Below are 144,179 nucleotides of genomic sequence, written 5' to 3' on the forward strand. Positions count from 1 at the left end.
TAACTTCAACGCATTACATACCTTCGTTAAGAATAGTCTTCTAAATTATTCAAACGGGTTCAAGAACTTAGTAGGTCGAATAACACTTGTGTAGGCAAAGGGATGGTCATCATTTTGGGTTGGGACAATGCTCCAGTCTCCAGCACCTGTAGTCCCTAGCATCTCCACTCAAAATTAGAATCTGTCTTTGTCTCTTGAATCATTTTCTTTGTGCATGCAATACAAATCAGATAAATAACAAGCCAATGGTCTGTTTGGTTATTCTCTAACATTGTCTGGAAAATTAGCTCCTATGAATTGACAGAATATTTATACCTTGATACCCATTAGTATTTCCTGTTAGTTCAAAATTCATAAAACAGCATATTAAGGCACCAGAAATCATTTTCCTACATAGAAATAAATTATATTAGACTCTAGACAAGCTCTTTTAAGCAGACAAACTGTATCAGCTTTCTTCAGCTCTATTATTCAGCTTAATTTACAAAGTAAACAACTCCCAATAAATTTCATTTGCATGCCTTAACACAGTATGAATGCTGCAGGAAGAAGTGATTGCATGCAACGTGATGCAAGCAAAATCAAAGGATCTTAGATTAATGTATCTGAATTACAAGCACTGGCACAATGAATGGTCTCTGACTAACAAGCACTGGTGCAATTAAAAGATTTCTCTTCACGTTTTCTTTGTTCGTTTTCCCCTTTTGAGATCAATGTTTAGTTGTGTGCTATAATTTCATGGACATTGGCAGCTCTTTGGTGCCTTATCCAAGCAAATTTTTGTCCTGCTCTGAGCTAAACAAAGGCTTCGTCCGCAGCTGGTTATCAACTGTGAGGCAGGAACTTTGAATGATTTTTGCCTTCTCTGCAAAGGGTTTTGAGGTCAAATGCAGGGTTTCATCATCAGTTCAATGAGTATCCATGAATTTACAAAGATTAGCACTGAACTCTGGTACAACACAACATTGTGCCTTATGTTTACCCAGATTTATACAAACGTTTGTAGATAAAAGCACATTTTGATAATGGTTCTGGAGAAAAGTAAATATGTGTGTTGTAAATGGGCTTGAAACTCATAGGAAACCCTGCGTCAGGTTAAGAAACTGTATTTGTACAAACAGAGGCGTGATTAGTATCGCACGCGTCCCTCCAAAACTTCAAGTTTCAGATACATATTTGATAAGAAAGTTACGAGTCGGTGTCCATCTTGAAAGTCCGGTTTTATCACAGTTTATGTAGGGAACTTGATTTTATTTTGTAAAGGAGTGCATCCCAATTAAATTGCAATATTTGGGGGAAGTCCACCAATGTCAAAATATTTGAGTACATTGCCCCAAAAGTCATAATGTACATAAAAAAGGTTCAGTTAGAATGGCATTATGGTGAGGACTTGTGCCTGTTTAATATGGGGCCCGCAGGCAGCAATGATCATTTGTGTTCAAAGTCACGTCAAGCACAGTAAAAATATCCTTCAGAAGGAAAGTCATATGAAGGGCTCTGCCTTTGATTCCCTGCCTGCTGAGGATGGTAGCGGTTGAAAGGAAATTGAGGTCTGAAGTGAGATGAAGGTACAGATAAAGAAAAGAATCATAGGTAGAAATGAAGTGAAGAAGGGGGAGCAAGAGTGAGAAAGGAGGGGAAGACAATCAGAGGAAGAAAATTATAAGCATCATATAGAGAATCTAGGATCATCTGTATTCATCATAGACATTTACATGTATTAGAAAAATGCTGTGGTGTGTTGGTCAGGGAACAATATGCAACAAAAACAAAAACATTGATGAATTATAAAAAAAAGTATAAAAAGAAAGAAAAAATATATAAAATTGCACAATGTATAGAGGTGTCTGTCAGGATGATGATCACAGTCATGAAGAGGTTAGTTGGATGAGTGTTGTGGGAGCGAGAATGTCTGAGTACAGAATTCAAAATTCAAAATAAATTTATTATCAACATACATTAGTGTCATCATATACAACCCTGAGATTAATTTTCTTGTGGACATACCCAATAGTTCCATAATAGAATAGTAACCATAATGGAATCAATGAAAAAGTGCGTCAACTGGGTGTTCAACCAGTATGCAAAAGACAATAAACTCTGCAAATACTTAAATAAATAAACAAACAAACAAATAAATAAGCAATAAATATCAAGAACATGAGATGAAGAGTCATTGAAAGTGAGTCCATAGTTTGTGGAAACGTAGCAGTAACAGGACAACTGAAGGTGAGTGAAGTTATCCCCTTTTGTTCAGCGGCATGATGGTTGAGGGCTCCAGAACTTGGCAGTGTGAGTCCTGAGGCTCTTGTACCTTCTCTCTGATGGCAGCTGCGAGAACAGGGCATGTCCTGGGTGGTGGGAGCCCTGATGATGGATGCTGCTTTCATCATCATCATCATCATCAGGACTTCAGCAATGAAAACAAAGACAAGCTACCTGGATTCCTCATGCCCATGCTGTCGCCTAGGTAATATTGACCCTTTTAACGAAGACCTGCTTCCACAATCAGGGCCTGAGTAATCTTTGAAGAATAAATTTGTGCAAAGTCATGAAAGCTATTTGAAGTCAATGCACATGACAAACCACATCTATAGATGCAAACATCATTAGCAGAAAGAACCCACATTTAATTTATAGATTACGCTGGTGGTTCATTAAATTTCCATTTGCCATTAGCAATTTGCTATTTGATTAAATTCAATTCTCTGGCACCCATCAGTATTGCTCTACACAATTGAATTCCATATTTTATGATTGCAAGAAATAATTCAAAAACATTAAATTTTTAAACGCACTGGAATAGAAAGCAAAAATGAATCAAGTATAGCATTAAAACAGACATTTTTTAGTGATCACTTTATTGCCAATGACTATTAAGTAAAAAGCTGAATAAAATAAGGAAAGATGTTATTCTGAGTGAAGTTAACATAGTGGATGTGCTAAACTTACTCAGATATATGGGAGAAGATAGGAACTTTGAACTGTTTTCCCCCTTAGTCTAACAAAGTGGAAAAAAAATTGTTTACAATCCAGAAGTGTAGGGGAATGTGTGGTTCTTTGGAAAGGAACTTTACTAGAAGCCAAATATAGCACCTATTCAAAATTGTACTTATCCAATAAAAATAGATGATCCAGTTTATGTGCTTGTAACTATTCTGCCAGTGGTTTCATAGAAACTGATTAACCCACAGGTCTTGAATGTGTTTAACTCAAGCAGAACAAACAACAAAGTTAATTTTTGACATACGATAAGAGTGTTCTCATAAGAGTACATATTTATTCCATTGCCTTCCTTAATAAAAACCGAACGTGAGCTGGATTTCTACTGATTTATATGTTCAACCATATTATTTAGGAATTCAATCAAAGTACTACCTTCAGTATTATCAGTAAAATTAGGACTATAAGACCATCAGATATAAGAGCAGAATTATCTGGATGATGAAGTGGAGGGATGGGTTAGTAAACTTGCTGATGACACAAAGGTTGGAGGTGTTGTGGATAGTGTGGAGGGATGTCAGAGGTTACAGTGGGACATTGATAGGATGCAAAACTGGGCTGAGAAGTGGCAGATAGAGTTCAACCCAGATAAGTGTGAGGTGGTTCATTTCGGTAGGTCAAATATGATGGCAGAATATAATATTAATGGTAAGACTCTTGGCAGCATGGAGGATAAGAAGGTCACCCCAGTATAGGAAGGATGTGGAAACCATAGAAAGGGTGTAGAGGAGATTTACAAGGATGTTGCCGGGGTTGGAGAGCATGCCTTATGAGAATAGGCTGAGTGAACTCAGCCTTTTTCCTTGGAGCGACGGAGGATGAAAGGTGACCTGATAGGGGTGTATAAGATAATGAGAGGCATTGATTGTGTGGATAGTTAGAGGCTATTACCCAGGGCTGAAATGGCTAGCATAAGAGGGCGCCATTTTAAGGTGCTTGGAAGTAGGTACAGAGGAGATGTCAGGGGTAAGTTTTGTTTTACACAGAGAGTGGTGAGTGCTTGGAATGGGCTGCCAGCGACTGTGGTGGAGGTGGATATGATGGGGTCTTTTAAGAGACTCCTGGACATGGAGCTCAGAGAAATAGAGGGCTATGGGTAACCCTAGGTAATCTCTAAGGTAAGGACATGTTTGGCACAGCCTTGTGGCCGAAGGACCTGTATTGTGCTGTAGGTTTTCTATATTTCTATGTTTCTAATTAGGCTCTTTGGCCCATCGAGTCTGCTCTGCCATTTCATTGATTTCCCTCTCAGCCGCAATCTCCTGCCTTCTTCCCATAATCCTTCATTCCCTGACTCATCAAGAGTCTATCAACCTCTGCCTCAAATATACCCAATGACTTGGCCTCCTCAGCTGCCAGAGGCAACAAATTGCTCGGATTCGCCGCTCTCTGGCTAAAGAAATTCCTTTTCATTGGATGTCCCTCTATTTCTGAGGCAGTACCCTCTGGCTTCAGACTCCCGCACCATCGATGTTCCTTCTAAGGTGTGTGCGCCTGCACGTGCACAAAGGAGTTTAAACGTGTGCAAAAGATTGGCACCCTCTACCTCATTGTACACAATCACATTTCCTTTTTCGGTTCCTGATGTGGAAGGTGCAGACAATGTGGAGTTCATAATGATGTGTCTGTCGATTTTAGAACTGGCTTATTTATACTGTTTTTATTGAACAAATTATTCAGTAGGCACATGTTGTCACTGGGCAAAAAATCGCACAGCGCAAGATTTTTGTGCACACTGATCAATACAAATTAGAGAGAACATTGCCCACCAAAGGAAACATCCTCTCTATATCAGCTCTGTCAAGGACTTTCAACATTTGATAGGTTTCAATGAGATCCCCCCTCATTCTTCTGAATTCCAGCGAGTACAGGCCCAGAATCATCAATCAGTCCTCATATGATGACCCTCTCTTTCTCAAAATCCTTCTCGTGAACCTCCTCTGAACCATCTCCAACGTCAGCACATCCTTTCTTAGGTAAGGGGCCCAAAACTGCTCACAATACTCCAAGTGAGGCTTTACCAGTTGCTTATAAAATCTCAACATTACACCGTTGCTTTTATATTCTTGTCCTCTTGAAATGAATGCTAATATTGCATTTGCTTTCTTGTGTTACTATGTATGTATATAATAAAAAACTTTAGTTCCCAGTGGGCAGTTCACTCAGAACTGGAAGCTTCGCTGATGAGCTGGTCACATGCGCTCACTGTTGGACAGTAACTTAGTAATAGAATGTTGCAGCGTTTGCCTATGCCAAATTCATCTTTATTAAGAATAAACATAACATAATGTCAGAAGCCGATGTGAGTTCTAAACGCAGAGAGTAAATTAATACCGTGATCAACTGAGAAAGATGCAAATTCTGACAGAGAGGACATCATGTCCCAAAGTTCACTAAAAGATTGAGGTGAGAGGACAGGAGTTCCCATCACGGATAAGCTAAGTCTTCCTGCAACTGTGCAGTTTACTGTCAATCTAACACAGCCTTTCTCAACCTTTCTGCCCTGGAGGAACACTTGAAATAATTTTCAGGACTCAGGAAGCTCCTGCGTAAAAATTATTAATTTTTTAATGCTCCTGGTACATTAGCATGATCAATAGTTTTAGATATAATAATCCAAAAATAATTGTTAATGCTGTTTTGAGTACAGAATGAATTTTTAGCCAACCTTTTTTGAAAAAAGGTAGTTAAGCTTAGCTTACCTTTCTTGAAATTAATCTCTTTCTTCCCTTTTATAAATTTTAAAAACTCATATGGCAAACATAATAAATTTCTGTTAAATAACTGACTTAAGCCAAAATGGGATTTAATTTTTCTAAAGGTAGACTCAGTAGATTTAATTTAAATAAAGGTTGTAAATTGATTTTAATTCATGCTATTTACAACATGAATATTTATTGACAATATTGAATAATAAAGTTACTGAAAACCATGATCCAAGGCAATATGAATAAAAATACAGCCTAAAACACAATTTTATACAAGACTTTGAAAAAACATTTTCTTATTAAAGTGACATGATCGGGCTCCAATTTTGGCCTAGCATATGAAATCTGTGCTTATTTTTTTGCTGCACAAGTACTCAATTCTGTGTCAAACGTGAGATAAACACACACAGAATTCACCTTCAACTGAAATGAGACAATCTCTATCCTTGCTCTTGATGCTTGTTAAACAAGAAAAGGCTTGCTCACACATGTAAGAAGTTGAAAATTGTAGCAAAATGTTCATTGCTTTCCTGTGAGTGGCAGGATACCCTTCTTTCACAGAAATCCAGAACCAGTCCAGCGCCAGGTCAGTAAACCTCACTTTGGGTACACAATCAAGATATAGCTCATAAAGTTCTTCTCTTCTCTCAAAATCAAGTTCTCAGGTTGAGCAGAAGATTCAGAGAAAGAGTCCCTCACCCAGTCATAGGTGTGTTGAAAGGGAGGGAAAATACAGTTCAATTTTGTTCTGCAGTCTCCCAGGTGGTTTTCAATAAGACTCGAGACTTTTTGATCCTCCGTCACTCTCAAGCCAAAGCAACAGTGGAAACATTTCAAGATTTCCTTTTGCAACAGGATTTTTCCAAATATTCAGTTTCCTTTTAAATCCAAGAATTTTGTCACTTGAAATCAAAACATTTTCTCCAGGGTCTTGCAGAGACTTGTTCAACTGGTTTGTATGATGAAAAGTGTCTGTTAACTAGTTAACTGTGATCATACAAATCATACTGGTTTGTATGATGAAAAGTGTCTGTTAACTAGTTAGACTAGTTTCTGCAGCCATTCTTCATCTTCAAAGCACTCAGCAAAATCTGGCCTACTATTTTCTCAATAGTCCTCCTGCAATTCACCTTTCAGTTCAAACATCCTGTTGAGAACTCTTCCTTTGCTAAGCCACTGGATTTCTGTATGTAACAGGAGATTGGTGTGCTCTTTGTCCAGGTTTTCACAGTTTTTAAACATTCTTGAGTGGTCTTCAGTTAATAAAGTTAACCATTCTTGTAGCATCATCCAGAACATTTTTCATTTCATCTCCAAGAGTTTGACATCAGCATCTCGCTGTGAAGAAAGCAGTGTGTTGTGACAACATCAGGATTTTTTAAAAGTGAATTGAAACCTCTCAGAGAGTCAACCATTGGTGGGGCACCGTCAGTACAGATGCCAACACAGTTCTCCCAAGAAAGACCTTTTGTTTCCACGTATGAAGACCGAACATTAAACATGTCTTGACCTGTGCTTGTTTCGGGCAGCTCTTTGTGACAGAAAAAGTTTTCTTGAACTTCACCTTCATTTACAAATCTCATAAATGCTACAAAATGATATTTATTGGTGAAATCTGTTGACTCATTAACCTGGATAGAGAAGTTCTTTTTTTTTTCAGTTTATCGCGCAAAACCTGTTCATCATCCTGTGACATGCCATCAATACGTTGACTTAATGTACTGCTTGAGAGTGGCCCCCTTGCAAGTGATTGTGTTCTTCTCACGCACACAGAGTATGCGCTATTGACTGCAATTACAGTTCACCAAGGCTGCAAGGGCTTTCGAGTTAACAGTCACTCTGAAGAAAACAATAATCCTCAATCAAAAGCCCCCTCATGGCATTTACAGCCCACCTCAGATCATCATTGATGACCACCCTCTCACCACCGTTGAGCAGTTCACTAACCTGGGAAGCGTAATCTCGAATGACGCTACAGCAGTAAGTGTCATGGCAATCGACTCACCAGAGCCAGCAGTGCCTTCAGGCACCTCCAAAAATATGTGTGGAGGAACCACAAGATGTGTTTATCCACGAAAATCCAGCTGTTCAGGGCTGTTGTTGTCACAAGACAGCTATACGTCTCTGAAGCCTGGGTTTTGTACTGTAAACAAATCCGGCTGCTCAACAGCTTCCATCAGCACGGCCTGCACTCCATCATGGGTATCAGCTGGCAGAGTCTTGTCTCCAACAACGAGGTCCTGGAGAAGGCTTAGCTTCCAAGCAGGGAAGCTCAGGCAGCTCTGCTGGCCAAGCCATATGTCTCACATGACGACTCCAGGTTACCTAAAGCAGTACTCTACGGAGAACTCTCTCAGGGCAAGTGGTGCCCCACGCAAGAGGTACAAGGAGCAACATAAGCAGCAGCTCTGTCAGGAAAATATTGAGGTCAATGCGTGGCAGCTGCTGGCTGGTGACAGAGACCACTGGAGAGTGCTGATCCATGGCACAGCCAAGAGCCTTGAGGAATCCAGAAAGGTGTCTGCTGAAGAGAAGAGGAGATGCAGGAAAGATCCTTCTACCCAGCTGTTCACCTTATCCTTACTCCTCCAGAATCTGTAGATCCAGAATTAGCCTCTATGGTCACCAATGATCATGCCGTCACTCCTAAGGACTCTTCTTTCCTCCTGATCTTCACAAGCAAAGAACCAGCCATCATCATCATTGAACGTGAAACCTTTCATACTCATACTGCATCTTGTCCTAGCATTTTACCCACTATAATTTTACATGCTGGCATTATTAGGATCTCACCAACTATGTGACTTTCCCAGTTCTGGGTAATAAGTTCTGCTACTAAATAACTGCTTCCTGTATTTTGTTACTGACTGTGACTTCATTAAGAAAAGCTTTAATCTGTTTGTTTTGAAATTCCAATAGCCGTTTAAAATAATGAAGTTAATAACTCATCTCCTTCTACCTTAGGCCACGAACTTATCAATCACCCCCAATGAGTTATTAACTTCAAACTTCTTGCATAATCACTCAAAGAGTTGACCTGTGCATGCATGTAACGAGAGCTGTATAACTCATCTGCTTCTACCTTAGGCCACTAACTTATCAATCACCCCTGTGAACACTTTCTGGAGGTACAAGATCCGTATGCTCCACGACCGCTGGACTAAGTGTGTAAATGTATGTTGAAAAATAAATGTGCTAGGGTTTTAAAAATTGACTCCTTCCACTTTAGGCCACAAATTTATCAATCACCCCTCGTACACTAACTGACCTATACCTCCGCTTTCTAAGCATTCGATTTCATATTTTACCAACAGTTCCACCCCACCCCCTCCACCCACCTGCCTGTCCTTTCAATGGGATGTGTACCCTTGGACGTTAAGCTCTCAGCTATAATATTCCTTCAGCCATGACTTGGTTATGCCTACAACGCCATACTTGCCAATCTCTAATTGTGCTGTGAATTCATCCACCTTTTTCCATATACTGCTTGCATTCAAATATAACACCTTCAGTTCTGTATTCAGCATCCTTTTTGAATGTGTCCCTCTTTTACATTTCAAGTCATCCCATTGATTGCAAGTTTGCCCAATCATCAGCCTATCCTTGATATCAGTTTCACTACACACTGCCTCTGCTTGTAAACCAACTATACAATCCTCAGCACAATCACTCCCATTCCCATCCCTCCCACCAAGTTAGTTTAAACCCTCCCAAACAGCTTTAGCAAACCTGCCTGCAAGGATATTGTCTCCCCTCAGGTTCAAGTGTAAAACATACCATTTGAACAAGTCATACCTTCCCCTGAAGTGATCACAATGATTGATAAATCTCACCACTGCCCCCTCCATCAGTTTTTCAGCCATGCATTTATCTATCAAGTGCTCCCATTTTTATCTTCAATGCCAAGTGACACAGGCAGCAATCCAGAGATTACTACCCTACACAGGAGTTTTTCATCTTTCACCTAACTACCTAAATTCTCTCTTCAGAACTTCCTCGCCGTTCCTACCAACATGTACCAAGACTTCTGGCTGCTCATTCTCCGCTTTTAGAATGCCATGGACCCAATCTGAGACATCCCTGACCCTGGCACTGGGAGGCAAAATACCGCCCGGTGTCTCTATCGTGTCCACAGGATTTCATCTCTATTCCTCTGACTATGGAACCTGCTATCACTACTACAATCCTTTTCACCTCTCTTCTCTTCTGAGACTCAGTGCCAGAGACCCACTTGTCATTGCCTCCCCGGTAGGTTGTCCCACTCAATGGTATTCAAAATGATATACATATTCTTAAGAGGAACAGCCACAGCTGTACTCTGTACTAGCTGCCTATTCCTATTCTTCTCCTGACAGTCACCCAGTACCTGCCTGTTGCAACTTAGGGGTGACTACCTCCTTGTAGTTCCTATCTATCACTTCCTCAGTCTCCCGTGTGAGCCAAAGGTCATCGAGCTGCAGCTCCAGTTCCTTAACATCTTCTCCGAGCAGCTGCAGCTCTGTGCACCTGGTGCAGTTGTGGGAGGCTAGAGGGTTCCCAGAATTCTCACATCTTACACAAAGAACACGACACGGGCCCTGGAGTCATTCTCACTGCTCCGACTATGCCTTAACAGATGAGGAATGAAGACTATAAAGAAGAGAAAGAAGAAACTTACCAGCCAAGCCTGATGAGCCAAAGCCAAAGCCTTCTCACTCTAACACTAGCCCACTCCAATGCTGGCCACTCCAATTGCCCCTGCCTTACTTGCACTTGAAAAAGATTACTCATTTAATTTATAATGATGTACATTGGTCCGTTTTTGAAAAATAAAGTAACTGTAGGATGGCTAAACATTATAACTCTCACAATTACTTTCAGGATTGAATTGTACAATTAGTCCAGGATTATCAGTCTGCTGCAAATTGCTTGAGTTTTTCATGTAGCTTGCTCCCTTGTGTTTGTGACCAGCAGTGGTCATGCTGTTCATTGATTGTACACTTCCATTCTAAATAGGTTAAAGAATATCATCATTTAAGGTTTATTTTTTTAAATATTTATGGAGATACAGCTTGGAATAGGCCCTCCCATCTGTTTGAGCCATGCTGCACAGCAACCTGCCAATTTAACCTTAGCCTAATCATAGGAAAATTTACAATGACAATTAACCTACCAGCTGGTACGTCTTTAGACTGCAGGAGGAAACAAGAGCACCCGGAGGAAATGCACGCGGTCACAGGGAGAACGTGCAAACATGTTACAGGCAGTGGCGGGAATCGATCCAGTTCACCTGTACTGTGAAGTGTTTTCCTATCTGCTACACTCTGTGCCATCCTAACCTCGCCAGCATTCAATATAAGCATCCTCACATTTTAAAGGTGGGAATGTTTTGGCTTCATGAAATGGTGGGATATATTCAGAAATGATTGCAAGTTGTGTGCAATGTAATTCCATAGATAGGAGGGGAGCCCATGGTATTTTGATGGCTTTATTTGATGCAAGAGCTGTAGGGAGACAAGAGTCTGTCCCAGAGGTAACCCTGGGTAATGCAAGATAAGGCAGGACTTATCCCAGGATATCTCTCCAGGGGTAGTGCTGATACACACAAGTTGCAAAGGCATTAATAGTAAAGGAAAATTGTTTAAAAAACCGAAAATGTTGGACTCTGAAAGAAAGAGAAAAAACGCTGGGAAAAAAAACTCAACAGTTCAGTCAGCATTTGTGGAAAGAGAAAGGATAAGTGTTTCAGGACCAAATCCTTTGGTCAACTGTGAACACTAGCTACTTTTCTTTCTGCTGATGTAGCGTGAATTGCTGAGTGCTTGCCGCTTTTTCTGATTTTGCACAGCTGCAGTTTGCCCACTCAAAGGCCATGGGATGGAAAGGGTAAAATGTGAAACTTTCATGAATGGGGAACTGGATATGACTTCCAGGACAAAAATCAGATGAGATGCTCAAAGCCTTCCGGATATGACAAGAAGCAAAGCGCCAGCTCCACCATTGCCTCCTGTCGAAGATGGGAGACTTAAACAATAACACAGACAAAATGCTGCAGGAACTCAGCAAGTCAGGTAACATCCATGGAGAGGAATAAAGAGTGAGGGGCTACAGACTGAGACTTCAACTCTTTATTCCACTCTGTAGATGCTGCCTGAACGGCTGAGTTCCTCCAGCATTTTGCATATATTACTCTGGATTTCCAGCATCTGCAGAATCTCTTGTGTTTAGGCTTTAACAGTTCTGGGTTCCGAGAGAACTGAGATCAGCATTTGTGATCAAAAGAAGTGCCAGCAGACTGGGACCACAGCCACAAGTCCAAGCAGCTAGCCAGGGGCAGAAATATCTCGCTCTTTATTTTTCTAGCATGATCTGGCCAATGGTTGTTGATTCACATCCTGCATAAACTATCCCTTCATTGTTGTGCAGTTTGTCTGTCAGCATCTGCACAGGATTGTGGAGTCCATGATGGCTTTATTATAAAGCAATCCATTGTAGCCCCATTATCTGCAACAGCATGAAAAATGTAAGGCCTGTTCCTCCGAGACCAGATCTGCCCTCTTTATCCCTCTGTGGCAGCTGGTGAGCATGAGTACAGTGTAGGCCATTAATGGACTGCTGATAAATAGAACTGATTTAATTAGCATAACTATTTAAAGTGGCAGCATTCCAATATCTTTCAATGAAAGGTTTAATTTATCATTGATATTATCAAAAGCTTTTGTGCAAAGGCATCCATGTTTTCATATCCTGGGAAAACATGAGTTTACACACAAGATAGTGTAACATGAAAAGGAGAAAAGGAAATTGGTGGAGCCAATGAAGAAGTAACAGAAAGAGAGAATTAAAATTAAGAAATTGAAGAAGTAGAGGCCAGTTACAAAGGATAGGAAGATGTCTGGATGTCTCGGGTAAATTGGAAATGTAGTCATATATTTTTTCTATCTGATTTCACATGGGAAATGGTATCAATTTGTACTCCAGGTCAAACTCAAGAAAGATTAATGAAATTCACATTGGATTACAGAAAAACCAACTCACTGCCAAATGTAAGTTATTTGGATAAAGTATGACTATCAAATGCCTATCATAATAATGGCTCATTTGCTGGCAGTCCTGCAAATAAAATTACCTCTGAGTAAATTTCTATAATCATACAATACTCACCCTTCAAAATATTATAGAATATGTTTTCTAACAGCTGAATAAATTTATCAAATTAATGTTGAAATACTGATAGAAAGTTAAGCTTTTACTGTCAATTTTCAACCAGTGAAGTAATTTTAATACATCATGAGTGGCTTACAATTAGAAATTGACATTGCATTTTAACATTAAGATTCTACACATTATTGAAGAATCTGATCTACATGATCTACAATTTGAATTCAATTCAGCATGTACAAAAGTTCAAAATAAATTTATTATCAAAGTACATATATGTCACCATATACAACCATGAGGTTCATCTTCTAGTGGACATTAACAGTAACTACAAGAAACATAATAGACTCAATGAAAGACCACAGGGCAGATAAACAGCAAACTGTGCAAATATGAAAAGAAGAAAAATAAATACTACTACTACTAATAATAATAATAATAACAACAATAAATAAGCAATAAATATCGAGAAATTGAGATAAAAATCCTTGGAAGTGCATATACAGGTTGTGGGAGTAGTTCAGTGACAGGGTGAGTGAAGTTGAGTAAAATTATCCTCTGGTTCAAGAGACTGATGGTTGAGAGGATAATAATTATTTCTGAATCTGGTGGTGTGAATCCTGAGGCTCCTGTACCTCCATCCTGATAGTAGCAGTGGGAAGGAGTGTTACCTGGATGCTGACAAAATAATCAGGATGAGAAAGCAGAATAACTTCCGGTATACACAAAATCTGTAGGAATGGTACCTGTGTTAACATAAAGCTTTAATTGATAACTTTAAGCAGAATTTGAAACTAATAAAATATATGCTACAGTATATAGTATTTTGCAAAGTATGTGGTGTATTGTTTTTTTTTCAAACTTACTCCTGAGGCTTCCTGTGCAATTTGTCCCCATCATTTCATTGTTTAAGAATAAATTTGATATTCAGAACCTTTGTGATAGCTAAACAATCAGTGAACATATAAGGTAGTTTTCATCTTTGTTATTAAGTATTGCATGTACAAATGATTTATCAATATAATTTTCTAAAATACAGAGTGGATTTCTGATCAAATCAATAAATTTAGAAGATCGAAGTTTTTGGGATATATGATTTTTACCATTAATTGATCAAAACGTAAATTAAGAGTCACTTTATAGATTTTGTAAAGTTGCAGAAACTTTCAGAATTATTATTTTGTTCCTATACATTAAGTAAGTAACTTTGTACAAAGGCATGCAAAGGGTGTTGTATTTTGCAATATAATAGAGAAATACAACAAACATTATGTATTCATCAAAGTCTATTGGGATGGTTTAAATTGATTTTTAAAATGAGATTCCTAATGACTGTGTATTCCACAATTCCACAAGTAGAGAGGTGAGTGTGCATATGAAATCTTGATGCACTTTTAAGGAGGCAATTTGAGTTTTAGCCTATGCCAGAGGTGGTTGTAAATACCTGGTATGGATTTGAAATAACTGTGCACATCATGTCTTGGTGGACACTGAAGGTGACTGTGTGCATTAGGTCTCAGTGTATCCGGAGATCAGGGTGTACATTAAGTCTTGATGTACTGTACTCCGGAGATCAGGGAGTACATTAATTCTCGGTGTACTCCGGAGAGCAGGGTGTACATTAAGTCTCAGTGTACTCCGGAGATCAGGGTGTACATTAAGTCTTGATGTACTGAACTCCGGAGATCAGGGAGTACATTAATTCTCGGTGTACTCCGGAGAGCAGGGTGTACATTAATTCCCGGTGTACTCTGGAGATCAGGGTGTACATTAATTCTCGGTGTACTCCGGAGAGCAGGGTGTACATTAAGTCTCAGTGTACTCCGGAGATCAGGGAGTACATTAAGTCTCGGTGTATCCTGGAGAGCAGCATGTACATTAATTTATATTTTACATCGGAGATAACTGTGTGCATTATGCTTTGCGGTGCACTTAATGTGATTGTATATGAAAAGTAATAGAAAGTATGAGAAGCTACCTTATAATTTTAGAAAGAAAGACGTTATATACATATGTTCCTTATTAGAAAAAACAGTGCAGTGTAACCCGTTCAGCCCACAATGTTGCACCAACCCTTTAACCTAATCCAAGAGCTTCCCTCCCACATAGTCCTGTCACCCAAGGCCCTATCTAACGGTATCTTAAATATCCCTAATGTATTTGCTTCTACCACCACACTCAGCAGCGCATTCCACACATCCAGCTTTCTCTATGTAAACAACCTACCTCTGACATCCCCCAATCACAGAGATTTATAGAACTACAACATTACCTCATAGGTCTTGCACTCAATACTCCAGACTAATGAAGGCCAACACACCATACGCCTTCTTAACCATCCTAACATTTTGCATGGCATTTACACGTTTTCACAGGAATTTCCTACATATGTGGACTGGGAGGAAATCCTTTATACTAGTCTTTAGGTTCTGGGCATTATAGTAAGACCAGCACTTACTGTATTTTACATTGGAGGTGTTCTCAGTTGGCCTTAAATAAAAGTAATGCTGGCCTGGCATTTTAAAAGCCATCAGTCAATGCAGTGAAAATACTCCTGGAGTACTGCTTCATTGCAAGTTTCACAGCAAAGAACAAGTGGCAAATTATGCCCGAGTAAGGACAGTGCACGACTTGAAGGGAAATTTTGGACTGCAGTGTACTGCTTGTGCTCATTGTATTGCACTCATCAATATAGAAACCATAAATTTAAGAAGACCATTAAATTGACAAGTGAACAAATGAACAAATTGACTTTGGAAACAGAGGTAGATCGCATGCATGATGATAATATAAGAATAGTACTGTGCTCAAGAGAGAGCACAGTGATGTCTGCAGTATCAAGGTCAAACTGTTTTTTCCCAATGATATCAACAGAGTTGTCTTCATTGTTTAAAAATGACTTTAATTTTATGGTTGAAGGAATTGAATTTAATATTAGAGGATTTGTATCAGTATTCAATGTTTTGAATAGGTATTTCAATAAATTACTTGCACTATTTAACATTGAAAATATTTTATAAGTTTGGTTGAGTAAAATAATTAAATATTAAATATTCTTGACATGAAAAATTGATATAATAAATGTCAACACAATAAATTTTTTGACCTAGCCAAAAAGCCGGTCTAACTCATTGGGAATCTGCTCAGCTGGTTCAATTTTCAAAATAACCAAGGATTATCTTTTCCAAAATCTTTGTGTGTGGGGCATGGTGAAGGGACATAATATTAAGGTGATTAGAGGAAAGTATAGAGGAGATGTCAGGGGTACGTTTTTTTTTTACACAGAGAGGTGATTGTGTGGAGTGCCTTGCCAAGGGTGGTGGTGGAGGCAGAAACATTAGGGGAATTTTGGAAACTCTTAGATAGGCACACGGATGATCGAAAAATGGAAGGTTATGTGGGAGGGAAGAGGTTATATTTATCCTAGAGTAGGTTAACAGGTCAGCACAGCACCATTGTCTGAAGAACCTGTACTGTGCTGTAACGTTCTGCATTCTATGCTCTCTTTTGGAGCACCACAGAATTATAAGGCAGTTATTGTGAAGATAATTCTAGTTTTGGAGTACTTTATTTGCTTTCCTGTGATGATTTATGGATGTTTCTTTCAAGTTTTAGATATTGAGGAGGAAATTTGTGTTGAGCAAACTTCCTGCTCCACAACTGGCTTCAGGCCCAATCATCAGGGGCAGAATTGAGTCCTCATTTTTCCTACAATATGTAGGATTACATTGTTGGTCTTGCTGATGACTGGCAGATCACCTAATCTGTCGTGTGAATGTTCTTTAAATTATTGTGAACTTAATTTGCACATGGGCTGTAAGCAATCAAAGGGTGACTTGAGTATAGCCAACAAAACTAATTGTGTGAAAGAATACTTTAACCCATAGTTATAGGCATGTTTTGGACAGATGGATTGTAACTTTTTTCTTTCTCCTTGTACTTGCTACTAATTTATTAGAGGCAGTTTGGGTATGGTGAACAGTCAGCATCTTCTCAGGAATGGATCATTTATTAAAACATATTATTGAGGCTGAATGCTTCAAAGTTCATTTCCATTTTAGATGAATGGAGGTGAGGTGTACTGCATGGAAGGGGCAACTTGCTTCCTGGCACTGCTTGTGGACCAGCAGTAGTACTGCTCCATTTTGCTGCTTTTGACCTTGTCCATCCTCCTTTCTCAGTGTGAAGAGGGTGAATCTCAACAATTAGCCTGACCTCCGGATAGTAACTGAAGTCAGCACTGCACTTCTGTCTGCTCGTATAAATGTCCTGATAAATATCTGGGCCACAGTCAACCAACAGAGAAGATAGCCAGCCAGCTCAGCTAAAGGATGACTATATTACTACTCTATCTGTGTTTTGAGGAAGCAGGTTCATGGGTTTGGTAAGTGAGATAGAAGTCACTGATCAGAATAAGGACATTGATCATTTACTTACAAACAGTAAAACATTCAATCAAACACCTAAGCCATGCTAAGTTACAAAAGCTATGATACTAAACATTCAGTAACAATTCAAACTCATCGGGTACCTCATTAGGTACCTACCCAAGTTACACAAATACAAAACTAAACATTCAACAAGTAGGTATTTAGCCAAGAGTGCGTGTGGGCCCTCCTATATTTACAGAGTAATTTCCCAATGGTTCTTCATCACTGATTAAAACCTCAGTGTGAAGATGAGTGCCCCAATTCAAAGGAAAGAAAAAGATTGAGCCCCCTGCACGTGCTATTCATATACCCCTTAGGTGCCCGGAACCGGAAAACATTGGGAAATCAATGCAACCAATGAGAAGGAGCAGCCACATCCTTAAAATGGGCCAATCAAAGATGGTCATGGTGGAAATGGCTTCCAACCGGCAAATAAGACAACACCCCTCACGACCACCTGATTTCTTAGCAAAGTGTTCATTTTATTCATATACTTACCATTGGCTAGCACTGCTAATGGTTCTGAATATATGTTGTTAATTTATAGAATGAAGGCGTCAATGGCAAAGCTAGCTTTTATTGACCATTGCCTGTTAACCTTGGAAAGGTAATGGTGAGCAATCTTCTTAACCTATTGCACACGAGTAGGGAGATCCAAGATTTTGAGCAAAGTGATGATGAAGGTGTGGCAATATGCTTTCAAGTCAGAAAGATGCACGAGCTGGAATGGAAATAAATTAGCCATGATGGAATGGCAGAGCAAACTCAATGAACCAAAAGGCTTCATTCTGCTCCTATGTCTTATATCTTGTAGAGTAGCTTTTTAGATTCACATCTTCTCTAAAATTACAGATTCTTTCTTTTTTTTGCCTTGCCCTATCATGTCTCCTATAATTCAATAATTCCTTCCTTTCACCTGCCACCTTTCTTTTCATTCTTTCCTCCCTTCCCCATTCTCCCTGCCTCTTGTACATGACTGAAGAACTGCTATACATCCAGCTTTGCATGGTTTAGATTATCAGTGTAATTCAAAACATTAGTTCTGCTCCTGTCCCTCCAAGTGTTTACATGAGCCAGTGTTTTTTTTTTCATTTCAGATTGACAGTATCCAGAGTATTTTGCTTTTGAATGTATTTAAATGGAGTGGATTCTGAGCTGATCACAGAAAAGAAACAGCAGTGCTATCATCTTCTGCTTCTGGCTCATTTAACTGATAGGAATCTTCTTGAGCTGTAAAGTGTGAAAAATAATTAAGAGTATTACTGAAAAAAATTGGAACTTGGGTAAAAGGACAACAGGTCAAATAGCTCATTAAACTTACTGCCTCGATAGTCAATAAATAACCATTTCTAACTTGGATTCCACTCTATCCATTTAATCTCCTCAAAGTTCAGTAAGTTTTTCTGATATTCCCAAAGGTAATAATATGTCCACTCCAGTTGATTTATTCATTACCACATTTTCACACATTAAATGGAGCCAAATGCTAAAGTGTACAGCTGTGATTTTCATAACTAACATTTATTTCTCTAATCTTATGTCTTATTTAAAAATCAAAATTTCAAAGCCATTAATTATCAAAGAATTATTGCCTTTTCCCCATACCTAATTTTTTTTTGTTGCAAGGACAACAAGGGAAAATCTCTTCTATCAGGATATCTTAAACTGGAACTGAGTTCATTGTAGTAGAATTCAGTGATCCTTCCACCCACCACTTCAAGATCACTCCACACAAGACAGAATCTTATATAGTTGGTTATTTTTGTTGCTGAGCAAACTTCATAGAAAATTCCAACTATCGAGGGAGCACGTTAGATTTAAAGGGACTGATGTTCCTGGCCACATTGGCCTTCATTGGGTGAAATGCTGGAACTATTTGAAGGTCAAGGATTTTTTTAAGACATCTTTCTCCAAAATTAATATTAGTTCCTGGGCTGTACTGCTGCACTCCCAAACAGGAAAAGCCATAAATAAATTTAGTAAGTATAGCAAAGTACAATAAAGTCTTGTTTCTGCAGGCTGCCCGATCTTTTAAGCATAAGAAAAGTAAATGAATTCTCCTCTCCTTGATAATAGAATCTAGATCTTCTTCTCTTGGGATTGAGCGTGACTTGGTTCCAATCCAGTTTGGTTGGTTCCCTGGTGGTTGATGAGCCCAATATGGAAGCTGTTAAACACTTTCACAGATGGGACAGGAGGTGAAGCTTGGGTCATCTCCCAAATGCAACAGTGAGCAGCAAACTGTGAGATGAGGCAGAAATCAGCAACAGCAGCCTGGAATGCCCCCATGTCTAGGAAGCTGTTTGCAACCATGACCTTGATCCCTGCTAGCAAAAGAGTCCAGTGATCGATGAATTCTAGGCTTGTTTTACAACAGAAAAGTATCAGTCTAAAATTCTACCTAAACAGCAGTGTCCAATTTCTCATTAGGTACTTAGACAGCTAAAATGGGCATAAAAAAGATTAGCTTTATAAAGATAAAGAGGATTTGCTTTATTTGTCACATGTACATTGAAAGATGCAGTGAAATGCATCATGTGTGTCAAATCAAGTCAGCAAGGATTGTGCTGGGGGTAGCCCACAAGTGTCCGCACACTTCTGGTGCCAACATAGCAGGCCACAACTTGCTAACCCTTTGGACATCTTTGGAACGTGGGAGGAAACCAAAGCACCTGGAAGGAGCCCGCTCGGTCATGAGGAGAACGTACAAACCACTTCTTACAGACTACAGCAGGAATCAAACCTTGGTGGGAGTCAGTGTTGCTACAAAGCACCTGTGCTAACAAAGACACCACCAGGCTGCCCAATTCCAGAGCACTGGCTCAACTCCAGGGCATGGAATTCGAAACAAAACCGTGAAGTAAATCTGCAATGCTGACAAAGGTGTAAGCGTACAGACATCCATCCCTTATGTCACAATATAACATCGTGTAAGTGTATGTTAGTTCCAGGCAATTTGACAATATATTCACCAATATATCATAGATCTAACTTAACCATAGCTTCACCATGTCTTGTATTTGTTAATATATTGTCAACTAAAGTATTAATCTGTTACTGATTCACTTTGAAATCCAATTTCCTTCGGTCATTAACTACCTTGATTATAAAACCCTTGGATCAATGATATTACAGAGTAAATGATGGCCAAAGTTTCAGCCTGCTGCCTTCTGATCCAAAATAAAACTTACCCTGCAAACCCTAAGTGTTTGGACTCCTGCCATAGGCTGTCTGGAAAGAAGAAATAAAGCATTTCAGAACCTGACACATTTTCCTATTGTTTACCCTTTACTGAGTCACCCTTATCCTCCAACAAAACTGGTTGTAGAATGTAGACATTTGTAAATGAAGGATATGAGCAGCTCAAAGTGTGGATAGTTTATATGAGGACTCTTTCACCAACTTCTCTACACAAAACAGCAGAAAAGAAACAGCTGGAGAAATCCAGTGGGTCGAGCAGCCTCCGTGGAAGGGAAGGAATGCGGATGTTTTGGCTGAGACCTTGCAACAGGAATGAGCGAGAATAGGGAGAAAAGGTAGCTAAGCTAAAGAGGAAGGGTGAGTCAGGGGTCAGTAGGTCGTAGGTGGACTGAGGAGGGGTGAAGGGTGATGGAGCACTGGAGCTAGGTAATGGAGAAGGAGAGGTGAGAGATAGAGGCTGGTAGGAGAAAGGCAGAAGCAAACATGGACAAAAATAAGGCAGGTGGGAGGAGGGTGAGTGAAGGTGAAGACAGCTACTGAAGGAAAACAGTTAAGGTCAAGGCCAATCAATACATCGAGTCTATGCCAGCTCACAGATTACTAACTTTTCCTGGGAAGTATTCTCATATAGTTCCATCAGTTTACGCCCCCCCCCCCCCCCCCCGGATTCCACAACTCATCTACACACTGAGGCCAATTTAATATCACCAACTAAACAAATTACACACCTTTGGGGTGTACAAGGAAACCAGTGTGGTCTCATAGCATCATGGAGACCATCCAGACTCCACACAGACAGCACCAGAGTGTGCAAATAAACCTGGATCTCTGGTGCTTTGAAGCAACGGCTCCACTAGTTATGCCAGGGTGCCACCCCACACTGATGTTAATTAAAAGCAAGGTTAAATAAGTAGGTTTTGAGCTGGCATATAAAAGGTCAACTGAGTCTGCATCCCTTATAGTTTTAGGTATTGAGCTCCAAAACTTCAGAATGAAGTTCAAAAAAGCTAACTTGTCAATAATCTTTTGAGGGAGATTGTTTAAATTTACAAGTCCAGCGGGAAAAGACCTGAGAGCTTTATCAGGATTATAAAAGGAAAGCGATCGTGTGATGCACTCTGATCCTACACCATTGAGAGCTTTTAAAACAAGAGAACCATAAAACAGTTTAAACTTTAAAACCAAATGTAAAAGATACAGGAAGCCAATGCAGCGTAGTTGGGACAGGAGGGATATGCTACCTCATCCTGGTTTTCGTTTGAAGTCTTACAGAGGTGTTTTGAATGAAGATAGAGTAAACCAGGGCAGGAAAACACAGAGAATGACAAGGCCTGGGCCTGTTGTAGAACAGCTAGACCTAAGGATATAGGAACATAATTACCTGAAAGTGATGATACAGCAGACAAGGCGTTGAAGAAGGCATAAGGCACCTCTGCCTTCATTGTACAGGGTATTGAATTCAAGAGTTAGGATGTCATGTTACAGCTGTACAAGGTAGTAGTGAGACCACACCTGAAATATATACAGTTCTAGCTGCTATGATATAGGAAGGATGAGATTAAAAAGAGGGTGAGGAAATTTTTAACAAGGATTTTGCCAAGTCTGGAGGATTTGAGTTATAAGGAGACACTGAACTGACTGACTGATTTCCCGGGAGTGAAAGAGGCTGAGAGGTGATCACAATGGGTAGTCACAACTTTTTTTCCAGGATAGGGGATTCCAAAACTACATGGCATAGGTTTTGGGTGGCAGGGGAAGGAGTTAAAGGGATGTGTTTCACATAGAGGATACTGGGTATACGGAACAAAGTGCCAGAGGGAGTGATGTACAATTATAATAATTTAAAATAACATTCATATCTGTTCACAATTAGTAAAGAGATATGAGACAAACACAGACAAATAGGACCAGCTCAGGATGAGATTTTTGTCAGCAAGGAAGAGTTGGGCCGAAGGGCTTGTTTCCATGTTGTTACTATATGACTCTATAAAAACAAAATAACATTTACGGTGCAAATTTATAAACTATACTTGTGTCCAAAAACAGTTAAGACATATTTGTATATTTGTTGTAGATCAACTTAACTTGCTAACCAATAGCTGACTGGCTTTTGTTGAGAACTTTATTGATTTCTTTTTTGGCTGTTCACATAAATAATTTCCAAATATTTAATCACACCCATTCTGGTTACCTCTAAAAATTTAAGTTGCCTTTTTAGCTGTAACCATATATTTGTAAGTCCACGATGGCTCTTGGGCAGATTATTTTCTGGATACCCAAATCAACCTATTCTTAATTATACATCTTAGTGATTTGTAGCAACTAATATTTGTGTAAGTGACTTAATCCTTACATATGATTATTTCCTTCTTCTGTTTGAAAATGACCATAATCAATTTTTGAGAGCCCACCCTGATTCTGACCAACCCCATTTTTGTCTAGAATTAACCAGTGATTTTCATATCCATTACAAACTTCAGGTTATTTGGCGTTTTGGAGTTCTCATTGTTAGTTTTGTCATGTTTCATTCTTTGAAACTCTACTAATTGCCAGGATCTGCAAGCATTTTGGATCACTGAATGCTTTATAGATTAGTTTTTAGATTTATATTGCCTCCTACTGCTATTGTTATCTTTGACAGATTTTTTTGACAAACAGAGTTCTCCCCTTTAACAGTATAAATTGGTACCAGATTGAATATTCCAGACAATGCTTAACATTTGCCCACTTTACTGTAGTCTCTAATTATTGAGTTGAATCAGCCTAACTCAATCTAGACTCATTCATGTTCCCCATTTCAGACAATGCCTTCAGTTTATTTATATAATGATCCCAGTTAGATAAATAGTCACACACCATTAAGCTATTATATTAATCTGGTTTATTGTGCATTACTGTATCTAATTTACTCTGCCCCTTTGTTAGATCTAGGACACGTCAATGGAGTTAACGACCCTGAAAATTCTTAAGAAATTTCCGACCATCCCACTATGAGCTATTCTTTTTAGTTTAATCTATTTAAAATCTCTTTAAATTTGGTCTATCTTTGTCACAGGCGGTTTTAAAAGAAAGCTTGTAGATTCTAAATATAATTATGACTAACCGTTCCTGCCAAGATAAAAACAGTCAAAATGGAGTTGGATAGATGCCTGAGATCTGTATCACCTCCCAAACCAAAGAATGGCAACTCAAGATACTGTTGCATTAAAGGAGCTGATTATCAGAGATGATTTCTCAAAATGATTGCAGCTGTTCTGAATTTTATCTTCCTGCTGCAAACCAGGTTGACACTGGCACAATCAAGAGCAGGGTATTATGTCTTTGAACTTGCTCACTTTCACTTCCAGAAACGGACATTTCAGGGTAAAAGATTTGATAAGTAATGTAACTTCAGTGGATGATATTAAATGCAAAAGAAAATAGATTCAGTACTAGTCACAAGCATAATCTAGATGCAGGGATGCTGGATGGCAATATCTGTGTTCCCCATGAGATTTCTACTTAGTTTTTGAAATATCTTTTGAGCATGCAAAGCTTGAAGTTGAGAACAGAAATTTATACGTGCTTCCCTGAGAAGGGAAAGTGATAAAGTCAGTTAGTGATGGTGTATGTTCTTCCTTTATAGCAGGAATATTTAGTTACAAGGTGTATGCTTGCAGGTATGTACACACATATTAATGCATTATATTCTTTGTAGAAACTGCATGTCCCTCTTGGTACACATGGTTCATCATCTGAGAATAATCACAGATTTGAGCCCCCTAAGAGTAATAAGAAAACAATAAGATAAAACAAGGTAGTAGCAGTTTAGGGAATGAAACTTCATATCGTATGAATGTTGTGAATGCTAAATCCGACTTCTTATAAAAGATCACCCCAAGCTTTTGGTGATTATGTCTATCACAACTGCATATATCTAGCTCATGATCAACTAGGAAGATGCAACATCTTGGAAGCACTTAGAATAATTTAGCAAAAATATAAATGTACATTAAGCAGTAACTAAAAATCAGAAAAATGCAGATAATATAGTATATCCCATAAGTGCTGCATGTGCTACTTGCTCTGTGCTGGGTGCTGTTAGTCATGTGCTTTTCACCTAGGCCCTGGAGGCGTGCTGTTTCCTTTTGCTATATTCTTGTATAGTTGAACAATAATTAAACTTTAACTTGAACTTGATCCAATATTAAAGCGGAAAATGTTGGAAACACTCAGCAGATTAGGTATCATCTGTGGAAGGAGTTAACGTTTCTGGTTGGAGACCCCTTGATCATGAAGGGCATGCTTATGTGTCAGATATTGCCAGCAAAAAATAACAAACATTTCATACAACAGGAATTATTGTTTTTATTATCTCATTCATACCCTCAATTACATGCAAATGGCTTCTAGAACAAATTTAGAAGAAACACTTACACAAAGCATTAGTAATAATGCAAGATTAATCTTGAGATTTCAAAAAAAATCCCAAAAGGATGTTCTTTTAACTAATCAAGATCTCAGTTTTGTCAAACTAATTTATTTTATTGCTGCAACTCACATTGAGGTGATAGATGTTACCCAATGTCAAATCGCCATTCCTCAGAAGCTTCCTATAAAGTGCATAGAATAATGTTGATTGAAGCTCCAGCCTTCGTGAGATTTTGGCCACTTCTTAAGCAATCGAACAAGCAGGTAGGCCCAATTTTTTTATACATATATATCTTTCCTCTCTCTCTCTCTCTCTCTCTCTCTCTCTCTCTCTCTCTCAAGTTTCATACAACTTGTTTCATGTTGCATTCCATAAATCAACTAACTGTGTTTTTTGTTTATTCCTGGAACTAATACAGGAGTCAATCTGGCCACCGTTTGACAAATCCAATCATGCTAAACATTGGATCAGTAAACATACCTTTGTCTTCTCTCAGTATCATTGTTCTGCTCTGCTCTAAGGACTCCACAGTTTATTTCTCAGATAATCAGTGACCAATCCTTGATTAGACAAAATAATGTATGATAAGGGTTTTATCAACAGATGTGAATGCCATATTACACAATGCTAACACATTAAATCATATGCATCTATGTGGCCATGCTAATTACAGTGAGCTTCAGAGCTTTATGGTCTCTATGAAATACAAAACAGGAAAAAAATGGTGTCGTCAGATCCACTATCGACACTATCGTCAAAGGAGGAGTGTGCTCTTGGAGATCTGCTGTGAAGCTACACTACATAATAAATTGTGACACTAATAAAACTGAGAAAGGTCAAAGAAACTGACAGAGATGAGCTGTTTCAGCTGCTTTCTCAGCAAGTGAAATATGACAGGGAATTCAGCAGTAAATTCACCCAAAGAGAGGTGAGAGTGTTGAACTTGCTATCACTGGATGTAAATGAAGAGAGATATGTAAAAGAGCTCAGGATAAGCTTAAGAGTGAAAATAGTATGATGATTGTTCTGATAGATTTGTATGAGGAAAAACAAGATGAGGACCGATTGAACTTGATGTGGTCTGATTGGGCTAAATAGCCAACTTCTGTACCAGATATCCTTTATATTCCCCATATTTGTAATTACCTTGTTGGAGTTCTGAACAACTGAAACAGACACACCTAAAAATAGGACATTATGAGTCTCACAAGGAAATGCTGTGCTCTTGGTAGAATCCAGAATCATCATTCACAGAAGGTGTAAGGAGAATTATTTCAAAAGATACACCAAGGCCACATTGCTGTACTGCTTAGCACTGCTACCACAGAAAGCTGATCATAATAACAATCATGATCTTGGTTTCCAAACAGTCACAAGTACATTTCCTCCACATTTGAAAAAAGATGTTGGTCAATTTGAACTCTGCTATGCTGGGAAATGGGCACAAATCGCTGCAGTCTGCACTAGCTCCCACAGCAATGGAAAGGTGATTTCAATGCCTCAGACCTCATTGTGCAGTGAACCATTGAAGCAATGTGCTGAGGCTGGCTGTGAGGACAGTGTTGGGAAGGATAGGGTGAGTGATGTGACGTCAGATGGCACAGTGGCTGAGGCCAGTGCTCCAGGTGGGAGCAGACTGCTCTGATCCTATTGTCGCTCTCATCAACGCACACTGGATGTGACAGAAGCTGCTGACTCCCCCTCTCTCAGCTCTTCCCAAGTATTCACTGTGGGAACAAGATCAAAACCAAATAACAATCTCTGAGCTTGGTACCACGAAGAAATCTCTGGGCGGGGGAGAGATATGCAGCCAAGCAAATGGAAGAGAAGGCTACAGCTTCCATTACATCCAGTATCACGTAATAGGTAAGACCATAAGAGCCAAGCATTTGGTCAACAATGGACTAGCCATTTACATTATTTGTTTATTTATTATTATTGTCAATTGTTTTTTTTGTATTTACACATTTTATCTTCTTTGGCACACCAGTTGCTTATCAGTTTTGTTTGTGTGTAGTTCTTCATTGATTATATTGTATTTATTGTACTACAGTGAATGCCCACAATAAAACGCAACTCCTGGTAGTACATTGTGATATATACATATTTTGTATGTTATGATCGCTCTCCCTCACTGAGCCACCCGGAGATCAACTCAGCACTAGAAAGCTTCAGAATCAGAATCAGGTTTATTATCACTGGCATGTGACGTAAAATCTGTTAACTTGGCAGCAGCAATTTAATGCAATACATAATCTATCAGAGAGAAAGAGAAAAAAAACAATAAATAAACGTAAATCAATTACATGTATTGAATAGATTTAAAATATGTGCAAAAACAGAAATACTGTATATTAAAAAAAGTGAGGTAGTGTCCAAAGCTTCAATGTTCATTTAGGAGTCGGATGGCAAAGGGGAAGAAGCTGTTCCTGAATCACTGAGTGTGTGCCTTCAGGCTTCTGTATCTCCTACCTGATGGTAACAGTGAGAAAAGGGCATGACCTGGGTGCTGGAGGTCCTTAATAATGGACACTGACTTTCTGAGACACCGTTCCCTGAAGATGTCCTGGGTACTTTGTAGGCTAGTACCCAAGATGGAGCTGACTAGATTTACAACCTTCTGCAGCTTCTTTCAGTCCTGTGCATTAACCCCTCCATGTCAGACAGTGATGCAGCCTGTCAGAATGCTCTCCATTTTACAACTCTTGAAGTTTTTGAGTGCATTTGTTAACATGCCAAATCTCCTCAAACTCCTAGTAAAGTATAGCCGCTGTCTTGCCTTCTTTATGACTACATCAATATGTTGGGACCAGGTTAGGTCCTCAGAGATCTCAACATTGAGGAACTTGAAGCTCCTTGCTCACTCCACTTCTGGTCCCTCTATGAGGATTGGTATGTACTCCTTTGTCTTACCCTTCCACAATCAGCTCTTTTGTCTTAATGACGTTGAGTGCCAGGTTGTTGCTGCGACACCACTCCACTAGTTGGCATATCTCACTCCTGCGCCCCCCTCTCGTCACCACAAGAGATTCTACCAACAATGGTTGCATCGTCAGCAAATTTATAGAAGGGACTTGAGCTATGCCTAGCACACAGTCACTGATCATCCAGGCTATCCAGCACCAACCATCAGAGGGAGCCATGGCGTATTGTCGTGGTAGCTCACTCCAGACTGATCCTGCAGCAGTTAGTTTGCTCAGATTCATTGGTGTGGAATACCAGCGGAGAGCTAAGCCATCGGAAGCTAGTTCCTAGCACAGCAGTGGACAGCTGCTGGGAGTGCAGGCATCGCACCATCCTAGTGCAGCCTTGACCCTGGCACCAACTGAGGGAAGTGCACTCTCAGAGCTAGATCAGCAAAATAATTCAGCCAGAAGGTGGTGAATCTGTGGAATTAGTTGCCACAGGTGGCTGTGGAGGGCAAGTCATTGTGTATACTTAAGGCGGAGGTTAATACCTTCTTGATTAGTGAGGGCATGGAAGGTTATGGGGAGAAGACAGGAGAATGAGGTTGAGTAGGATGTGGATCAGCCGTGATGAAATGGCGGAACAGACTCGATGGCCCAGTGGTCTAATTCTGTTCCTATGTATTATGATCCTATGGTCTTGTACTGCCTTTATAGCTACTATATTAAATGCAGAAATGTATGAGAAGAAGCAAAGACTAAGGCCACTGAGGTATGAGTGAGGCTATGAGACCCTAACAATTGAATTATTCAAATGCGGCTAATGATTGTGGACTGACACTTCAAGTAATTATACATCAGAAGGATGAACATTTCGGAAGCTAAACAATTACACAGCAAATTGAATCTCATTTGCTGAACAGAAATCCTGAGGAAATACTGGAAGACAGCGGAACCCAATTTACTTCTGGAGAATTTAGAGTTTGCGGAATGATTTGCTTCAATATTGGAACCCTATTACCACACTTCTCCAGAGTCTGTGCTTCCATGGGAGGTTATATCCAAACAGTAATGAGCATACTTATTAAATACAGAGCAACAAAGGAAAACTCAAACCTTGCCTTTTTGCCACTCTGGGTTAACCTTCTTAAATTGCCATCAGAGCTACTGAACAGCAGAAACTGCACGACAACATTGCCAAGCAAAATATATCCTCCATATAACGAAGAAAGAAGAAGACAGCAACACACTAGTGCAAAGGTGAGAGGAAATGAACACAGCATAAACCATGTCAAATCATTACCTGAGTTGTTTAGAAACGAAGCCATGCTTTAACAACATCCAGTTATGGAAACTTGGAAACCTAGCCAAAGTCATGGATAAACTTGATACCCCAAAGCTCACACATTATCATGATTACACATGACAAGCTCACACATTATCATTATCACACAACAGGTAAGATGGAAGAGAATCAATATCTGGCCCTCAAAGGAACTGTTTTTCATCAGAAACTGAATTTAAACATTACAATGGTGGCAAAAAAGCATAACATCACCAAGACAATGCACCAACTCATCATTAAGAGGAATGATTACAACCATTGAAAAAATGAAGATACATCTTCATACTACCTGGGTAATATTGTAAACAATGGTTTAAAAATGTGGCAAATAAGATTGAAGTTAAACCAAAAAGCTTGAAAGAAATTAAAGAATTTTTCAAATGTTATATTATTGAAAGAAGTAGTAAAGAAAACGAAACAACATTATTCTAGACACCAGTATACTGTCTCTACTTATTGTGTCTTGGCATTCACAATAGCATACTCTTCTCTGTGGTAAACACATTGTATCCCTTGGCAGCACGTGGCTTGTGGTCTGAAAATAAACATGATGTAAACCATGGATCAGAGACTTAAACTGTAATTTAGAAGGAGAGATCGTGAAACAACGAGACCAGGTAATAGCTTCATTGTCATTTAGCGGTGTATGCACAATGCAGCAGCTTTCATTGGAATGGCATTTGACCTGAACCCTATATCAATGAATATTTTCTCTAGAATGTCTAGTTTCTAATTATACCTGAGATCATCTATGATTTATTAGGGCGGCATGGTAGCATAGTACTTAGCACAACGTTTTACAGTTCCAGCGACACAGGGTCAATTCCTGCCGCTGTCTGTAAGGAGTTTGTACGTTCTCCCCATGAACGTGTGGGTTTCATCCGGGTGCACTGGTTTCCTCCCACAGTCCAAAGACCTACCGGCCAGTAGGTTGATTGGTAACTGTAAATTACCCACAATTAGATTAAGGTTATATCGAGGGTTGCTGGGCAGTACAGCTCAAAGGGCCAGAAGGGCCTAGTCCACACTGTATCTCAATTAATAAATAGATATACAAGTCAGAAATTCTGAGAATCAATTATTAAGTAAATATGAATGACCAGCATTTAAACCTATTCATTACATCCACGATGGTTACTTGTTTTTAATTAAGAGAAGAGGAATAATACAAAAAGAAAGAGAGTGATCCAGGGTGTAACATCAATGTTTCAGAATCTCTTTTACATTTAATACTTTTATATAATGCAAAAAAAATCAAATAAAAATACCTGGACAACAAGTTTATTGAAATTATATCTCAATTGCTTTGACAGAGTAGTACATCTGGGAAGATCAAGAAACCAATCGTTAGTCTGCCTTTTCAGTGCAAGGGGGATCTTACAAGAAATCCCTGAGTAGTTCTCACATGTTTAATGGCAAGAAGAGAAAAATGCACCAAGTAAAATCAGCAGGAAAGGCAAGGCAAGAAAATGGGGAGCAAAAAAGTGGAATCTAACTGGAAAAATAACAATGAAACCAAATTATCAAGAACATTAACTTTAGAAACGTGTTTTGAAGAACAATAAATAAAAAGAGGAAAGTTGGAATGCAACCAGAACCAAATAAACATAAAATCATAGGAGTAACAGCAAACTGACTGAAATGTAATTTTGCTTCCACATTTATCAACTAGGGGTGACGTTGGAAATAATATAACAGATGTAACCACATATAGTTACTGTGGTATAATATTCTCTTTCTGATGAAAAATATCTTGGTGTCATAAGTCAGCATGGGGCAAAATCTTGGCTAACAAATCTGTCGGATTTTATCAAAAAATAACAAGCAGGGTAGACAAAGGAGAGCCAGTGAATGTTGTTTACTTGGATTTTCAAAAGGCTTTGATAAGGTGCTATGCATGAGGCTTCTTCACAACTTAAGAACCCATGGTATTACAGGAAAGATACTTGCATGGTCAGAAGATTGGCTGATTGGCAGGGGGCAAAGAGTTGAACAAAGGGAACCCTTTTCTAGTCTGTAGTTTTCCACAGGGGTTGGTGTTGGGACTGCTTCTTTTCACAATATATGTCAATGATTTGGATACAGAATTGATGGCTTTGTGTCCACGTTTATGGACAATACAAGGAAGATGGAGAGGCAGGAAACAAGGATTCTGCAGAAGGGCTTAGACAGATCAGGCAAATGGTCAAGGAAGTGGCAAATGTATTACACTGTAGGGTAGTGTATTGCTCCACACTTTGGTAGAAGGAATAAAGGCATAGACTATTTTCTAAATGGGGGGGGGGGGAATTCAGAAATCAGAGGTGCAAAGTGACTTGTGAGTCTTCGTGCAGGGTTCCCTAAAGGTTAATTTGCAGGTTGCATCGGTCATAAGGAAGGCAATGCAAAGTTAGCATTCAATTTGAGAGGACTAGAATATAAAAGCAAGGCTTTATAAGACATTGTTCAGACCACATTTGGACTATTGTGAGCAGTTTTTGGCCCTTTATCTATGAAAGGATGTGCTATCATTGGAGATGGTCCAGAGAAAATTCACAAGAATAACCTCAGGAATAAAAGGGTTAATTTCTGAGGAGTTTTTGGTGGCTTTGGGCAGTTTATAGGAATGAGGGAGACCTCATTAAAATCTATTGATTATTAACAGACCTACATAGAGTGGAGGTGGAGAGGATCTTTTCTGTAATGAGGGAGACTAGAACCAGAGGGCACAGCCTCAGAATACAAGGTCTATTCGAGCAGATTGTGGACTTCGGGGAGGGTAAGACAAAGGAACATGAGCTAATCCTCATAGAGAGATCAGAAGTGGAGAGAGTGAGTAATTTCAAGTTCCACGATCTCTGAGGATCTAACTTGGTCCCAACATATCAACACAGCTATAAAGAAGGCGAGAGAGCTGCTATATTTCATTAGAAGTTTGGGGAGGTTTAGGTTGTCACCTAAAAAAACTCAAAAACTTCTACAGATGTACCATGGAGAGCATTCTAACAGGCTGCGTCACTGTCTGGTATGGGGGGGTGGCGGTGGTGGGGAGAGGAGTACTACACAGGACTGAAAGAAGCTGCGGAAAGTTGTAAAATTAGTCAGCTCCGTCATGGATACTAGCCTCTGCAAGACATCTCCAAGGAGCGGTACCTCAGAAAGGCTTCATCACCCAGGACATGCTCCCTTCTCATTGTCACCATCAGGAAAGAGGTTCAGAAGCCTGAAGGCACACATTCAGTGATTCAGGAACAGCTTCTTCCCCCTTGCCATCTGATCTCTAAATAGACATTGAACCCATGAACACTACCTCACTTTTTAAAAATTATTTCTTTTATTGCACTATTTTTAATTTAACTATTTAATATACATAAATATAATTACTGTAATTGATTTACTTATTTATTTTCTATATTATCATGCAGTGCATTGTACTGCTACTGCTAGGTTAACAAACTTCATGACATATGCCGGTGATATTAAACCACATTCTGATCCTGGTTCTGACTTCCCTTCAGAACAGAGGTGAGGAAGAGTTTCTTCTGCCAGGGGGTGGTGAATCTGTGGAATTCATTGCTACAGATGGCATTGGAGGCCACATCATTGTGCATATCGGAAGTAGAGGTTGTTAGTCTCTTGATTAATATGGGTGTCAAAGGTTTTGGGGAGAAGACAGGAGAATGGGGTCGAGGGGGTCAATAAATTGGTCTTTTTGGAATGGCAGAGCAGTTCAATAGGCTGAGCAGCCCAATTCAGCTCTTATGTCTAATGGTCTTAACTTATGCTCTTACCCGCCTAACTTGCAGACTTCTTATTCGGTAGATTATTTCACTATCACATTTACTTGTCTGCCATGGCTCGTCATTATCATTCCTTCTTTTGAGTGAGAAAGGCTTGTGGTCAAGCTACGGTCCAGGGCCTTGACCACATCATTCTGGCTGTTCTTCACTATTTCTGAAAGCTGAACAGAGATCCCATTCAGTGTTGTATGTATGTATACAAACTCCCCAGATTATTTTATAATTAAACCAGGCAATTTCTCCCAATATTCTGAGTAGTATTTATCCCTTCATGAATATCAGTAAAAACATCTGAAGATCAAGTATCCCACTGCTTCTTATAGGTCCCTGTTGTGCTTACGTTAACTGCATATTTCCATATGTTACAAGAATGATTTCATTTCCGTAAGTACTTAATTTTCTGTAAATCAGCTTGGCTTGTCCATATGTTTTGAAGAATTCTAATATATAAATTATGTTAAAACCCAGTAAGGGGTTAAGGACCAGGGCCAAGCTTATTTTGGGCTCAGCACAGTTTTATGCACAAGGTTATATTTTATTAACAGATGGCAACTATTAACTAGCTTTTGCGTTAATGATGCAGAATGTACAGACAGCTGGGATTTGAATAAACTTGCCAACATTTGAATTAAATAATACTCTTGGTTGGATTATAAGTCTGAATGGACCTTCAGCTGTTTTAGAAAAGTCAAGGAGGAAAGGAGACTGATAAATAGGCAGAAAGCAAAGGAACTGGATCCAGCAGTCCAGTCAGAACTCAACTATGTTCCTGTCCTTATTATGAGATATTGTTAGTACTAACAGCTGGCAAAGAAAACAAACTTAATTAATTTTAAGGATAAAAAATATACTAAAAATGTTTCAAACCATGTTTGAAAATATTATGTATCATACTGGTTGCCTCTTTCTGAGGAGAATGTAGTTACCAAACACGGGGCAAGGAAAATATTTGAGATGAAGTTACGTCTTTAGGGAGAAGATAAGTAAGCCAAGTTTCTTTCCGCCTGAATTTCTGCACAGTCTTCTGATCTCACTGACTTTCTCAAACAAGAGAACATATGCAGAAACTGGAAATCCAAGCACCATGCACATAATGCGGGGGGGATCCCACCAGGCCAGGCAGCATCTATGGAAAAGAGTAAAGTCGACGTACAGTCCTGCCAAAGGGTTTCAGCCTGAAACGTCCACTGTACTCTTTTTGATGGATGCTGCCTGGCCTGCTGAGTCCCCCCAGCATTTTGTGTGTGTCATTGACTTTCCGTTTGGAGGTTTTTCTGAATTAGAGCTCTCCCCTACTGTTGATCCCCTGCACCTTAATTTCCTAGGCTGCATTTGAAAACCTAAGCCATGCAAGTCTGCTGCAGAATTTCCAATGTTAAATACATGGGGAAATTTCAGGATGAGCATTGTTAGAACAATTTTTGGTTCTAACAAATGACCTTGGCTACCACTCTTCACATATTGTGGATTTAATTTGGAATGCAGCTCTGAACAATGTTTTCCTAAAAGCTGTGAATCTCAATGCTGATTAAAATTCCTTGTGGTGTGCGTGCGAACGTGGAGGTGTGAAGTTTCTGTGTAGTTTCAAAGAAAGCCTTGCCCAAACTTTGCAAATATTGATTTGTCCTTTGATGTTTAGCACATAAAATATTGAGCCCGACTTTGGCCAAGTGAGATCTTTTGTCTGAAAGCACTTCCATATTGTACCTTGTCTTGTTGAATAAAGAAGCTGCTCAGTATCTAGCAGTGCTTTACTGTTTCATTCACACAAAAAGCATCTCCCATTTATTAAGGCTCCACTCAGACCTTTAACCCACACCTCCATTCAACACAACAGATTAATCATCCACTTCAGTACCCTACTTTCACTTTTCCCCTATGTCCATTGATTATTTCCTCAGCAGTTAATGGGGGCACGACTGCACAAGCACGTGGATGTCAGCCAGCGAGAACAGTGAGCAGAGTTTAAAAGCGAAAAGAGTTTAGAAGACGATGATTATTTCTTCAACGGTTTGATCGGGGCATGACTGCGCAAACACATGGGCATCAGCCAGTGAGAATACCGAGAAAAGATTAAAAATAAGACAACTTTGTAGAGCGGGCACCAGAGTAGAGGGAAACAGAGTAGGAAGTCTTTTGCTCAACAGGTCTTCAGCGATAACGGATCAAGTCCAGGTAGCTTAACTATGTAGAATACAAACAGGAAGTATGTGTGTGAGGCCAGTGTTCTGTGCTCGGTGTCAGATGTGGGAAGTCCTGCAGACTCCCAGCCTCCCGGATGACCACTTCTGTGCCAGGTGTGTCGAGCTGCAGCTCCTTAGGGACCATGTTAGGGAACCGGAGATGCAGTTCAGGGAGTCTGGTCAGGGAGAGCGAGGAGGTGATAGAAAGGAGTTATAGGCAGGTGGCCATACCAGGGTCAGATGGATAAGTAGGTAACAGTCAGGAGAAGGAAGTGCAAGAAGCAGATACTAGGGAGTATCCCTGTAGCTGTCCCCTTTAACAATAAATACTCCTCTTTGAGTACTGTTGGGGGGGACGGCCTACCTGGGGCAAGCAACAGTGGTTGTACTTCTGGCACAGAGTCTGGCCCTGTGGCTCAGAAGGGTAGGGAAAGGAAGAGGATAGCAGCAGTGATAGGGGACTCTATAGTGAGGGGGCCAGACAGGTGATTCTGTGGACACAGGAAAGAAACACAGATAATAGTTTGCCTCCCTGGTGCCAGGGTCCGGGATGTTTCTGATCATGTCCATGATATCCTGAAGTGGGAAGGAGAACAGCCAGAGGTCATGGTACACATTGGTAACAACGACATAGGTAGGAAAAAGGAGGTGATCTTGAAAACAGACTACAGGGAGTTAGGAAGGAAGTTGAGAAGCAGAACCACAAAGATAGTAATCTCGGGATTACTGCCTGGGTCAAGTGACAGTGAGTATAGGAATAAAATGAAGTGGAGGATAAATGCATGGCTGAGGGATTGGAGCAGAGGGCAGAGATTGAGATTTCTGGATCATTGGGACCTCTTTTGGGGCAGGTGTGATCTGTACAGAAAGGATGGGTTGCACTTGAAATCCAAGGGGACCAATATTCTGGGGAAGAGGTTGCAAAGGCTATTGGGGAAAGTTTAAGCTAAACTTGCTGGGGGGTGGGAACCAAACTGAAGTGACGGAGGAAAAGGAGGTTGGCTCACAAATAGAGAAAGCTTGGAGCAGTGTGAAAGGCAGGTGACAGAGAAGGGACGCACTCAGACCGATGGTTTGAGATGGGTCTATTTTAATGCAAGGAGTATTATGAATAAAGTGGATAAGCTCAGAGCGTGGATCAGTACTTGAAGCTATGATGTTGTGGCCATTACAGAGACTTGGATGGTTCAGGGACAGGAATGGTTACTTCGAGTGCCAGACTTTAGCTGTTTCAGAAAGGGCAGGGAGGGAGGCAAAAAGGGGAGAGTGTGGCACTGTTGATCAGAGATAGTGTCACAGCTGCAGAAATGGTGAACATCATGGATTGTCTGCGGAGGCTCTGTGAGTGGAGGTTAGGAAAAGAAAGGGGTCAATAACTCTACTGGGTGTTTTTTATAGACCACCCAAGAGTAACGGGGAAGATAGGGAGACAGACTCTTGAAAGGTGAAATAATAGCAGGGTTGTGGTGGGAGATTTTAATTCCCCAAATATTGATCGGCATGTCCCTAGAGCGAGGGGTTTAGATGGGGTGGAGTTTCTTAGGTGTGTTCAGGAAGGTTTCTTGACACAATATGTAAATAAGCCTACAAGAGGAGAGGCTATACTTGATCTGGTATTGGGAAATGAACCTGGTCAGGTTACAGGTCTCTCTGTTGGAGAGCATTTTGGAGATAGTGATCACAATTCTATCTCCTTTAACATAGCATTGGAGAGGGATAGGAACAGACAAATTAGAAAGTGTTTAATTGGAGTAAAAGGAAATATGAGGCAATCAGGCATGAACTTGGAAGCATAAATTGGAAACAGATGTTCACAGGGAAATGTACGGAAGAAATGTGGCAAATGTCCAGGGAATATTTGTGTTGGGGTTCTGCATAGGTATGTTCCAATGAGACAGGGTGTACAGATCAGACGGTACAGGAACCATGGTGTGCATAGGCTGTTGTAAATCCAGTCAAGAAAAGAAGAGCTTATGAAAGGTTCAAAAAAATAGGTAATGATAGAGATCTAGAAGTTTATATGTTCACTGGAAGGAGCTTAAGAATGAAATTAGTAGAGCCAGAAGGGGCCATGAGAAGGCCTTGGCCGACAGGATTAAGGAAAACCCCAAAGCATTCTACAAGTATGTGAAGAGCAAGAGGATAAGATGTGAGAGAATAGGACCAATCAAGTGTGACAGTGAAAAAATCTGTATGAAAATGGAGGAGATAGCAGAGGTATTTAATGAATACCTTGCTTCAGTATTCACCATGGAAAAGGATCTTGGCAATGGTAGTGATGACCTACAGTGGACTGTAAAGCTTGAACATATAGACATTAAGAAAGAGGATGCACTGGAGCTTTTGGAAAGCATCAAGTTGGATAAGTCTCTGGGACTGAATGAGATGTACCCCAGCCCACTGTGGGAGATGAGGGAGGAGATTACGGAGCCTGTGGCGATGATCTTTGCATCATCAATGGGGATGGGAGAGGTTCCAGAGGATTGGATGGTTATGGATGTTGTTCCCTTATAGACCAGTGAGTCTTACTTCAGTGGTTGGTAAATTGATTTAGAAGATCCTGAGAGGCAAGATTTATAAACATTTGGAAAGGCATAATATGATTAGGAATAGTCAGCATAGCTTTGTCAAAGGCGAGTCATGCTTTACAAGCTTAATTGAATTTTTTGAGGATGTGACTAAACACATTGATGAAGGTAAAGCAGTAGATGTGATGTATATGGATTTCAGCAAGGCATTTGATAAGGTACCCCATGTAAGGTTTATTGAGAAAATAAGGAGGCATGGGATCCAAGAAATGGCTTGACATAATGGTGATACCACAGTCTTCATTTCTATTTTGAAATTAAAATCCAACCCCTTGTTCACTCTTGAGACCCCAGTGGAACTGGCAATCTTTGGTGGGACCTACTATTTCAAAGTCCTGGTTTTCCTCAATGAACTTATGGAAGGAATGATTCTCTTGCCTTGAGGAATTTGGAACCATTAAGTACATACCTCAAAAATATTAATATGCTTTAATCTATTCTCTGTTCATTAATATTAATGTACAGATGATTGACTGTCTAGCAGAATTGTAAGCTTATGTATTTACAAATTTAGATTTATTAACAGCAAAATTATATTTTGATTCTATTGTAAATCAAGTTTCACTAAATATTAAAGAAAACAGGAAACAAACACGGGTTTATTTCACTTTAATCACATGTTCAAAAACATCCTTATTTTCCTATTTTAACTCAAAGGACAAAGTAATTAAAACATGCAAAAATTATGAATATTCACAATTAAGTAGCAGTCAGAGATAAATTTTAATTATCTTTTCACCCAGTGGCAGTTTAAAATGTTCAGCTCAATCCTAAAACTGCTTTGAGACATCTGATTTGACTTTCACTTCACAGTTTGCAAAATTAATGGCTTGTCCCTGAGTCATTCATTAGGGTATGACAAATCATGTAAAAAAGCCAGCGAGGATTGCCTCTAAAATCATTCTGCCACAGGTTATATAATTCCCATTACAAACTGCAGGCTCTTCCAGATACGTTGGATTTTTCACACTGGCAGTTAAAGCAGTCACATTGAAAAGCACCCTGACGTTTGTCTGTTTCTTTAACTTCCAGCAGTCATGTGAAATGAATTCCAATGAAGGGACTATTTTACATTGAAATTGATGGAAATAATTAATCAGGAGGAACATGAAACCTGCTGCCAATTCACTATAAACTATCCCCACTCGTATAAATTTAAAATTATTCTGTGGAGTGGGCATCGACATAAATAACTGGTGCCATCCTACTTAGCATATACATCAGGAATCAGAGTCATGCAGGCAGAACACATCGGTTGATTAGGTCTGTCCTCAGATTTCTGAATGGGCACTAAGCCCGACATGAAATGGGAGTGGGGCAGTTGAGGAGGTTTCTCACTGGAATACCACATGAAACCTTTGGAGAAAAACACATGAGCTGCAAGCTATTAATTTTCATGGCCAGTGGTGTGAGAATAAATAACCGATCCATTTCACAGCTTTTACATCTGGCCATCAACTTGTCAGACAAATATATGACCCAAACTCTGTTTCCAATTATTTTGAGATTTGGTAGGGAAATGGATTTTAGGTCCATGATCTGCCATGATCTTATTGGATGGAAGGGCCTGTATGGTGTACTGCTGTTTTCTTACAATTTTATTTTGCAAATCAATAAACTGTGCATGTTTGTATTTATTTCAGGTTATAGGACAAACCTCTTCATAATTCTACTTCTTGAAAATTGAGTTTCAATACAATATATCCACAAATGGATTTTGAATGGTGTCCTCAGGATAGTTCATGGATTTTGAACTGAAAGTGACAGAGAAATTCAGTAGAGTGTTTTTGGATTTTTAAGGAACCTAAAATCAATTTGCAATGCAAAATTATTCATGTTGGCTGAATGGCAACCAATAGCACATACTGTGAATGAAATGAAACTTTCAATCAGCCACTTCCATGCAGAAGAGGAATTCACCAGAGGAAGTTCTCCTCAGCCAAGTACCAAACCAGCAGGTGTAGCAGAAACGGAGAGGCAGTGATGATGCAGCCTCCTTAATTCACAAAGCTGATGCTTCATCTCCGAGTCTCCAATCTACAAAATCGGTCAAAGCTCGATAATGCATCCGAGGCTAAATAATGCATTTGCTGCTACGAGTGCAGTCCTAAAGGCAATGAACAATTCTCTAAAGACAATGATAGCCACCACACTGCAAATCTACCAGACACCCTGAGCTAAGATAGATTGGTCGTACTGTGTGCCAGTGCACAGTTGGGTGGCAGGGACTGGCAAAAGTTTCTTCCCTCATGATGTTAAGCCTCAACATGATCCCCTGACACAAGCCACATCAACTGAGAGACAGCTATGGCCAGGTTAGACTCCACATCACACAGTATCACCACCTTGGAAACCAGGACTTCCCTTACTGTGAGTTCTCTCGTTCCTTGTGAAGATGGAAATGACCCAGAGAGCACAGCTGTAATGGCTTCCTTACTACGAGTGGTGCAACATCGGAAATGGTGGAGGGGAGGGTTAGAGCTGTTGGGGGTGAGGTCAGAGTAGATGTTGGGTGTCTGTACCGTTCTCACATTATTGTCAGCATTGACTCCCATCACTCCACCATTATCATCTGCAGCTGGCCATATAGGTTTTCATACATATTATGCGATTTCATCAAGTTGTTTTATCCACTTTTGAACACTTCTACCATTGCCAAAAGGAAAGGGGAAAAGTGACTTTGGTCAATTTTACACACATACTGATTTTAACTATTATTGAGCTTTTTAAATTATTTAGAATTATATGAGGTCTGGAAGTAAAAACTTCCTACTCTCCATATGGTATCCATAATATCCTTTTGCAGATTACATGCATCATGCTCTATTATATAGCACATTGTATGGTATCCAAATATTTACATATTGTTATATAATGCAAGCTATCAAGTGAATCTTTGACATGAACTTCTGAGCACTATCTTACATAACAAAACTTCACAGCCTCATTAGTACTGTGGGAACTTGATGGGTGGGGTGGGTAGCTGAGAAACAGAAATGTTCCACCAAAAGGCAACAGGAAAAAAGCGTTTTCCCCGCCGGTCTTTCTAATGGGATCAGAGGCTGAGTTAATGCAGTTTTGAGTGATATTCAGAATCTCACTAAGGACTACTGAGAGTCTGATTCAAAAGATTAATAAAACCAATGGAATACATTATCCTTCTGTTTTCCTTACAGACTTCCTTACAAATCAGTGTGTTGCACTTCAGACAAAAATTATTTCTTTCTCGGTAATTTTTATCAGCAGCATCCTGAGGACATGAAAACTGTTAACTGCATATAAACACACAATGTCGCTTTCTTTTCTGATGAGAGGCATTAACAGGTGCAATTCCATCGGTACCTACCCCCCATCAGTATCTCGTAACTATCCGTTTGAGCTCCTGAGTAATAAGACTTTGAATCTGTTCAAGTTTTCAGTTTGACGGTTTTGCCACAATGAAACATTGGGGTGTTTCCTACTTCAGATAGCTTTAAGCTTGCAATCAGAATAGAAGGGGCATACAATTGAAAATTTTGCCCAAATTTTAACTTCCTAAAACAGATGGCTTAACTGATGGTTAGAGGTTACAACAGGGAAAGTAAAATCTGCAACAGGAACTGAAACTACCTTAAATCCACCACTTCCAGTTCAATCAGAAATGGACAGGTGACCAGTCAGCTTGTGGTGAATGAATTAGTCTTTCAGCGAGACTGCTTGCCTTCAACTTCATAGACATTTCTATTTTTACCTTTCCACTGAATTTCCTCAAACAGCAGCTGACTTATGGTGAAAAAGGTTGAACTCATAAGGTGCTATTCGTGGAATAGAAGAATTTAGAACAGTTTTCTCCAGGCCTACAAAACAACTACCTGCCCTGGGCATGTGCTTGCCTGCTCCAACCCCTGAAGGATACCTTGACTGTCACTGGCCTTTCAATCTACCAGACCACCAACTGCTTACTCAAATCCAGCCTTGAACCATTTCTTCCCAGCTATCATATCTCCTGTACCATCACTGCCCTTATCAACTCCGGAGATCCTCCATCCTCAGCCAAAAAATTCATAATTCCCACACCCCGCACTCCTCCTCAAGATTCATAAGCCTGACTGTCCTGGTAGGCTCATAGTTTTGACCTGCTCCTGCCCCACCGAACTTGTATCTGCCTACCTGGACCCCATTTTGTCACCAAGAGTTCAGTCGCTCCCCACCTACAGCCAGGATACATCCCATGCCCTCCACCTCTTCAATAACTTCCAGATCCCCGGTCCCGACTGCTTCATTTTCACCATGGATGTCCAATCCTTATACACTTTAATTCCCCATCAAGAAGGCCTCAAACCCTCCGCTACTTTCTTGACAATAGACCTCACCAGTTCCCCAACACCACCACACTCCTCCGGTTGGCGGAACTGGTACTCACACTTAATAACTTCTCTTTCGGCTCTTCCCACTTTCTTCAGACCAAGGGTGTAGCTATGGGCACTTGCATGGGCCCCAGCTATGCCTGCCTCTTCGTGGGTTATGTGGAACAGTCTATGCTCCAAATCTATACTGGTACTGCTCCCCAACTTTTCCTACATTGGCAACTACATTGGTTCTGCTTCCTGCACCCTTGCTGAGCTTGTCAATTTCATCGACTTTGCCTCTGACTTTCACCCAGCCCTCAAATTCACTTGGTCCATCTCAGACACTTCTCTCCCCTTTCTCGACCTCTCGATCTCCATCTCTGGAGATAGACTGTCCACTCACATCTTCTATAAAACCACTACTCTCATAACTACCTTGATTATACCTCTTCCCACCCTGCCAAATGTAAAAATGCTATTCCCTATTCCCAGCTCCTCCATCTCTGCTGCATCTGTTCCCAGGATGAGGCTTTCCATTCCAGGACATCCCAAATGTCTCCTTTCTTTAAGAATCATGGTTTCCCTGCTGCCATCATCAATGATGCCCTTACCCATATCTCCTCCATTTCTCACACTTTGGCCTTCACCCCCATCCTCCTGTCACCACAACAGGGACCGTGTCCCACTTGTTCTCACCTACCACCCCACCAGCCTCCGGATCTAGCATATTATCCTCCACAACTTCTGCCACCTTCAACAGGATTCCAGCACTAAGGACATCTACCCCTCTCTACCCCTCTCTGCTTTTCGCAGGGATCATTCCCTCCGCGACTGCCTGGTCCACACATCCCTCCCCACAGATCTCCCACCTAGTACTTATCCCTGCGAGCACAAGTGCTACACCTGTCCCTACAACTCCTCTCTTACCACCATTCAGGGCCCAAAACAGTCCTTCCAAGTGAGGCAACACTTCACTTGTGAGTCTGTTGGGGTAATCTATTGCATCCGGAGCTCCCGGTGCGGCCCCCTCTACATCGGTGAGACCCGACGCAGATTGGGGGACCGCTTCGTCGAGCACCTCCACTCTGTCCGCAACAACAGACAGGATCTCCCGGTTGCCATCCACTTCAACTCTGCTTCACATTCCCATTCGGATATGTCTATACATGACCTCCTCTACTGCCGTGATGAGGCCAAATTCAGGTTGGAGGAGCAACACCTCATATACTGTCTGGGTAGTCTCCAGCCCCTTGGTATGAACATTGAATTCTCCAACTTCCGGTAATTCCCTCCCTCTCCCTTCTCCCATCCCACTTTCTCTCTGCCTCCTCTTCTAGCTGCCTATCACCTCTCATGATTCTGCCTTCTTCTACTACCCATAGTGCTTTTCCCTTAGATTCCTTCTTCACCTTTCCTGCCTATTCCCTCCCTGCTTCCCCTCCCTACCCCTTGAACTTTCCTCTGATTGGTTTTCTACCTTCCCCCCACCTTCTTTATGGGCCTCTGCCCCCTCCTTCTTCAGTCCTGACGAAGGGTCTCAGCCTGAAATGTTGACTGCTCATTTCAAAGGATGCTGTCCAACCTGCTGAGTTCATCCAGCTTGTTTGTACGTGTTGATTTGACCACAGCATCTGCAGTGTACTTTGTGTTTATCATGGGTTCCCTACTCACACAATTTGTCTCATTCCCCAATACATTAATTCACTTTTATCAGTCTTGCAGGTTTTCACACAAAAGACTAGCAAGCTAATCAGCAGACTGTCAGAAAATAACTTAAATGGCTCCTCCTAAATGACTTCTGTATGTGCAGGAAATCTGTTCTGGATTTTGTAAGCCTCATTTTTCAAGCGTTATCCACCAAATCCGAAATTCAAGCCATTTAATTCTGTTGAATTATATATGTGTCTGTTTGTATGTATGTGTGTATATATCTGTATATCTGTTGCCTGGGTTGTTAGAATTGCACAGAATTTTCTTAATACTTTTTATATTAAATATTTTTGGTCCTCTATTTTCACAAAAGGGGAAATCATAAACAAGGGGACATATTCCAAAGTAAGGGGCCAGTCATCGTAAACTGAGGTGCATAAAAATGTATTTTCTCAGAAGGTAGTAAATCTCTGGAATTCTTTGTCTCTGAGGGAGGTTTAAGTTAGATCATTAAATATACTTAGGGTGGAAATACTGTAGATAAGTTTTTCAAAGTTCCAGGAACTGAGGGTTTCAGGGAACTGGCGCAGGAGGAGAGTGAAGGCCAGCACTCAGCAGCCATGATCTTATTGAATGGTGGCCTTTCTGAAGGAGACTGCTCCTGTTTTCTTGAATTCTGGTATTCTTGTGTCTGCAACACTACTGTTTAAAGATCCTCAGAACTCTTTTTTAAAAGAACAATGAATCCAACATACAATGATTCAACAAAATTATGATATATTTAAGTATGATAAGGAGATACTGTATGCCACGTGGACTCAATTACTTCATTTTACAGATATGATGTAAACACTACTTTTATTCTCCCCCTGCAACTATCAGACCAAAATGAATAATATGCTCTCTCTTTGAAGCTTCCAGTATTCTACAGTTATTATTACTATAATTAGAATTTAACAGCATTTCCAGACTTGCGCACGGCTGATTCTCAAATTCATACATAACAATTCTCAAACCTTTTAAGACTACCTAACTTCAATAAAATTCAGTAATTCTTCCTGGAAAAATATTAACATATTGCTATTAATTTCATTTTACAGAAAACCAGTTTTCTGTAACATTTTCAGAGTTCATGTGTATTACCAGAATATGAAATCAGATAATTAATTTCTTAAAAAAGAGAAGATCTGCAGATGCTGGAAATCCAAGGAACACACACAAAATGCTGGAGGATCTCATCAGGCCAGGCAGTATCTATAGAAGAGAGTAAACAGTTGAGATTTCAGGCTGAGATCCCTCAGCACTTTGTGCGCGTTAATTAGTTTCTTATTCTGGACTTTCACATCAAATTGAGTGGACTGATTTATAAAGTCAATGTCTGATGTGGAATATAAATTGTATAGGAAAGAATCTCCAATTCCAGCTTTAACTCTGAGATTCAGATTTATTTATCACATGCTCACCTAAGCAAACAGTGAAATGCATGTTTTGTTTTAACTAAGTGTATTTTAAATTTATGTATTAAGTTGAACATTTCTTTTGTTTTAGGATGAGAGTACAGAAATCAAGACACACAGCAATTGACCTGTAGTCATTTTGGAGCAAAGTAATACCATCTTCTGCAGAATCTCCTGTGTCAAGCATTATGCTGTTGAGAATGAAATTCTGGGATCTAGATCCAAAAATAATGAACAATGTCGATATATCTCCAAGTCTATTGTGCAAAACTTGCAGAGCAATTCATAATAGCAGAGGTGCCTATACTGGCCTCCTATAAGTGTGTGGAATTATTAATATATTAATTCCCACACATCATGTTTCATTAGAGATAATCACAGCAATGTTATTCTATTGGTTTTGCACATGTTGCTGGATCTAACACTAAGTAGAAATAATATGCTCAGCTCTGAGCAAAAGATAATGTAACTCTATAACTCACTTTTCCTGTATGATTAGAAACTGACATTGATATTTAGTATAAAGGTGTCTAAAACTCTAATCTGCCTTTTCCCTCTCAGTGGGATACATGACATTCCCTGCCTTGAAATAACAACATAGCAACGGTGGGAAAATAGATCCCTTCCTTCCATAATATGAGGTAATGGTGATCTAACAAATACCAGATTACAATGAACTGTTAATAGATATGTTTTACTTTAATCCCTGGAACTCATAACTTTAAAGAATATGTATAATATTTAATAACATATCTGGAACTGTCATAAAGAGGTGAATTGTCTAAACTTAATTACATTAATTAAAACTCAAACACAAAAGAAGTCTTAGTTATAAATATTGTTTGATTGTCATTTGAACTTTAAATCTATTTTCTTTCATCACACCATCCTCCGGTGGATGTATGCTGGCTTATGTGGTGACGCACCATTACTTGTGCCATGATAATTAGGACAGGGCATTCTGAAAGGGGAAGAAGAACAGTCAGTACTTGGTGTACATGTCAAAAGGGATGAGATCCTGCCACGTGAACTTAGGGACTTGGGGAGCAGATTAAAGAACAGGACCACTTCCAGTGCTTCACTCCACTGAATAGGAGAATAGGAAATGGGCCAGATGAATACATGACTGAAGGGATGGTGTGGAAGGGAATGTTTTTGCTTTTTAGACCTTTGGGAATGACCTTTGGGCACCAAAACTAACTGAACCTAGAATGGGTCCAATATCCCTATTGTGAGTTTTGCTCATGCTATGAGGAAGTTTAAAACCTATGTTGTATTAGAATGAAACACAAAGTTAGTGTACATTTGGGGGAAATAAGGAAAGGTGGGCAAGGTCAGTCAAATAATAAAGAAAAATTAAATCAACACAGAAGGCGGAACACAAATGAACATGGAATAGCACATAAGGGGATTGGAAGGAAGCTTTTTTTTCAAGGAATTTAACATAAGACAGATGGAAATATGATATTGTTGGAATCAAAGAATCGTGGCTGAAAGAAGTCCAAAACTGGTTATTCCAAAATGTCCAAAATATCAGGCATGATAGGAAGAAGTGTAAAAGAGGAGGAGGCATTTCATTATTGATCAAGAAGATATTCACTATATTGATGAGGAGGGATGTCCTAAAAAGAACTTCAAATATGGATGTATGGCTAGAGGTTAGGAATAAAAAAGGGCCAGTCACGTCACTGGGAATAAAATTAGGGGAATTTCCAGTGCATTTTATGTTAATTAATATCAAGAGGTTAACCAAGTAAAGAGTAGGACCCTTTATGGAATAGCATGGCAATGCATGAAGAGCCTGGTGAAGCCTTTGACAAATGCTCCTCCGTTATTACTACAAGAACTATGTTGTCATTAGAGAATTTGGTAATTAAGGGGAGGATGGTGAACTTCTAGAGCATGCTATTGTTAAAAAAGAGGAGGAATTGGATGTGTTAAGCAAGTATAAAGGTGAGTAAATTCCCAAGTGTTGGATAAGATGCATCACAGGCTGCAATGGGGGGCGAGGAAGGAGATTAGGGAGCCCTGGCATACATTTTACTCAAAAGATAGAAAATGTGCTTCCTTTGCACAACACAGCAGGGATAAGCTTGGTAATTAAATGCCCACAAATCTAGCATCAATAATGGTGAAGTTCTTGAAAACTATTCTGAGGAAAACAAACAATCTACAATAAGAATGAATTAATTCAGGAGAAGATTCTGCCTGACTAATTTCATTGATTTTTTTTTTCTCTAAGAGCCGACAAGACAAAAGCATATTTCACTGAGAAAGTGGTTGGAATCTAAAGCACACTGCCTAAGAGACAAGCAGAGGCAGAAGCTCCAAAATATTTAAGAAGTTTGTATAAGAAGTATCTGGATGTATATTTGAATTGCCATTACATAATAAACTATGGACCAAGTACTGATTAATGGAATCAGTCTAAATGGGATTAGAGCTGATAAGGATATGATGGATTGAAAGAGTTAATTCTGTGCTGTTTGACTCTATGACTTTATATAAAGCTGGTTTGGAAAGTGTCAAATTCCTTGTTTTTCCCCTTCTTCAGCTGTTTACCTTTTCCACCAATTACCTCCCAGCATCACAGTTCATCCCCCCTCCCCATCTACTTATATTCCCCTTCACTTGGTTGGACCTATCACCATCCAGTTTCTCACTCCCCCCCCCCCACCCCACCTACTACCTTCCACTTCACCTGGCTTCACCTATCACCTGTCAGCTTGTACTCCTCCCTCTCCTCCTCCCCCTCCCCCCACTTTCTTATTCTGGCTTCTTCTCCCTTACTTTGCCATCCTGATGAAAGCCCTCGGCCCGAAACATCAATGGTTTATTCCTTTCCAGAGATGCTGAGTCCCTCCAACATTCTGCGTGTGTTAATTTGTTTTAAAATTTTGATCCGCAGAAGCTGTATTCCTTTTATTAACATACTGTGGCTTAAAGACCTCTTTGCAAAATCAGAATCAGAAAATGGTTTATTATCACTGATGTATGTCATGACATTTGTTATTTCCGGCAGCAATACAGTGCAAGATATAAAAATAGCTGTAAGTTGTAAAATAAATGAACAGTGGAAAAAGATGAATATGATGCAGTGTTCATGGATTCATGGGCCCTTCCTTCCAAAATCTAATGATGTTGGGGAAAAAACTGTTCTTAAAGTGTTGAGTGTGGATCTTCAGGATTTTTTACCTCCTAGCCAATGGTAATTAAATGAAGAGGGCATTATCTGGGTGGTGGTGGGGGGGTTTTGATGATGGATACCAGCCTCTTGAAAATGTCCTCATAATGGAACTGGTAGAGACCACATGCCTCTGCAGCTTCTGTGATCCTGCACATTGTAGACTCGATACCAAGTGGTGATGTATACAATCAAAATGCTTTCACAGTACATCTATAAAAATTTGCAAAAGTCTTTGGTCTCTTGGTGATATACCAAATCTCCTCAAACTCCAAATGAAGCAAGTTTTCTTAGTGATTGTATAAATACTGTACGTTTAGCCCGGGATAGATCCTCAGAGATGTTGACACCCAGGAACTTGAAACTGCTCACCCTTCTTCTGCTGACTTCTCAATGAGTTCTGGTGTGTGTTCTTCTGTCTTCTCTTATCCACAATTAATTCTTTTGTCTTGCTGACATTGAGTGAAAGGTTGTTTCTGTGTCACCACTCAAACAACTGATCTGTCTGACTCCCCTACACCATCTGAGATCTTGCCATCAACAGTGCTGTTATCAGAGATTTATAGATGGCATTTGAGCCATGATTGTAGAGTGAGTGGAGCAGTAGGCTAAGCAGCTACCCTTGAGGTGTGCCTGTGTTGATTGTCAGTGAAGAGGAGATGTTATTACCACTGACTGTGGTCCCCCATAAGGAAGCTGAGCAGCCATTTGCAGAGGAAGGTACAGAGGCCCAGGTTTATGAAGGGATGATGGTGTTGAATGCCAAGCTGCAACTGATAAACAGCAGCCTGACATGTGCTTTGTTGTTATCTAGGAGCTCCAAAGCCATATGGAGAGCCAGTTAGATTGCATCTGCTGTCGACCGGTTGTGACAGTGGACAAATTGCAGTGGGTCAGGCGATAGTTACTTCTAGTCATGACCAGCCTCTCAAAGCACTTTGTCACAGTGCTATCGAGTGATAGTCAGTGAGACACTTCATCCTGCTTTTATTTATTTATTTGTCTATCTATTCATTCATTCATTCATTGAGAGGTACAGAGCAGAACAGGTATTTCAGCCCAGCAGGCTACACCACCCAGCAACTCACCTATTTAACCCTAGTCTAATCACAGGGCAATGTACAATGACCAATTAACCTACCAATTAGTACATCTTTGGAATGTGGGAGGAAACCTCTTCTTAGGCACTGGGGTGATTGATGCCTTTTTGCAGCAAGTGGGATGGGGTCTTCCAACTGCAGCAGTCAGAGGTTGAAGTATCTTTGAACATTCCCGCCAGTAGGTGAGCACAGGTTTTATTACCCTGAAGGTACACCGTGTAGGTCTGACTCCTAACGAGTGGTTACCCTCTTGTAGGATGTTCTGGCATTAGCCTCTGAGACGGAGAGCATGGGGTTGCAGGTGCTGTGAGGGTTCACACAGGTTTACTATCACTCTCCCTTCCAAAGTGCACATAAAAGGCATGAAGCTCATCGGAGAGTGAAGCATCACTGCCATTTACCTGTTAGGTTTCACCTCATGGGAAGTAAGCCACTCTTCCCTTGGCTGTACCTGGACTCCTTGTCTGTTTCTAGATTATCTGACTTCAACACTAATGATCTGGCTGTCAGCAGACTGTGAATCATCCAGGGCTTTTTGTTTGGGAAGACTCAGTATGTTCTTGAAAACGCAGATTTTGATGAAGTCACTGACAGCATGGTATTCTTATTCAGACCATACCACAAGTGACCACATGGAGTATTCCTACACTGTAACTTTTTAATTGGACATGATAATTACATGTGGAGGTAAAGCTTAATAATTAGGTTTCTGGTTAAAATTATTTTGAGGAGAAAACTATGATGAAATAATTTAATATTTCACAATCTGTATTCTGGCTTTTTCAAGGCAATAGTGAAAAAGACTAAAGTACTTAAATGAAACCCTCATCCACGTTGGTTCAATCCCTTCCTCCCTGCATCCATGAAGCTTCACATGCTCTCAGTCACTCAGGGTTCCCTGGCTCTGATAGCCTCATTTTCCCAATGAATGTCCAATCCCTATACACATCTATTCCCCATCAGGAAGGCCTTAAAGGTCTTCACTACTTTCTGGACAACAGACATAACCAGTTCCCCTCCATTACCACACTCCTCCATCTGATAGAGCTGGTTCTCACACTCAACAAGTTCTCTTTCTCCAAGCCCAAATTGTAGCTATGGGCACCTGCTTGGACACCAGCAATGCCTGTCTTTTCATTGGCCACATGCAACAGTCCATGTCCCAAGCCTACATTGGCAACATTCCCCAAATCTTTCTACACTATATTGATGACTACATTGGTGCCACTTCCTGCATTCCATCATCAAAAGCCTTCTCTCTTTTTCCACTCCACATTCTGGTTCCCCTCTCACTGCATCTCATCTCATCTCCTGCCCATCATCTTCACTGGTTCCCCTCTTTTCTTCCTTTCTCCCATGGTCTGCTGTCCTCTCATATGAGATTCCTTCTCCTTCAACCCTTTACCTCTTCCACCCATCACTTCCCAACTTCTTAACTCATCCCCCTTCCCTATCACCCAACTTCCCTGTTGCTTGGTTTCACTCTTTCCACTCTCCACCTCCATCTTATTCTGCCTTCTTCCCCCTTCCTATACAATCCTGATGAAGGGTCTCAGCCTGAAACATTAACTGTTAATAGATGTATCTGTCCTTAGATGCTGAGCATTTTGTGTGAATTGGTAAAGGAATCTTCCATCATCTGAGGGAAATTGCTCTTTCAGATGATGGACAATGGACAATGATTTTCTAGAGCAGTAGATTGAAGTTCCAGAATTCCCAGTTCTTGGTCTGATTTGTAAAGGTGAATAGAAACAGAATGTTCTCTTCTTTCCATTGTGTAGCAAGTGCCCGGGCGAAACTTCTAAAGACAATGCAGAAAAGGATTATCACCAGGACCAGATTGCAGAGTGCAACGATCACCTTTGCATTGTTTGTACACTCCTCACATCACTGAAACAGCCTTCATTTGCTCCAACATTACCTAGATTTACTTCCTCTGTTCTTTCTACAGCGCCCTCTCATTCAAAACCAGCTAATGCTTTCAGAACTTCTTTTCAATCATAATTTTTTTCCTGCCATCAATCGCAATGCTTCATGCTTGACAACCTACCAATGGACACAATGGCAGGTGGCCAAGTGGTTAAGGCTTTGGACTGGCAATCTGAAGGTCATTAGTTCGAGCCTCAGCTGAGGCAGCGTGTGTGTCCTTGAGCAAGGGACTTAACCACACACTGCTCCTTTATAGCACATTTATAGCCCGTGGTGGTTGTTGGTGCAGTATGGATAAGACATAAATCCAAATGCCAACCCTTGCCAAAGAAGCTGGCATATATCTGAAAGAAAGTAATTCAACCAGATAGAAGTTCTGCTGCTTTACAGGCACTGTTATCAGACTGAAACATCTCCCCTCTCTTACCTGTACACTCAGCAATATTAAACAGGTCATGTTTTTCGGAAACACGAGGGGGTATTTCTTTACTCAGAGAGTGATAGCTGTGTGGAATGAGCTTCCTGTAGAAGTAGTAGAGGCCAGTTCAGTTGTGTCATTTAAGGTAAAGTTGGATAGGTATATGGACAGGAAAGGAGTGGAGGGTTATGGGCTGAGTGCGGGTAGGTGGGACTAGGTGAGATTAAGAGTTCGGCACGGACTAGGAGGGCCGACATGGCCTGTTTCCGTGCTGTGATTGTTATATGGTTATATGGTTTTCAGAGATGCCAATCTATATGCTACCAATTAACTAGTTTCAGTATGGTTTGAGTTTTACAACTGGTCATTCAGAAAGGAAGAACCCTGTTGAAGATATATCATCATTCACTCTTGCTATTCTAATCCCAGTAAAGGAAATAGAATCTTACCTGTGTTAAAGGGCTTCCACTGGGTCAGTTGTCAGTGACTTCTGTAATAAGTTGCCGAGTACGGAAGAGTCCATTTTCAATTTGTTTGAAATTCTGACAACCTCAGTGAGCTTCAGGGCATATTAACTTTTTGTGACCAGCAAGGACCTTGAGGCCTCAGTCCCATGACTATGCCACAAGTGGAGGGACCCAACAGAGATGGACAAGCCTCTAGATCCTGAGGTCGCACCCCCAGCTTCGGCTGCTGACTTACTGCTTTCCAAGACATTTAAAAGCAGATGAAGCAGTTTATGTAATAAAATAATAACTTAAAATAACTAAGTAACCTTAAATTAAACAAAGTACAACAAGGAGCTGTTAGCTAATAAAAACAGTTGGCACATTAAAAGGGGATTACTTTATTACACTGAAGATTTAATGAGAAACTATTTCCTCTAGTTACTAGTAATTCAGGAAATGTTTTATTTTTTATAACTTAGCTGATGGAGAAAAATTCATTGGATAATAGTTTCAACTTTGGTAAAGACAAAAAATTGATTATATACACTTCATGTATGTACCCATAAACATTCACCATTAAGCACATTAATTTTGCACCATTCCTGATTTTCCATTGTATTTAAGTCAGCAGAAAGCACAATCTTTAAGAGCTGCCAATATGGTTTGATGGAATGTCCAAATAGTATATCAGTACATTATTGTGATAAATTCCTTTCGTCTATCAGCTGGTAATTTTAAACCTATGGAATTCCTAATAGCTTATGCCATGGATGTAAAATGTAAGCTTATTCTGCAACCAACCTCTTCCAACCAGGAGTAAAGTAGATAACATGTTCATTTCCCCTGAAATCACTCACACTGACAAGAGAATTTTCTTCAAAGTTCAAATTAAATTTATTATCAAAGTACATATACAACCCTGAGATTGATTTTCTTGTGGGCATACTCAGTAAATCCATAATAGAATAATAATAACCGTAATAGAATTAATGAAAGACTTGGGCAGTGTGCAAAAGTCAACAAAGAGTGCAGATACAAAAAAGGAAATAATAATAATAAATAACTAAGCAAAAAATTTAGAGAACATGAGACAAGTCCTGGAACATGAGTCTAAAGGTTGTGGGAACACTTCAGTGATGGGGCAAGTGAGGTTGAATGAAGTTATCCCCTTTAGTTCAAGAGCCTGATGGTTGAGGAGTAATAATTGTTCCTGAAACCGGTGGTGTGATTCCTGAGGCTCCTGTACTTCTTCCTGATGACAACAGTGAGAGGAGAGCATGATCTGGGTGGTAAGGGTCTCTGATGATAGCTTCTACATTCCTGTGACATCTCTGTGTAGGTGTGCTCAATGGCGGATACTTTTCAAGTATAAAATTCACTTCTAAATCTTTTAGAGATATAGAAACTAGGTCACAGAATGCTCTTTCATTTTTTGACTGTAAAATATGCATTTGGAGGATATGATGTTAGTTACAGTAGGTATCACTTCAAAACTGTATCTTCTTTCCTGGAGCAGAGTATAATAATAGAAATATAAATTATAACTTATCATTAGATCATTTAAACAATCTTCAATAACAGAGTTATAGAGTCATAGAAAAATACAGCACAGAAACAAGCCCATTGACCCATCTAGTCTGTGTTGAACCATTTAAACTGCCTACTTGCAGACCATAACCACCCTCCCTCCCGTAACCCTACAATCCATGTACCTATCCAAACTTCACTTAAACGTTGAAATTGAGTTCACATGCACCACTTGCACTGGCAGCTCCTTCCATTCTCTCACAGCCTTATAATTGAAGCATCTTTCTCTCATGCTCCCCATAAACTTTTCACATTTCACCATTAACTATGATCTCTAATTGTAGTCACACCCAACCTCACTGGAAAAAGCCTGCTTGCATTTAAATTATTCAAGCTTTCCATATACTGTAACTTGGGTCCTCCAATCCCAGCAACATCCTTGTAAGTTTTCTCTGTACTCTTTCAACCTTAATTACATCTTTCCTGTACTTAGATGACCTAAACTACACACAATACTTCCAAATTAAGCCTCACCGATATGTTCTGCATCTTCAACATAACATGCCATTTCCTGTACTCAGTACTTTGATTTACAAAGGCCAATGGGCCAAAAGCTTTCTTTACAGCCCAGCCTACCCGTTCCAACACTTACAATGAATTATGGATCAGTATTCCTGGATCCCTTTGTTCTACCACACTCTTCAGTGCCCTACCATTCACTGTGTGAGACCTACCCATTTTGGTCCTATTGAGGTCCAACACTTTGCACTTGTCTGCATTAAGTTCCATCTGCTATTTTTCAGCCCATTTCTCCAACTGGTCTAGATCCCACTGCAAGCCATGACAGTCTTTCATGCTGTCCACTACAGAGCCCAGTCTTGATGTCATCCTCAAATTTACTAATTCAGTTAACCACATTATGATCCTAATCATTGATATAGATAACAAACAACAGTGGACCCAGCACCAATCTCCACGCACTCCACTAGTCACAGCCCTCCAGTCAGCAGGCCAACTATCTACTACCAATCTCTGGCTGCTCCCACAAAGCCAATATTTAATCGCGTTTGCTACCGCATCTTGAATGCCAAGCAACTGAAACTTCTGGACCAACTTCTCATGTGGGACCTTGTCAAATATCTTGCTAAAGTAAATGTAGAACTTGTCTGGAATTTCCTGTGGATGCTATAATTTCTGCCTGATTCCTTGTTTGACAAGTGAAATAATTTTGGATCATAGAAACATAGAAAATAGGTGCAGGAGTAGGCCATTCGGCCCTTCGAGCCTTCACTGCCATTCAGTATGATCATGGCTGATCATCCAACTCAAAACCCTGTACCTGGTTTCTCTCCATACCCCTGATCCCAATCTTTTTCTTTTCACGTATCTATAAAAGCTTTTACAGTCAGTTTTTATGTTCCCTGCCAGCTTTCTCTCATAATCTTTTTTCCCTTTCCTAATTAAGCCCTTTGTCCTCCTCTGCTGGACTCTGAATTTCTCCCACTCCTCAAGTGTGCCGCTTTTTCTGGCTAATTTGTATGTTTCTTCTTTGGACTTGATACTATCCCGAATTTCCCTTGTCAGCCACGGGTGCACTACCTTCCCTGGTTTATTCTTTTGCCAAACTGGGATGAACAATTGTTGTAGTTCATCCATGTGATCTTTAAATGCTTGATCACACAAATGCTGGGATCACACTCATGATGGCTAAATAGAATGTGTTATCATTCTTGGAGATGCAATAAAGTAGTTGGGGGGATCGAATGAATTATTTCTCTCACTCCACCTTCTTGTTCTGGCTTCTTTGCCCTTCTGTTCCAGGACTGATAAGGGGTCTCAGCCTGATATGTCACCTACTTATTCTTTTACCAAAGATACTGCCTAACCTGCTGAGTTCCTCCAGCATTTTGTGCGTGTTGCAGGGAAATTATCATTTACCTCTATGTTTCCAAATTTTTAAAGATTATTGTCACTCAGGAAAATTATTTGGTTTAATACTGCATTATTTATTTACAATGTTCAACTGTTATCATCTTTGCTTGTGGCAAGCTTTCAGTCTGGTCACACCAAATGAGGATAAATTTAATATAGAATAAGATTTTCTTTAAAAGCAATGTGCTGCATACTGAATCAATAGGCCTTTCATCACTCTCCATGAATGGTTTGTCAGACATATTGAAATTCAAAATGAAAAATAATTCTCGTTTGAGATTTATGCGATTCATTAAACAAATCAATGATAACTCCAGAAGAGCAATGATAGAATAATTGTCACAGATACGACCACAGTAGATCACAAGAAATAAAAAAAACTCAGCTATGTTCCTCCCAAGTAAATAACTGTTTTGTAACCTGAAGTTACCTTTGATTTATAAAGAAGAACTTGCTTGAAAAATCCTGAAAATTCTTGGAACAATAATGGCTCAGCATGGTTTATTTCTGAAGATATTAGAAAATAATTGATTTACAGTGCTTTTGTTCTGAAACAATACAGCATGCATATTTCCTTCATTTTTGTGTGTGGTGTTCCTAAACCCACTCAGTTCCTCATAGAGTGATTAAGTCATAGAGAAGTACAGCACAGAAAAAGGTCCTTTGGCCCATCTCGTCCATGCCAACTCATTTAAACTGCCTACTACCCATTGATGGGCAGTGGGAGCTATAGCACTTCACTTCACATCCATGTACTTATTCAAATTTCTCACAAATGTTGAAATCAAGCTCACGTTCACCAGCTTGTTCCACACTCTCAACCCTCTGAGAGAAGAAGTTTTCCCTTATTTTCTCCTTAATCTTTTCACCTTTTACCCTTAACCCATGACCTCTAGTTGTAGTCCCACCTACCCTCAGTGGAAAAAATATCATCAACATGACTTTGCCCCATATTAAACACCAATCCACTGATTATATTTTCTGAACCAGTAACAAACAGGGCAGTGCACTTGAAATCATCTACATGTATTTTAGCAAGGTGTTCAGATAAGCCCCAAATAGCAAGTTGATTAGTGATGTAAAAGACTCTGAAAGGCAAGGGAAAGTGGAGAGTTGTTTTAAGTTGGCTTTGGAGGGAGAAAATAAAAGGGTAATGGGACATTGATAGGATGCAAAACTGGGCTGAGAAGTGGCAGATGGAGTTCAACCCAGATAAGTGTGAAGTGGTTCATTTTGGTAGGTCAAATATGATGACAGAATATAGTATTAATGGTAAGACTCTTGGCAGTGTGGAGGATCAGAGGGATCTTGGGGTCCAAGTCCATAGGACGCTCAAAGCAGCTGCACAGATTGACTCTGTGGTTAAGAAGGTGTACAGTGTATTGGCCTTCATCAATTGTGGAATTGAATTTAGGAGCCGAGAGGTAATGTTGCAGCTAAATAGGACCCTGGTCAGACCCCACTTGGAGTACTGTGCTCAGTTCTGTTTGCCTCACTACAGGAAGGATGTGGAAGCCATAGAAAGGGTGCAGAGGAGATTTACAAAGATGTTGCCCGGATTGGGGAGCATGCCTTATGAGAATAGGTTGAATGAACTTGGCCTTTTATCCTTGGAGTGAAGGAGGATGAGAGGTGACCTGATAGAGATGTATAAGATGATGAGAGGCATTGATCGTGTGGATAGTCAGCGGCTTTTTCCCAGGGCTGAAGTGGTTGCCACAAGAGGACACAGGTTTAAGGTACTGGGGAGTAGGTACAGAGGTACTGTCAGGGGTAAGTTTTTTACTCAAAGAGTGGTGAGTACGTGGAATGGACTGCCAGCAACGGTGGTGGAGGCAGATACGATAGGGTCTTTTAAGAGACTTTTGGATAGGTACATGGAGCTTAATAAATTAGAGGTCTATAGGTAAGCCTTGTAATTTCTAAGGTAGGGACATGTTCGACACAACTTTGTGGGCTGAAGGGCCTGCATTATGCTGTAGGTTTTCTATGTTTCTATGTTTCAGTGGCAGGAGAGCTGTGTGTTATAAAGTCCTGTAAGGTTCAATGCTCAATCCTTTTCTTCCCACAATGTATGTAAATGAAGTAGTCCTAATTTTTCAGCCCTGCTTAAGAAGTTTGATGTCAATTTAAAAACTGGCAGAGTGTTAATATTGAAGTACTAGATTGCATAAAAATATCAAAGGACTAGTTAAATGACCAGAATAGCATCAAATGATATTCATTGTTAAAGTATGTGGAAATGCATAATGTAGAGCAATAAGACAAAGAAATACATGATAAATGCTGGGACTCAGAGTTAACAGATCTTCTAAATAGAGACATAGAATTGTAAGGGACTTAATTGCACATATTGCATTCCTGGCATTTTAGCTGAGCATGGGATTTCACAAGTAGATCCAGCTAGAATACAGCATACAATATATTAGTTAGGAATATCTGGAGAACTTACATAGGCTTGGTAATGATTTGGACACCAAGAAGATTATGGTGGCTCTGGAGAAGATGCTATGGTCACTGAGAATATAGTCAGGATCGGGGAGTTATCAGGAGAAATTGACTAAGCCCAGGTTATTTTCCTTGGATTGAGGTGTACAGAGTTCTCAGAGGCTCGGAGAAGGTGTGCAGGAAGGACCTCTTTCCCTTGGCAGAAAAGTCAATTAGTCAGGAAAGTAGATTTGTGGGAATAGATGGAAAGAGTAGAGAGACATGATTAGCTGAATAGCTTCCTTCAGAGCAATAAGACAAAGGAATACATGATAAATGCTGTTTTGCTATTTCAGAATCATCAAGCCATAATATTTGCTGCACTGATGTTGCCTTCTGAACTTCCTATTCTCTAACAGCTTCTCATTCCCAAGAATAAAATTGAGTTGTCTAGAAATGTGAAAGCTTATAGGGGCCTCAGAAGGGTATATTATTTTTTTAAAAGCTTCCTTAACACCATTTTGATAATCATTCAGTGCATAACTTGCTTGAATGATGGATAAAAGGGTTTACATTTGAATTTTCATTATATCGATAGGTGAAGGACTTAAAGAAGGAAGGCTTTCCTGAGGCAGAGTTTGTTATTCTACCTCCACCTGCTTTTGGCAACTTTTACACTCCAGCTTATGCAAATAACACAAGTATGACCTTAGTTGGTTACACAGAACTGCTTTTATGATATCATTAGGAAAGGTGACATGCATAATTCCTATGTGTACTCTGAACATTGTGGCCAGGGCTCAAATGATACATTTTGCTTGGAAAACTATTGAAATTAAACAAAGAGCTGGAAGAAAGTCTTCAAGCAGTTAATAAAACTTAGGTGGTTTTAAGGGGAATCTCAATAGAGGAATCATTTATGCAGAGACAGTAAGATTTACAGAAGGAAATCCAGAAATAGATAATTTAACCACTGATTGAATATCCCATCAAAAGCAGAGTTTTTAGATTTCAAAATTTCAATATAATGCTTCTCCAGTTATTGCAATTAGATCAAGGACACAAGAGATAACTTGTCACTACAGTTCAGCCGCCATAGTTACCTTGCCCACACCCATGCACTCCAGATTCAAACCTGGAGTCGATACTGAAGACCGAAGCCCATAGTTTGGACAAAGGTCCAAATCTACACCCAAAGGTTGATCAGTAGACCAGATTGAAGCCCAGAGGTCGGTTGGAAGTCCAAAAGTTGAGGCCAGAATGTGAGAGCCTGAGTCTGCAAATCCATGCGACCAATGGAAGCTGGAGGCCAAAGACAGCTTGTTCTGGGGCTAGAGAATCTGAATCTTAGCTCAGATTGCCTTGCAGTTGCCCTCTGTGTGGTCGCTCTTCTTCATGAACTATACTTCAGTAACATTTGGCTCTTTTAGTTTTTTTAATTCTGCACATTTTTTGGTCTCATTATCATCCTGACCATGCCTTTGCAAAATTAGTTCCCTACTTTCCCTTCAACAATCGTTATCATTCCAATAAGACCAGTTGTCGCAAACTTTGTTGAAACAAAACTTTTCCACTTTGAACTTTTCCCTGCCACCCCAGACATGGTCCTCATACATCAGGAAGATGAAGCCATCCCACCTGCATTATATAGCAAGCTCCCTTTTAACCCAAGCGTGCAGGATTCTAATCATTTTTCTTACAATACCATTGGATAGAGTCTGGTTTCTAGTTATTTCCCTTCACTCTCAAAATGTTCTCTGTAACATCCTTAAATGTCATTCTATTAAAGTCAAGCACATGGGTGACTAAGCTGTTGTTTATTATAGGACACATAGTACAGATGAATATCGATCATATCCAGTGTAGGTCTAGAATCTGCTCTGCTCACTGTGTTTACAAGTTGTCAGTAAAACTGTTACGTCAAGTGATGACTGAGGATCTTTCTCTGAAAGGCAATAAAACAGAATTGCAATTGGAATTCCTTATTCTGTTGATAAGAGACTTTTTGAAGGTTTAGATTACTGCAATTTTGGCATAGCCAAGACAGGGATACCCTCTTGACTTAAAGATCCCATAAGAAATGATTTTCTGTGAAAGACCAGTTCACCCTCCTGTAGCTCTTTTTCAGTGGTTTACTTGTCATTATCTTTTGGGGAATTGATTGGTTCATCTTTTTATCCTGATTGCCATATATACTGTATCTGTCTCAGCCATACAGCTGCCAACTTGCTCTTCACTGAACAGTTTAAGTAAAGTGACCCCTGAAAATATATGACTGAGAGGTCCTACAATCAGGGGAAAATGCTTTATCATATGAAGATAAGAGGGTGTTCAGGAGCAAGATATAACAGCTGGATGAGTGGTGTCGAAGCAACAACTTTGTACTCAATGTCGGTAAGATGAAAGAGCAGATTGTGGACTTCAGAAAGGGTAAGACAAAGGAACATGAGCCATTCCTCATAGAGGGATTGGAAGTGGAGGGAGTGAGCAATTTCAAATTCCTGATCGCTGAGGATCTAACCTGGTCCCAACATTTTTTGCAGCTATCAAGAAGGGAAGACAGAGGCTATATTTCATTAGGAATTTGAAGAGATTTGGTTTATCAGCTAAAACGCTCAAAAACTTCTACAGATGTACTGTGGAGAGCATTCTGACAGGTTGCATCACTGTCTGATATTGGGGTTGCGGGAGGTGTAGAGGGCATTGCACAGGACTGAAAAAGGCTACAGAAAGTTGTAAAATTAGTCAGCTCCATCTTGGGTACAAGTCTCCATAGTACCCAAGACACCTTCAAGGAGCAATGCTTCAGAAAGGTGACATCCATTATGAAAGACTCCATCACCCAGGGCATGCCCTCTTCTCATTGTTACCATCAGGAAGGAGGTACTGAAGCCTGAAGTTGTACATCAGAGGTTCAGGAACAGCATCTTCCCCTCTGCCATACAATTCCTAAATGAACATTGAAGCCACGAACACAAGCTCTCTTTTTTGAATACACATTATTTCTTTTTGCACCATTTCTAACACACACACACACACACACATTCTGTAATTGATATATTTATTTATTTTATTTCTATATTGTCATGTATTGCATTGAATTGCTGTTGCTAAACTAAGAAATTTTGTGGCACATGTCAGTGATAATAAATCTGACTCTGATTCCATAAGCAATAGAAACCGTAGCTTTCTCTGTGATCTAACAATGCTTTCACACTCCCTTCACACCTTGGCCTAAGGAAACAGTACTTCAGCTCTCTTCCCTTTCATATAATGCTAATGTTATTCAGTCACAATTTCTCAGATTTCACTATTTTTCAGTTGATCTATTACAATTCCAGTTGTTACAATTGGTACACTATATGTGAGGAACTAAAAACTTTAGAATTTCCTTACTCGTATTTACTTCTTCTGTTGAACCGTTAAACCTTTGGCAATACACACAAAATCTATACACAAACAAACTGTTATGACAGCAGGGGATTGTGATGAGGGCAGATGTGCGGAAAATGGAAGAGATGTGGGTAATCTGGAAGGTCCATCCAAGTTTTCTTTTATTCCACAGAATCTGCACAGCCATTCATCTCCAGTAATGGAGGTCCAGTCAAACCACTTCTCCTGCAGGTACATCCACCTTAATCCTCTCTAATCCACCGAAAAAACGATCACAAGGGAAGTTGATCTGGAAATAGAACACATAAGTGGAAGATTACTATTAATGTTCTTACCGAGTACCTCAGCTGTAATTGAGAGTAGAAACAGCCAAAGAAACTATATATCAACATTTTCAGTCTACTTGGGATGAAATCAGTTTGCAATGGGGGTTCAAAAAGGATGGTGTTTTATATAACAAATGCAAGGTAAAACAAACATAAGTGAATTACAGCTGGTTGTAGAAAAATTAGAATTTGGCTTTAACAATGCAATCTCATTTACAAGCTGGTGCTTCAGTAAGAAATAAATTACATTAGTCAAGTGACAATAGTAAATCAACAAAACTGTGGGAAAATAAATTAGCCATATTTCACCAAATAATATAAATCCTATAAATAGGTCATTTTTATGATAAAAGTAAATCAAAATAAATATGATATAAAATGATCAAAGAACAAGTACGTTTTCCTATAATCAAATGAAATACTCTAAGTGAAAAAGACAAGTTGCCTTCCACATAAAAAACCCTCTAATTTCATCGGTTCTTGGAGGGAACGTAAGATACACAATTCCAAAATACAAGTTACTGTCATCAAAACTGTTGAACAGTTTTCCCTCACTTTAACTGATAAAAATAGCTTTCAACACTCAACACTCAAACTTTCAACACTCAGACACCACCAGGTTCAAGAACAGTTACTATTCCTCAACCACCAAGCTCTTGAACAGAAGGGGATAACTTGACTCAACTTCACTTGCCCCATCATTGAAATTATTCCACAACCAATGGGCTCACTTTCAAAGTCTCTTCATCTCATGCTCTCGTTACTTATTGCTATTTATTTATATTTGTATTTGCACAGTTTGTTGTCTTGTACACTCTGGTTGAATGCCCTAGTTGGGCGTTCCTTCATTGATTCTGTTACAGTTACTGTTCTATAGATTTGTTGAATATTCCCACAAGAAAATGAATCTCAGGGTTGTACATGGTGACATATGTGTTCTTTGATAATAAAATTTACTTTGAACTTTGAACATCAATGGGAAGAAAAGCAAGCGAAGGAGTTGCAGCTCGATGATATTTCATCAGAACTGGCTGATTCATTGGCATCATGTGCATGTTTAAAGATTATTGTAATCCACCAAAATAGGAGACATTAAGGACAAGCAGGTAAAGAGGCAGGGAGAGCATTTTTTTATTTAATTGCTAATAAAGCTTGCCAGCCTATTAAAAATACAATGTGTTATTATTTGTTTGAAATTTAAAAAGAAGCCTTGGTATATTACCTCTCCCCAAAGACAAAATGTTACAAATACTTAATTAAAATATGCTCCTTAAAATTTAAAGTACATTAATAACTTTAACTTAACAATCACTAAAATGTGGAACAATATTATTCTTACAAAGCATCTTTACATAGAAAAAAGATTTATGCTTCTAAGGATAGTTGAAATGCCATGTTCGGAGATTATGACAACCTTCATGAAACTATTATATTTAAATTTCCTCTGGTAACTAAGCAACCGTTTCAGAAGAAAATCAGCCATAAGAACTTCTGATGTGTGAAATGGCACACGTTGAGCTAATTACTCTGTTGAGTGTCTCAGAAGGATATGTGTTCAGTTCAAGGTTTACAAAGTGGAAAATCAGTTGGAAAGTGTACCACCATTGGAGTTCAATATCTACTTAAGCAGATAATTGATGGCTGACCCATTCCTCTTTTTCCAAATTCAAAAGCCTGCATGATATTTAATAGTCATAACTGCATTTTGAGTTTGTGCAGTCCCTTCTGTTATTCCCAATGAAATTTAATTCCCACTGTTATTCGCGTGACCTTAAAGCCAATCCATTCTGTGTCTATTGGCATCAAAGAGTAATAATAGCATCTGAATGCGCATCGGTATCAGCTGACATACTTCGTCAATATAGCCTTAATCTGACATTACAAATAAAATCTTACTATCTAAAGTCTAATTAGCAAAGAAAGTTGTGTGTAGTTGAACAGATCTTCCTGATCAGAAGACATCTTATCCACAACCTAGAGAAAAGTAATATTCATGTTTCTTGTGTGTTTGAAAATGTTCCTTTTCTCTGTTAAAAGTCCAATGATACAGTGAGAAAGCATTAGAGCGGCTACACTGCTAAATTATAAATCTGTCTGTACTTTTTGAACAAAGGTGGCTAGCTGCCAAGAACTGCAGTAGCCAAGATAGTTGCCAAGATCAATACATTCTCCATATGTGAAGCATCATCAGCACATTAAAATAATGGTAGCTACATTCCCACAGTTTCCTTGGGTGAAGGTAGTCCCATTGTGATATGGAATAGAGAGTTCCAGGGTTTGAATTTGTCAATCTGTTTGGTTTAGTTCATTAAACTGAAGTTCACGTGAACTACTGATAACAATAGAAGGGATAAAAATCCTGTCCCTAGAACTACACACGCATGGTAAAACCATGCCTACTGATTACAAAATCTCACTGAAGAGACAGAAAGGGGATAAGGACAAGGACTGTGGTAACCAACCTCCAGAAAACTGCGGTAATCCATAAATCCAGCTGATTCCAACCAGCTGCCAATTTACCCATTGTAACTTGAAGTGTCTCTCTTTCAGGAATTCATCCAACAACCTTTTTAAAAACTGTGGGAACTACTCACCACATGCCACAATAATTTCTTCCAGAGGGTAATGATTCTGAGAAAATGCAGACCTTTAATATATAATCTAACTCTCTGCCTGAAATGATTAATGTGGTTGCATCTCAGATGACAAGCCGTAAGTACTAAGTTCAGTAAACTTGCTCAGGCTTCTGCTTTTCCAGTCTCCACAGTAATACACAGAATAACTATACAACAGTGAGCTGAGCAGCAAGTTAGGGAAGTCTTGATTGTACAGACATTGAAACTGCTCTGTAGTAATAAATTCATGAGCAATGAGGATACACACCAAGAAATTGGACTTCTCCTATGCACTAACGTAGCGCTGTTTTCAGTGCTGTTGTCAGATGGCAAATTTCCTCACGAAGTGGTTCGAAACAATGTCAAGTCCCATAGGACACTGAAGTAAGTGTCATCTCCAATTCGAATGAGATGCCTAAACTTTGTTATGCTGCAATCACAAAAAGACGCTGGCTGTTAAAGACGCACTCCATATGGCAGTTGGAGAGAAGCAGCACAAACTTCAGCTGGTCTGAAGACAGAGTCTTCGGGGGAGGAGGCAGCTCCCACAATCACGCCGAAGAACATGCACAATGAGATACAGGCTGAAGGTGCAGGGAAGCAAGAAACCTGCCACATCCACCATAAGAACAGCTCAGCGTGAGTACTGAAAAGCCCTGCACCATCATGTACTGCTGAAAGGTATTTCCTGAACTCTCAGATATACCCAGATAATTCCAAAGTCAAAGCTCAAAGTAAATTTATTATCAAAGTATATATATGTCATCATATACTGTACAAAACTGAGATACATTTTCTTGCTGGCAACTACAGTAAATACAAGAAACACAATAGAATCAATGGACAACCGCTTCCAACAGGATGGACAAATAACCAATGTCCAAAACAAATAATAAATAGAGAAAGAAAGAGAAAATAATAATAATAATTTTGATAAACAAGCAATAAATATTGAGAACATAAGATGAAGAGTCTTGAAAGTGAGTTCTTAAGTTATGGGAACAGTTCAGTGATGGAGCAAGTGAAATTATCCCCTTTGGTTTAGGAGCCTGATGGTTGAGGGGTAAACTATTCATGAACCAATATTATATGTCATATGAGGAGCATCTGATGGCTCTGGGCCTCTACTCACTGGAATTCAGAAGAATGAGGAGAACCTCACTGAAACCTGTCAAATGTAGAAATCTCTCGACAGAGTGGACATGGAGGGATGTTTTCTATGGTGGGGGAATCTAAGACGACACAGCCTCAGAATAGAAGGATATCCTTTCAGAACGGAGATGAGGAGAAATTTTTTTAGCATGGGACTGGTGAATCTCTGGAATTCGGTGCCACACGTGGCTGTGGAGGCCAAGTGTGTATGTATATTTAAGGCAGAGGTTGATAGATTCTTGGCTAATCAGGGCATGAAGGGATACGGGGAGAAGGCAGGAGATTGGGTCTGAGAGCGTAAATGGATGATGAAATAGCAGAGTAGACTCGATGGGCCAAATGGCCTAATTTGCTACTGTATCTTAAGGTCAAATGGTCTAATAAATAAGGGTCTGATTACCATTAAGCAATTAGTGTACCACATGTTATAATTCTTGATATATTAAAGCACCTGTCTCTGCTACAGTTTGGGAGTTGACATCCTTCAACAGATCACTCTGATCTACATGTCATTGCTGACAGCTTCAGAGAACTTGGAAAGATCCTGGATTGAGGAGTTATTATCTTTGATCTCAATTGAGAAAAGAGAACTACCAGGTTCACGAGGCTTTACCTACTCCTATTGTCTAGTCACTCTGTACTTTGTCTGTAACTGCAGCACTACATTCTGCATGCTGTGTTCTTTTTACCATCTCAATGTATGTATCTACAGTCTACTGCCCATGCAGAGCATTGTGTTCATAGCTAGGCAGGGAGTAAAACACTTTCTTAAAAATCTCCTGAGCCAGGAGCTTTTTTCAGCATTTTGAATAAGAAAACTTTAAGAAAATAAGAACACAAGAAACAGGAGCAGGAGTGGGCCATCTGCCCTGTCGAGCCTGCTCTGCCATTCAATAAGAATATGGCTGATCTGGCCATGGACTCATCTCCACCTACCTACCTTTTCCCCATAATCCTTAATTCCCCATCTATGCAAAAATCTATCCAGCCTTGTTTTAAATATATTTACTGAGGTAACCTCCACTGCTTCAGAGAATTCCACAGATTCACCACACTCTGGGAAAAGCATTTCCTCCTCATCTCTGTCCTAAATCTACTCCCCCAAATTTTGAGGCTATGTCCCCTAGTTCTAGTCTCACAAACCAGTGGAAACAACTCTCCTGCCTCTATCTTATCTATCCCTTTCATAATTTTATCTGTTTCTGAAAAATCTCCTCTCATTCTTCTGAATTACATTGATTACAATCCCAGGCAACTCAATCTCTCCTCATAGTATAGCCCCATCATCTCTGGAATCAACCTGGTGAACCTCTGCCGTACCACCTCAAAGCCAGTATATACTTCTTCAAGTAAGGAGATCAGAACTGCACACAATACTCCAGGTGCAGCCTCACCAAGTATCTTGTACAGTTGCAGCATAACCTCCCTGCTCTTAAATTCAATCCCTCTAGCAATGAAGGCCAACATTCTATATGCCTTCCTGATAGCCAGCTGCACCTGCAAACCAACCTTTGTGATTCATGTACAAGCACTCCCAAGTCCCTCTGCACAGCAGCACACTGCAATTGTTTTACCATTTAAATAATAATCTGCTCTTTCATTTTTCCTTCCAAAGTGGATGACCTCACATTTACCAACACTGTACTCCATCTGCCAGACCCTTGCCCACTCACTTAGCCTATCTGTATCTCTCTGCAGACTCTCCATATCTTCTGCACAATTTGCTTTTTCACTCAATTTAGTATCATCAGTAAAATTAGATAAACTACATTCTGTCCCATCTTCCAGATCGTTAATGATATCGTGAACAGTTGTGGGCCCAGCACCGACCCCTGACCAACCAGAATAACACCCATGTATCCGAACTCTCTTCTTTTCGTTAGTTAACCAATCCTCCATCCATGCTTATACATCACCACCAACTCTATGCATCCTCATCTTATGGATAAATATTCATGTAGCACCATATCAAACCGCTTCTGGAAATCCAAGTAAGTAATGTCCATCTGTTCCCCTCTATCCACTGTGCTTGTTATATACTCAAAGAGCTCCAGTAAGTTTGTCAACAGGACCTGCCTTTGCTGAATCCATGCTGTGTCCACCTGATGGATCTATTTCTTTCCAGGTGCCTCGCTATTTCTTCTTTACTGATAGCTTCAAGCATTTTCCCAACTACAGGTGTTAAACTAACTGGCCTGTAGTTATCTGCCTTTTGCCTACATCCTCTTTTGAACAGTGGTGTGATATTCACCATCTTCCAACCCGCCGGGACCTGCCCAGAATCCAGAGAATTTTAGTAAATCATCACCAAAGCCTCTACTATAATCTCTGCCATTTCGTTCAGTACCCTGGGATGCATTCCATCAGGACCAGGGGACTTAGTTATCTTCAGGTCCACAAGTTTGCTCAGCACTACCTCTTTAGTGATAGCTATTGTATCGAGGTCCTCACCTCCCATCACATCCATAACATTTCTCCTTGCATGTTAGACGTGTCCTCCACCATGAAGACTGACACAAAATAGTCATTTAAAGCCTCTGGCATTTCCTCATTACCCAATATCTACTCCCCCTTCTCATTCTCCAAAGGACCTACATTCACTTTAGCCACCCTTTTCTGCTTTGTATAATTATAAAAACATCTGCTATGCATTTTTTACATTTTGTGCGAGTTCATTTTCATAATCTAGCTTCCCTTTCTTTATTGCGCGCTTAGTGGTTCCTTGTTGCATTTTAAAGTTTCCCAATCTTCCAGTTTCCCACTATTCTTGGCAGATTTTGTATGCACAAGCTTTTAGTTTGATGCCTTCTTTTATTTCCTTAGTTATCCAAGGCTGGCTCTCCCCACCCTTACTGTCCTTGCATTTAACTGGAATATACTTTTGTTGAGCACCTTGAAAAATCTCTTTGAAATTCTTCCAATGTCCCACCAACTGTTCCACCACATAGCCTGTGTTCCCAGTCTACACTAGCCAAATCCTCCCTTATCCCATTGTAGTCTTCGTTGTTTAGGCATAAGACATTGGTTTTAGATTGAACTATTGCACACTAAATTTGTATAAGAAATTCATTCATACTATGATCACTCTTTCCAAGAGGGTCCCTAACTACAAGATCACTCATTTTACCTGTCTCATTGCACAGAACCAAATCTAAGATAGCATGTTCCCTTGCAGGTTCAGTAACATACTCTTCAAGAAAGCCATCATGGATACATTCTTTGAAGTCCTCCTCAAGACTACATTGACCAACTTGATTCACCCAATCTATGAGCAAGTTAAAGTCCCTCATGATAGATGCTATTCCATTCTTACATTTCTCAGATATTTCTCTATTTCTTCCCTGTACCACTGTAATTTTCGGTGGTTGACAGACAACTCTCACTAGTGATTTTTTCCCTTTACTATTCCTAATCTCTATCCAGATGGATTCAACATTCTTTTCCTTAGATTTTATATCATCTCTCACTATCGTTCTGGCCTCATCTTTAATTAAGAGCACTACCCCACCTCCCTTACTTTTCTGCCAATCCTTCCATATTACCTGATATTCTTAGATATTTAATTTCCAGTCCTCTCCACCCTAGAACCACATCTCTGTAATGGACACTAAATCATACCTCTTTGTACTAATCTGAGCCACAAATTCTCTGACATTGTCTCAAATACTACGGACATTCAAATAAAGTGCCCTTACACTCATTTTAAAATCGTTTAATCTTTTATTCTTTTGCACTTGACTTTTCTTCACTCCACTCTTACTTTTCTCTTTTTTATCTTTTGTGTTTCTTTATCTTTATCCAAATTTTTCTTTTTTACTTTATCCATACCTCTCCAATCTGTTGAACCCACCCACCTACTATTTAGTTTAAAGCCCTATACACAGCCCTAGTTGTGTGATTTGCTAGGATCCAGGTCCCATCACGGTTCAGATGGAGCTCATCCCATTGGTACAATCCCTCCTTCCCCAACACTGCTGCCAATTTCCCATGAATTCAAACCCACTTCTCCCATACCAATCCTTGAGCCATGCATTTAACATTCTAATCTTCTTGACCCTATGCAAATTTGCACCTGGCTCAGGTAGTAAACCAGAGATTGCTATCTTTTTGGTTCTGCTTTTTAATTTGGTCCCTAGCTGCTCAAGTTCCTTCAGCAGAACCTCTTTCCTCATTCTACCTATGTACTTGATACCCACATGGACCACAACAACTGGATCTTTCCCTTCCCAGTGCAAATTCCTCTGCAGGCATCGCAAGCCTGAATATACTAACACTATTATTGAGTATTCTCAAAATCAGCATTTAACAAGGTAGTACACATATGTAACATTCTACAGCTATGGCATGGATTAGTGTGAACTCGTGGAGCGACAATAGCTTAATAGCAGTGAACGTTAAACATACTTCCTTCAAAATACATCTATGAAACATTTACCAATATTAAAAAAGCTTATCTTGCTGTTTCAGGGGCAAATAAAGAGTGGATGGAGATGGATGTCTTTCCACCATGTTTGCTCCAAGTCACAATCCAAATTAATCTGCGCAGGTAGTGATGTTTGTACAAAACGAACTGCACACAAAATGAGCAGTGCTCTAGAGGCAGAACATCTGTGATGTCAAACTTAACTTCTGAAACTAAAAGACCATTTAATTAATTCTTTGGCAAAAGAAGTGACAGTCTCAGAGACTTGTCTTGAAACAATCATACTGCACAGTCTTTAACCATTCTTGCTTTGAAAGTGTCAAGTTTGATGACATACTTGCACATGGTAATGTGTGATGAGCTGAGCAATGACACAATGCTCACCCAGAATTATGATTGGGTGAAGTATCTCTGAAGTGAAGTGTGCCCTCTTAATATAACCTCCAACTCCCTGTAGCCCCAGAGTCCAAAAAGGGACAAACTTCACTAAAATAAGTGATGCACTTATTTTATTTGTGATGCACTGCATTTCCTCTGCATGCACCTGTCTTTGAATAACAAGAAGGATTTGAACCTTTGCTCGATTCAATTGCTCTGGACTGAGAGGTTGCTTGAAAATGTGCCAGCACATTTGGCTAATCTTTCTTTGTGATCCAAAGGAAGGCCTCAGCTTCGATGGAAGGTACAAGCTTATAATCATCTTCCAAATGACAGAAGACCACCAAGTCAATGCTGGCAAATAGTTAGCCATTTACACTCCTGAATCTAGTTGGGCAAGGGGTAGTTATGCTGGGGTGCTTGGTCAATACGCTGCATTCCAACCTCACTTCTAGGTGTTGGTGATCAGTGTTGCTGGTGCCAGATGCTGACATTGTAGCATATGGCATTCAGATGCATTCCAGTCCATGAACAGTGCCTTTGAAGACAATTTATCTTTTCACTCTACTGCCCTCACAATACGTTGTGTACAAAGCTAGGCTGGGAGCTAAACACCTTCTCAAAAATCACCCAACCCGGAAGCTTTTTTTTTCAGTTTTTAATGAGAAAACTTTGTTAAACTGTAGAAAGTTAAGTAAAACATGCATTAGATTCAAAACAAAATTGTTGTGTGCTTGAATATACTGATACAATAGATTATTCTCACAATCAACATTAAACACATATGCAAAAATCTATAGCTGTGGCATGGACTGGAGGGAACTCACGGTGCGATGATGGCTTAATTGCAATGGACATTAAACATAATACTTCCTTCAATGTACATTTACTAAATGTTTACCAATATTAAGAAAGCTTAAGACTACAAATGTTCCTGCTTCAAGGGGATATATAGAGTGAATGGAGATGGATGTCATTCTACTGTGTTTGCTCCAAGTCAAAATCCAAACTAACCCACCCAGGAAATGATGTGAAAATCAGCTAATGAACAGGAAGTGATGTTTGTCCAAAACAAACTACATACAAAACAAGAAGCAGAACGTATGGTATGAGCAGTTTGGATAACACACAAACAAAATATATTCACTGAATCTCGATGACTGTGTCAACAATAAATCAATATCCATACTAGGTTCTTATGTATTCCAATTGCTTTTGGGACCATGAAATGCGCTGCTTGGATTGCTTAAAGTACAACAGTAGCTACTGATAAAAGTGCAGCATTGTCTATAAAGCTCTCCACATCATAAGAGGATCTGTAGCAATGCAACTATAAAGTCTGTCAGTATGCACTATGGTGTTCAAATCAGAAGGGACATGCTAAAACTTATATATGCAAAACATTCATGATGAAGAAATGTAATTAACATAAAAAAGTGGAATGCTATTTGGGACTCAGTAACAATGGGTAATTCTCTTTAAATTGCTTCTTAAATTAATAATAATAATAGAGCTTTTACATGCCTATAAATAAAACAGTTCGAACAAGAAAAATAGCAGCAAATGTTCATCCAGGCAATTAAAATGAATTCACTTAAACAAAGAAACTGAACATGAGTGTACAAGGTGACAGAAAGCTTATTTTGAACCATATTCCTGCCAAGTTCTACACAATAGTGCATTCTAGTGATTATTTTCATTTGGTTCAGTCAGCTCTCCAATTCTATTGTATCTAGTTTACATATTAAAAGTTGAACAATTCTTTCACATCTACAGCCACCCCATAATGTGATATGATTAAGCTGCCCCATCCATCTATTTAATTTTGGTACTGATCTTACCTGTTAGAACCGTAGTGATAGGGGAGGCATTGGTTATGGAAACAGACAAGTGGTTCTGTGGGCATGACAGATGACCAGATGGTATGTTGCTTCCAGGGTGCCAGGGTCAGCTACATCTTGGAATGACTACGCAGCATTCTTAAGTGAGCAGCCAGAACTCGTGGTTCACATTGGTACCAATGATGTTGGTAGGAGGGGTGACAAGGTCCTGCAAAGTGAGTTCAGGGAGTAAGCTGCAAAGTTAAAGGACAGGAACTCCAGGATTGTGATCTCAGGTCTGCAACCCATGCCACTTGCTAGTGAGGCCAGAAATAGGAAGATTGTACAGTCCAGCATGTGGCTTAGAAGATGGTCGGGGGAGACCCTCAGATTTTTGGATCATTTGGTTCTCTTCCAGATAAGGTGGGACCTGTACAGAAGGAACAGTTTGCACCTGAACTGGAAGGGGACTAGCATCCATACAGGAAGGTTTGGTGGGTAGGTGGGGGTTAAACTAGAGTTGCAGGATGATAGGAACCAAAGAGCAAGGGCAGACAGTGGAGTGGGTGTGGGGAAAGCTGTTGTTAAGCCTACATACAAAATTGGGAATCAGAAGTTTGAGCATGATGGGCTGATGGTCTGAGTTGCATATATTTCAATGCAATGGGTACTGTAGGAAAGCCAAATGAGATTAGGATATGGATCAACATGTGGAATTATAACATTAACATGGGAAATTCTGTAGATGTTGAAAATCCAAAGCAACGTACGCAAAATGTTGGAGGAACTCAACAGGTCAGGCAGCATCAAGGAAATAAATAAAGAGTTGACGTTTTAGGCCAAGAGCCTTCTTTAGGACTGGAAAGAAAGGGGGAAGATGCCAGAATAAAAAGATGGGGGGGGGGAGGAAGGGGGATAACTAGAAACTGATAGTTAATGTAAAGGGTGGAGAGAAAGGAATTTGATAGGAGAGGAGAGTGAGCCATCAGAGAAAGGGGAAGAGGAGATCAAGGGGGAGGTGAGAGACAAGTGAGATGAGATAAGAGGCCAGAGTGGAGAATAAAAGAAGAGGGCAGAGGGAAGGGTTTTTTTTTACCAGAAGGAGAAATCGTTATTCATACTATCAAGTTGGAGGCTAGCCAGACGGAATATAAGATGTTGCTCCTTCACCCCGAGTGTCACAAGAGGCCATGGACTGACATATCAGAACAGGAAGTGGAATCATAATTAAAATATTTGGCCACCAGGAAGTTTGGCTTTTGACAGATGGAGTACTGATGCTTAACAAAGCTATCCCCTATCTACAATGGATCTCACCAGTGTAGAGGAGGCTGCATTGGTAGCACCGGACACGATAGACAACTCCTCCACATTTGCAGGCTAAGTGTTGCTTCACCTGGAAAGACTGTTTGAGGCCCTGAATGGAGCTGAGGGAAGAGGTGAATGGGCATGCATAGCACTTTTGGCGCTCAGAGGGAGATTAGTGGGGAGGGATGAATGGACAAGGGATTCTTGGAGGGATTAAAGGTGGTGTCGAAAGATTAATTTTGAAGCTAGTAGAAGTTGTGCAGAATGATGTGTTGGATGCAGAGGCTCATGAGGTGGCAGGTAATTACAAGAGGAACTCTATCATTGTTATCGCAGCGGGAAGATGGGGTGAGAGCGGAATTTTGGGAAATGGAGGGAGGTGAGGTGAGGACAGCATCAACTGTGGAGCAAAGGATACCCTATTCTTTGTAGAAGGAGAACATCTCTCATGTCCTGGTAAGGAAAGCCCCATCATGGGAACAGATGTGGATTTTTAACAGATTTTTATCTATGATCTTTGAATCCTCTTTGGCTGCAGGGGAAGTGCCGGAGGACTGGAGAATGGCAAATGTAGTTCCCTTCTTTAAAAAAGGTAATAGGGAGAAACCTGGGAACTATAGACCGGTGAGTCTTATGTCAGTGGTATGCAAACTACTGGAAAGGATTCTTAAAGACAGGATCTACCAGCATTTGGAGAAGTACAGTCTACTCATGAATAGTCAACATGGCTTTATGAAGAGAAGATCGTGCCTCACTAGCCTGATTGAGTTTTTTGAAGAGGTAACAAAAGAAATTGATGAGGGTAGGGCAGTGGATGTGATCTACATGGACTTCAGCAAGGCATTTGACAAGGTCCCTCACAAGAGACTCATCCAGAAAGTCATGAGGCATGGGATAAGTGGAAACTTGGCTGTTTGGATAAAAAATTGGCTTAAAGGAAGAAAGCAGAGGGTAGTTGTGGAAGGAAAGTATTCTGCCTGGAGGTCGATGACTAGTGGAGTGCCGCAGGGATCTGTCCTGGGACCCCTGCTATTTGTGATTTTTATAAATGACCTGGATGTAGAGGCGGAAGGATGGGTGAGTAAGTTTGCAGATAACACGAAGATTAGAGGAGTTGTGGATTATGACAGGCATAGATAGGGTGGATAGTCAGTACCTGTTTCCCAGGGCACCAATAGCAAACACCAGAGGGCACATGTACAAAATTAAGGGAGGGAAGTTTAGGGGAGACATCAGGGGTAAGTTTTTTTACACAGAGGGTTGTGAGTGCCTGGAATGACTTGCCAGGGATAGTAGTGGAGGCTAAAACATTAGGGGTATTTAAGAGCCTCTTGGACAGGCACATGGATGAAAGAAAACTGGTGGGTTATGGGGTAGTGTGGATTTAGTACATTTTTTTAAGGATTATATGGGTCAGCACAACATGGAGGGTTGAAGGGCCTGTACTGTGCTGTAGTGCTCTGTGGTTCTATGGTTCTATGTGGCAGAGATGAAGGGACTGCGAAAAGGGAATAACATTTTACAGTAGACAGGGTGGGAAAAGGTATCATCAGGATAACCATGGGAATTGATAGGTTTATAAAAGATGCTGGTTGACAAGAGACCGAGAAAGGGGAGGGAGGTCTTAGAAATGGACCAAGTGAGTTTAAGGGCCAAGTGGAAATTGGAGGCAAAGTTGATGAAATTGACTAGCTCAGCTTGGGTGCATGAAAGGGCAGAAATGCAGTTGTCAGTATCGTAGAGGAAAAATTGGAGAGCATTAACAGAGAGGGCTTAGAACATGGACACAGTCCATCACAGTCAAAAGCAATGTAGCCATTAATAAGACTTGGTTGCAGGAGGCCAGGAAAGGCAGTTCAGTGTTCTGGGGTTTCAGTGTCTTAGGTATGGTCTGGTGAGAGAGATTAAAGGGGGAGGATTGGCATTACTAGTCAGGGGAAATGTCACAGCAGTGCTCAGGTGGTACAGGCTGGACAGCCCATCTACTAAGGCTATATGAATGGAACTGAGGAACAGGAAAGAGAAGGCAACATTAATGGGATTATATTATAGACTACCCAACAGTCCATGGGACTTAGAGGAGCAAATTTCTAGAAATCGCAAATTGTTGCAAGAAATATAAGGTGAAAGAAAAATAGTAGGTGATAATTTTCCACATGTTGACTGAGAGTGCAATACTGTAAATAAGGGATCTATGGGATAGAGGTTGTCAAATATGTTCAGGAACGTTTCCTTAAGTAGTTCATAGAAGTCCCAACTACAGAGAGCGTGGTACTAGATTTCCTTCAAGAGAATGAGACAAGACTGGAGACAGAGGGAAATACTTGGTGTGTAGTGATCATAATGTCTATGGTTTCAAGATAATTATGGAAAAGGATAGATCTGGTCCTCGGGTTGAGATTCCACATAGGAGAAATATTTAAGAAGAACATGAGGGGAATTTCTTCATTCATTTGGTGATGAGATGGTGGAAACAGCTGCAGTGGAAGTGTGATATCTTCTAACTCCAAGACATAAAATACTAATTGAAAGGAAAACACGGAGTGTCCATATTGCATATCTAACTTCGTTTTTACTTTAAGTGAGGCATGCACATATAACATGATGACATAATGATGTACGACATTTACGTTCTTTTACATAAACCTGCAATGCATTATGTAAACAACAAATAATGCTTAATCAAACAAGATATTTACAATAATCCTCAAATATTACCAAAATATTAAAGACACAACCCTCCTCCTCCCTGCTTAGCCATAAACTCTAACTCAATACAAAATGCATCTTAACTATGCACACAGTATACTGTATAGTACATCTACAATATAGACATCTACAGCATAGAAAAATTTAAGTGGTCCCAATCTGGTCTAAAGATTTAATTGCTGTGATGGATTTCTTACTCTTGTGGGATAATGCCTTTCCTGACAAGGGGATCACTCTGCTTGGGAGCTTAGACTCGTGGCTGTGAAACAATCTCAGGGTCTGATGGTAATGCAAGAGATATCTCTGGAACTGTAGTTCTGACAGCTGTGGCCTCCTTTCATCTCTTTCAATTCTGTTCTCCTCAACTGATCAATACACCGTCTCCAAATGACATCAGATGCAATCTGCACTGCATAGGAGCTTGGCCCAAATCTGTCCTTAATTTTTCCAAGTGCCCTCTTTTGATCAACTTTGTTGTCCTTCTGACCACTATGTAGCTGCATCCACTACTACCAAGAAGTTTATGCCCATGAATGGTCCGACAAAGTTCACATGAATCCTCTGCCAGAGTAATGCAGACACATTCCCAGGGATGGAGAGGCACAGCTCTCGACATCTTTTGGAAGTGTTGGCATCCCAAACAGTGCATGGCGAGATGCTCAATCTACCAATCTATTTCAGGCCATAAGACAAAACTTCAAGCCAATGCTTTCATTTTGACCACGCCTAGATGACTGACATATACAGTAGCTTCTCCAACACTTTAGTTCTCAGCCTGGATGATACAATAACTCTCAATCCCTTCATAAGGCAATACCTGTCACAGACGAGTTCATCCCATCCCTGGTAAGATTCAGGGAACTTGAATTTCTGCTGCACATTTTGGGTGGCAGGTAGTCCTGAGACAGTGTGGGATCCTTTCTGGTTTCCCTTTCGATCTTTGCTGCAGTAGTAAGGAGACTTTCAACTTGTGTTTGGGAGAATACACCCAGAGGAGTGTCCTCTTTCTTATATTTTTCAGGCAATGGGAGAATCCATCAATATTTCTGTGATTAGTCATCCTCTTGAACTCAACCTTGTAATTGTGTCGTCCAAGAAACAGAGCCCATCTCCGCATTCATACTGATGCTATTAGTGAAACCCCTTCTGCAGATTGAAAATGGACAGTAGTGGTTGATGATCAGTAATGAGGGTAAAATCATTCCCTTACAAATACTGGTCGAAACGTTTTACACCCCAAACCAGATTGAAGGCTTCTTTGTCAATCTGTGCATAATTTTTGTCTGCAGCAGTCAGGGAATGTGATGAAAAGGCTATGGGACATTCAATTCTGTCACTCATAACATGTGACATGACTGCACCTATACCATAAGGCAAGATGTCACATGCAAGCTTCACTGGACAATCTGGATCATAATATGTGAGTACAATGTCTAACATCACTATTTCCTTTAGCTTTTTCCAAAGCCACTTCACATTGTTTTATCCATTGCCATTTCTTCCCGATCTGTAGTAACAAGTTCAGAGGGTGGGTCACAGTACCTAAGTTTGGCAGGAACCTGTTATAGAAATTGACATTTATATGAAGGACCACAACTATAACACGTCATTTGGGCTTGGGCATCCACCACTGCTTGAATTTTCTCAGAACGCTGTGTAAACCTTGTGTGTCAATGGTGTGACTACAGTAAGTCATGCTTGGTTTAAAGAATTCATACTTGTCACATTGTGCTCTGAGATAATCTAATCATTTTAGTATGTCTTCAGATTTTGGAGGTGCTTCTTGTCAAACTAACCGGTAACAATGATGTCATCCAGGTAACACTGTGTGCTTGGGCAGCCTTGCAGCACCTGGTCCATAGCTTTCTGCCAGAGCGCAGGTGCAGATGCTACTCCAAAAGGAAGCTTTTTATATCAATTAAGCTCTTTGTGTGTGCGTAACACTTTCAACTCTTCTTCCATCTCCATCAGTAGGTAGACCTCAGCTAAGTCTACTTTGCTGAAGTGTTTCCCTCTAGAAAGGTTTGCAAAGATATCCCCTATCCTGGGCAGAGGGAACTGTTTGACTTTCAGTACAGGGTTGATGGTGGCCTTAAAATCATGACAGATCCTGCCAGACCCATTCTGCTTGGTTACTGGGATCACTGGAATTACCCATTCAACCTTGGAAAGAATTCCTTCAGCCTCTATGAGATTTAGCTCACTGATAACTTTATCACGGGTTGTATAAGGAACTGGATGGTGTTAGTAAGTTTTGAGTGTGCCATTTTTATTTGCACTATTTCATCCTTGATATGTTTGAGTTTTGCTATGCCATCCCTGATTGGTCCAGTGCCAACAATTCCAGAACCTTTCTTAATTCACTTTCAGTTGACTCAGTTAGAGGGGACGTAGCAAGTGAGTTGTGGATGGGTTTCCACTCACAATGGAGTTGTCTCAGGCAATCACTTCCCCACAATGTTGGCCTTTCTGTTTCTTACCTCAAGCAAGTCCATTGTGGCTTGTTGCTTGTTATAATTCACTATCACAAATGCCATTCCGAAAGGAGTTATCTTTTCTCCAGTGTAACTTCTTAGTTGTAAAGTCATAAAGCAGTACAGAGCAGCACAGGCTTTTTGGCCCATCGAGTCCATGCCGAAACCATTTAAACTATCAACATGCACTAGGACTATAGACCTCCAAATCCCAACTATCCATGTACCTATCCAAACTTCTCTTAAACATTGAAATCAGGCTTGCATGCACCACTTGTGCTGGCAGCTCATTCCATACTCTCACTAAGTGAAGAAGTTTCCCCTCATGTTCTCCTTAAACTTCTCACCTTCCACCTTTAACCCATGGTCTCTGGTTGAAGTCCTACCCAACTTCAGTGGAAAAAGCCTGCTTGCATTTACCCTATCTATACACTTCATGATACCCTTGATAATTTTGTATACCTGCAAGCTGTAGTTGAAGTTGTAGTTGGAAATCTTAGTATTTTTGAAATGCTGTTCAAATTAATTTTGTGGTCTGACTGAAGCAGCTGAGCTGGAGACCAATTCCATTTTAATTCATTTGCCATTCACTTCCAGTGTAAGCCACATTGCTTGTCTATTATTCGACGTGTAATTCTCAAGGCTACTTAGTCCTGTGTCACTCTCATTATTATCAGATTTTTCGTCAGCAGCATACAGATAAGTGCGCTTTTTTGAAAGAGAACTTGACTTTTTATCTTTTCCTCTTCCTTGTGCAGTTCATTTTTTTTTTGTATGTGTCCTACTTTGTTGTATTTTCTGCAAGCTTCACATTTAAATCTGCATTGGTCTGTGTATATGAGCCCCTGCCGCAATAGTAACACTATTTCTTTGGCCAGGCAGGTTTCTATTTAAATGTTGCAATTTTGTTCATGCAATTTTGTTCCTGACAGTAACTCAGTTGTGTCTTTGTCTGCTATTTGCATTGATATTTCAACTGTTCTTTTACTTGTAAGCTGTGCTTCAGTTAGGAGCCATAAGGTGTAGCGATGAGCCATTGCACGGATCCCAGCAATCCCTGTTTGCCGGTTATGTCGAACAGTCTGTGTTCCAAGCCTACACTGGTGACTGTCCTGCAGTGTTCCTATGCTACATCGACAACTGCATTGGTGCTGCTTCCTGCACCTATGATGGACTTGTTGACTTCATCCACTTTGCCTCCAGCTTCCACCCTGCACTAAGATTTGCTGGTCCATTTCCAACACCTCCCTCTCCTTTCTCGATCTCACTGTCTCTATCTCTGGAGACAGCTTAACTACTGATGTCTATTATAAACCCACAGACTCTCCCAGCTAACTCTACTATACCTCTTCCCACCCTGCTACTTGTAAAATCACCACCACCTTCTCTCAATTCCTCCGTCTCCACTGCATCTGCTCTCAGAAAGAGGTTTTTCATTTTAGAATGTCAGAGATGTCCTCCTTTTTCAAATAAAGGGGTTTCCCTTCCTCCACCATCAATGCTGCTCTCAACCGCATCTCTTCCATTTCATGCACGTCTGCTCTTACCCATTGTCCCACCACCCTGGCAGGGATAGAGTTCCTCTTGTCCTCACCTATCACCCCACCAGCCTCCATGTCCAGCACATAACTCTCCAAAACTTCCACCATCTCCAATGGGATCCCACCACCAAGCATATCTTTCTCTCCCTCCTTTCTTCTTTCTTCTTCCCTATGCAACTCCCTTGTCCATTCGTCCCTCTCCACTGATCTTCCTCCTGGTGGAACAAGTGCTACACCTGCCCCTACACCTCCTCCCTGACTAACATTCAGGATCCCAAGTAGTCCTTCCAGGTGAGGCGTCACTTCACCTGTGAGTCTACTGGGGTCATATGCTATGCCTGGAGCTCCCGGTGTGGCCTCTTGTATATCAGTGAAACCCGACAGATCTTGGAGACAACTTCTCCAAGCACCTCTGCTCCGTCCACCCTACCACATAACCCTCTATTTTTCTAAGCTCCGTGTCCCTATCTAAGAGTCTCTTAAAAGACCCTATTGTATCCGCCTCCACCACCGTCGCTGGCAGTGCATCCTACACACCCACCACTCTCTGTCTGAAAAACTTACCTCTGGCATCCTACTTGCAAGCACCTTAAAACTATGCCACCTTGTGTTATTCATTTCAGCCCTGGGAAAAAGCCTCTGGCTATCCACACGATCAATGCCTCTCATCATTTTATTCCCCTCTATCAGGTCACCTCTTATCCTTTGTCACTCCAAGGAGAAAAGGCCAAGCTCACTCAACCTATTCTCATAAGGCATGCTCCCCAATCCAGGCAACATCCTTGTAAAACTCCTCTGCACTCTGTCTGTAGCATCTACATCCTTCCTGTAGTGAGGTGACCAGAACTGAACACAGTACTCCAAGTGGGGTCTATCCAAGGTCTTATATAGCTGTAACATTACCTCACGGCTATTATATTCCATCTTCAAATTTGACCTACTTATCCAGGTTGAACTTATCTGAGTTGAACTCCATCTGCTACTTCTCAGTCCAGTGCTGCATCCTATTGATGTCCTGTTATAATCTTGGACAACCCTCCAGACTATCCACAACTTCCTCAACTTTTGTCTCATCAGCAAACTTACTAACCCACCTTTCAACTTGCTCATTCAGGTCATTTATAAAAATCACAAAGAGGAAGCCTACAGCAGATCCATGCAGAACACTACTGGTCAATGTCCTCCATGCAAAATCGAACCATCTACAAGCACCCTTTGCCTTCTGTGGGCAAGCCAATTCTGGATCCACAAAGCAATGTCTGCTTGGATCCCATGCCTCCTTACTTTCTGAATGAGCTTCGCATGGGGAACCTTATCAAATGCCTTACTGACATCCATATACACCACTTCTACTGCTCTACCTTCATCAATGTGTTTAGTCATATCCTCAATTCAATCACATTCATAAGGCATGACCTGCCCTTGACAAAGCCATGCTGACTATCCCTAATCCGATTATATCTCTCCAAATACTCATAAATCTTGCCTTTCAATATCTTCTCCAACAACTTGCCTACCACTGAAGAAAGACACACTGGTCTCTAATTTCCCGGGATATCTCTACTCCCTTTCTTGAACAAGTGAATAACATTTGCAACCGTTCAATCATCTAGAACTTCTCTTATCCCTATTGATGATGCAAAGATAATCATCAGAGGCTCAATCTCCTCCTTTGCTTCCCGCAGTAGCTTGGGATATATTTTGTCCGGTCCCAGCAACTTATCTAACTTAATACCTTTCAAAAGCTACAGCACATTCTCTTTCATAATGTCTATACACTTAAACATCTCAGATTGCTGTAAGTCATCCCCACAATTTCCAAAGTTCTTTTCGCTGGTGAATACTGAAGCAAAATAGCCACTAAGTACCTGCATTACTTCCCCCAGGTCTATGCGCACGTTTCCACTATCACACCTATTCTCACACGGCTCATCCTCTTGCTCTTCACATACTTGTAGAATACCTTGAGGTTTTCCTTAATCCTGCTTTCATGGTCCCTTCTAGCTCTCCTAATTTCATTCTTCAACTCCTTCCTGGTACCCCTGTAATTTTCCAAAGCTCTAGAAGTACTAGGTTTCTTGAAACTTTTGTAAGTTTTTCTTTTATTCTTGACAAGATTTTTGTACACCATGGTTCTTTTACCCTACCATCCTATTCCTGCCTCAATGGAACATATCTATGCAGAACCCCATGCAAATGTTTCCTGAGCATTTGCCACATTTATTCCATGCATTTCCCTGAAAAAATCTGCTCCCAATTTATGTTCCCAAGTTCTTGCCTAATAGCATCATGTTTCCACCGACCCCAATTAAATGTTTTCCCAAATTATCTGCTGCTATCCCTCTCTAGCACCATGGTAAAGGAGATAGAGGTGTGACCACTATCTCCAAAATGCTCTCCCACTGAGAGATCTGACACCTGACCAGGTTCATTTCCCAATACCAGATCAAGTACAGCCTCTCCTCTCATTGGCTTCTCTACATATTGCATCAGGAAACCTTCCTGAAGACATCTAATAAACTCTATAGCATCTAAACCCCTTGCTCTAAGGAGATGCCAGTCAATATTAGGAAAGTTAAAATCATCCATCACAACAACCCTATTATTATTGCACCTCTCCAGAATCTGTCTCCCTATCTGCTCCTCAATGTCTCTGTTACTATTGGGGGGTCTATAAAAACACTCAGTAGAGTTATTGTCCCCTTCCTGTTTCTGACTTCCACCCACAATGGCTCAGTAGACAATCCCTCCATGATTTTCTCATTTTTTGCAGCCACAATACTATCCCTGATTAGCAGTGCCACTCCCCCACCTCTATTGCCTCCCTCCCTTTCCTTTTTGAACCATCTAAAGCAAAGGCACACTCAGAAAACATTCCTGCCCCTGAGACATCTAAGTCTCTGTAATAACCACAACATCATAGTTCCACCTGTTGATCCACACTCTAAGTTAATCTGCCTTGTTTATGATACTCCTTACATGAAAATAGACACATCTCAAACTATCTGGCTGATTGTTTCTTTGCTCAATCATCTGCCTATATTTCCTCATAAACTCACTATAAGCTGTTACTACTTGTGTGTCAAACTTCCCATCCTCTGCCTCTTCACTTCAGTTCCCAAATCTAGTTTAAACCTTCCTCAATAACATTAGCAAACCTCCCTCCCAGGATGACGGTTCCCCTCCAGTTCAGGTACAACTTGTCCCACCCCTTCCTCAGAAAAGGTTCCGAGGATCCAATAACTTGAAACCCTAGCCCCTGCACCATCTGCTCGGCTACTCATTCATCTGCATTATCTTCCTGTTCTGACCTTCATTAGCTTGTGGAACTGGGAGTAAACCACAGATTACCACCTTGGAGCTTCTGCACTTCAGCCTCCTTCCTAACTCTCTAAACTTACTGCGCAGGACCTCTATCCTTCTCCTGCCTATGTCATTGATACCAATATGTACCACGACCTCTGGCTGCACACACTCCCCTTCAAGAATATTCCGCAACCACTCAGAGGCATCCTGGACCATAGCACCCAGGAGGCAACACACCATCCTGGAGTCTTTTTTGCTGCCACAGAATCTCCTATCTGTCCCCCTAGCTAGTGAGTCCCCTATGACTATTGCTCTGCCTGACTCCACCCTACCCTTTTGAGGCTTAGAGCTAACCATAGTGCTATTGGTCTGTCTGCTGCTGCCTTGCCCAGATAGGTCACCCCACCCCCAGCGGTATTCAAAAGGGTGTACTTGTTGCTGAGGGAAAAGGCCACAGGGGACCCTGCACTGACTTCCTTCTCCCTTTACCTCTCTCAGTGTTCATCCATCCACTCCCTGAATTCTGCACTCTGGGTGCAACTACCTGATCAAAGGTATTATCTATCAAATTTTCTGCCTCCTGGATGACCCTAAGTTCATCCACCTCCTTAATGCAGTCTTTCATGATCTGGAGTTGGCTGCACTTCCTTCAGGTGCAGTCATCAGGGAGACTATCAGGTTCCATGAATTCCCACATCCAACAGGAGGAACATTCCACTGCCAAATCTGCCATCCTGCCTGCACTGTACAATGGACAACCAAGACCAAATCTTTTAACCTGTTTCTCTGGCCTCAGCCTCTTCTTGTCCAAGCCTGTATTACACTCACAGTATCATTTCAGCTTGTTTGGTTGGAGCAGTCAAACTACGAAGACAAATGTGTGTTTTTCAACCCAATGCACTCAGCAAAACTAATACTTGTTTTTCGTTGGCTATTTCATTCACATTAAATCACTATTCAATCCATTCCATATATATTATCCAGTTATCTGTTGTGTAATCAAATTCATCAATCTTTCCAATGTAGCCAGCCAGTTCTGCTCTTTTTTTCATGATTGTTATCACCTGGTACTCTCTGTTTATGAATGTTTGAATTATTTTGCAAAGAAAACATGCTGCTTCAAAGAGAAAAAAACACGCTGCGCTTTTTTTTAAACTCTGCCATTTCTTGCTGCACTTTTTTTTAGCTCAAATTTCTCGCTACCTTTCAACATATAGGAAGTTTGTGTCAGGTTTATTTAAAACTTCACTGTTAAGTTTTGCATGTTTGAAGCAGCATGTTTTCTTTGCAAAAGACTAATTAAAAGGAGAACACAGAGAGTCCATAATGCGTCTGTAATTTTGCTTCAGCTTTAAGTGATGCCCACACATATGATGTGGCGACATAATAATGTATGCAATTTAAATACTTTCACATATAACCTGCAATGCAGTGTGTAAACAACAAAGAATGCTTAACCAAACAATATATTTACAATATTTTTCAAATATGAGGCCCTGTTTAAGAAAAAATGAAGTGCATAGCAAAGGAGGAACAAATAAAGTACTTGAGTATCAGAAATGCAAGAGAACACTGAAGAAAGAAATCAAGAGGTCTAAAAGAAGGCAGGAGGTTGCCTTCACAGACAAGGTGAAGGAGAATCCTCAGGGCTTCTACAGATATGTTAAGAGGAAAAGGATAGCAAGGGACAAATCTAATCCTCTTAAAGATCGGAAAGGTAACTTATGCATGGAGCCAAAAGAGATGGGGACGATCTTAAATGTATTTTTGTATCTGTACTTTCTTGGGGGACTGACACAGAGTCTATAAATATGAGGCAAAGCAGTGTCAACTTCATGGATCCTACACAGATTACAGAGGAGGAGGAGTTTGATGTCCTGAAGCAAATCAGGGTTGATAAATCACTGACAAGGTCTGACAAGGTGTTTCCTTGGACACTCTGGGCAGCTAGTGCAGAAATAATAGGGACCGTAACGGAGATATTGAGGATTGCAGGACAGCCAATGTTGCTCCACTGTTTAAGAAAGGCTCCAGGTGAGCCTCATATCAATAGTGGGAAAGTTGTTGGAATGTATTCTAATAGACTGCATGTATGATTATTTGGAGAGACTGGGATTGATTAGGAATAGTCAGCATGGCCTTGTGCATGGTAGGCTAAGTGTAATCAATCTTACAGAATTTTTCAAGGTTGTTCCCAGGAATGTTGATGAAGGTGAGGCAGTGGATGCTGTTTGCATGGACTTTATTAAGTCATTTGACAAGGTCCCACATGGGAGGCTGGTCAAGACGGTTCAGTTGCTCAATATTCAGGATGAGATTGTAAATTGGATTCGACATTGGCTTTGTGGAAATAGCCAGAGAGTGGGATTAGATGGTTGTCTCTCTGATTGGAGGCCTGTGACTAGTGGAGTACTGCAGGTCCATTGTTGTTTGCCATCTATATCAATGATCTGGATGGTAATATGGAGATATGGTAAACTGGATCAGCAAATTTGTGAATGACACCAAGATTGGTGGTGTAGTAGACAGCGAGGGAGACTATCGGAGTTTGCAGCAGGATATGAAACATCTGGAAAAATGGGCTGAAAATGGCAGATGGAATTTAATGCAGACAAATGTGAAAAGTGCACTTGGGTTGGACCAACCAGGATAGGTCTTATACAGTGAGTGGTAGGTTCCTTGGGAGTGTGGTAGAATAAGGGGATCAGGAATCCATCCATAATTCATCGAAAGTGGTGTCACAGGTAAATTGGTTCATTAAGAAAGCTTTTGGCACCCTGGCCTTTACAAATCAAAGTATTGAGTACAAGAGTTGGAATGTTATATTGAAGTTGTATGAGACATTGGTGAGGCCGAATTTGGAGTATTGTCTGCAGCTGTAGTCACCTTCCTACAGAAAAGATGCCAATAAGATTGAAGGAGTGCAGAGAAAATCTGCAATGATGCCAGGACTTGAGGACCTAAGTTATAGGGAAAGGTTGAATAGGTTAGGACATTTTTTTTCTAGAGTGTAGAATAATGAGAGGAGATTTGATGGAGCTATGCAAAATTTTGAGGGGTATAGATAGAGTAAATGCAAGCAGGCTTTTTACGCTGAGGTTGATAGAAGTCATGACTTTGATGTTAATGTTTAAGAGAAGTTTGGATAGATACATGGTTGGGAGGAGTATGGACAGCTATTGACTGGGTGCAGGTCAATGAGACTAGACAGTTTAAATGGATCAGCACAGTATAGATGAGCCAAAGGGCTTGTTTCTGTGCTGTTGCTTTCTATGATTCGATTACCGAAATATCAACAGTTGTGTTGAGTTGTTCTCCGATCAAGGCAAACCATTTGCAAACGTGTCATCACCATACAAGGAGACATCATCATTCCTCCGAATGCTTGGCTTTTATATACCTATCAATCGGTTGACTGGTCATCATCAGGGAAACAGTTGCGATCTAGGGAGGGGGTTCATCGTTGATTGGTTGCATGGTGAATTCTGTGTATTGTCTTGAATTTTGCCCACATTGGCATATAAATGAGATTGAGGTCTGAATGTCTGTTTATTTGCCGAAAACCATGCTTTAGGACTTCCCTTGCATGCCAGGGTGTTTGCTTGCACCACTACTTCTACTGGTGTCCAGTCGAATTCCTGCCCCTCTCAATTTTTACTTCCACTGGGCATGATTAACTTATTATTATTTAATTATTTATGGTTTTATATTGCTATGTTTCTTCACTATTCTTGGTTGGTGCAGCTGTAATGAAACCCAATTTCCCTCGGGATCAATAAAGTATGTCTGTCTGTCTTCATGGATAGAGACTAGGGAGAGTCAGTCTTGCCGCTTAACAGCCAGGTGATATCCATAGATCCTTGTGCTGCACTTCTTCTGGTAATCCATGCATCCAAATGCACACAAGAAAACTGTATCAAAACTTTGTTCTGAAGAGCGGGGACAATACAGCAACATGGCAGAACTAAAGGATAAAGAGATGAACCATCTCTTCAAAGTATTTGCACAAAACGAATACCCACATAACTTCATACGAAGATGCCTACGAGGTCGACAACACACCAACCTCTGTACAATGAAATTATCTTGGAAATATCAGCCCAACTGCTCTGAGAGAAAGGAACTTCAGTTGCACATAAACCAACAACCACATTGAGGAGAGTACTCTGCAGACCAAAAGAACAAACCATGCTATTGGACAAGACCAAAGTGATCTACAAAATCCAATGCAGGAACTGCAGCAAATGTTACTTCGGCCAAACTAGGAGAAAACTATTGACAAGGATCTATGAATATCAACTAGCTGTTAAACAACATGATCGACTCTCCCAAGTCTCTACCCACGGAGATCGAGAGGGGCACAAATTTGGCTGGACATCAGTGAACGTCATGGCACAAGTTTACACACGGCACGCGAAAGAACTCCTAGAAGCATGGTTTTCCATAAACAATTCTATAAACAAACATGTGGACTTCGATCCCATTTATAAGCCAATGCAGGCAAAATTCCAGACAATGCACAGTTTTACATGCAACAAATTGGCAATGAGACCCCCTCCTTACATCTCAATTGAGTTTCCATAATGACAACCAATTAACTGGTTGTTAAGTGCTTGTATATAAACATCAAGCACCGAAGGACATGCCACAATTGAGTAGTGCCCTGATGATGTCTCCTCATATGTGTTGGAACATTTGCAAGTGGAATGCCAAGATCGGAAAACAACTCAACCCAACCGTCAGCCACCCAAGCTACACATTTTCCAAGTTATTTCAAACTCTGAAATATTAAATACAGCAGGAAGTGGTAGATATGTGTTTGATTTCAACATTTAAGAGAAGTTTGGATAGGTACATGGATGGGAGGGGTATGGAAGGCTTTCATTTGTGTGCAATGAAAGCCATAAGGCAGATTAATAGTTCAGCATGGCCTAGATGGGCCAAATGGACTTTTTATGTGCTATAGTGTTCTATGGTGCTATGACTCTAACTAGGCCACAGCAACTCTTGCCTTGGCTGTTCATCCTGATATAGCTGCATCATCTTTGTAGTTATCCTACTGTGAGCCTCTCATCTTCCTCATCTCCACAGCCCCTCAGTGGCATTGTTCTCAGACGTGGGATCTGCTTTTATACATTAGGATCACATCCATCTTTAACTTTCCCACTTCTCTCAAAGCTAGGAGTTATTACTGTGATATCAAATTGCTATTCTGGCAACAGTTCAATGCTGAGTCAAAGAAATCTAACAGAATATCATCCTGAAGCCATCATCGTTGACCCTTCAGTAATCTTGAACAATACACACACATAATGCTGGAGGAACTGAGTAAATCAGGCTGCACCTTCTGAGGGGAATAAACAGGCAACACTTTAAACAAAGACCCTGCATCAGGACTGGAAACGAAGAGTACAAAAGCCAGAAAAACAAAGTGAATGGGAAAGGAATACAAGCTGGCAGGTGAAAGGTGAGGGGGGAAGTAGCTGGCTGTGAGAAAGGTAATGAAATAAGAAGCTATGAAGGGAAAGTTGGATAAGTAAAAGGCTGTAGAAGAAAGAATATAATAAAGGAGGAAAGCGGACCACGGAAGTAAGGGAAGGGGAGGAGATCCAAAGGAAGATAATGGGCAGGGTGAGAGGATAACAAGAGTGGAGAATGGAAAGTGAATGAGGGATAATAATCTTTGCCCCTTCCAAACTGCTTGTATTTCTGTTCCAGCCACTTTGTTTCAAGTAATGGTGATGGTAAAATTGGTGGTAAAATGACCGAGTACCATTTCTGCAAAAGCATCTAATTACCCTGGTTGATCAGAGGTGCATGACATGCAGGATTTTACTGCCTCTGCAGACCATTTTACCTTTCACCTAAAATCCATTTTGATTTGCAGTCCCCCAATTCACAAAACACATAATGTTAGCCCAGCAACAATACACAATCCATCTGCTGTAACAATTCCGCATTGTTCCCTTTTCCTTAATTCATTGGAACTGCTCAATAACTTAACCAGATTATGTTAATTACTCACATCTTATTGTACAGATCACCACACTCCCTCTCAGCACCTTGTTAAGCTTATTCCATCGCATCAGTCTTCACACTCACTTAGCTCTCTGGTGCACTCCTCCATCTCCTTGGTCGCATTTATCACACAATTTGTCTCTCACACCTACCTGTAAACATTCTCGTCTTTATATAATTCAATACTTCCTGAAAGTACATTCAGTCTGAAGGTGGCTGAACAGGTTGATGGAGTGGTTAAGACAGCATATGGCATTTTTGCCTTAATTAGCCAAGGCATTAAGATGAGAAGTCAGGAAGTTATGTAGCAGTGTTATAAAACTCTAGTTAGACCATATCTGTAGTATTGCATATGGTTCTGGTTGCCCCATTGTAGAAAGTTGAGGCTTTGGAAAGGGTGCAGAAGCGTTTTACGAGGATATAAACCTCTTGCACACCATGCCACAGTAGTGTAGCAGTCAGTGCAAGGCTATTACAGCTCAGAGTTCAATCCAGTAATGCATGGTTTTCCTTGGAGTGTTCCAGTTTCCTCCCATAGACCAAAGGTACACTGGCTAGTAGGTTAATTGGTCATTGTAAATTATTCCATGATTAGGCTGGGGTTAAACTGGTAGGTCACTGGTGGGACGGTTCAGAGGGCCAGGAGGGCATTTTCTGCATAGTATCTCTAAATAAATAAATAAATAAATATTAGAGGGGACGTACTATAGTGAGAAGATGGGCAGATGGATTGTTTTCTCTGGAGCAGCGGAGGCTGAGGGAAGATCTGATCGAGGTTTATATGATTATGAGAGGCACAGACCAAATAGACAGACAATATCTTTCTCCTAGGGTTGAAATGTCTAATATCAGAGGGCATGCATTTAAGATCAAAGGGGGTAATTTCAAAGGAGCTGCAAGGGACAAGTTTATTATACAGAACGTGGTGGGTGTTGTCTAGGGTGGTGGTAGAGGCAGAACCATTAGAGACTTTTAAGGGGGTCATGAACATGAGGAAAGGATATGGATGTTGTAAAGGCAGAAGAGATTAGTTAAGTTAGCCATTTAATTGGTTTGGCACAACAGGATAGACTGAAAGGCCTGTTCCTCCTCTGTACCGTTCTATGTTCTTTGTTCTAGATGGACAGATCTCTATTTATTGTTCCTTGTTACCAGGGAAGAGGTGCAAGGTAACTGAACGTGGATATGGAGAAGGTAGGATGTTCAGGATAGTCTCCCGGTGACAGAAAACAGTTCCAGAACCCACACATCATACAACACTTGTCAATGACAACCCAATTTCAGCATTGCATGTAACACACTTTCTTCATCAAATACCTTCAGTGTATTTTCTGTGACTGTTGTGAATCAGTAGAGCAGAAATACAAGTTAAAGTTTAATTGTCATTCATGAATACAGCCAAATGAAACATTCCTCTGAGGCCAAAGTGCAGAACACAACAGCAACAGTCATACACAGCGCACAACGGCACACATAGCACATAAAATTACAATACCAGAAGAACAATACAGTTACAATAAAAATATATAGCCAAAGTCCCTGAGTCTTGGCCTGTAGATTGATGGTGCATGGATGGTGTCCTGGAACCACGTTTCTGCAAGAACAAGTTCCTCATCTTGCACAAGTGCAGCTTCAGGAGAATTCAGATCAGTTTGTCTTCCACCGAGCAAACACAGCACCGACGGGAGGGGCAAGTCCCAACCCAGTGCAGAGTCCAGCGGCGCACAGCCAGCTTTGGCTTTTCCTTTCCAGCGGACACATCTTCATGAGAGGGGCTGATTACATCTGAACACATGTCATCATGTGCACTGGACGAAGAGTTAAATTAGGCAGTCCGGAGGGATTTCACCAGCTGACAGCCGACGAGGTAGCAAATGATTGTTGTGGTGTTAGAGACCGCTGAGGGAAGAACCAATCAACAGGCACAACCATCCCAAGCTCTTACCAGTTAGCCAAGATGCTGTTTAATGTTGTATAATTCTTTCCCCTGCCCTACCTTACTCAGGTTTCTCCGCCCACCCTTTCAAGTGCTGATAAAGGGCCTCAACACAAAACTTCAAATGTTTATGTGTCTCCAGAGATGCTGCCTGACCTGCTGAGTTCCTCTGGCACTTCATGTGTATCCATAACCCTGCCAGTTTCTGTGCAAAAGTGTGTCCAGCACAGATCCCGGTGGAACACCATTAGTCACTGACCTCTCCAGTCAGAATAACACCCCCACCACCACTGCCCTTTATCTTCTATAGCCAAACCAATTTTGAGTCAAATCTGTCAAGTCACCATGGATCCCATCTGCCTTAATCTATCAATTTGTCATGAGGGACCTGGTGAGCACCATTCAGGCCCGTCGGCTCACAACTCTGTGTCGAACATGTAGAAATTACCTAGGTTTACCCATAGCCCTCTATTTTTCTAAGCTCCATGTACCTGTCCAGGAGTCTCTTAAAAGACCCTATTGTATCCACCTCCACCACTGTCACTGGCAGCCCATTCCACACACTCACCACTTTCTTTGTAAAAAGCTTAACCCTGACATCTCCTCTGACTATCCACATGATCAATGCTTCCCATCATCTTATAGACCTCTATCAGGTCACCTCTGTCACTCCAAAGAGAAAAGGCAAAGTTCACTCAACCTGTTCTCATAAAGCATGCCCCCCAATCCAGGCAAAATCCTTGTAAGTCTCCTCTGCACCCTTTCTATAGTTTCCACGTCCTTCCTGTAGTGAGGTGACCAGAACTGAGCACAGTACTCCAAGTGGGGTCTGACCAGGGTCTGACAGCTGTAACACTACCTCTCAGCTCTTAAACTCAATCCCACAATTGATGAAGGCCAATGCAACGTATGCCTTCTTAACCACACAGTCAAGCTGCGCAGCAGCTTTGAGTGTTCTATGGATTCAGACCTCAAGATTCATCCGATCCTCCACACTGACAAGAGTCTTGCTACTAATATTATGTTCTGCCATCATATTTGGCCTAACAACATGAGCCACCTCACACTTACCTGGGTTGAATTCCATCTGCCACTTCTCAGCCCAGTTTTGTATCCTATCGATGTCCCGCTGTAAACTCTGACAGCCTTCTACACTATCTACAACACCCTCAACCTTTGTGTCATCAGCAAATTTATTAACTGATCCCTCTACTTCCTCATCCAGGTCATTTATAGAAATCGTGAAGAGAAGGGGTCCCAGAACAGATCCCTGAGGCACACCACTGGTCACCGACCTCTATGCAGAATATGACCCATCTACAACCACTCTTTACCTTCTGTGGGCAAGCCAGTTCTGGATCCATAAAACAATGTACCCTTGGATCCTGTGCCTCCTTACTTTCTCAATTTAACCTTGCGTGGGGTACCTTATCAAATGCCTTGGTGAAATCCATATACACTACATCTACTGCTCTAACTTCATCTATGTGTTTAGTCACATCCTCAAAAATTCAATGAGGCTTGTAAAGCATGACTCGCCTTTGACAAAGCTATGCTGACTATTCCTAATCATATTATGCCTCTCCAAATGTTCATAAATCTTGTCTCTCAGGATCTTCTCCATCAACTTACCAACTACTGAAGTAAGACTCACTGTTCTATAATTTCCTGGGCTATCCCTACTCCCTTTCTTGAATAAGGGAACAACATCTACAACCCTCCAATGCTCTGGAACTTCTCCCATCCCCATTGATGATGCAAAGATCATCACCAGAGGCTCAGCAATCTCCTCCTTCACTTCCCACAGTAGCCTGGGGTACATCTCGTCCAGTCCTGGTGACTTATCTAACTTGTTGCTTTCCAAAAGCTCCAGCACATCCTCTTTCTTAATGTCTATATGCTCAAGCTTTTCAGTCTGCTGTAAGTCATCCCTACAATCACCAATGTCCTTTTCCGTAGAGAATGCTGACGCATATTTGTAGAATGCTTTGGGGTTTTCCTTAATCCTGTCAGCCAAGGCCTTCTCATGGCCCCTTCTGGCTCTGCTACTTTCATTCTTAAGCTCCTTCCCACTAGTCTTATAATTTTCTAGACCTCTATCTTTACCCGTGTGCTTTTATTAAAGACAATGAAAATAATGTCCATTGCCCTACCCTCATTTTTTATCACTTCATCAAAAAAACTCATATACATGTGTAAAATAAAAATTCTGCCACATGCCAAAACGCCATGCTGACTTTTCCTAGTAAACCCATGTTTTTCCAGGTGCACATAGATCCTATTCCTAAGAATTTAAACATAGAACATAGAACGTAGAATAGTAAAGCACAGTACAGGCCCTTCAGCCCACAATGTTCAGCCCTTAAACCTTGATAACCCCCCCCCACCTTAAATTCCTCCATATACCTATCTAGTAGTCTCTTAAATTTTACTAGTGAATCTGCCTCCACCACTGACTCAGGCAGTGCATTCCATGTACCAACCACTCTCTGAGTGAAAAACCTTCCTCTAATATCCCCCTTGAACTTTCCTCCTCTTACCTTAAAGCCATGTCTTCTTGTACTGAGCAGTGGTGCCCTGGGGAAGAGGTGGTGGCTGTCCACTCTATCTATTCCTCTTAATATCTTATATACCTCCATCATGTCTCCTCTCATCCTCCTTCTCTCCAAAGTGTAAAGCCCTAGTTCCTTTATTTTCTCCAATAATTTCCCTTCCACTAATGGAAGGCTCATTGGCTTTACATCAGATGGATTATCCTTTTTTCCCTTCTTAAACAAAGAAACATCAGCCATCCTATCATCCTCTGGGACCTCACCTGTAGCTAGAGTAAGCACAGATTTTGTCAAGGCTCCAGCAATTTCCTCTCTTGTCTCTCTCAAAAACCTGGAATCCATCCCATCAAACCCTGGAGACTTATCCATCTCAAAGTTTCTTCATCAACCCAGCACCTTGTTATTAACGTGCTTTAGAACATCAGCATACCTCTCCCTGATCTCATTCTCCTTTGGGATTTACATATAATCCTGTTGACGGGAACTGCATGGATTGGAGGCTTTTGTTGCTATGATGATCTGTGTCCAAAACCTAAACTAAAACGGCCTTGGCACTTGTTATTCAGAGTTTTCCATCCACAATATTAGCCTCATGATGCAAGGGCACTTAATAAACTTTTTTCCAGCTGTAGGTATGAAAACAGTTAAGAGCAGTAAGTGTTTATGGTAATTGTGTGTCTGAATTTAATGATACCCATAAAATAGAATTCAATTTTTCTGCCTGGGTTTCAATGGTAAGCTTAAAATGGTAACCTGTGTGAGTGCTATTAAATTTTCATTTCAGTTAAAATATAATCTTAATACATGCTTTTGCTTGTTAATTTGCTCTCCAGAGGGATTGTACATACACAACTGAATATGCCTGACATCAACAAAGAAATCACAGGCTTGCATATGAATTTTCACTGAATTTAATCAGCTCTCTACAACATCAATATAACCACTTCACCATTCCCAACTCCCCAACTGCAGAATATGTTAAAAAAATAACTGACAAATGACTTTAACACCTGAATTATTAAGCTTTTCAGAACTAATTTAATGGTGCCTATAGTTTTTCACTTTTCACTTTTTGCTGGCTCTCTGTAGTTTATTGATTACATCTTCAAGCTTGGTTGCTTTTCAACATGATCAGCAGGTTTAAATATTTTTCTTACCACATCAATCATATAACTGCTTTGTTAACTCTGAAGAACCCACAAGGAATTCCGAGAGATTTATTAGGCATAACCAATATCACATAAAGCCATGTTAGATTGGTTTTATTGCTCTTGGTCTCGAATTGCTTTCATTCCACTGAACTAAGGGAGCCAGTTTATTGTTAGTGTCAGTAGTTAAAATGCCTACTGAGCTGGTCAGGATGATGTCAAACATGTCTAGTTAGCCTCTGTTTACTGTACATCGTCAGCTTGATAGAGCAGTTTAGTCTTATGCTCAAAATTGTTGCCTCAAGAATGATTAAGCATCAGACAACCAAATAACTTGTCCTCTAGGCATCAATGAAGAGGCTGTATGACTTTCTGTCATTTAGTCCTGCAACTAATAAGCTCCCATAACAGCAGCTTTACTAAACAGAAATAATGTCTATCATTAAGACTGCCAACACTACTTAAAGATTTTCCTGGCTCTGACCGTCCACATTCAAATTGAGACTGACTAAATGTCTGCCTTGAAATTGGATTGCAGTTTTAATGGGGTGCACTGAACCATAGTGGTGTTTAGCACAATTGCCCAATCAAGTCCTTTGCAAATAGAATTGGGAAATTGGCCAAAATCCGATTCTGAAACTGTGGTTTAGGAGATCTAGGAGTAAACACTATAGAAGGAAACTGTGCAAAGCCTGAAGGGTCTTCACATCATTTCTGGCATCTCCTACAGAACACTCAGAAATGAGCACCAGCCCTCAAACAGACATTCTGTATGTTAAGCCATACATACAGTGGAGGCAGAGAAGACAAATAGAACATTACAGCACAGTACAGGCCCATCGCCCCAGGATGTTGTGCTGACCTTTTGAACTGCTCTAAGATTAATCAGATTCTTTCCTCCTTTCATTTTTTAATCATCCATGTGCCTATCTAAATGGAGTACAGAGGGTGAAAGCGTTTAGAAACATGCAAGTCTTGGGCAACAAAACATATGCCAGAAGATTGGTTATGCAAATCATGGAGATCTCCTAAGACCACCATAAGAAGAGCTTGCAGAAAGTGACTGCAGTAGTCTTCCTGAGGAGCAAGAAGCCCTTCACAGAGCAGTAATGTAGAAAAAAATCTCATGATCACCCAAAATACTCTGGGGTGATCTGTATGCCACTGCTCATATGTGCAAAAGCGAGATTCTCATAGAAAGTGTTTGTTTTAATGTGGAGGTCTGAATTTGTTAAACATGGTGACACTCTTCAAGAATACAGATGGGTTGTAGCAAGTCATTTAATAACTTGACCAGTGATCTATTCATTTGAGTGTTAGATTCAGTCCAAGTCCACCTACGGAGCAGGTTGTGAAGGGATTTTATATGATATCTGGCCTTTTTCAGTTGATTTTTCTGTACAGTATCAGTGCGTAAAATCATAGCCATGGAGGGGCTTCTTGGCTGGAATTGGTTTTCACACTGCTTTTAACAATTGCCTTTCTCTTAGGGAATCTGATACATCCTGGTGGCCAAGGCCTGCCCCCTCCTGTCTGAGTGAGGACAACACCTGGGACCCTTGTCATTCCTCCTGTTCCTTTGGCTCCTGCTACCCATAAGGCTCTGGGTATACTTGCTGATCGTTCTCTAGCACTGACAGCTTTCTGCATCACAAGATTGTGCAGTGTGCAGCACATGATGGTATTTGTTTGGTGTGATCTGCAGGAGGATCCCAGATGGATTCAAGCAAGGAAACTCACCTCAAGAAGTCAGTGATATTTGTCATTACTTTCCTGGTATGTGCAAATCTCTCATTGTATCTGTGGCCAGCTGGTGAGGTTGGAGTGCTCACCGAATTGAGGACACCTTGAGGAGAAGGAAGCCTCTGTTCCCCTGGATCTGTTAACCAGTGATAACTCAGGCAATTGTATAGCAGCAGCATGGACTCTGTAAGAATGAAGGAGTCATGTGTGCTTCCTGGAAATCTCATGATCACCCAAATTATGACAAAACTCTTCTCATGATTCACAACTCCTTGCTGAGGGAGTGGAAGCCATTTTTGTTCAAGAAAACACCCAGTTTATTAAGGGGTATTCTTATTGGCACAACAGTGAAGTCGGTCTAAAGCCCATAGAGATGGCAATTGGGCAATATTATTTTATGATTCTGTTTCTAGCTGTTGTATTAATGTATGTCCTATTGAAGACCCAAAGTTTCACTGTTAAAAACACATTAAGACAAAGAAGTGTAATGTTTTTCACTACCACTCTAATTGCTCCCATTGATCTAACTGGCCTTACCCTAACAGAGATATTCCCCCGATCTACACACTTCTCCCCCTTAGTTCTCTGTGACTGAAAACTAACTTAATTTTCAATCTTTCCCACTTCTGACAAAGGCTCCCTGCAACATTAACTGTTTCAGAAGGTGCAGAAGGTTGTAAATCTAGTCAGCTCCGTCTTGGGCACTAGCCTACTAAGTACCCAGGACATCTTCAGGGAGCGGTGTCTCAGAAAGGCAGCGTCCATTATTAAGGACCTCCAGCACCCAGGGCATGCCCTTTACTCACTGTTACCATCAGGTAGGAGATACAGAAGCCTAAAGGCACACACTTAGCAATTCAGAAACAGCTTCTTCCCCTCTGCCATCTGATTCCTGAACGAACTTTGAAGCTTTGGACGCTACCTCATTTTTTTTTAAATATACAGCATTTCTGTTTTTGCACATTTTTTATAATCTATTCAATATACGTAATTGACTTACTTGTTTAATATTATGTTTTATTTTATTTATTATTTTTTTCTCTCTCTCTGCTAGATTATGTATTGCATTGATCTGCTGCTGCTACGTTATCAAATTTCACATCACTTGCCGAAGATAATAAACCTGAATCTGATCTGATCAATGTCCACAGATGCTGCCTGATCTGCTGAGAGTTTCCAGCATTTTCTGTTTTTACATTTGAAAAGGGATTGTTTTGCATTATTAACTTTGCTAGGCACTTGAAGGATAAATTGCAGGTGGAGATGAGACCAAGCTGAAGAATTCCAACTATTGCAGAAGGGAGGAATGGGAGGAACAGAGAGATGTGAAGAGCACTTGTAGCTCTAACTGCTCAGGTGCTTCACCTATTCACGTAACTAAGACTAGGAAATGAGGAAACTATACATTCTCAAAGAGATCTCAGAGAGGAAAGACACCACTAGACTGCAATTGCTGTCACAATTGTACCTAACTTATGCCAGTGGGATTTTGCTGACTGATGCATGCACCATAATCTATATGCCACATAAATGGAGAGGAGATTGATTTTCTTGCAGCTTCACAAGCTCTAAGAAATGGTCATGTGCATTTTCCCTATGACTGGAGGTGACCCGAACGAGATGCAACAGAATTGTGCAAGATTATAGAATTTTCCCTAAACTGGAAGGCCGCTGACTGTAGACAACAACTGTACGCGTGTGGCCATGCAAACCCTTCATTTAAGCAAAGGAGTTTTCGAAAGAAGGGGAGGATTCTACTTCCTTTATAGCAACTAGTGAGTCCTGAGTAGCAGTGCATCATGCAGGCATACTCAGGCATTGGTTGCATTGCTTTCATTAATCTTACAGCGTTCAATTCCAGAGCAATGCATATGGACATGTTCAGGATGACAAGGGGTGCTTCTGACGTAATTGCTCTTCAAACCCAGATTCTTCCATGTGCTTCTCCCCCACAGGCATGATGTGAATGTTTCAGATCACCTGTCCATTTTATTTTTGCATGTTTTGTTCACCAAATCCATCTTTTTTTTATGCTCAGACAGGAAAAGCCCTCATCCAGCTCCAGCAGAAATGTTCAGTGCACTGGATTCAGCACTAAACATAATTACTCTGGTGCAGATTCCACCAAGTTCACATCAGTCACATCCTTGTCTAGTAAGGGAAGTGGTTAGCTCACAGCAAAACTCAGCTTAAAGACATAAGATATTAAAAAATTAAAACAACATGTGCACTTGCAAGCAGTAATATAAAAGTGAATGTGCTTGGGTACATAAGTGACCCCAGCTCCACATAAACTGTGAACCTCACTGTAAAATAAATGAACAGGCAATTGTAGGTGTCAATATATAATAAATAGGAGTTGTGAAGAAGATCCTTCTTCAACAGACCTGCCCGCTTGGTCTCTTTTGCGCACATAAAACAAGGTTATTTCTTTTAAGTTTCTGTTTGATCGACTTGGCACACACCACATGCTGTGCTGGAAGCTGGAGAGTTGGTGGGAGAAAGCTAAGTGCAAGCAGTAGGTGCATAATAGCTTGTTTCTTCACTATTGTTGACTGTTTATAATTTTTAACACTTGATGAAGGTTTCAATTCTCTGTGTTTTTAAGAGTGAAGAACAACTGTAAAGGAGTGACCCTTTATAATCAAAGGACTTCTGCTGAGTGATATACTCCTCCATAAATATTTGCCATATCATTTCAACTAAATGTCTAACAGGAGAATGGAAATGATGCTTTGGATATCTACATCTGTTAATATGAAAAAATGTGTCTAGAATTATTTCAGCTCATGGGTCTCCCAGCTGTAATTCAATGACAGAGGCATTTCAGAAGATTGCCAAATATTTTTCATGATTATCAGAGGAATCATTGTATAAATGGAGTTCACTGAGAGATATAGAACCCGGAATGGTTATTTTACAACACCTGGTTGGTTTTTCAGTTCTAATTTACTCCACAAACCTTTAATGAATTCACTGCTGTTTAAAGCAAAGCAGAAAATAGCAATAGTGATATGAGATAAAGAAACAAGAATGGATGCGCTGGAAGAGTTTTACAAAAGCCAGGTGATGAAACATTATTTAAATTAGGACTGGAGAGGAAACATTATTAAAATGAAGACTGGTGATGAAAGATGAATGCTGGAGAGACTGGAAGCTGAAACAAAACCCAGAATTGCTGGGAGTACTGAGGCAGATTTTGGCATGAGGGAAAGTGTAACTGGTTCATGTCACTCACTCACCATTCATCTGGCTTATGAAGATTACAAAACTCCATAATCACTAATCACCAAATCAGAATCAAAATCAAAATCAGGTTTATTACCACTTACATATGTTGTGAAAATGGCTGTTTTGTGACAGCAGTACAGTGCAAAATATAAGCATTACTATGAATTGCAAATAAATAAACAAAGGCAGAATAGGAACTAAATGCTGCCTGCCTTCTGTTGGACATCTTTGTTCACATATTATTGTAAAGATGGATGTGTATGCGGTCATCTCGGTAAGATGGCACCAGCAATCAATGCAATTTACAGCAACGTCCTGCAGACAGTTCACAAAATTCCTTCTTTTTTTAAACATGCTTCAGCTACTGAACTGTATGCAATTGGAGCCAGTAACTTACATTTTGATAATGCGTTTTTTAACCCAACCAAGCAACCTGCTGCCTCCAAGGAAATTTGACGTGATTGAGAGCAAGGTTGGGAATGGAATTTGCTGCCTAATTGGCAAGGCACGAACCCATGATCAGTTCCAATTCTCAACCAACTGGCCCATTAAAGCATTGAGCATGATTGAAATCACTGAGGACGAGAGCGGAAGGTGAGTCGGAGTTCAATGCCGTCTACCTGTGTTTGACCAGTCTCCCTCATCCTCACTGATGCTGGAGGAAGGTATAGGAGTCTTGGGTCTTGGGCAAGGTCTGATCTGCGCATTTTGTGGATTGGGCTAATTTTTATGGGGCTCAGCATTACATGTTATACGCATTTTTGGTTTCTGATTATTCCTTTTCTATTGCGACTTTGCACAATTTTGATTGGGGCAGACTGGCTCTGTGGCCTGCAGTCAATGAATGACACAATGTTAAATTGAACTGAACTGCACTAAACTGAATATTCCTACACTGCTTCAGGGCCTCTGTCATTTGATGTTTGACATTCTGTGTATTATTTGCTCATTTTATTGTCATTTGCGTGATTCATTCTGTTTTTTTTTTGAGCATTGGGTATTTGATGTTTTCTTTGAATGGTTCGATGGTGGTTCTTTGTTTTGTTCCTGTCTATTAAGATTAATTGTTGAACTGGTTTATTTTCAGTGCCTAAGGAGGGGCTTGATATATTTAATAACTATGACTATCTGGTAGATTTTCTTCACCCTGAGATCAGCCCTCACTTGCTCTTCTGGGATCGCGACACATTGGGTGTTGGTCTTTTTTTTAATTGGGTTTCTTGCTTTCTGGCTGCCCGTAAGCAGACATATCTCAAGATTGTATAATGAGTACATACTTTGATAATAAATGTACTTGAATCCTTTGAAGGTCCCAGGTCAAGTCCCACCACATGAGCCTGGCTGTCTGCAGCATAACATAAGGTAGGTTCCCTTTCAGTCTAAGTATCTGTCTGTGGTGCCAAACAATGAGGCACAATCCAGAATCATGAACTTTCAAAGCTGTCAATGAAATCTAATATTTCTGATTATAGTACCCCTCAGCCATTAGGCTCTTGAACCAAAAGGAATAACTTCACTCAACTTCACTCACTCCATCACTGAACTGTTCCCACAACCTATAGACTCACTTTCAAGGACTCATCATCTCATGATCCTGATATTTATTGCTCATTTAATCATTATTATTTTGTTTGGTTTTTTTTCTTTTTCTATTTGCACATTTTGTTGCCTTTTGCACATTGGTTATTTATCCGTCCTGCTGGGTGCAGTCTTTTATGAAATCTACTGCATTTCTTGGGTATGCTCACAAGGAAACAAATCTCAGGGTTGTACGTGGTGATATATATATCTATATAAATACAGTGGTATGCAAAAGTTTGGGCACCCGTGGTCAAAATTTCTGTTACTGTGAATAGTTAAGTGAGTAGAAAATGGACTGATCTCCAAAAGTCATAAAGTTAAAGATGAAACACACTTTTCAACATTTTAAGCATTATTTTTGTTATGTACAATTGTAGAGTGAAAAAAAGGAAAGGAGCACCATGGAAAACTTTGGATACCCCAAAAGATTTGAGCTCTCAGATAACGTTTACCAAGGTCACAGACCTTAATTAGCTTGTTAGGGCTATGGCTTGTTCACAGTCATTGTTAGGAAAGGCCAGGTGATGCAAATTTCAAAGCTTTACAAATACCCTGACTCCTCAAAACCTTGTCACAACAATCAGCAGCCATGGGCTCCTCTGAGCAGCTGCCTAGCACTCTGAAAATTAAAATAAATGATGCCCACAAAGCAGGAGAAGGCTATAAGAAGATAGCAAAGCGTTTTCAGGTAGCCGTTTCCTCAGTTCATAGTGTAATTAAGAAATGGCAGTTAACAGGAACAGTGGAGGTCAAATTGAGGTCTGGAAGACGAAGAAAACTTTCCAAAAGAACTGCTCGCAGGATTGCTAGAAAGGCAAATTAAAGCCCCCATTTGACTGCAGAAGACCTTCAGGAAGATTTAGCAGACACTGGAGTGGTGGTGCACTGTTCTACTCTGCAGCGACACCTGCACAAATATGACCTTCATGGAAGAGTCATCAGAAAAAAACCTTCCCTGCATCCTCACCACAAAATTCAGCGTCAGATGTTTGCAAAGGAACACCTAAACAAGCCTGATGCATTTTGGAAACAAGTCCTGTAGACTGATGAAGTTAAAATAGAACTTTTTGGCCACAATGAGCAAAGGTATGTTTGGAGAGAAAAAGGGTGCAGAATTTTGTGAAAAGAACACCAACTGTTAAGCATGGGGGTCGATCGATCATGCTTTGGGCTTGTGTTGCAGCCAGTGGCACGGGGACCATTTCACTGGTGGAGGGAAGAATGAATCCAATTAAATACCAGCAAATTCTGGAAGCAAACATCACACTGTCTGTAAAAAGAAGCTGAAGATGAAAAGAGGATGGCTTCTACAACAGGATAATGATCCCAAACACATCTCAAAATCTACCTCAAGAGGCACAAGCTGAAGGTTTTGCCATGGCCCTCACAGTCCCCCGACCTAAACATCATCGAAAATACGTGGATAGATCTCAAAATAGCAGTGCATGCAAGATGGCCCAAGAATCTCACAGAACTAGAAGCCTTTTGCAAGGAAGAATGGGCTAAAATCCCCCAAACAAGAATTGAAAGACTCTTAGCTGGCTGCAGAAAGCATTTACAAGCTGTGATACTTGCCAAAGGGGGTGTTACTAAGTACTGACCACGCAGGGTGCCCAAACTTTGCTTCGGGCCCTTTTCCTTTTAAGTTATTCTGAAACTGTAAAAGGTGGAAATAAAAAGGTAATCTTGCTTAAAATAATAAAGAAACGTGTCATCTTTAACTTCATGCCTTTTACTTGCTTAGCTATTCATGGTAACAGAAATTTTGACCAGGGGTACCCAAACCTTTGCATGCCACAAGTGTGTGTGTGTATATATATACACACACACTTAGATATTAAATCTACTTGAAACTTCATATTTGATATTAACAAGCATTCTAAAATAATTATGAAATATTAAAATTTTAAATGATGTAACAATGCAAATTAAAGCACAACCACCTCAACTTACTGACTAAAATCAAGGAAGATGGATCATGCTGTGGACATCTGTTTCTTCTCATTGATTTCAATGCGTCTGCTGTGCTGGTGCTGTGGTTAAGGTGGTGTAGTGTGTGGGATTTTAAGCATTTCTGATGGACTCCATGTAGAGTACATAGGCAGAGCACAGAGACAGGCAACGGCAAAGCAGCATGGCAGAAGCTACTATTGCTGACTTCAACCTACAACAGCACTGCATTCAAGACTTCCTCAAAGAAATACAAATAAGCCCTGGCAGAAAACCCGTGCCTCAGAAAATCTATACCATTGTTAAAAAAATGTCTATATCAGTAACTACTAAACTTAGTTCTTTGTAGCTCTTTTAATTTGTACCTGTCACACACATATAAAAAATTCTCTTCATTCAATGCATTTCAAGGTTGAGGCAGCTTCATTTTTGTGGAAGTGTTTTGAGAACAGAGCAGTGTTACAATGCAGACAGCAACTTTAGAATGTTAATACTTAATTGCACACTCTGTTTTCTTGAATTTTCTGTGTCTATTTACACAAAATTTTGGGCAAATATCTTAAGCTTCGACATACCTTGAAAGCAAAATCTGACCCAGTACCTGTAATAATAAGCAGCTGTTTTTTTTTTACTTTCCTTTCCCAATATCTTGAAAATGTGTGCAAAATAGAGAACGTAGCTAATCCATATTGCATCTACGCTGTAGGTGAAACAATACCACATACAGAGGATCTAAATGCAAAATAGCTTTCTCTAGCAGATGTCACTGCCAAACCCAGAAATACAACACTGGCTACCAGAGGAAAAAAAATCACATCACTCATTTTGTAGAAGCAAGCTGATTAGTAGCACTTCTTTGTTCACCCTTAGTCAAACGGGTGTTATTTGCAGAGCCTCATAATTTTAAGATGATGACAATTTGCTTCCCTTACAAAGGAGCAAAACATCTTTTATTTTGCAAATGGTCTCTGCTCAGCATCTGTGTCATGAAGTTATGAAATTATCAATCACAGAAACAAGCACTTTCAAGTCAAAGTCAATTTATTATCAAACTACTTATATGTTAACATATAGTACCTTGCAGGCATTTACAGGAAAAATAAATAAAATATAATTTATGAAAACTATGCATTGACAAAGGCTGTTAAATACTAATGTGCAAAAGAAGGCAAATTAAGCAAATAAAAACAAATACTGAGAACATGAGTTGTAGAGTTATTGAGAGTGAGTCTGTAGCTTGTGGAATTAGTTCCGAGTGGAGTTATTCATATCAGTTCCGGAGCCTCATTATTCTGGGGTAACAACTGTTCCTGAACCTGGTGGTGTGGACCCTATGGCTCTGGATGGCAGAAGCAATAAGAGCATGGTCTGGATGTGGGGTCCTCGAAGTCGGATGTTACTTTCTTGTGGCAGTGTTCCATGTAATTGTTCTCAGTGCTGGGGATGGCTTTGCCCATGATGGACTGGGCTACAGTCACCACTTTCTGTAACTTTTCTGTTCCTAGGCATTGATGTTCCCATACCAGGCAGTGATGCAACCCACTAAGCCAGCATTCATTATCAGACACCCACCAATGCAAGTCATATTTTATTCTCCCCACGTTGTCATTTTTTCTCTCTCAGGTTCTGCCACTCTGATAGACATCAATTTATAATGAACACTTTATATATCAACTCATATATCTTTGGCACATAGGAGGAAACCAGAGCAAAGAAAACCCATGTGATCACACAAACTCCACACTGGCAGCACTGGAGATCAGGATTGAACCCGTCACTGGAGCTGTGTGACAGTAGCTCTGATGGAAATGGCACTGTGCTCTGCCTTTGCTGGCAAGACAAAGTTAAACACTTGCAAACTTTCATTTCCTGTAGAACTATCACAATATTTCTTTCACTGACTTTCAATTCATTTTGAAAAATACATTGTTATTAATAAAAATGTGCATTAGTATATGACAAAACCTCTTCCTATTGTGAATCAGTTTGCTACAGTGGACAGAACCTACTGAACTGTAGATTTTACTGGTCTAAGATAAACTGACATCGGTACATATAGTAACTGTTTTTTCAGCATCAAGGCCAAAAAAAGGATGGCATATAATCCATCAGCAAAAATCAAAAACAGGGTTATCCACTATCCGTGCTTGATAGCATGTGTAAATCCATTGTCCTCTCCTTCAGATTCCTTCCTCTCCAGCCCTTTATCTTTCCCACCCACTTATCACCTTCTTGCTATCCTTCTTCCCCTCTCCCCACCTTTTTACTCTGGCATCTTCCTGCTTCCTTTCCAGTCCTAAAGAAGGGTCTCAGCCTAAAATGTTGACTTTTTGTTCACCTCCATGGATGCTTCCTGACCTGCTGAGTCACAACCACAGATTTAACAGCGCAGTAGATACAGCGTGTGGCCAAGTGGTTAAGGCATTCGTCTAGTTAACTGAAGGTCGCAAGTTCGAGCCTTGGCTGAGGCTTGCGCGTGTGTCATTGAGCAAGGCACTTAACCACACCTTGCTCTGTGACGACACCAGTGCCAAGCTGTGTGGGTCCTAATGCCCTTCCCTTGGACAACATTGGTGGCGTGGAGAGGGGAGACTCTCCACCAGTCTTTCCAATCTTTCCAAGGTGCAAATCCATGGACTATCGAGACTAATGGAGGCCTACCACAGATACAGCAATTGCGCTTGTGAATTTGAACCTGTCAGCTAATTATAATTTAATTGTGATAGTATTTAACTCCATGCTTGTCGTCGTAGTGCTTGTCGAGACTTGGACAGAGCATAGCAATGCTTCACTGCTGTTCTGCATTCTGCTTTCCCTGAGATATTGAACCTTCAAATCAACTGAAGCGGTACTCGTTTAGTATTTAGATGTTCTTTTCAGCCGCAGTGTAGGCTTCGTTTTTCTTTGAGAGTTTTAGTTAACGGCCCTGTTTGGCCTAGTGTTCATTGTTTTATTTTCCCTTTAACACTCTTCGTATTAAAGTCCGTGAACTATCGACCTGCCTCAGTGTCTCTCACTCTGCACTTGGGCCATATCCGAACCTGGTAACATGCTGAGTTCTTACAGCATTTTGTGTGTGGTACAGTAAATAGTACATCTTACTGGAATAGCATTAACTGGGAAAATTAAGCAAGTTTGGTTCATGTAACACAGTTCTCTTTGAACATAGAACTATTTAGCATCGGGATGTGATGCTGAGGCTCTATAAGGCACTTGTGGGACCACAATTGGAGTATAGTATGCAGTTTTGGGCTCCAATATTTTAGAAAGGGTATACTGACATTGGAGAGAGTTCAGAGATGATTCACGAGAATGATTCCAGGAATGAAAGGGTTAGCGTATGAGGAACATCTGGCAGCTCTTGGCTGTATTCACTGGAGTTCAGGAGAATGAGGGGGAATCTCATAGAAACATTCCAAATGTTAAAATGCCTGAACAGATTATGTGAAGACCCTTCACATGTCCGAACAGATATGGCAAAGTTATTTCCCATGGTAGGGGAGTCTAGGACAAGAGAACACAACTTCAGGATTGAAGGACATCCATTTAGAACAGAGAGACAGAGAAATTACTTTGGCCAGAGGGTGGTAAATCTGTGGAATTTGTTGCCAGGAGCAGCTGTGGAGGCCAAGTCATTGGGTATATTTAATGCAGAGATAGAAAGGTTCCTGATTAGCCAGGGCACCAAATGGTATGGGGAGAAGGCAGGGGAGTGGGGATGACTGGAAGAATTGAATCAGCCCATGATTGAATGACAGAGCAGACTTAATGGATTGAATGGCCTACTTCTGCTCCTACATTTTATGGTCTTATGTCTTACATTACAAGCCCTTCAGCACACAGTGCTGTATCAAACCAGTTAAATTAGTCATCAAATGGCTAACTAAACTAATCTCCTCTGCCTACACCATGTCCAAATCCTTCCATTTTCCTCACGTTCATGTGACTAACTAAACATCACTTAGAAGTCCCTAATGGTTCTGCCTCTGCCACCACTCCAGGCAACGCATTCCAGGCACCCACCTCTCTGTGGAAACAAACTTGCTCCTTGTTTCTCCTTTGAAATTAGCCCCTCTTACCTTAAATGCATGGCTTCTGGTATAAAATATTTCAACACCAGGAAAAAGATACTGTCTGTCTAATCTATCTGTGCCTCTCGTAGTCCTATAACCCTCTACTAGGTTTCTTCTGTTCCGGAGAAAACAATCCAAGTTTTTCCAACCTGCCATCATAGCACATGCCCTCTAATCCAGGCAACATCCTCGCAAACATCTTCTTTACCCTCACCGAAGCCCCAGCACCTTTCCTGTAATGGGGGTGACCAGAACTGTATGCAATACTCCAGGTGTGGCCTGACTCGAGTTTTATAAAGCTGCAACATAACTTCCTTGCTTTTGAACTTAATGCCTCAAATAATAAAAGCAAGCATGCCATTTGCCTTCCTAACCACTCTATCAACCTGTGTAACTACTTTCAAGGAGTTATGAACTTGGACTCCAGAATTGCTCTGCTCATCAACAATTAAGAGCCTTGCACTTAAAAGTGTAATGTCTCTATACATTTGACTTACCAAGGTGCAACCATTCACGTTTGGGCAGGAGAAACTCTATCTGCCATTTCTCTGCCTATATCTGAAACTGATCTATATTCTGTTGTATTCTTTGCCAGTCTTCTATACTATCCCACAACATCTTCATATCATCTGCAAACTTACTAATCCACCCATCTATTTTCATCATTTATATACATCACAAAGAATGGAGATCACAGAACAGATTCCTTTGGAATACTACTAATCACAGACCTCCAGCTAAAGCAAGTCCCTTTGACCAACACCTTCTGTCTTCTATGGGCAAGCCAGTTCTGAGTACAAGTGGCCAATCCAACATTGGCCCCATGCATCTAAATCTTCTGGGTGAGCCTCCCATGGGGGCCTTTCTCAAAAGCCTTATTAAAATCTGTGTAGACAACATTCACAGCTCTACCTTCATCAATCAGCCCTGTGACTTCATCAAAAAAATCAATCAAGTTTGTAAGATGTGTCTTGATCTGCACAAAGTCATGCTAGCTCTTCTTAATCGGGTCATGGTTTGCCAAATGCTCATAAATTTTATCCCTAAGAAATCTCTCCAGTAACTTCTATGAGTACAGACCAGTCTATAGTTTCCAGGATTATCCCTGGTTCCCTTCTTATCCTCCAAGACCATGCCTGTGGCGAGAGAGAACACAAAGATATCAGTCAAGGCCCCAGCAATCTCTTCTCCTGCCTCTTTCGATAACCTAGGGTATAGCCCATCAGGTCCAGGAGACTTATCTACATTAATGCTTTAAAGAGACCCAACACTATCTTCCCCTGTACCTTGAAATGACCTAACATATCAACATGCTCAGTATTGATCTCCCTAACTTCCACATCTTCTCCTTGGTAAATACAGATGTAAAGTACTCATTAAGTACCTCACCTCATCATCCATATCTAAGCAAATGTTCCTCCCTTTATCCTTGCGTGGTCCTACCCTCTCCCAAGATATCCCTTTATTCTTGACGTATGTATAAAATGTCTTAGAATACTCTTAAGTCCTACTTACAAAGGACTTTTCATGGTCTCTCCAGGCTCTCCTAATTCCCTATTTAAGTTCATTTCTGGCTTCTTTATAACTCTCAAAGGGTGTTTGATTCTAGCTTCCTAACCTTTACATACTTCTGTTTTGCCTTCTTGACTAAGTTAATCACCTCTCTTGACATCCAAAGTACTCTTTCTTTACCATCCTTGTCCTTCCTTCTGAATAGAACATACCTCTCCTATACTGTGTGCAGTTGGTCTTTAAACGTCAGATGTGGACTTGCCCAAAAACAGCTGTTCTCAATGTACTCTCCCTAGTTCCTGCCTAATGCTCTTGTAATTTGCCCTACTCCTCTTCAATACTCTGCAAAAAGACCCATATGAAACACTCTGGGTTCCTTGCCTGCGTAAGTCTAGGAAAGACCATCGCAGGCCCCACCAGACATGTCAGATTGAGCCGCAAGCCCACCCCAAAACCCCATTTGTGTGGATGCTGTGTGATTCGTTGCCCTGTTACAAATAAGTGCTACAAAATAACAGACAGTGCACCACATACAATTAAAAGATTTAGCTTTATAACTCTTAATTTGACTAAAGGGTTAGTAAAAAAAAACAAGAAAAGGACACATGTTAATGAAATAGTCCAATGTGCACAATTTGGAGCGCTCAGTTTCCCTGTCGCTAATCCTCCATCGATCACCCAGACTTCTTCGAATCACAGCCCCACTCTGGGTCAAATGCAATGACCTCTTCTCTCTTCCTCTCTCCATAACCAAAGCCTCAAGCCCAACCTTAATGTCCCTCACCAGAGAAACCTCCCCTTAATCTGACCATCTTAATTGGATGGCACACAATTCTCCTTTCTCTTATCTTCAACAGTAACCCAAACATAAGGGGAAACCAAGCAGCTGACACAGACCAGCACAAAATGAAATGCAGAACAGCATAATAGTAAACATATATGAACCAGGGCATTACACATACTTATCCTTATCTATAGCTATCTTAAAACTTGGGAGTTGTGGTCACTGTTTCATCCACTGAAAGCTCAGACACCTGACCAGGCTCATTACCCAACAGTACAGCCCCTAGTCTTGGTGGATAAGCTTCATATTAATTTTTAAAAAAACCTTCCTGAAAGCACCTAACAAATTCTTCCACATCTAAACCTCTTGCACTCAGAAAGTCCCAGTTTATAATAGGGAAGTTGAATTCCCCCATGACATCAACCCCGTTGTTTTTACACCTTGACTGAATCAGCTTGCATATATGTTCCTCAATGTTCCAGTGACGATTGCAAGGTCAATAGTACAATTCTATCAAAGTGTTTGCACCTTTCCTATTTTTGAGTTCTACCCATACTGACTCTGTGGACGAGTCCCTCATTATGTCTCCCCTGAGAGCAGCTGTGATATTGACCCTGATTAGTGGTGCACCCCTCCCCCTTTTTTTTTACCTATCTTCTCTAAAACATCAAAATCCTGGGATATTAAGCACCCATTCCTGTCCCTCTCTCAACCGTGACTGTAATGGCCACAACAATGGAATTTAGAAGAATGTGGGGGGATCTTATTGAAACCTACCAAATGCTGAAAGGACTAGATAGGGTGGATGTGGAGAGGATGTTTCCTATGGTGGGGGAGCCTAGGACCAGAGGACACAGATAGAGTGGATGTGGAGAGGATGTTTCCTATGGTGGGGGTATCCAGAACTAGAGGGCACAGCCTCAAAATTGAGGGTCGATCTTTTAGAATGGAGGGTGAGGAGGATTTTTTTTTTTAGCCAGAATCTGTGGAACGCTCTGCCACAGACTGTGGTGGAGGCCATGTCTGTGGGTTAATTTAAAACAGAAGTTGATCGTTTCCTGATCGGTCGGGGCATCAAAGGATATGGAGAGAAGGCAGGTGTGTGGGGTTGAGTGGGATCCGGGATCAGTCATGATGGAATGGCAGAACAGACTCGATGGGCTGAATGGCCTACTTCTGCTCCTATGTCTTATGGAACATCATAGATCCATGTACTCATCCATACTATAAACTCATCACCATTTCCTAGCATTAAAATACACACCCTTCTAACTATCCATCCTACCATTTCCAATACCTTGCTCCTCCCTGTTTTTACAGCCTCTGACATCTACAAACGTACCTTTCTCTCCATCCCTCCAGTTTCTGATCTGGTGCCCTGGTTCCTATCCCCCTGTGAAACTACAAACGTTTGTAGGTTAAACCCTCCTGAGTAGCTCTAGCAAACCTCCTGCCCCAGATGTTGGCTCTCCTCCAGCTTAGATGCAACCCATCCTTCTTGTACAGGTCTCCCCTTCCCCAATAAAGGTTCCAGTGCTTTAAGAAACTGAAACGCTGTCCCTTGCGCCAATTTCTCAGCCACTCATTCATCTGTATGATCATTCTTTTCTTGCCCTGATTAACACATGGCACAGGGAGTAATCCAGAGATTACTCCATGAAGGTCCAGTTCCTCAGCCTCTTCCCTAACCCCATGTACTCACTGCATAGGACCTCCTTCCCCTTTCTACTTGTGTCATTTGTGTCAGTGTCCACTGTGACCTCTGGCTGCTCATATTCTCCCTCGTGAATATTCTGCAGTCACTCTTGGATCCAAGCACCTAGGAGGCAATACATTACCTTGGTTTCTTTTTGTGGCCACAGAACCTCCTGTCTGTTCTCCCTATCAAGCCGCCTATCACTATCGCTCTGCCTGACTTTACTCTTCCATGCTGAGTCTCAGAGCCATTCACAGTGTCACTGGCCTGGTTGTTGCTGTTGTGCTCTAACAGGTCACTACTCCCCAGCAGTATCCAAAAGGGTATACTTGATGCTGAGGCCAATGGCCACAGGGGAACCCTGCACCAATTACTTACTCCCCTTATTTTTCCACCTGGTCACCAATTTACAATCTGAAGCCTGCGCTCTGGGTGTGAGCATTTCCATAGAAGTTTCAGCTCTTCGTTTTTAGCCTCTTGTTTGGTCCTGAGTACAACCAGCTCCAGCTCCAGTTTTTTGACCTTGTCAGTCAGGAGCTGAGGTTGGGTGTGCTTCCTATGGATGCTATCGTCAGGGAGTCCACTACAGGAGGAGCTTTCCACTGCCTTAACCACCATCCTGCCTACAATTGTTATACCTTTGACTCTAACTTCTCAAGCTTAAGTTGTACAATCAAATAAATGACTCCTTTTCTCACAAAGCCTGACCATTCTAATAGTGGCCCACTCTTACAATGGCTGCTCCACTTATCCTTCACTTCTTTTTATTGCTAACTTACTAACAACACAAGCAAACTTCCACTCTGTAGACGTTCTGACAGGCCCTACTCACTTATTAAAACTGATGTGTAAGCTCCACAAGGAATTGTCTCAAACATTCCTCTTGACTTGAAAATTATGGGATCAATACCATAGCTAGGACGTTGATAGGGGCTGTGAATACAATAAATAGTGGGGACCAAAATCATTACAGCTGGATGTGACAAACGCGACACGACAAAATTAAAGCATTGTTTCCGAATTGTCCTTAAAATTCAGTTTCATGTTCCAGTCTTGAGGACTAAGGCAAAAGTATATGTTACCAAATCTTCTAGGTTATGCAGAGATCTTCAGATTCCCACATGGAAACTGTCTCCCTGACACCTGATTCTCCCCTGCAGCCATGTTAGTGAACTGGAAATCCCACCATAACATCACAGTATCATCTCAAATGAGGTCTATCCAGACATGCTATAAAGCATTACATTTTCATACTGAGACAGGCTGGTCATCAAGATGGTCCTCTTCAACTGTTCTTAGAATTGTAAGCTCTGCAAAACAATAAACAAAATTAGTGAGGAAAGGTTGTGGGCTCATTTCCTCTGGATGATACATGCCCACCATTTATGAATAACCTGTGGTCATTTTAATGTAAAAATTAACAATAAAACATCAAACAAATGTCTTCTTACTCCCTTACATTCTCCCTTTTGAAATAGGAAGTGGGAAATACACAGTGTTGATTTACACAACATGTTTACATTTCACAAGAGTATCCCAAAAGAAGGGTTTGTTACCTGTGCGTAGCCTACCCTCATTTCCTAAAGCGTGGAAGATGATTGATTTGCCTTTGGATCTGGCAGAAAGTTGACATGGCATGCCATTGGTATCAAACCTTCCTCAGTACTGAGCCATGCCCACAAGTAATAAAGGATGGGATCTGAAACACAAGCCCGTTTGACCACTCCCAAATTCAGGCTGTAATAACAACATTTGACATTTCAAAATCTGAAAGCCCCTCTATTTCTTCCACTGAAAGTCCCCATTGTCTGGTGGAAGTGAGAGATAACTAGCATCACTACTCCACAGATCTTAATGCCTGAAATACTTGTGGCTTTTTGCAACTGTTACTGTTTTCATTCGGAAGCTGCTAAGTACTTACAGTGTTTTCTCTTCTTATTTTCATTCGAAAATGTTTTGTGCCTCAAATGGATTCTGTTACCTTATATGAGTGATAACCACCAATCTGGCCACAGTAACCTAAGATCCTATTTGTTACACAGGCAGCTTCAGTGTGACATTGTTAATCTTTCAAAATTCTGGATGTAATGCATCTGCAGATTTATGAACTTTATGTACTCATTAAAAGAATTCAGAATCAGAATCACATTTATTATCAATGACATGTGACATGAAATTTGTTCTGCAATAAAGACATAAAATCTATAAAGGACAAAAATAAATAAATATTGCAAAAAGGGATTGTGAGGTATTGTTCAAGGGTTCGTGAACCATTCGGAAATGCGATGGTGGAGGAGAAGAAACCGCTTTTAAATTGTTGCATGTGGGTTTCAGGCTCCTGTACCTCCTCCCCAATGGTAGTAAAGACAGGAGGGCATGTCCTGAATGGTGAGGGTCCTTAATGACGTATGCTGCCTTCTTGACGCACATTCTTCTGAAGATGTCCTTGATGGTGGGGAGGATTGTGTCGGTGATGGAGCTGGCTGAGACAATAACCCTCTGCAGTCTCTTGTAATTCTGTGTATGGGAGGCTCCATACCAAGCTGTGTTGTAACCAGTCAGAATGCTCTCCACCATATATCTACAGAAGTATGCAACAGCCATTAACAATTCCCTCTAACTCCTAACAAGGTACAGCCACTGCTGTGCCTTCTTGCAATGGGCTAGTTCCTGAAACGTTCACAACCAGGAACTCACTCCTCGCTGCCACTGACCCCACAAATTTGGATTTGTGTTTTCTCCCAACTTCTCCTTCCTGAAGTTCATAATCAGTTCCTTGGTCCTGCTGACATTGAGTATGAGTTTCTTGTTGTGACACCACTTAAGCTGTTCTATCTCACTCATGTGTGTGCCCTTATCGACATTTGGGATTCTACCAACAACAGTAGTCTCGTTGGTGAATTCATAGGTGGTGTTTGAGTTGTGCTTAACTACACAGACATGAACATAGTGAAAGTAGAGCAATGAGCTAAGCATTCATCCTTAAGGAATGGATGAGTTGACCATCAGTGAGTAGAAGAGGCTATTACCAATCCATATTGACTGTGGTCTGTTGGTAAGAAAGTCAAGGATTCAGTTGCAAAGGGAGAGTAAGAGGCCCAGGTTTTGAAGTTTGGGTAGTACTGAGGGAATTGATAAAAAAAATAGCTTGATGTATTTCTTATGGTTGCCTGGGTGCTCCAAAGCACAATGGAGAATTATAGTCTGTTGATGAATGGAGTGATTTCTATCTACAGCTAACTCCTGTTCATTGTATATTTATGAATCTTTGTCAACTAGCAGAAGAATCTAAGCATATTAAACAATTTCATATTTTTCAAATATGTAAATTTGAAAGTGGTATGTCTGGTTCCAATAAAATTTGCATTTTTGTGCTGCCTCCAGTTTTTTGTTAGGTTATTTACATTTATACACAAGGGCAGTGCGTTCGCAGCATTTGAAGATGCGATATTTCAAGTGATGATTGGTACAGTCATTCATTTGATTTATTTTTGCTCTGTTTTACATTAGTACTGTTTAGCGTTAAAGTATAGAACTGCACTGTGAAACATTACAGTTTGATAGGGTAAGGAGATGATATGTTTGTGGCAATTTACTTAAAGATTTATGCATAAAATATTAGTGCGTGATGTAAAAATATGCTTTTATATTCTCATGCAACTAGCATATTCATGCAACCGGCTCTCTATTCCCCACGGATGCTGGATGGTTGAGAGGATTCTGTAATAGTTTCTGCATTGAATTTTCACTGATCAGATGTTCTGTGGTTACATAAAAAGTAAAGTATTCTCTGTTTCAGATAAAACACCAGAAAAGTATGGACAACTACATCAAGGTTAATCATTCCAATCTCCACTTCAAACATCTTGTTGCTTTTCCTAGTGAGTTGGCAAATTACAATTTAATTAGATTATAACTTTGAAAGAACTTCCATCCATTAGTCTGTGATTCTTTTGAACCAAGATTCTAAAAATGTTGTAATACATCACTGAATCATTGTGCTCATCTCTCCCTCTCTCTTAGGCTCTGCCTCGGATTGCAAAAGGGCATAGAGAAGTTTGGAAAATGCCTATACTTGATTTTTTTTTATGTGCAATGGCTGTTGCTCAATACAATACAATATTTAACAATGTTTGCTCCATTATTAAGGAGATCCAAACCAATTAAGGAACAGATTTGTTGTATGGAATTAAACATGCAGACATGAACACATACAAATTTGAGGCCTAATTAGGTTATTGGGTTCCTTAACGACATACATATAAATATAGTCTATCAAAATGCGTGCACACACACACACACACACACACACACACACACACACACACAATCTGTAAGCCAGCTTGACCCTCTAAAGACCCATTCTACACAACATTGTTGTGCCCTTCTCACTTCACACTTGCTTCAATGCATTTTTAGACATACTCTATCAATGAAAAATTCAACCTGATGTTTGAACATCAGAGGCGTACAAGACTCCCAGCTCATTAATTTACAGGTCGAGTCTGAGGTAAAGAAGGCAAATGCAATGTTGGTATTTATTTCAGGGGAATAGAATATAAAAGCAAGGAGATAACTGCTTGATTATCAATGAGATAAGCATTGAAAAATTCTACTTCTTTTTATATTTTAAAACCATTCAACCTATAATAGGCACCTTCTACCCACTTCAAACTGATTTTGTGCTATCACGATCCATCTAAACCAATCAAGATCCATTACCCTACTTCAAATACACTTCATTCACTCCAGATACTTAATACTTATTTGACTTCTCTATAGTAATACAATTCTAATTGATTGAGCTTTCATTAAAAAGAATTAAAAGTTATAAAGTTAGGCATACATTGATGAGGACCGAACTTGATCAAGGGCTGCTTCCTCATTCTATATTTTCTTCACTGTACGAGGGAGTAATGACAGAGATCTTGATGTAGTAGCAGTTACATGCCTTTGAGGCATTTACAAAATATAAACAGTTCTGCGGTGGCATATCTCACATTTGTTCAGGAAAAATCAGATAAGCATGATGATACACAATTCACAAACAATAGTTATTACCTTTGATCTGATTGGAAAGAGGAACATTCAGCTGTTCATTAGGACATGAACTTCTCAATGATAATTCTGCGTTCGCTTTGTAGTGCCAATTTTCAAAGAAATTTCCTGTATGTAGTGTTATTGACATCTTTTTGTTACAGTACCAAACCAAATGACATAAACTTTGAAGAATCCAGTGCTGGTGGTGTTCAGGTACCTATACCTTTGGACTGGTTATGTTACATGCCTAAAATTCATGCTGTGCCCATGCTCACTGCAAATAAAATGTGCACTAAAGACTACTGCTTAATACTGTGATCTCATGACAAACTGATTTATAAAACAAATTGGCTATATTTTCCTGCAACAGGCAGATAAAAATTTTTGATAATATTTAAATTTGTATATGTTTGGAATGTTGATTTTTTTTGGATGGCAAGGGAACTAAGTGAACATGGCACCATAAAATTACCCCAAGGATTGTGAAACTAACATGACAAGAAATGGAAATGAAGCATAAACTAGTTCTGGTGATTTCAATATGAATCAGGAATAGAAAAATAAAACGGGCAGGAATAAGAAAGACGAACAAACAAAGTGAGTATTGAAAAAAAATCTCCAGGTATGTCTGAGAACCAGGAGATTGTTAATGATTGTTTGGCACACCAAAACAGTTTCACAATTAATATAGAAGCTCCTGAAGGCCTGCATTAGTCTAAAACACTCAGTAGTGGTTTAATATCACTGGCACGTGTCGTAATTTTTTTTGTTATGCAGCAGCAGTACAGTGCAATACATAATTTCAAAAAACTCTGAATTACAATAAAATATATATATATACAGTACATAAATAATAAATTAAATAAGTACTGCAAAAAATGATCAAAACAGAAAAAAAATACTGAAGTAGTCTACATGGGTCATTCAGAAATCTGATGACAGAAAGGAAGAAGCTGGCTCTAAAACATCAAGTGTGTGTTTTCAGGCTCCTGTACCTCCTCCATGATGGTAGCAGTGAGAAGAGAACCTGTCCTGGCTGATGTGGGGTCCTAAATGAATCTGCAGCCTTTTTGAGGCACCTCCTTTTCAAGAAGTCCTTGTTGCTTGGGAGGCTCATACCCATGACGAAGCTGTCTGAGTTTGCAACTCTCTGCAGCTGTTTCTGATCCTGTGCAGTGGCCCCTCCATAGCAGATGGCGATATTGCTAGTTTGAATGCTCTCCACAGTACATCTGTAGAAATTTGCAAGCGTCTTTGGTGATATACCAGGTCTACTCAAACTCCTAATGAAATATAGCTGCTGGCATGTCTTCTTTGTAATTGAATCATCATGTTGGCCCATGATAGATTTTCAGGAATTTTAATACACGGGAACTTGAAACTGCTCACTCTTTCCACTTCTGATCCATTGATGAGGATTGGTGTGTGTTCCCTTAACTACCCCTTCCTGAAGTCCACAAACAAATCATTGGTCTTATGAAATTCAGTGCAAAGCTGGTGTTGCAACACCACTCAACCAGCTGATCTGTCTCAGTCCTATGTGCCTCCTTGTCGCCATCTGAAATTTTGCCAACAATAGTTGTATCATTGGCAAATTTATAAATGGCATTTCAACTATGCCTAGCCACACAGTTGAGGGTAAAGAGAGAGTAGAGTAGTGGGTTATGAAAGCTTCCTTGAGGAGCACCAATGTTGACTATAGGTGAGGAAGAGATGTTATATCCGAATTGCACTGACTGTGGTCTCAAAAATGAGCAAGTCAAGAATCGAGTGCAAACGGAGATAAAGTGTCCAGGTATTGGAGCTTATTGATTAGTACTGAGGATATGACTGTGTTGAATGCTGAGCTGAAATCAATAAACTAGCCTGACGTAGGTAGTGCTATTGTGCAGCTCATCCAAGGCCAAGTGGAGAGCAAATGAGTTTCCATCTGCTGTAGACCTAGGCAAATTGCAGTGGGTTTAGGTCTTTGCTGAGTCAGGAGTTGATTCTGGCCATGACCAACTTCTCAAAGCACTTCACTGCAATAGATATGAGTGAAACTCTGCAGAAGTCATTGAGGCAGCTCATTGGGCACCAGTATAATTGTCATCCTTTTGAAGCAGGTGGGAACCTTTAACAGCAGCAGTGGGATGTTGAAGATCTCCTTGAGCACTACCGCCAGCTGGTTGGCACAGGTTTTCAGTGCCCTATCAAGTAGACCAACAGTGCTTGACACCTTGTGAGGGTTCATCCTCTTGAAAGATGTTCTGACATTGACCTCTGAGACAGAGATCACAGGACCACCAGATGCAGCAGGAATGCAAAGAGGTGTAGTTTCATTTGCACTTTCAAATGTGCATAAAAGGCATTGAGCTCCACTGGGAGTAAAGCATCACAGCCATTCATGGTGTTAGGTTTCACCCTGTAGGAAGTAATGGCCTGCAGACCCTGCTGTAGTTTATGTGCACCCAATTCTGTCTCTAACTTCAATTGTAATTGTTTTTCACTCTTAAAATAGCCTTCCATAGGCCACACCTGAACTTCTTGTATGGTTCTGAATCATCCATCTTGAATGTCACAGATTTAGCTCTGAGTAGACTATGAATGTCCTAGTTCATTCATTGCTTTTTGTTTTTGTGTGATTGGTATATTCTCAAATGCACACACTCATCCACACAGGTCTCGATAAAGTTGGTGAAACTATGAATATTCATTCATATTCAAAGCTGAATCCCTGAATATTGTCCAGTCTACTGACTCAAAGCAGTCCTGTAGGTGCTCCTCTGCCTTCCTTGACCATACCTTCTTGGTCCTCTCCACTGGTGCTTCGGTCTTTCGTCTCTGCCTGTATGCCAAGTGTAGAAGTATAGCCAGGTGATTGGACTTTCCAAAGTGTGAGTGTGGGATAACATGGAAAGAGCTCTCGATGACAGTGGTCAAGTGTGTTGGCACCTCTGTTGATATGTTGCATATCACCTATCACATACATATCACCTCAGGTGATATGTTGATGGCAGTTGTTCAGAGGCATCTTCAAGTTGGCCTGGTTGAGATCCCCTGCAATGATTGGGAAGGCATCAGAGTGTGCTGTTCTGTTACTTCTGATCATGTTGCTCAGCTCCTCTAGTGCCAGCCTGATGTAGGCCAAGGGTGGAATATATTTATCCTGGTGGGGGAAAGCTCCCTCAGCAGATATAATGGATGACACTTAAAACTAGGTCTTACAGGTCGGATGAACAGGATGAAGACAGAACCACCATGTCTGCGCACAACAATGAGTTAATCATGAAGTGTACTCTGCCTCCTCTACCTTTAAAAGGCTCAGATGCCCTGTCCTTGCAGTGGATGGTGAAATCCTTGGGCATTGTATCCAAAATGACAAGGGTGAACCATGTTTCCATGAAACAAAGTACATGGAAGTCCCTGATGTTCTTCTGGTACATCAATCTTGCTCTGAGGTCTTCAGTTTTATTCTCCAGAGGCTACATTTGCCAGTAGGATAGTAGGGTGTGGTGGTTTAAGGGTTCTGTATTTCAATCATACTTGCAGACCAGAATGCTATCGTTTCCTTGCACTTGCAACCAGAGGCTGCAGCCTGGAGACCTATGCACTGGAAAAGCAACCACAAACAACCCACGAATGGTAAGGTCCTATGGAGTGTTGAGCAACAGAGAGATCCTTGGCATGGACCTTGGTCCAAAGGTCCTTCATAGGTAGCACGGTTAAGAAAGGTGTTCTTTGTTAGTCAGGGCACTGAACACAAGTGTGAGTAAATTATGCTCCAACTTTCTCTATGTCAGGCCTCAGTTGAAGTATTGTGTTCAGTTCTGGTCACTACACTACCAGAAGGAAGTCATAGTCCTGAAAAGAGTTTAGAGGAGATTCACAGAGATATTGTCAGGAATGGATCACTTCAGTTGATAGGGGAGACTGAAGACTCTAACTCTGTTTTCCCTGGACAGAGAAGATATGTCTGAGGTATATAAAATTATGAGGAATGTGGACTGTAGGATGTTTTTTCCCTTAATCAGAGATGAATAAAGGTTTAGAATAAAGTGTAAGAAAATTGGAGCAGATCTGAGGGGAACATTTTCACAAAATGAATTGTGAGAACTTGGAATGCACTGCTAGAGAGAGTGATGGAAGTATAGTTACTGACAGCATTCAAGAATATATAGATGAGCGCTAAAATCACCTAGGTTTACAGGTTACAGTATGAGGCTTGGAATTAATAAGGATGGGTATGTACTGGTCAGTGAGGGCATGGTGAGACAAATAACATGTTTCCATGCTCCATGACGAAACTTTGATGCCTAGCTGGACTCTGCAGTGTGGTGTATTGCTGGAACCTTCAGGTCTATTCTGAACATGGATAGCTGTGCTGGCAAACACTGCTCCACCATCCCATCACAATGCCACCAGCTCCTACAATCTGCAGTGAATTCGGAAAAGTGAACGTCTTTCAACCAATCTCCAGCAGTATGCTTTAAGTCATGAAAACCTTTCTGGATCCACTTGCTAAAACCCCAGAAAAGTATCAATGAAATTTGGAACAAACAAGGGGAATGTCTAATAGAAGATCCAATGCAGAAATTTCCTTGCTTTAATCTTCCATATATCTTCTGGACATCTCTGAACAACACCTGCACAAGCTATTATAAATACAGATGTAATGTAAAATAGAAATTAATTCTTCATAATGTGCAACAGAAATAACAAATTCTCTGACAATTGGCATTCCTGACTGCATTGCATAAAGGAGGTTACGAAGTGGTATACTCTGCTGCCGATATGAAATTCCATACTTCCTTATGACATAGAATGAGTCTATTTCAGTCTATGTCAGCTCACAAAGCAATTCCATCCCTCTTCTCACTTTTCCTACTTCTCTCCACATTCCCAATAGCTTCCCAGATTTTTCCGTCCATCTCTAATTTGGGCCCATTTACAACAGCCAGCTAACCTACCCAACCTACACAGCTTTGGCACGTGAAAGAAAACTGGATCACCTCAAGGGAACCCAATTGGTCACAGGGAGAATATGCAAACTCCATACAATGTCAGAGGTCAGTACTGTACTAGGAAGCAACAATTCTATCAGCACTATGGCTAGAACACCCACACTTAAAACCAAGCTTATGGCTTTTGCTTTGAAGTTACACAAACCAATGTAAAAAATGCTAGTGTTCAAAGGGTATCCATATTTAATAGTGTAAATTAACTTTCCATTTGAACTTAGCTTGTGTACAGCAGCTTCTTGCTATTCATTGCAGTTAAATGGTTAAAACTATAGCAAGTTGCCATTTTTGTGAAATGAAATGGTAATAGTCAAAATACAATATTATCTGAAATGGAAGCAAATTTTACAAATAAGTAACAACCAACATTCACTTTGATAACAATGCCTGAGGTACCCACCTGCTTCAAGCAAGCTTCAATTATGCTGGTGCCTAAGAAGAACGTGGTATTCTGTCTAAGTGACTATTGTCCAGTAACACTTACATCCACAGTAATAAAATGTTTTGAGAGATTTGTGAAACATATCAACTCCTGCCTGAGAAGTGACTTGCATCCACTCCACTTTGGTTACCGGAGCAACAGGTCCACAGCAGATGCAATCTTATTGGCTCTTCACTCAACCCTGGAACTTCTAGATAGCAAAGATTCATACATCAGGATGCTCTTTATTGACTACAGCTCAATATTCAATATCATCATCCCCTCAAAACTAGTCAATAAGCTCAAGACCTTGGCTTCAATATCTCCTTGTGCAATTGGATACACAATTTCCTCACTTGCAGACCCTAGTCAATTCAGATTAGCAACAATATCTCGACCACAATCTCCATCAGCACAGGTGCACCATAAGGCTGTAGACATATCCTTCTGCTCAACTCACTTTACATGTATGACTGTGTAGCTAAGCAGAGTTTGCTGACAACACCTCTGTCATAGGCTGAATCAGCATATAGGAGGGAGACTGAAAATCTGGCTGAGTGGTGCAATAACAACATCTTCTTAATGTCAGCAAGACCAATGAGCTGATTATTGACTTTAGGAGAAGGGTCAAGAGTGGAGAAAGTTAGTAACTTTTAAATTCCTCTGTGTTATTATTTCAGAAGACCTGCCCTGGGCCCAGCACAAGTGCAATTACAAAGAAAGCACAGCAGTGCCACTACTTCCTCAGAAGTCTGTGGAGATTTGACATGACATCTAAAACTTTGACAAACTTCTATAGGTGTGTAGTGGAGAGCATATTGACTGACTGCATCACAGCTGGTAAGGAAAAACCAATGGCCTTGAACAGAGAATCCTACAAGAAGTACTGGATAAGGCCCAGTGCATCATGGGTAAAGCCCTCCCCACAACTACATGGTGTTGTCACAGGAAAGTCACAGAACCTCTGCAAACATGTTCTCTTTTCTCTGCTGCCGTCAGAAAAATGGCACAGTCCTTTCGCAGGACTCACAACACCAGGTTCGGGAAGAGTTACTTCCTCTCAGCCATTAGGCTCTTGAATCAAAGGTGATAACTTCACTCAACTTCACTTGCCCCATCATTGAAATGTTCCCGCAATCTATGGACTAACTTTCAAGAACTCTCCATCTCATTTTCTCAATATTTATTGTTCGTATTTGCACAATTTGTTTGTCTTTTGCACAGTGGTTGGATTTCCAAATTGGTGTGGTCTTTAATTGATTCTATTATGGCTATTATCCTATGTATTGATTTAGGATTTATTGAGAATGCCTGCAAGAAAATTAATCTCAGGATTGTATATGGTACACATATACACTTTGATAATAAATTTACTTTGAACTTCTGAACTTTGAAGTTATGTCTTAACCAATTTTGACAACTGTCTACAAGTAGTTGTTGAGCAAAATCCTGTACCATTCTCATTGAAAACATTCCCCAAATTGCTCATAGAAATCCACCTACATCGATATTCATTTCTGTCTAAAATAAACTTTGCTTATGCTCAACATTCCAATTAAGGACAAATATTGTTTATCTTACAATTTGCTAAGTGCATTTCCCCCAAAGCTTCTACTTAGTTTCTTGAAAGGTTGGCTTCTTCTATTTCCTAAGTAATTGCTTTTCTAGTGGGAAAAGGAATTAGATAGATGGCTGCTGAATGTCAATGTCTCTGTCTAGCAATTACCCTCCTGCTCGATCAGAAGATTAGTCCTACAATTGCACAGACATAATTGGACTGCTTCTCAACTTGAAAGATAAGATGTTGTTGATGTTCTTGCTAATCTTGGCGACTGTATGGCATCCACATTAAACAGTTGTAGGTATTTAAACAGGGTGGTGGCACCAAATGGGAGGGAATCAGCCTAAGGCTCAACCCTGATATCAATGCTGATTCAGTCTATTTTCCTGCTACTGGACAATTCAAATAACTACAAAACCTGATCAACGGTCCACAAGACTGTTAACTAAATTTAAAGCTGCGGAGATCTCGGATAAATGCAGGGAATAGATAAGGAGCAGACTGAAATAAACAATGAGTACTTGTAAGAGTTACGCGGAGGGAGGATGTCATGTTAGTGGCTCAGGGCTTGATACTGGAACTACTGTAATGACTTAACTTCAGGCACTCTGTGCAAAGTTACATAACCTGTGTAATTGCCCAAATTAGGAATCAAAGAAAGTAGTAGTAAATAAATTATACTTCGAATTGGATAAAATTTGAAAGGTTGTACTACAATAACAGATAGAATTGGATGATGCAGACAAGTATGAAATGTGACAAATCAGACGGCCAAAAAATGGAAAAGAATTCAGATTTCATCACAGCCTGAAGTTTCTTTTAAAATAAAAAATATCAAGCTAATACAAACAGTAAAGGCAATTAAGAGTTGTGTGATGGCATTTAAACAGTAGAATATATCAGGGACAGTGTGATCAAACTGTACAAGACTCTGGACGAACTGGCCTTGAGTACAATATTCAATTCCAGTAAACTAAAAAATAAGAGACTCATTTAAATGGTGGAGGCAGGGAAGGTGCCATGGCAGCAATCAAAATTATAAGGAAAGAATTGTTTGTTAGAAACAGTTAGCTTCAGTTTTATATGGTTTAAATTATAAAAGTAATTTAGGACAGTAAATAACTAAAATATGGATCAGGATACAGGAGAAGCTGTATACAGTTGTCATATCTAAAGCCTATCTGCAGAGCAGCAAATACGTTCTGGAATATGTCAATTACAGCAATTGCTATCATGCCTATTGCTTGTCATTTGGCACGTAGTGGGTCACTCAGAAATCCTTTACTCTGCTAATTATACTAACTACAGTTAAGAAAAAGTGCGCCAACATGTTTGGCAGATAAATGAGGAAATAGCAGATTATAACACTCTGCAAGGCAATTTATGTAGAAAGATAAACAGAGTTAATGCTTCAGGTTCTCGATGCTTTGTTAGACTGTCCTGACAAATGGTCTCAGACCTGAATGATTACTCTGTTTACCTATACACAGATGCCGCCTTAGCTGCAGAGTGTCTCCAGCACTTTCTGCTTTTATTTTAGACTGCAGTATGAAAGCACGTGAATTGGTCATTCTTCAAATTCAATAATAATAATAATAATAATAATACCATAAGATCTATTGTTTTAGCAGAAATAGGCCATTTGGCCAATCATGTCTGCTCTGTCATTTCATCATGACAGATCCAATTTTCCTCTCGGCCCAAACCTCCAGCCTTTTCCCTGTATCCTTCATGCTCTGACCAATCAAGAATCTATCAACCTCTGCCTTAAATATATATAAGGACTTGACCTCCACAGCTGACAGTGGCAAAAATTCTACAGATTCACCACTCCCTGGCTAAAGAAATTCCTCCTAATCTCCATTCTAAAAGGATGCCCCTCTATTCTGAGGCTGTGTCCTCTGGTCTTAGAATCTCCCATCATAAGAAACATCCTCTCCACATCCATTCTGTCAAGGCTTTTCACCATTCAATAGGTTTCAATGAGGTCATCTTCATTTTTCTGAATTCCAGTGAATACAGACCCAGAGCTATCAAATACTTTTCATATGACAAGTCATTCGATCCTGGAATCATTTTCATGAAATTTCTTTGAAACCTCTCCTGTTTCAGCACATCCTTTCTAAGATAAGGGGCACAAAAATGCTCAGAATACTCTATTTGAGGCCTCAGCAGTGCTTTAATAATGTAGTCCTCTTGCTAACATTGCATTTGCCTCCTCACCACAGACTCAACCTGAAAATTAACCTTTGGGGAATCCTGCACAAGGACTCCCAAGTCCCTTTACACCTCACTTTTTTGTATTTTCTCTCCTTTTAGAAAATAATCAACCCTGTCATTTCTTCTACCAAAGTGTATGACCACACATGTACCAACACTGTATTCTATCTGCCATTTCTTTGCCTATTCTATTAATCGGTCTATGTCCTTCTGTAGCCTCTCTACTTCTTCAAAACTACTTGACCATCTACTTAACTTCATATTGTCTGCAAACTTTGCAACAAAGCCACCAAAATCATTGACATATAACGCAAAAAGAATCGGTCCCAACACAGAGCTCTGTGGAACACAACTAGTCACCAGTAGCCAATCAGAAAAAGCTCCCTTTATTCTCATTCTTTGCCTCCTGCCAATCAGCCACTGCTTTATCCATGCTAGAATCTTTCCTGAAATACCATGGACTTATAGCTTGTTAAGCAGCTTCATATGTAGCACCTTGTCAAAGGCCTTCTGAAAATCCAAGTAGACAGCATCAACTAGTTCTCCTTTGTCTATCCTGCTTGTTATTTCTTCAAAGAATTCCAACAGATTTGGCAGGTAAGATATTTGCTTAAGGAAACCATGCCAACTATAGCCTGTTTTATCATGTGACTTCCAGGACTCCAAAACCACATCTTTAATAACCTACTCCAACATCTATCCAACCACTGAAGTCAGACTAAGTTTCCTTTCTTCTGCCTCCCTCCCTTCTTGAAGAGTGGATTGACATTTGCAATTTTCCAGTCTTCTGGAACCATTCCAGAATCTAGTCATTCTTGAAAAATCATTTACTAATGCCTCCACAATCTCTTCAGCCATCTCTTTCGGAACCCTGGGGTGTATATCATCTGTCCAAGGGATTTAACTACTTTCAGACCTTTCAGCTTACCAAGAAATTTTTCTCTAGTGTTACGAAATTCCCATAACTGGATCACTTACCAGCAAAGATAGAGAGGTCCGTTGAAGTCTGATGGTACTATTTTTAAAAGTCTTTATTTATAAAGGGGCACAAAAGAAGATTAATACAGACATTCAGATAATATACGTCGTCAATACTCAATCTAAAAAACGCGGGTATAATAATAATCATCAATAAGCAATAGCTCTATCGTTTGTCTAGGGGATATTGTATTGTCCGATGGAAAGATAAAAGTCACTGTCCTTTCAAGCTGCAGCTCTTTGGGTTTAAGAGAGACAGTTTTAAACTTGTCCGGGTCTTTTATGAGGCCAATCCGTTGAGTCGGGGGGAGCTGGTTCCCCATTGTTAGTTCCAAGTCATTTTCCATGGTACCAGCCAGCAGCCCCCAGGCAAGGGAACCGAACGCACGTGGCTTCCTTCAAATGGCTTCCCGCTATTACGGGATTGCTAGCGTTTCTTCTGGTGCGTCTGAGGGGCTGTCCCTACAGCCCCTCTTTTATCTTAACTCGCAGGGTAGTAGATGTCAATCAGGTTGGGGTGATGCAATCTCTCTCTCAACCAGCCCACTTTGCCCAAGGGCTTGCATGTAGCATAGTCCCCAATCCACAAACGTTGTCTCCAGGAAACAATGGCCATGTCTCTCTCTCATTTCCTGGGTCCTCTGACCCAACCCAATAATGCTCTTGCGATTCTCACAAAGGAGGGGGCTACCCCGCACCCTTTGGCCCCTCAGAGCTGCGGTACATTCATAACACTAGTAATGGTAATTTCATTCATTTCATGACCTCTGACACCTGGAATTTGCACCATACTACTAGTGTCTTCCACAGTGAAGACTGATGCAAAATACTTATTCAGTTCGTCTGCCATTCCCTTGTCCCCCATTACTACCTCTCCAGTGTAATTTTCTCGTGGTCTGATATCTACTCTTGTCTTTATGTATCTGAAGAAATTTGGTATCCTCTTTAATATTACTGGCTAGCTTACTTTCGTGTTTCATCCTTGCCTTCTTAATTACTTTTTAGTTATCTTCTGTTGAATTTTTAAAGCTTCTCAATCCTCTAACTTCACACTAATTTTTGCTCTTTTATATGCCCTCTCCTTGACTTTCATGTTGGCTTTGACTTCTCTTCTTAGCCACTGTTGTGTCATCTTGCCTTTAGAATACTTCTTCCTCTTTGGGATGTTCACATCCTGTGCCTTGTGAATGGCTTCCAGAAATTCCAGCCATTGCTGCCCTGCTGTTATTCCCTGTCTGTGTTCTGTTCCAGTCAGTTCTAGCCAACTTCTCTCTCTTGCCTTTATAATTCTCTTTACTCCGTTGTAATACAGATATGTCTGACTTTAACTTCTCCTTCTCAAATTTCAGCGTGAATTTGATCATATTGTGGTCAATTTCCCCTTAGGCTTCTTTGACCTTAAGCCCTCTAATCAAATCTAGTTCATTGCACAACACCCAATCCAGAATAGTTGATCCTTTTGTGGGCTTAATCATGAGCTGCTCTAAAAAGCCACCTTGCAAGTTTTTTAGAAATTCTCCCTTCTGTAATCCAGCACCAACCTGACTTTCCCAATCTACCTGCATATTGAAATCCTCCATAACTATTTTAACATTGCGTTTTTGGCATACATTTTCTATCTCCCGTTGTAATTTGTAGGCCACATCCTTACTATTGTTTGGGGGTCTGTATACAACTCCCTTCAGGGTCTTTTTACTCCTTCATTTCCTCAGCTCTATTCACAATGATTCAACATCTTCCAACCCTATGTCACCTCTTTCTAATGATTTGATTTCATTTTTTACCAACAGAGCAACACTGCCCCATCTGCCTTCCTGGATACAAATGTATCCTTGGACATTAAGCTCCAGGGTATAATCTTCTTTCAGCCATGATTCTGCGATGTCTACAACATCATACCTGCCGATCTGCAACTGTTCTACCAGTTCACCTACCTTATTCCATATACTGCACGCATTCAAATAAACACCTTCAGCACTGTTTTCATCCTTTTCGATTTTGTTTGCGTTTTACATTGCAACTCATCCTGTTGACTCCAATTTTGTCCTATCAATAACCACTCCTCACTACACATTGTAAACAAGTGGCTTCACCTTTAGCACTAAATTCTGCCTTTCCTATGATCCCTCTTGCATTGAAATATACACTAGTCACACCATGTTCAACCTTTTGATTCCTAACGTTATCTGAGCTCTTACCAACATCTGCCTCCACAACCTCTCCACTAACTGTTCTGACCCTCTGGTTTAAACCCCACCATGCAGCATTAACAAAACTTCCCACTAGAATCTTGGTCCCCCTCTAGTTCAGGTGGAAACCATTCCATCTGTACACATCCAACCTTCCCTGGAAGAGAGCCCAATGATCGCAAAATCTTAGGACCTCCCTCCTACACCAACTCCCTAGCCATGTATTAAACCGTATACTCTTCCCAGTTCTGGCCTCATAAGCACATGGCACTGGAAGCAATCCTGAGATCACAACCCTGGAGTCCTGCCCTTTAACTTAGCAACTAACTCCATGAATTCACAATGCAGAACCTCGTCATTGGTACCTACATGGACAACGACTTCTGGCTGTTTGCCCTCCCATTTAAGAATAATATTCATGAGTGGCATGGCCTGAAGTTTGATGGTGCATGGGATGCCAGCCTGGAGCTTCATTTCTGCAAGAACAAGTATGCAGCAGTTCTTCATCACGTGCTATCAAACGCAATCCAGCTTGTCCTCCATCAGCACCGACAGGAGGGGCCAGTCCCCAACACAGCATGGACTCCAGTGCACCTGCCATGCCTCTGCTCTCTCCTACACGGCCTCAGGTGTCTCCTCCCCTGGCCACTGCCACAGGTATGAGGGCCTGGTCTGTGCCACAATTAAAGCCACACAGCGACCCCGCTGACAATCTTGCCAATGAACTAATGAACCGAATTTGCAGTATTCTGCATTAGCAATGTCCAACAGGGCGTTGTGATCACAAGAAAGCCATCTAAGACACTCGTTTGCACCGTTTGTTGGGCCGCTCATCTCCTCCAACACGGCCTTTTTCCCTGGGTAGCAGTAGCAGGCGATGATTTGGTACTCAACAAGCCCATGCTGCAAAGCTCCATTGTTATCCAGCAACTTACTAGTGGGGTAGCCCTGCAGTACTGGTGTTTTAATATCCAGCGGTGTCGAAGAAAGACAAAAAGGATGAGCAATTACACCATTGGTTAGACCCAGAGAGACACTGCGACCAAATATGACACCATCCTACTGGAAGCCGGGAGTATGTTCTTATGGAGAGATTGGTGTAGCATTATTCCCTGTTAATTATGCATTAAGTCCAAAAGAGAATCCACAATGTTGCTGAGCAATCAGTTTGTGACCCGTGTCCTTAACCAATAAGAATATTGAACTGGGATAAAAAGTAGGCAACTACTGAAGAACAAGAAAGGTTAACCAGTGTCTAATCAGGTACGGAAAGGAATAATAAATGAACTGAGAAAGATACAAGGCTCCAATCATAAAACAATGAACAATGTGTAAAGAAACTGCACTTTTTTGCTGTAGGAATGAGACTGTAATTTAAATGCCCTCCTTTCTGAACTCGAGATTTTGTGGCACAGCAGGAACATAAATCACCATATTAAAAATAAGTTTGCTTTGAAAAGTAAAACCTTAAGTTTCTATGTCATTTTATTCTTATCTCTTCATGAAGATCATGAACTTAAGGGAAGCTTAAAGGGGAACTGCCACTTTCAGAACATTAAAGTTGGAGAAGTAAAAATTGGCCAGAAACCTGCAGCGAATTATAATGCACTGTCTGTTTCTTTCTCGCCCTGTGTTTATTATTACGTAACTTGATTTGCAGCTCTAAGATTGGTTATCATTTAACATTTGGACCAAGTCCAAATATCCTGATCCTGCTGAACATTGTCTTTTGTAGATATTAGTTAGATTAGCTTGCAACTTGATTTCGGTTATGTCATGTCAAATCTTGAAAATTAATGTAACTAAATCATATATCAAGACCCAGTCCAGCAAGGGAACCAGATTGTTAAGAACAAATATCAAAGTAGTTCCAAGGATAACAGAACATTTTTTTATAGCTCAGGATGGATTTCTCTGAGGGAATTTGTACAAACTCTCCCAGGGAGAAGCAATCAGTTCTGCTTCAACACCCCCTCTATTTTTTTTTATATAGCTGTGCGGACCAACCATTGCTCTGAGCATGAAATTTTTATCTGGCCTGAAAACTGCATGGCACTTTAAGTGTTTTGCTTTTGTGATATGTGTACAATAAATATTTAGAATGAAAATTGAAAGATCACACACTTTTGAGTTTATGTATTAACTGAAGAATATAATGAAATACAGTACAACAAAGAAAATCTTTCACATTTCATAAACTTTTTCCTCTTCCGGTATTACAAATTCATTGTCTATAAACACTGTCCTGATTAATTCGCATCCAGCTGAAAGATACATCTTAATCCTCATTAGATCATCCAAATGTTCCACTTCTCTGTTTCTGGATTTACATTTGATCGAGTTCATAAAACTGAATTCACTGTCAGCACTTGAAATGTTCTAACAATGTCAACAAGAATTGACAAGTTCTTCAGATTCTTTGTTTCTAAGCAGGTAGTTCCACATATAAGTGAACGACTTAGTTGTACCAGCCTTCATTTTCTTAGAAATGACAAATTTGAATTCACAGTATTGCTGAGATACTTTTGAGGCAAGGCTATTACTCCTCGGTTTGTAGTAATAGCTGAGTAAGAAAATTCCAGCTGTGCAGCAATAAATGCTATGAGCGCAGGAGCGTTTCAGTTACTGCACACCCACATAGCTTAGAGGGAACAATGTCTGTTTGTCTGCGTCTGCATTAAAGAAAATTGCCAAAGCATGCCTCATACCTCCAGCTCTGCAAGCTCCTGGAACACATTTGTATATAGTGAAATAGGAATGACTATTTCACTTTTCATTTAGCAAACTTGGCTGCAATGAATTCTAAAATGTAAGGAAGGGTAAAGTAAGTTGCTAATGGAAAGATCTTTCTTCTCTATGGCTGAATCTATAGTGCCCTTTACAAGTTTTACCAAAGCAAGAAAATACAGGCAAGGTCTGTCAATCTTATGGAGGTTTGTCATCTGTTCTTCATCAACAGCAAGAAAGTTTGCAAAAGAAAAGGCAATACAGTGGGACCTAATAGGTTGCTCATTTAGAGTTGCCAAATGCATTGTGGGCTGAATGGTCTTTTCTCCTTGCATTATTCTATGATCCTATATATTATTTTGACAGTGAAGGAATTTTGAATGCTTATGAATATTTTAGAAAGGCTGTCATTTTCCTGCAACAGACAATACATTATAATCTAGTTCACATGAAAGCAGGAAAAAGTAAGTACAAAGAATGCATTTCCATTGTACTGTTATTAGCATGATCCAGTGGTAGATGGGTTTCATTGGAATAGCATGAAATAGTAAAAGGAACTGGATTTTACTTGTATTATCTCCAAGGGCACAGGGCAATAAAGATAATATTACAATCTCTTGAGTGTAAGTTGGGAACTAACTAACAGAATTCTTAGAAGCAGTTGCACAAAGCTATCACTTAGTTTTAAAAATGCAAATATTGCTTATTGACTCACAGAAGTCCAATGTTGCCAGTAGCTCACCTTATATAAACCCATCATGTGATCTAACTTCTCATTTGAGAGGAAAATTGGCTGTCTCCCTCTCTCTCTCTTTCTCTCTCTCTCTCTCCCTCTCTCTCTCTCTCTCTCTCTCTCTCTCTCTCTCTCTCTCTCTCTCTCTCTCTCTCTCTCTCTCTCTCTCTCTCTCTCTCTCTATTATATATATATATATATATCTTTGAATGGATCAAAACTGAGTTAATGTTCAGACATGAACTGATTAGTTGCAAGTAATAATCTCTCCACTAAAATACTAAGCTAAAACTACCCCAGGAAGAAAAGGTCTTACCATATTCCTTTGACATTCAATGATATGACTACCGCAAAGTCCCCCACAATTCACCATTGACCAGAATCTTAAACAGACCAACTACAAAAGAACATTGGGCTTATGAGATCAGATAGAGAGACTGTACCTATATTACTGAGGCAAGTGACTCACCCCCTGTCACACAAACTCCTTTCACCATCTACAAGTTCAAAGTCAGGAAAGTGATTAAGTAGCCTCCATTTGCCCAGATAGATGGAGTTCCAACAATATGTAGAAACTCCCCCCATTCAGGACATCTAACTTAATTGGTATTCTAACCATTCTGAACATTCATTTCCTCCACAACCAGTGCACTGGGGCTGCCATGAGAACCATTTTCAAAAAAATACCTTGCCTACTTTGACAGCACCTCCCAAACCCACAACTTTTACAAGAGCAACAGACACAATGGAGCACAATGGAACCTGTAATTTTCCCCTAGTGGCACCTGTTGCTGTACCTTCGCTGATTTTGTGTCTAAGTTCTGAAATCCTCATCCTTCAGAAAATCACCTGTGATGATTCAAGCTGCTGTTTCAAGAGCAATTGGGGTTGGAGAATCATTTCTGGTCTTGCCTTCATCAGGTCAAAAAAATTACACACTTACTGCATTATATTGCTTCCACATCTATTAGGACCTGAACACCTTTGTTTTCATTAGCCTTCCATCCTCTACACCCAGCCCTGGTGTGTTCCTCCACCACTTAAGTGCTCCCACCATAAACCAACCAAATTCTGGAAACATCTTCAGAAATTTGCATTATTCCAAACCATCACAGTCAAACCAATACTGCATAATTCTTTGTGTTAGATGTCTCCAATACTCTCAGAGGCAAGATTATTCTCCACTTCTCCCATTTCTGAACATTCTAGCATGTCCCTCCCACCTCTGTCTTATCTTCAGACTTTGAAAGCTTGTATGATTAATTCTAATGGTGACCCAATGCTCACCAGCCCAATATTCTCGGACATTTTTCTTGGACATTTTCTCATATTTTACTTTTCCCCTTTCTCTGAGATCCTTAAGTTTACTCACATCCTGATGTGCTCCTGATTTCCAAGTTCTGATCTTCTTTGCTCCAACTTGTTTAATATCTCACAATCTTTCCTAACGATTACACACCCAAATTCCTCCCCATCATATGAAAATCCAAGAGCTTCCAGTACTCCTGTACACTGGCAGTACTACAAAATCTGTACCTCCAAGATGCCTATATCCTCAAATTTCTCCCTCAGCTCAGAAATGACCTACGCCCCTAAACCATTATAATAGCTCTGCACTTTGCTGCATCTGCGGCTAACTCTCCCGCTAAACTCACATCCATAGTTCCTTTCCTACCTAATTATTCCATAACTTATGAATACCTAGTCCCTGTTTCTCTCATATCCATCAGCTCAAATCCTAATTTATCCTAATTGTCTAATTTCAGCCAATGTTCCAAAATTAAGATTCTTCCATTTATAATTTTCCCCTGCTTACTTACTTATTTCAGACCATCACCCCTACTGGGGCATAGGTCGCCGACAGCAGCTTGTCGAGTTCTCTGTCCTGAGCTTGTCTTTCAAGTTGTTCCCTGGTATAGACCATCTTTGAAGATCCTTCCTCTGTGAGGGATGAGGTCTTTGGAGCTTCTGTTGGCATTTCTGTAGCTCTAGGTTTTTAAGGTATGATGTTGCTACCCCTATTGCCAACCCTCCTCCTTTCGCAATCAGGCTTGCAACCATGCATGGTGGGGCTTTTCCTTTGCAATTCACTCTTAATTGTGCCATAATTCTCTTTCTTCTGCTTTCATCTTTCTCTTTCCAACCAGTCTCTTCTATGTTCATCCAAAGTTATCATAACTCATGATCATACACAGTGAAAGACCAGGCCAGTTGTACCAGTCCGTTCCATTAGACCATGAGATATGGGAGCAGAATTAGACAACTCAGCCCATCAAATGTGCTCCATCATTCCATCATGTCTGATTTATTATCACTCTCAACCCCATCCTCCTGCCTTGTCACTATAACCTCTAATGCCCTAACTAACCAAGAACTTATCAATCTCTTCTTGAAACATACTTAACTCCTTGGCCTCCACAGCTATCTGTAGCAATAAATTCCAGATTCACCACCCTCTAGCTGAAGAAATTTTTTTCATCTCTGTTCTAAATAGAAGCCCCTCTATTCTGAGGCTGTGCCCCCTGGTCCTAGACTCACACACTATAGGAAACATCCTGGCCACCTCCACTCTGTCTAGGTCTTTCAATATTTAATAGGTATCAAAGGTATTCCCCCTCAGTCTTATAAATTCCAGTGAATACAGACTCAAAGCCATCACTCGTCCTGTGTTAACCCTTTCATTTCCAGGATCATTCTCTTGAAGCTCCTCTAGACACTTTCCAGTGACAGCACATCTTTTCTTAGATAAAGGGCCTTAAACTGCTCACAATATTCCGAGAGCAGTCTAACCAATCTTTGTAAAGCCTCAACATCACATCACATCCTTGCTCTGATATTCTAGTCGCCTCAAAATGTATGCAAACATTGTATTTGCCTTCCTTACCACCAACTCAACTTGCAAATTAATCTTTCCGGAATCCTGCATGTGGACTCCCAAGTCTCTTTGCACTTCTAATTTACGAATTTTCTCCCTATTTAGAAAACAGTCTACACCTTTATTCCTTCTACCAAACTGCATGACCATACACTTCCCCACACTATATTCATCTGCCACTTCTTAGCCCGTTCTCCCAATCTGTCCAAGCCCTTCTGCTGACTCACTGCTTCCCCAACACTACCTCCCACCATCTACCTTTTTTTCCTCTGCAAACTTGGCCATAAAGGCAGCAATTCCATCATCCAAATCATTGACATATAATGTGAAAAGAAACTGTCCCCTTGCCCACCCCTGTAGAGCACCACTTGTCACCAGCAGCCACCCAGAATAGGCCCCCTTTATTCTGACTTGTTGCCTCCTGCCAATCAGCCAATCTTCTATCCATGCTAGTATCTTTCCTGTAATACCATAGGCTCTTATCTTGTTAAGCAGTCTCACACGTGACACCTTGTCAAAGGCCTTCCAAAAATCCAAGTAAACAACATCCACTGATTCTCCTTTGTTTATTCTGTCTGTTATTTCCTCACAGAATTCCAACAGATTTATCAGGCAAATTCAACCTATTGTTTATGGCCATCTCAAGGCTCCCTCAGTTTTAATCCATTAATTCTATTGGTATGACCCTCAAGTCTTCCATTAAATATACCTAAACCAACAGAAAATCTTCAGATGCTGGAAATCCAAGTAAAACACACAAAATGCTGGAGGAGCTCAGAAGGCCAGACAACATCTCTGGAAAACAGTAGAGTCGATGTTTCAGGCCAAAACCCTCTATCAGGGGGAGGACCCCATCCCACCCTCTTATCGTGACTCCACATCTTATTTTCTCCAGTCCTGATGAAGGATCTCGGCCCGAAACATCAACTGTACCCTTTTCATAGATGTTGCCTGCCCTGCTGAGTTCCTCCAGCATTTTGTGTGTGTTGCCTAAATTATTCCCCGTTATGTTTGCAAGCTTTACATTATCATTATTTTCTGTGCGAAGTTTCTTTCAAGTTCCCTATTTAATTTCTTGCTAACTGTCCTGTATTGATGGGCTCGCATTTTGCTCTTCCCAACAGCTGAAAGCACTTTTAGGATGCCCTGGAGGGGATTGTGAAATACATCCTCTTTGGATTTTTATAATGCTATTTACATTGTAAATACATGCTGGTATTTATATATTCATGCACATTTTGTTCCATATCCTTACTTTAACATTTATTTTTTTATATGCCTTTATTCTTTACAATTGTTGAATGTTGTTGGGTTTTTTTTGGTGCATGTCGTGCTAACGCACTGCAGTGAATTCCTAATACATGGAAATGTTACTAGCTAATAAAATTGATCCTTGATCCTAGATCTAAGACTTGTTTTATCCAGGATACTTATTTGGAAACAACTGGGAGAAATTGCAATACTTTTTAAATCAATAGTTTCACTTTTTTAACCGCTTTCATTTTTATTGATTTTGTAGCGAATTCAAGGTCTTGTGGGAAGTAATAGCATTTTGGAATGCTAGTCCATGCTTCTTATGGTCCTAGCAGTTTAGCAGAACTCCCACACCAGTATTTCTAGTTCCAGACCTGACCACAGAAAGGAATGGAACCAGTGTCTCAGGAATTGGTCTTGTGGCATAGAAATTACTCCAATCTTCTTAATACTTAATTAGAGGAAACTTTTGTCCATCCATTACAGGATGTCTGACATGCTGAAAACACATCAGAGGATGTGCAGGGGGCTGGAGAAGTAATGGGAGGCTCAGTTGGTCCTCATTAGATTTTGTGCAGGATATTTTTCCATGTTATGCAAATCTCTGTTATGCAAACTGGCCCTTGACATGGGGGGATCTCTGCACCCTTCCTAAGTAATGAGTGTGCATGCTTTATGTATGTTACACACTGACCTAAGATTATACACACACACACACACCTCATGTTGTAATTAGATATAGTAAACTGTATTTTACATCAGGCTAGATTCCATTTCCATGAGTATCAAGTTCAGATTTTGCATGCGAGTGAATAATGTACGGCCAGTAGGAAAGACGTAGGCTGCAGGACTTGTGTCTGGTCTGTGCTTGCCCTTCCCCACGTGCACATAACAGTGTTTAGAGAAGTAGACTGAAAGTTGCATTCTGTCTTAACCCTAAGCATATAAAGGCCCAATAAAAGCAAATGTTTCTTTTCGTTTCTCACATTAAACAGTCCATGGTCTCAGTTGTCAATGAGATTGCAAACATATGGTAGATCAAGCATCCCCCCACATCCAAGTTCCCTGGATATATTCCAGCATGCAAAGGGGGAAAAGAAATGTAAGCTGGATTTGAACCTGGTTCTCAGAAGTAATCAGTTCTTAAGCATATTTGTCATTGTTTCTTTCATTGGTACAGATTATGGAAAGACTGGTTTATTTTGTTCAGTTTTGTTGTTCCTGATTAATCTTGAGAGGTAAAAGCAACACTGACAACTCAAATTTAAGGGTTTCTCTTTTATTTACCATTATATATTTTTTCTTCTCTTCCTTTCTCTCCACAGGGTAATTGCAGTTGCCCCGGCCCCTTTGTCTCCAAAGCCAGGTCCTGATTGGCAAGGTCCTGCACATCTTTGACAGCCAATTGAACTACAGTGCAAGCATGACAGCTGTCAAAACTGTCCAATGACTTTTCATATCTCTGACATCTGCTGCTTTAAAAAATAATGTATTTGAAAAGGTAAAACTTCTTAAAACCTTTATTTTTTTTAAGGATTAAAAATAATTAAATTTAAAACCATAGAAAAACTCAGTATATCTAAATCATGAAAAGAACAATAAAATGTATTTAATTAACTAAAAATTTTGATTTTTCTGAAACTCACACCTCCCCCCCCCCCCCCCCGAGGTGTTTCCTCTTGAAGACATTGGAAAGTTAACTAGGGTAGGTGGGAATGTGTGCTGGAGTGATATTTCCATCAAACATAATGTTACTTGAGGGCCAGACCATGCTTGAAGGACCAAGAGGCTGACATTTCTCCAAAACTGAATGTCTTTTTACAAGTTTAGGCAGCAGATTTCCAGACACAACTGTTTAGAAAGTTCAGGACATTGGTGCTTCATTGCTAGACTTCATAAAGAGCCCAAAGTCAGAGTACAATTCCAATAATGCCAATGATGATCTCTCAAGGAGCTTTGACTAGGGTATCTGTGGCCCTCAGACTCATCAATCTGCATCTAAGTTCCCCCCCCCTACTGCCCCCATACCTTTGCACACAAGCCTCTGATTTCATGTTCTTGCTCTGAGTTTCCACAGTATATTATTACTATTACAATACGGAGAAGTTCAGTCTGGAACAGAACGTTCCTGTCAAGGCTGGCATCTTTTGAAAAGATGTTGTGTTTACAACATTATATTTGAAAATATTTAAATTAATTTCCTGATAATAAGCTTTTTCTCTAATGACTTAGTTACTTTGTCTGAACCACATTGTCCTGACTTGATGTCATCCAAAGATACAAATTTGCATAGACAGAGTAGACAGCTGGCATGCAACACCCAGAAGATGCTGGAGGAACTCCACGCGCCGGGCAACATCTATTGAAAAGAGTAAAAAGTCGACATTTCGGGCTTCAGGACTAGAAAGGAAGGGGAGAAATCAAAGTAAGGTGGTGGGGGAACCAACAGAAAGATGCTTATTTTGGCGGTTTTGGGGAATTTTGCTGAAGGCTTTGTAAAAATCTGTGATTGGGCATCTAGATTGTTAAAGGAGTGGATTGAAATAAAACTAGCATCCAACATACATCAGCAAAAGTATTTGAGGGAGAAAAGACCTGACTATTGGAGAGAAAGATGGAGCAGGAGAAGGTTTTGGTATCAGTATGCTTTCTTGTGCTATTCCTCTTCTCACTGATTCTCTATACCTGATGTAGTGGTTCCCGTACCTACCATTTCAGAGGCTGTGCCCCATCAATTTATGTTGGCAGTTTCAAACAGGATTTCACATAAAGTGGTATTGTTTACACCTTTAAAGTAAACTTTTCCTGTGGGAGTTAACACAAGAAGCTGCTTTAAAATTTTGTTTACTCTGATAGAATTTTGGCGTGTAAGCAGGAACTGTTTCCATCCACACAGAAACAAGGAAAGCACCACAGAAACAGGCACAAGGAAGACATTATAGGTTCAAAATTGTATAGGCCCCATCACAGGCTCAACAAATCCACTGTGAAGCAATGAATTACTAGGCTCTAACACTGCATACCTGAACACGTGATTATTAATATGAAGGGCTCCATCAGTTTACAGCGCTGCTAAAGAAGATCCTGCTGATTGTTAAAATTATTCCTCTTCAATGGTAGAATTTTATTAATATTGCTGCTTTCTCAAGTTGTTAGTGTCATTAAAGTCCATAGGAAGCAGCCTGCCAAGAGCTAAGGACTTCCTCTTCACACTTCAAAACTTCTGCCAGTCTCTTTAGAAAGCATTGCCAGTGGAAGATATGCTAGACAATGGGAAAAGAGCACCTAGAACAGTACGAGGTGCTAGAAGAGGAAGGGGGAAAGAAAGGAGAGGGCTGAACAAGAGCTCAAATCCATCCTGAGAATTAAGGAATCATTTGGGGAGCAACATGTGAGAAATTATGCATTAGTACAAATGCCTTCACTTGAAGCTACCATGTCCTCCTGTTGCTACAACTATTAAGTTAGATAGACTTGGCACCGGCAGCTACAACTATTTCCTTACTGACTTTGTACTGTCAGCAGGTAGGGCCATCTGGAGCCCTAGGAATAGTTCCATCTTTCCTCCACTTGCATCTCCAATGCACTGTTGAAGCTGATACCTTTGACATTGAGCCAATATTTTCCAGGTCTAAACATCTTATAAAACTTCCACACTGCATTTGCCCATCAGAAGACATAGCTAGCTTTAAGTGATGTTGACTACTCGTGTAATCACCCCTCTGAGCATTGAAAGCACCAAACAGCATTGTTAATGCTGCATGGATGTGCACATATATAAATAGGCAGGCAACGTGAAGCTGGCATGATACTGTACCTACATTGAGAGCAACAGCTGTGAGTTAAACATACACCACGATTCCTACACCTGCTTTCAGGAACTATCCAATTTAGAACAAGCAGCTCCACCCCTGGAGATAATTAAAGGGTGAGGCAGCATTTTGTAAAGGCTTTGAAAACTCTTCAGGACCGTCTCAACTGATTCATAGACTGAAAGGTCAAAAGGTTACAAAGGGACAGCAAAAAAAGCAAGGCTTTTAGTACAGGCCTGGAGCTGGAGCTGAGTATTTCTGTCATTGTGTCTGTCAACTAAATGTTTCATGTTGTTACACTTCACTACTGAGTCACGTTGACTTCAAACTTCCAACATTTCATGGTTCTGGGCCTGTACTCACTGGAGTGAGGGGATTTCACTGAAACATTGAATGTTGAAAGGCCTAAATGGAATGGATGTGGGAAGAAGATGCTTCCTTTGGGAGTAGGGGCAAAGGGAGTCTGGGACAGAAGCAACAGCTTCAGAATACAAAGACGTGCCATTCAGACAGAGATAAGGAATAATTCTTTAGCTAGTGGGTAGTGAATCTGTGGAATTCATTACCACAAATAGCTGTGGAGGCCAAAGCCAGCATAGTTTTCTGAAAGGAAGATCCTCCCTGACAAATCTACTATAATTCTTTGAGGAAGTTACAAGCAGGGTAGACGAAGGAGATGCAATTGATGTTGTGTACTTGGATTTTCAGAAGGCCTTTGACAAGATGCCGCACATGAGGCTGCTTAGCAAGATAAGAGCCCATGGAATTACAGGGAAGTTACTAGAGTGGGTGGAGCATTGGCTGGTCGGCAGAAAACAGAGAATGGGAATAAAGGGATCATATTCTGGCTGGCTGCCGGTTACCAGTGGAGTTCCACAGAGGTTGGAGTTGGGACCATTACTTTTTACAATGTATATCAATGATTTGGACTACGGTATTAATGGATTTGTGGCTAAGTTTGCCAATGATACAAAGATAGGTGGAGGAGCGGGTATTGTTGAGGAAACGGAGAGCCTGCAGAGAGACTTAGATAGTTTAGGGGAATTAGCAAAGAAGTGGCAAAGGAAACATAATGTTGGAAAGTGTACGGTCATGCACTTTGGTGAAAGAAATAAATGGGAAGACTATTATATAGATGGGGAGAGAATTCAAAATGCATAAATGCAAAGAGACTTGGGAGTCCTTGTGCAAAATACCCTTAAAATTGACCCGCAGGTTGAGTCAGTTGTGAAGAAGGCAAGTGCAATGTTGGCATTCATGTCTAGAGGTATAGAATATAAGACAGGGATGTGATGTTGAGGCTCTATAAGGCACTTGTGAGACCGCACTGGGAGTATTGTGTGCAGTTTTAGGCTCCTTATTTTAGAAAAGATATACTGACATTGGAAAGAGTTCAGAGAAGATTCACGAGAATGATTCCAGGAATAAAAGGATTACCATATGAGGAACGTCTGGCTGCTCTTGGTCTGGATTCCCTGGAGTTCAGGAGACTGAGGGGGGAATCTCATAGAAACAATCCAAATGTTAAGAGGCCTGAACAGATTAGATATGGCAAAGTTATTTCCCATGTTAGGAGATTCTAGGACAAGAAGACATGACTTCAGGATTAAAGGACGTCCTTTTAGAACAGAGAAGTAGAGAAATTACTTTAGTCAAAGTGTGGTAAATCTGTAGAATTTGTTGCCATGAGCAGCTGTGGAGGTTGCTTAAATACATTGGGTGTGTTTAAGGCAGAGATAGGTAAGTTCTTAATTAGCCAGGGCATCAAACAGCATGGGGTGAAAGCAGGGGAGTGGGGATGACTGGATGAAGTGGGTCAGCCCATGATCAAATGGCGGAGCAGACTTGATGGGCCAAATGGCCTACTTCTGCTCCTAAGTCTATGGCTATATTTAAAGCAGAGGTTGATAGGTTCTTGATTCTTAAGGGCATCAAAGTTTACAAGGAGAATACATGAGAATGGGAATGAGAGGGATAATAAATCTGCCATGATGGAACGCTGAAGGAAACTTAAATGGCTGAATGGCCTAATTCTGCTCCTGTGTCTTATGATTAACCGTAAATGTCCTTGTACCAGATGACATCTGATGGTTCTGAACTAGAGCATGTGAAGATCTCATAATAAACTCAGAGGAGATATAACAATGCTTCCAAATGTCACTGGGAGTATTCTGTTGCAGATAGCTAAAGCCAATATCTTTGTAAGCTATAAGCAGCTTGTCATTATCTATCTACAGAGCGTCTGAAGAACCACCAGCAGAAAAATGAGTGGGATGTTTACCCTCACCTGTACCACTTCGGCTCTCGCAGCAACTCATGTTGGAAGTTCCGGAGCTACTTACTCTATCTTAAAATGAGATTTGATGACTACCAACCAGAGATAAGGAGAAAAACTCTTGAAGGTAGGTGTGCATAGCTCTCAGGAAACTCCATCTATTGGCATCACTTCAGTCACACTCAGAAGGATTTGGATTGGGGAATTTCCACTGGAAAATCAAATGAAGCCAATAGTTGCAGGAAATACTTGAAAACAATTGACAAATGATAACAAAAAAGCAGATAAAATGGTAGGTTAAAAATGAAAGTAAACTAAATGGTCTCAAATATTATGTCAGAGCCGATTAATAAGCATAGCCCCTTAACCAACAACATGCCTCCCCCTCTATCATCAATTTGGACTCTATCTTCCTCTAAAAGTTTTGTAAAGTTGACAAGGCAATGCACCCAGTTATTTCACTTTGCTCCTTTATAACTAACAAAAAGAAAGTAGGTTTCTTTAATTAGGTCATATTCTAAACATAATAAAATTGTGTGCTAATTTAAACTGTCTCTTTCCTGAGGTGTTTCTACCAGAGATTTTATAAACAGGAAACGCAAAAGCACCAAGTCATAATTTACCAAAATAAATCAGAGAGGAAAAAAAGATGTCATGACAACCCAAGTGATTTGAATAAATAAACAGTATGATGTCTAGAGGAGCAGGGAATAGTGGATAAATATTCACAGTAATTAAACATAGAGAGAAAAGTGAGCATACAATATAATGAAGTTCAAATGTTCATTAATATAACAGTATACAACCTGAAATGTATTATCCTCACAGACATCCATGAAACAATGAATGATAGAAACATCAAAGAGTTGAAGCCCCATTCCCCCTCCCTTCACACAAGCAGCAGCAAAACCATCAAACCAGACCCCAATCCACGCTGGCAGAAAAACCGGCACCCCCACCCCTTATTTTTTTTTAGCATCAGCAGAAGTTCCAAAGTATCCTTGATCCAGACTTCATCAAAACTACAGTCCACAAACCAGGTATCTCAGACAGACTCTCACTGAGGGAGGGAGAGGTCACTTCTGCAACAATGAGAGAGGAGACCAGCGACTCGCTGATCCGCTGTTACAGTCTTCCATCTCTAAGCCCTCCATCTCAAGAACTGCCAAGCTCTCAGTCCTCATCAAAGAGAGAGAGGGGTCACTCAAGGACAGGGGCTTCCTCCAGCAGCAGCATGCGGTTAGCAGACACACCAACTGCTTTCTTGGTGTTTCTGTCTCATACGAAACTTCAGTCAGCAAAATCAGCAAAGAATCAAGCTCCCTAACTT

At 40.4% G+C, this 144,179-nt stretch overlaps 2 long non-coding RNA genes across 6 annotated transcripts; both read left to right on the plus strand.

The window, feature by feature from the left end:
• Window positions 1-26,445: 26,445 nt before the first annotated feature.
• LOC132400405 (uncharacterized) lies at window positions 26,446-48,355 on the plus strand. Of its 3 annotated transcripts, none has more exons than XR_009514243.1 (4): window positions 26,446-26,759; window positions 39,338-40,064; window positions 45,221-45,770; window positions 47,372-48,355. It is a non-coding gene; the product is annotated as an uncharacterized LOC132400405 (long non-coding RNA). The 3 variants fall into 3 exon arrangements; XR_009514242.1 differs by lacking the exon at window positions 47,372-48,355 and adding an exon at window positions 29,665-29,761 and having other exon boundaries at window positions 26,447-26,759; window positions 45,221-47,353; XR_009514241.1 differs by lacking the exon at window positions 47,372-48,355 and having other exon boundaries at window positions 26,450-26,759; window positions 45,221-47,353.
• A 16,074-nt stretch (window positions 48,356-64,429) lies between these two features.
• On the plus strand, window positions 64,430-117,507 carry LOC132400418 (uncharacterized). 3 transcript variants are annotated; one of them, XR_009514245.1, is made up of 4 exons: window positions 64,439-65,110; window positions 96,685-101,530; window positions 115,564-115,645; window positions 115,788-117,507. It is a non-coding gene; the product is annotated as an uncharacterized LOC132400418 (long non-coding RNA). The 3 variants fall into 3 exon arrangements; XR_009514244.1 differs by having other exon boundaries at window positions 64,430-65,110; window positions 96,685-115,645; XR_009514247.1 differs by adding an exon at window positions 90,678-90,752 and having other exon boundaries at window positions 64,443-65,110; window positions 96,685-117,507.
• The last annotated feature ends 26,672 nt before the right edge of the window (window positions 117,508-144,179 follow it).

The sequence above is a fragment of the Hypanus sabinus genome, chromosome 1 (assembly GCF_030144855.1).
Source record: "Hypanus sabinus isolate sHypSab1 chromosome 1, sHypSab1.hap1, whole genome shotgun sequence".
Taxonomy (NCBI): Eukaryota; Metazoa; Chordata; class Chondrichthyes; order Myliobatiformes; family Dasyatidae; genus Hypanus; species Hypanus sabinus.